We start from the raw sequence: 144,179 nt of genomic DNA on the forward strand, positions 1-144,179 counted from the left end.
GAATTTAGAGGTAAGGAATGGATGGATTGAGGTTTTCGCCCTACTCACTGAAGAAGATGAAAAAGACATTAAGGAGGAGGTATGGGTAAAAGAAGGAAACAGGGGAGGGTTGCAAATTACCCCAATTAAAATCAAGTTAATAAAGGAAGGGGAGGTTGTGTGCCAAAACAATATCCTATTCCTCTAAAAGGAAGACAGGGACTCCAACCCATCATTGAGGGTCTCCTTCGAAATGGACTCTTGGAAACCTGTATGTCTTCTTTTAATACTCCCATTCTCCCCATTCAGAAACCAGATGGTAGCTGGAGAATGGTGCAGGATCTAAGGGCCATTAATAAAATTGTCCAGGTTCGACACCCTGTAGTTCCTAATCCTTACACTCTCCTGAGTAAAATTCCCTTCCATCATAAGTGGTTTAGTGTGGTAGATTTAAAGGATGCCTTCTGGGCCTGTCCCCTTGATCCAGAAAGTAGAGACCTGTTTGCCTTTGAGTGGGAAGAGCCCTTCAATGGGTGAAAGCAGCAATACAGATGGACGGTCTTACCTCAGGATTTCATGGAGTCCCCCAATCTCTTTGGACAAGAGTTAGAGAGGGTACTGGAAAAATTTCCAGTCCCACCTGAAATCACCCTTCTGCAATATGTAGATGATCTATTAATATCAGGTAAAGAAAGGCAAGTGGTGGCTCAAGCTACGAAAAATCTACTGAACTTTTTAGGGGAACAAGGATTAAGGGTATCTAAAAGTAAACTGCAAATTGTAGCAAGGGAATTTAAGTACCTAGGCCACCTCATAAGTGAAGGAAAAAGAAAAATCCATCCAGAAAGAATCCAGGCCATAGTAGAGTTGCCTCTTCCCCAAACAAAAAGAGAGCTAAGGAAAATCCTGGGATTGGTAGGGTACTGTAGATTGTGGATAGATTCTTTTGCATCTCGAACTAAAGGGCTATACCAAAAATTACTAGAGGAAGAGCCTGACAAGATAGAATGGGAGGAAGTGGAAATACAGGCTTTAAATGAGCTCAAGCAGGCACTGGTGCAAGCTCCTGTTCTAGCACTTCCTTCCCTCAAAAAACCCTTTCATCTGTTTGTTACAGTAGATAAGGGAACAGCTTTAGGGGTCCTAACCCAAATCCGAGGAGGCCAAAGAAAGCCGGTAGCTTTCCTTTCAAAGGTTTTAGATCCAGTCTCTAGGGGGTGGCCTGGGTGTGTTCAAGCCATTGCAGCAACTGCCCTTTTAGTAGAAGAAAGCAGGAAATTGACCTTTGGAGGGGCATTAGTAGTTAGTACTCCTCATCAAGTGAGGACTATTCTGTCTCAAAGGGCAGGGAAATGGTTAACTGATTCTCAAATCTTAAAATATGAAGCAATCCTAATGGAAAAAGATGATTTGATCTTAACAACAGATCATAGCCTAAACCCGATCTCCTTCCTCTGGAAGGGGCCTGAGCAAGTAGAGACCTCTGAGCATGACTGTTTAGACCTAATTGAATACCAAACCCAAGTCCTACCTAACCAAAGGAACCTTCCCCTGCACTCAGGGGAAAGATTGTTCGTAGATGGATCCTCCAAAGTCCTAGAAAGAGAAAGGCACAATGGCTATGCAGTTGTAGATGGAGTAACTTGTGAAGTAAAAGAAGCTAGCCAATTGCCCAATAAGTGGTCAGCTCAAACTTGTGAGTTGTATGCACTAAATCAAGTCCTCAAATTATTAGAAGGAAAGGATGGTACAATATACACTGACTCTAAGTATGCCTTTTGGGTAGTCCACACCTTTGGAAAGATCTGGGAAGAAAGGGATTAATCAATAGCAAAGGAAAAGAACTGGTTCATGGGGAATTGGTGAAACAAGTATTAACCAATCTACTCTTACCTAGAGAAATATCAGTGGTGCATATAAATGGACATCAGAAGGGCCCTACTTTTGAGGCAAAAGGCAATAGGTTGGCTGATGAAAAGGCTAAGGAGGCCTCTCTCTGTCCCCCTTTAAAAATAATGGTCCTAATACCCTCTATCCCTAAAGAGTTTGGGGTCCCTACATTCTCTGCCAAAGAAGTAAAAGAGTTGAAACAATTATGAGCAACCTTAAATGATCAGGGGAAATGGTTTCTCCCAGATGGCAGACAAATGTTAAATAAACAAATAATGAGGGAGATATTAGCAGTCCTACACCAGGGGAGTCATTGGGGGGTACAAGCCATGTGTGATGTAGTACTTAGACAATTTGGATGTGTAGGCCTTTATACAGTTGCTAAACAAATCTGTGAACAGTGCATAATTTGTCAGAAAATTAATAAAAAGGTTTTAAGAAAACAGGTACAAGGGGGAAGAGAGCCGGGCCTGAGACCATTCCAGAGCATTCAAGTTGATTACACTGAAATGCCCCCAATCTGTTGTTTAAAGTTTATTTTGGTAATTGTCGACCACCTCACTGGATGGGTGGAAGCCTACCCTCTATCCTCAGCTACAGCATTGGGAACTTCTAAAGTTATCCTTGAACAAATCATTCCCCGTTATGGGTTAGTGGAAAATACAGACTCTGATAATGGCAGTCACTTTACCTCCCGTGTGTTGCAGAATGTCATGAGAAGCCTGGGTGTCACTTGGGACTTCCACACTCCCTGGCATCCACCATCCTCTGGGAGAGTGGAAAGAATGAATCAAACCATAAAGAAACATCTTTCTAAATTAGTTTTGGAAACAAAGTTACCTTGGATCAATTGCTTACCTATAGCTCTACTAAGAATCAGGACTGCCCCTAGAAAAAAACTGGGAATTTCCCCTTATGAAATGCTTTTTGGTTTGCCTTTCCCCAGGAGGACTGGAGAGCTCCCCTCCCTAGACACAAAGGATCTTTTTCTTAAGAATTATGTACTGGCCTTGTTTTCTACTTTATCATCTCTCAGGCACCGTGGACTGCTGGCTCAGACCCCACCTCTTGAATTTGCTGCCCATCGACATCAACCTGGCAGCTGGGTTCTGATCCAGTCATGGAGAGAATCCAAACTTCAACTGATCTGGGAGGGACCCTATCAAGTCTTGCTGATGACTGAGACGGCAGTCCGAATGGCAGAAAGAGGCTGGACTCATTACACACGAGTAAAGGGACCAGTGCCTGAACCAGACAGTAAGTATCCAGCAACTCGACCTGAATCCTGGAAAGTGACTCCCACCTCAGATCCCCTAAGGATCACTCTAAATAGGCAGCAGTTGAAAGAACATACTAGGAGGGAGGAAGGGCTGGATTAAACCTTGCGATTGCATTGTGCTCTGTGTATAGCTTAATGATGAAATTGCTTGTACTGATCATAATGTTCTACATTCAAGGAGTAACAGGTTCTGCTAAGCTGGTTACAAGTGTAGTCAAAGGCTTAAAATCTCAAACTGTACAATTTGATGGTTGTCAAGTAATGAGCTGTAAAAATCTAAAACATCAGCAACAACTGAGGGAGGAATATAAGCATTTATGTAAGCAGACTGTTCAAATAGAAAGCAAGATTGTTGGGGGGTGAACATTTGAGAGTATAACTTATGAGTCACCTGACCCCTGTTATTCTTGGAACACTGCTTGGTGGACCACACAGTATGAGAGATGGGTCTTACCCAGGTTGGAGGAAAAACCATTAAGGGAAACTTCGCTGGAGTTTAACTCTCCAGTTCAAATTGACCCCAAGGTCATTAGAATACTTAAGGCCAAAGACTTAAAGCAAACCACAGAAATAGAGACAGGTTATGGAAATACAAATGCCTGGGTAGAATGGGGCAAACATACCATCCAGAGTCTAAACAGAAGTGACTGTTATGCTTGTACAACCAAACAACCCACTGTTCAGATTATGCCCTTCCCCTTGGGGATGAAAAAGCATGAAAAGGAGTTTAAATGTATAACACTCCTCTTTCAAAATGCTACTCCTGGTGAAAGTTGTAGTACATTGTCCTCCCTTTTCCCTCCGGTCCAGAAGGGAAGTGTCAAAGCCATACCAGTGTCTCGCCTTGGTCCTGGAAACCACTCTGCCTGTCTCTCCAGATGGGAAGAAGGGCTCCAGGATCTTGGTACTATGGCTTTGTGTACACAGGTGTGGAATGCGAGCAAGGATAGTACTGGCAACTTTTCCAGCCTAACTATACCCCGAGCAGACCTCTGGTGGTACTGTGGGGAGGGCATCCTCTGGCCAACACTACCTGAAAGGTGGGGAGGAACCTGTGCTCTGGTTCAATTGGCTATCTCATTTACCCTGGCATTTGAAAGTAATAAGAAAGTACCAACCCAAGGCCAAGGAGAAAAGAAAAATGTACAAAATGTACCTAGTTCCTTCAATAAAAAATTGTTTGTAGATAGTATAGGGGTTCCCCAGAAAGTTCCTAATAAGTATAAAGCTAAAAATCAAGTAGCTGCAGAATTTGAATCATCCTTATTCTGGTGGGTCACCATCAATAAAAATGTCAATCATCAGCTAAAATTTATCAACTATACCAGGGATGTCATTAAAGGAATAGCAGAACAGTTAGATGCCACTAGCCGAATGGCATGGGAAAACAGAATGGCCCTAGACATGATGCTAGCTGAAAAAGGAGGTGTCTGTGCTATAGTTGGGGGAATTGTTGCACATTCATCCCCAATAATACAGCACCTGATGGAACTATCACCAAAGCCCTATAAGGCTTAACAGCCTTATTTCAGAAGCTAGCAAAAAATTCTAGCATTAACAACCCACTCACAGAATGGTTGGAAAATTGGTTTGAGAAATGAAAAGGAATTGCAATGTCTATTTTAATTTTCCTTATCATTCCAGCCAAAATGTTTATAACAGCTGGGTGCTACATCATCCCGTGTGCCCAGAGGCTAGTTCAAAAACCCATCAAAACCACTCGAATCAAAAATAAAAAAGATCCCTATGATGAGAAATGTGAAAAAGCCCTTAGCAAATTTGAGAATCTAAAATGTGAAAACTTAAAGGGTTTAAAAAAGAAAGAGGAGGGAATCTGTAAGAAAGGGATAAGTTTAGTTTTCACATAGAAACAGCATGGAATAAGGGAAATGGAGGCAAAACCAGTTTAAACAAGCCCTGTGATAAAGAGAAGAAAGAGAGAATCTGCCTGCTCCTTATATGGAAAAGTAACCATGGTTACTGGGATGTAAAGAGATATGAGGTAAAATCAGAGGCGGGAACTCACAGCAAAAAAAAAAAAAATTTTTTTTAAACTAAATGAACTCTCTGGGATAGGCTGATCAGTTCAAAATCTCAATAATGAGCTAGTTGGCTCTCTTGGATAGGCTGTACAAATTAAAATCTCAAAAGATGAATTAGTTAGTGTTCTCAGATAGGCTGTAACCTCTGTAGTACCCAGTCAGTGGGGAAACAGGGAAGGGACTTGCGAATTAGGAGTAGGAGATTTAAAGATCGCCATTCTCTTCCTCTGGCGCGCCAGCCTGCCACGTGTTTGGTTGGATGCCCTATCTTGCAAGATTGTAAATAAATTCTTTTCTCCTCCAGAACCGAGTGAGCGTTTACTCCTTTACAGGTATCGCTTTATTTCCAACAGACTGGAAAGTGGAAACTTACATAGAGCAAAAGTGGGAGCAAGCAGGAAATGTCCTGATTGCATGATATTAAGTTCCCATTTTACATAGGGGTAGTATTACAAAGTGGGGAGCATATTTATACCGCCTAATATGGCATTCTTGTCCAGCTATCTCTACTGGACCTAAACTGGTTTATCACCAGGTATTGCTTATCTGCAATTCTGTAAGGTGCATTCCATTGTTTCAACTTCTCAGAAAGCCCCTGCAGGTCAATTGTTTATGTCTTCTGGAAAATCCTTTCTTGATAAGGGACCTTCCAGGCAGTACCCAAAGCAGGTGGCTATTTTCTTGTTGTTTAACACTGGGCAAGTACACATACAGGAAACAAATGAGCAGGACAAATCCTTTATTTTTACTCAAAAAAAAAAAAAAAAGTGATTGTGTTTGTTTTTTACTTTCAGGTGGGAAATTGAGAAGAGTTGATTTATTATACCTGATGCACCTGGGTTTCAAAGAAAGAAAGAGTTTGTTGCTACTGTGAAGCAGGAGATCAAATGGTCTACCTGCCCAAAAATCTGTCTTCCCAAGTCTGAGTGCAAGGTTTTTATGGATTCAGACAAGGGGAGATGGAGTTGTTACCATTACAATATCAAGTACAAACAGGGCTAAGACCAGGCTGGAACAACCATTACGACAGTTTAAGTACACAGAAGGCTGAGACTAACTGAGTTTCAGTAATTCCAGGTATGGACTCCTATCTGTTCTACAATATAGAAAGAAAAAATATCTATATAATGATACAGTAATCATAATCATTTGTTAATTCTTAATTTCTCGGTTACAGAGTCACAGAATTAGAACACCAAAATATTTTGTTGTAGAAGAGGAGAAAAGCTTCTTAGGTTGAGCTAAAATGTTCTTTTAGTAAATTTTACTCTTTCAGATAAAATGTATTTGCCCAGGGCATGCGGTCAAAATCAGTTTTCTTTATTGGGAACAAGGCATTTAGATTTAGAAAAGACACTCACTATGTAACAACCCTAATGGATTCAGAGCTAATTTTAGAAGAATTTATGTCTAGATTTCATACTGAGTCCTACAACTGATAAAACCTGTGTTTTTTCAAAACTATGTGTTTCCAGTTTGTTTTCTATTTTTCTACCACCCAAATGAGATTTTCAATTGATTTGAGTTACAAGTATTAACAAAAGTTAGTTGCTTAGTAGTGGAAAAAAATTCTTCACCTTTAATACAGTCACTGTGGTATACTGAAAACCATTGGCTTTTAGAGGATAGATGTGGGTTGGAAAACTGATTCTGTTACTTACCACCTGTATGAAATTAGAAAGTGAAATTGGTTTACTCATCTATGAAATTAACTCTGTTTTATAGAAGAGGACACAGGGTGTGCAAGGCACTGGATAAATACAGCTAAATTTTGCAATCCATGGGAGGTTTCATGGAGACATATAAATTGCCAAGCAGCATGTGTGAGGCACAGTAAGCATTTGACAAATGAGAGAAAACATTCATAAATATCGATAATAGAAATCATTTCTCTTTTTTCCCAATCTCAGGTGGAATATCTAAGCTTAGCTATTTTCCCATAGTGCCATTAAGAGGAGGATTGCTAAAGATATCCTTGGCAGGTTCCTTAAATGCATCTTTTGAGGACTACATTCTTTGGCATCACTTATAAAGTCACAGTCATTTATACAGCTTCATCAAATAAAGAGTGGTGCCCCAGTGACAGTTCAAGAATGCCTAGAAACTTTATTTGAGATTAGGTATTCTAACAGATATTGACTTTTTTTCTAACAAAAAATGTGGGGAGCCGCTTTCCGGGTTAGGGCCTGATGGACACGCCGCGACCTGCTCTGGAGTAGCCCCCGCCCATCGAGTGAGCCAAGATGGCGCCCGTATCCTGCTTCCGCATATGACACATGAGACCGCGGTTGCTGCTAGCCTATTGTACACGCTTACGTAGTGCCAGCATATTGGTTGTAACCATAATATATAAGAAATTGCCCGGGCTAGCCTCGGGGAGACAGCCCACAGGGAGCCGTGCCTGACGGCCGCATAGAGGTTGTTCTCCCACGGGGTGTAAGGCCTCGCGTGGAATATGTAACAGAGAAAGTTTTCTTCCTGGCTCCAGTAAAAGGCTTGCATTCACTGCCATTGTGTGCCTCAAGTGTCAGTTTGTCTGTGTCTCTCCCTCTTTCCCTCTGTTCTCCTTGCCGGCCGAGGACAGGACGCGTGGGACCGAGCGAGAAGGCGCCGGACAGGTGGTGGCCCGTACGGGGATCGAACCCGCGACCTTGGCGTTATCAGCACCACGCTCTAACCAACTGAGCTAACCGCAGCGGACTTCCCGCGCCTGATCAGCGCGAGAAGGTGAGTGCTTCTTTTACGTGAGAGTCAGGGCCCGTGGGTTCTCAGGCGGTCCCGGGGACTCGGAAGAGCTCTCCGAGTGGTTAAAAGTACAGTGCCGACTGCAAGCATGGGGCAGTCTGGAAGTTCACCTTTGTTGGCTCCTTTAAAAACCCTCCTGAAGCAGAGGGGTATTTCAGTTAAGAAAAGCTCCCTACAGAGGTTTCTCGATGATGTTGAAACTTTTGCCCCTTGGTTTCCCTCCACCGGCAGCCTCAGTCTGCCCTCTTGGCTGAAGCTTGGTCACGATATAGACCGGGCGCGTCAGACGGGCGTTTGTCTGGATCCAATTCTAGTCCCTATATGGGAGACCGTCCGCGCGGTCCTTGAGCTGGAGTCAGCTACAGGCCTAAGTCCGTCCTCCGCCTTGCAAGAAGCACGGTGCGCGCTCCAAGAAACCCAGTCAGTTTCGTCAGCGGACGGCTCCTGTAAGGGCAAACCGCCGGAGTCCAGTGACTCTAGCTCAGAGTCAGATAGCGCTACTGACGAGAAGGCGGAAGCATCCCCGCTAATTGAGTGGGAGGAGCCTCCCGCCACACCCGTGCGGCCTTCCGCCCCGCCAGTGTTTGCCGCTGCACCCCCAGGGACACCCCAGCTCCCAACTAACGCCCTGGGCGGTCCCACCAAAGGACCTTGCAGAGAGCTCCCTCTAGTGGCCATGCCCTGTAAATGTAATTATCCTTTGCTGCCAGACCCGGAAACCCCGATGGGTCGGTCAGGGGAGGGGCAACCTTTGCCGCACCCCCCACCCGAGCATTGCTTCCCTTCTAATGGTCATGTTGGCCCTCGCCTCTTCTACCCAGGCCAACCCCCACCAGCCTTGGAAGTGGACCCTCGCGCGTTGGGAGGACTCCAAAATAATTCTTTGTATTACCACAGCAGGATCCCCCTCCTTTGTTTTTAAGGCCACTGATCTGTTCCCCCCTCCTAATCCAAAACCTAGGGGTTATCCAGGCAGCCTAAATATACAAAACTATTATATGTGTCCAGCTTCAAATCCTGGAAAATCATACTGCAATTCCCCCTATGAGTACTACTGTGCATACTGGGGGTGTGAAACATTAGCCACTGGCTGGAAACCTTCTGTCCCTGACAAATTTCTAAAGCTTACGGTAATCCCTTATACTTGCCTAAACTCAGGCAATCGCTATTTCGACAGGTACCTTTGTCCTAAAAGGCTAATGCTCACCGTACAAAACCCTACAGATACGTCTTGGCTCATGGGTCGAACCTGGGGCTTCCGAATTTATCTAGCGGGGTCCGATCCAGGATCCCTTATTCTTATAAAAAAGGAAGCAGCTCAACATTCATCTTCGGGCATTGGACCCAATAAAGTCATTAACCCCCTTTTTCCACAGCTCTCCAGCCGCACCTCAGCTCCAACCAGCCGCACCTCAGCTGCAAACAACGCATCGCCAACCTTACCACTCCAGCCTTCTCCACCCCCTTCTCGTTACTCCTCTCCCCTCTTCAGCCTTATCCAAGCAACCTTCACCTCACTAAATGTCTCCAGCCCCAATCTCACCTCCTCTTGTTGGCTTTGCTTTTCCACTTCTTCTTCCCTGTATGAGCCAGTCGCCTCCAACTTTTCTTTCTCAGAAAACACAGAGGACAGCCCTTCGGAGTGCAATTGGAATGCCTCTACTGTCCCCCTAACCTTTCATTCGGTCTCTTATACAGGAAAGTGCATCCGCCCTCGTTCAAGTAACTCTCCCAATCTCACAGCTTGTGCCATCTACTCGTCTCCCAACAGCTCCGCCAAGTTTCTTATTCCCCACAACTCCTCCCAATGGCTCTGCTCCTCCACAGGACTCACCCCCTGCCTTAACGTGCAGATCCTCAACACAACTCAGGAAACTTGCCTCCTAATTGTTCTTATCCCTAGGGTCCTATACCACAGCGAGGAAGATTTCTTCCTCCGCCTGGAAAGAACTGCAGCTCCTGCCACCCTACAAAAGCGAGAACCCATCACCGCTCTCACAATTGCTTCCCTCCTAGGTCTCGCGGGCGCTGGCACCGGAATCGCTGCACTAGCCAGCCAGGGCTCCGCCCTAACTCACCTCCGGGCGGCTGTCGACGAGGACATCCGTCACCTACAAGACGCTATTTCTCATCTTAAAAATTCTGTCAACTCCCTCTCTGAGGTGGTGCTCCAAAACCGCCGAGGTCTCGACCTTCTTCTTCTCAAAGAGGGAGGCCTCTGTGCCGCCCTGGGAGAAGAGTGTTGTGTGTATGCCAATACCACAGGCCTCGCAGAGAACAGTCTAAAGAAGGTCCGAGAGGGACTGGAAAAGCGTAAAAGAGATCGTGAGGCTACCAGTTATTGGTCCAGTTTCTTCACTCCCATCCTCCCATATATCCTTCCTTTTCTTGGCCCCCTAATAATAATTATTCTAGCTCTCGCTTTCGGTCCGTGCATTCTTCGCAGAATCGTCCAACTTGTGAGGAAGCAGACCGATGCTATTTTTTACCAGCGACTCGCCACCTCTGATGCTCTCTCCTCCGAGATGACAACCAATCCTCCGCGACCTCGTCGCCATCGATCAACCCGCCGACCACGAGGCCTTTCTCGATCGCCAAAACACCGCACCAATCTCGAACTCCGGCTTCTCTGAACCTTTGGACTTTGAACCTCTCTCCTTCGCTTAGCCTGCAGCAGCAAGGCCATGGACAATCGCCTGAGCGCCTTGCCAGCGTTGAGCCCCCACCTTGCTGAACTACAGTTAACCCCTTTACTCCCCCTCACATGGACAGCCAGCCCTAGACTGATCCATCCCCGTCCCGGTCACTCGGGGTGGGGCACTCTGGGGTCGGGTTCGCGGCAAAGTCCATGGCCATATCCCGAGTATAGCATGTGGCTCCAGTAGTCTCAAATTTTGTCTCAGGCGAGTCTCGTAGGCGGGGACCCGGTCGCGGCTGCACGGGGCTCTGGCCATTGCACAGAGACGCCTAGTGACGCCTTTGACGCTGGTTGCCACTCCCCTGCCCCAACCGTCTTTCCCCAGTTACGAGGCAAAGTACCGTAGGGAGAGTCACGTTGTTTCCAGCTCACGGGCTCTCCGGTCTCTATATGAGGTAAGCATTCTGGTCGGTGCCAGAGGTTCCGCCGTAAAATGGCAGGGGCCTAGTCCAGACTCCCCAAAGCACCAAAACATGTAGTGGGTCATTCAAGCCCACGGGAGTACACTCATCAATGGAGACACTGGGTTGAAATATATAAAAAAGGGGGAGATGTGGGGAGCCGCTTTCCGGGTTAGGGCCTGATGGACACGCCGCGACCTGCTCTGGAGTAGCCCCCGCCCATCGAGTGAGCCAAGATGGCGCCCGTATCCTGCTTCCGCATATGACACATGAGACCGCGGTTGCTGCTAGCCTATTGTACACGCTTACGTAGTGCCAGCATATTGGTTGTAACCATAATATATAAGAAATTGCCCGGGCTAGCCTCGGGGAGACAGCCCACAGGGAGCCGTGCCTGACGGCCGCATAGAGGTTGTTCTCCCACGGGGTGTAAAGCCTCGTGTGGAATATGTAACAGAGAAAGTTTTCTTCCTGGCTCCAGTAAAAGGCTTGCATTCACTGCCATTGTGTGCCTCAAGTGTCAGTTTGTCTGTGTCTCTCCCTCTTTCCCTCTGTTCTCCTTGCCGGCCGAGGACAGGACGCGTGGGACCGAGCGAGAAGGCGCCGGACAAAAAAAGATATAGCATTAGATTATACAATGGGCAAAACAAATTATTCCATTTTTGTTTCTTCTTCATTGTTTTCTATTTTTCTCTGTGTGTTTGTGTGTGCACAGTACTCTGTTACTTTGGCCATTTGAGAGGTCTTCTATTCTTCCAGATTTCTGTTTAAGCTCTTCTTAAGAGATCCAGAGAGTTAAAAGGTAATGCAGGAAACTTCTTGGGATAATAAATATATTGAGGCAGAAATATAGGAAACTGATTCCTCTTTCTCTCCATTATGCTTTCCATGTAATAGTGAGTTATGACTGTATGTGCATAATTAGTGGAAAATCTATTTCAGAAGGAGTAAACTGAAGCAAACCATTTCACAGCTGGTTATTTACGCTGGATGTTTATTTCCTTGGAGCTTAATGAGCTCAGCATTACTTTTTTTCTGTGGGTGTACCAAAGTTCTTAGAAACAGCTGCAGATGGATGTTTTGATAAATCTTCTTAAATTAATACTTGATACAAAATCCCTGGGAAGTCTAAGTACATGCCCTTATTGGAGTTAGGATTTGCAGGTAACTCTTAGTTTGTGCCCCAACTTGGCAGCCAAAACGTGTTAACCTTGCACTTGCCTCTCTGAAGCAAGGTCCAGACAGCATATAGCATCTGTCCTAGGATTAGAATACATACCTGAATCCCCTAATTTAGTCTCATTGCTCCAGTGGGTCACTCCTGTTTTTCATTTATTCAGCAAATATATATTGAGTGACAAAAATGTCATACAATTTGCTAGGTACTAGAAATAGCGCATTAAATAAGCAGATAAGATGATGTGTGGGAAATGAGGTTAGGGAAGTAATCTGGGGCTGGGTAAGCAGGGCTTTGTGAATCAAGGTAGGATAGCTAGATTTTGTTTTAAGTTTGAAGAGAAGCCATTTGAAGGTTTTACACAAGGAAATAAGTTGAAGTGGTTCAAAATGATCTGGTTGCTGAATGTTTAATGACTTGTTGAGAAGAGTTGGGAAAGAAGACTGAGTATCTTTTCAGGCCTTCCATAAATGTGAACACTGCTCACCTACCAGGATCCAGTAGAGTGTCCTGTTTGTAAGCATAGGCTCTTGAAACTAACTATAGGTACTGTATGGCTGGGAACCTACAGAATAGGTTCCGCCGAAGTTTGATGGGCACGTAAGACCAAAAAATGAAGCAGACCATTCCATTTAGCAAAATAGTAACAATTTATTAGGGAACTTACAGACCTGGAGAGTCAAGTCAGGATTTGCAAGATCATAAACATGTAGCAGGTGTGGTTCTAATACAGATAGCTCTCCAAAGCTATCATGCTTAGGAATGTGCACATGTGTCTTAAGATGTATTTGGGGGGAGGGGTTATGGATTTTGTCTTATCCAGGAATTTATGACTTCTCTGGTTAATGGCCTCATATAACCAAAGACAAGCTCATCACTTACTAGCTAGGTAACCTTGAAATAGTTACATAAACACCTCAATTCCTCTTCTGTAAAATGGGATAACAATTGTGCCTTCTTCAAAGAGTTGATAGGAGGATTAAACCCTGATATATGTAATGCACATAAAACGGTCCCTTACACATAAAAATATTGTGTAAACATTAGCTTTAAAATAATCCTCATCTACAAAATCCACTGACTTTTTTCTGTTCTGACTGCATGGAATTGATCTTGCCTCAAGAACACAGTTCTTCCCAGCTTGAACAGTCTCTTAAAATCTTGAATGTATTTCTTTATACGAACCTAGGCTACTCTACTCTTCCCCAGCCTGAGTGTACCCTCTTGTCTGAGTGGGTTGCTTGACTCCATGATCAGTACATGCTGATCACCATGTTCTTCACCAGAGTCGGGGTTTTAGACTTCGTTACTTGTGCAGACACTTGCTGCCTAAATCACAGCAGGAAATCTACACTTAGACTCTTTAAGTGTTTAATATAAAGAATTTAAAACCAGAGATGTCTCCTACAACTCTTGCTGCTGCTCTTTAGTGTCTGAAGCTCACATATTCTTTTTAATTACAATTTATCATATACATTTTATATGATCGGTAATATATAATATGAGTCTAGCTGCTGAATCTCAACATTTGTATTACTAACTTTCTTCTCCAGATTTAGAAAAAAAAAATCCTTAATTGCCTCCTTATGTCATGATGTTTTAAAGGCTTAGTGTACAAATCTGTTAATGTGTTAATGTATAAGCCATTGATTTCATTGGAGGAAGGACAAGGACCTACAGCTATCCAAGTGACCTTATCCAGAGGGCTCTGAAAGGAATGGGCTGAATTCAATCAGAACATGAAAATAGGCCTCCCAGGTGAGTTGCCAAAAGCTGGACTGGTTTCCTAAATTCAGATGTTGTGACCCTCAAGAGTAGCCTGGCTCTCTGTTAGGTACGGACCATATCCATTTAAAAATCATCATAGTTTATTCTCTGTTCCCATACTGAGAGTTTGTAGAAGAGAATGTCTTTTGTGATGATGGCTGTCACATACATTTGAGTTTGTAAGAGGTTAGTTAGAGAGGAAATATAGTCTTTGGAAAAATTTTTTTATTATTATTCAGTGATGGCAAACAGCCTAAACTTGAGAAAAGTCCATATTAAGAGGGCATGTTTTCTCTGGTATTCTGATTACTTAAGGGAATCCAGTTTTTAAAGCAAGTGAAGGCTATTATTTAAAATTTAGTAGAAGTTATAAAAAGAACATATTTTGAGCTTTTCCTATGTCCCAAGCACTAAGCATTTTCTATGCATTTGTGCCATTACATCCTGATGATATCATATTATTTTGTGTACTAACAATTTTTTAGTGTCATGTATGAAGTAAGAAAGGACTGAACAGAAAATCTAATTATTTCCATTGGGGGTCCAGTGTCAGATGACATTCTTATATTATAGCAACTTTTCTCTAGCCTAAGAGGCACGCATTATCAAAAGTTAGCCCAGGATCTTTCTCAGCAACCTAAACACTATTGATTACTTATCTCTTTTGTGATCTGAAACTGAAACTCTTCCAAACCTAAAAAAAAAAAAAAAAAAGGAAAATCACATTGAAGTCACATTGGAATATAAAAATAATTTTGCTTAAAACAGGTGTTGGCAAACTTTTTTCTGAGAAGGGCTAGATATTAAAGAATATTTTAGGCTTTGCTGGCCATATGGTCTCTGCTGTAACTATTCTGCCATTGTAATATGATAGCACCTATAGACAATATATAAACAAATGGATGTGGCAATGCTCTGATTAAACTTAATTTACAAAATCAGACCATAGTCTCTCCACCCCTGGCTTAAGAAAACCAATGAGATTTTATTTCTTAATTATGTAGAAAACCAGAGAGTAATCTTCCAAGTAATGGATTAGAAATCATTACATTTACTATTCCATGCTAAAGCACAGCCAACAAGGATACCCTTTGTCCTTGTTGGAAACCCTTTATCCAATAAGGAAAGCCCCTAGGATTGAAATCCTTGAGCCTGAGGAATGAGAGTAAAACTTATCAGTGTGAGTGAAAAGTAAGTTAAGATACAATTATTCTTCCTGGTCAGACGATTTGGCACAATCAGAACCATTTTCTCCTTTCCCTACCATAATCCGTCATCCTAGTACCTTTAACACTCTAAAGTCAAGTCTGACAACATTGTGTCTGTGTTAAAAGTCTTCAGCAACTATTGCCTTTGTGAGAAATTCCAAACTTACTCTGGCAAACTGGCCTCTACACAAGCCATCCCCAACCTATGTAGATAGCCTTATCTCATACAACCCTCCTTCTCCCATCACATCGAACTTGTTGCATTGTTAAATATTTCCATCGAGCACCCAGTTTCTGAAATCTGCCAGAGTTTTAAATGTGATTTGACTTCATATACATTATTTTAAAAGCAATTTAATTTTATCCTGGAGAGTTCACAACTGTTGGGCAAATTTGCCATTCCATTAATACTATATATATGTATTGCACTGCTTTAAAGAGTAATACAAATTCTACAAGTATGTGGTATTAAGTTTGAAGAAACTGAGGAAGTCCAGCAAGAGAAGTGGTATAAGCAAATAAGCAACAGCTAGACGTGCTTAAACCATGACAACAAACAAAAGAGAACAAAACAAAGCAAAACAATAAATTAAAAAAAAAAAAATGTTTCCTGGCTTCACAGGGACAGAATGAATAGTGAATAGTTTTCTTGTGAATTCCCCTTAATAATAAAAGATAAAGGAGCATGATTCCTAAAATAAGAAACTTTGATGAAGCAAAATTGTAAAAGTCTTTAATTTCTACCTGAGCAAACTCATGGGCGTGAGAAGGCAGCAGGATCACCATGGACAAAGCAGGGTGTACTCACTTATCTTGGTACGGCATTCGTAGAGAGTGGATTCCTTAATTTCGAACCTTGTGCAGGTGCTGGCTATCTTGAGCAATTAAAAAAATTATTTGATGCTTTCTGTCACTGATATAAGATTTCTCTGTCATGCTTAGAAGTGAAAGCTAGAATAGAATAGTGGATTCCTCATAACTTAATTGTCTAAAAGAATTGGGCTTCCTTAAATCTCCACCATGGGCTGGTTGTCCTTGAGCAGGTAACTTGCTAGTTACCTCAGGTTTTGCGTTTGTAAAATGGCTACAATAATAACTACCAAAACTGAATGAACAATTGCCTGACAAAATAAGTGTTCAGTGTATCGGTTTTATCTCATCCTGAGGTAGTGGGGTTAATTTCAAACCTGTGTCAAGCACTTGAACTCTGAGTTAAGGAATCTCTTGATGCCAAAATCTCCTCCTTCAGATTCCTCATTGTGAGGAGACAATGTTGGTCATGGGAGTTCCTGGCACAGGCTGGAGAACTGTACCCAGCTTCTGACCCATAATTAATGGAGTGCTGCTGGCACAGACACATGGAGATAAAGCTGTGCCAGAAGGTACAATAGTGGGTGGAAGAAATCTACAGAGTTTGAATGGGCTGACTGTGGGGATGCTATCAAATACCTTTCTATTTTTAAAGGAAAGGCATAATGGATACTAGGTGATTAAAAATATTAATAAGACCTTGGCTCCAGCACATAAAGATTCATGATCCATAGTTCTTGGTCAAAGGTGATTCTGGGGCTTTTAAGGAGTTTTTGGGCTGGCTGTACAAAGACCCAAAGGAACCCTAATTTTCAGTAAGAAAACGAGAAGTGTATGGGAAATTTTTGTTTGGTGTGTGTGTGTGTGTGTGTGTGTGTGTGTGTGTGTGTGTGTGTGTACTGTTTTTCATCCATATTTATTGTGTGACAATAAATTAATGGTCAACTAATCAACTTCTTAAACTACTATCTGTTGATTTCTAGAGATACGTAGATGTGCAAATCTGCAAAGTCTGGTGTTGTTAGAGCCTCCAGAGGACACATGGATGTTAGCTAAGGTCTCTCTCCTCAAAGACCTTGTATGTACTTGGGAAGATAAGATGAAAATGTAGTAATTCCTGGCACTGCATCTGTTTGGGAGCAGTAACAAGCAGAGGACATGCAACTTCATATATATCATTTTATTAAGATAAAAAAAATTAACTTAAAATCCTCAGAGCTCACTACCTCTAGCCCACAATAGCAAGAAGAGAAAAGAGACAGAACTCACTCAAAGGTGCTCACACAAAAATGTAACAGACTGTGGAGCAGAGGTAGGTAGAGTTTTAGGAGTCAGGGTGGGAAGGCACTTCTACTATGGTGGGTAACAGAGGCTTCAGGAGACTGTGAGTTTGGAAAAGATATTCTGGGAGAGTCCCTGTCCCAGAGAGTGGTTTATGATATTGGTTAAATTGGAGGAGAAGGGTGGCCAGAATGATGACTATGATTGAATTACAAAAGACTAACAAGTAGACTTTGAATTCTGCCCAGTCAACCTTAAAAAGAGGTTTCAGCCTCAAGTGTAGGAGGATGAAAGAGAGAAAGCTGCGTAGGAGAATTCACAGAGGGGTGCCAATAAAAGGAGCAGGGACACCAAGAACTGAGAAACCAAACAAATGATCACCTGGCTGAATATAAAACCCCTGCTCTTTTTCAGTTGATGATCTTAAAATATTTTATGAACAGTGGCTGGACATGATTAGTTATCCCTACTCATAGTTGGTCATCCATGCTACTAGGAAATCATCTTTAGAGAGGCAGAAAAGGCCAGAGTCTCAGCTACCCTTGAAGAAATGGTTAATTTACACTAAAATATTGAGATTCCACAATATATGAGGTACTGTTCTAGACATTGGGGATATAACACTGAATAACAAACAAAAATCTATATATTATGTTTCAGTGCAAATATAAAACAAATATATAAATAAAAGTTTTCATTTGTCTGATGCTAAGAAATGCTATGATAAAAAATCCAAGTGGGAAGGGGGATAAGGAATGCTGAGATTTATGTGTGTGAAGAGGAGTGCAATCTAAAATAGAGTGGGCAGGGAAGGCCTTGCTGAAATGGTGACATTTGAGCAAAGAACTAAAAGCAGTGAGGGATAGAGTCATGAGGACAGAGCCCTGATGTGACAGCATGCTGGCATGTTTGTTCTGGGTGTAAGAGGAACAGAGTAGCTGAAAAGAACTGAGCTGTGGGGAAGAAAGAGTAAGCGATGAAGTAAGTAGCAGGATGCCAGATCACGTAGGGCCTTGTAGATTATTACAAGGAATTTAGCTTTACTCAGAGATAGGTGAGGAATCATTTGAGAATTTAAAGAGGAATGACAAAGTGTTACTTCCATTTTAAAAAAGATGACTGACTACTTTGGGAGAACAGACTATGAGGAGAGACAAGGATGGAAAGAGTGAAATGGATTAATAGGATATTGCAGTAATCCAGGTGACAGATGATTGCAGATTTGCTGAGGGTGGTAGCAGTGCAGTTGATGAGAAGAGGTTAGATTCTGAGTATACTCTGAAGGATAAGTCAAAGGGATTTCCTGGCAGATTATGTATGGGATCTGAGAGAGAGGTGTCAAGGACTATTCAAGTCGACTTGAATAATTATGTGGACAGCTTTGCCATTTCCTGAGATGGGGAAGAGATTTGAAGGAATGGGTTTAGGGATGAAAACCAGGAGTTTGGTTTTTGTCGGTATTAAATTTTTGATGTCTGTTGGTCATCAAAATGGAGATGCCAATGGGAACTGAAGTCAAGGAAATATATTTGGGCTGTGTGACTTTGACAATCTACAGCATAGCTATGATATAAAAGATATGTGATTTGATGAGATTCCTCAAGGAAATAAATATAAATTGAAAAGAGAATAAGCCTAAGGAGTGAGTCCTGGGACTTTAAAATGTTTAAAAGACTGGAGCATGAGAAGAAATGAGTGGAGCAGCTAATGAAGGAGGAGGAAAGTCAGGGCTGGGAGTCAAGTAAAGAAAGTGTATTAAAAACAGAACATCACACAACTGTGTGATGGTACTGTGGGCAATTGATTGTGCACTTTGGATCCTTGGATGATTGTATGGTATGTGAACAATCTCAATAAAATTTTTTTAAAAAAGCACAGAACATCAAATAACAAGGAAAACACTACCAATAGGTCAAATGCAGTCAATACTGAGAATTGACCATTGAATTTAGTGTATGGAGATCATCGGTGACCTTGATGAGCAGTTTCAGTAGAAAAGTGAGTACAAAAGCCTGATTGTAGTTACTTAATGAAAGAGAATGAAGTAAAGAACTAGTGACATGATTATAGACAACTCTTTTAGGGAATTTTGCTATAAAAGGGTCAGAAAAATGTTAGGGTTGAAGGAAGGAGATGTGAGATCAAGAAAGTTATTATTGTTTATTTAAAGATGAAAGAAGTTACAGCTTGTTTTTATGATCATGGAAGTGTTCCAGATCAGAGAGATAAGGTAAGATGCAGGAGAATGGACCAATTGGTGCAATGATGTGCTTCAACAGGGGAAAGAAGCTGGGGTCTAATGCACAAGAGCAGGTATTTGCATTTAATAGGCACATGGTCAACTCATACATACCTATAGGAAAATAGTTATATAATACAGACACTGATAAAGGGAGGGTGGTAGATGTGGTGAGAAGTTGTAAGAGCTCTATTCTGATTGTTTTCTGATTCTATTACTTCAGTGAACTAGCAAGCAAGGTAATCAATGAGATTGGGAAGAGGGGAGGAGGCGTTGGATGATTGAGGAGTAAGGACAAGGTGTGAAGTAGCCCTGTAGGAATATGGGATTTATAAATGGAACTATGAATGCTATTATCTTGGGCCTACTTACCCAACAGGGAGAAATCTAATTATATTGCATTTCATTCCTTGTTACCATTTGGCTTTAAGTCTTTGTTGCTTAAACCATTTTGACCTTACTGAATTTAGTGGTATTTCGTAAGGCTGTTATAAAACTAAGTTGAAGTGAAGGCAAGAAATACATGAGTTAATTTTTTTATGTTCTTCTTGCTTTTATGACATGACATTTACTATGTGTACTAACTGATAAATGTGTGGTTGAAAAAGGAAAATATGATAATGACTTTTTAAAATCCTGAATTTTTCATTATTCTGGCAAGTTAAAATTTCTTCTTGCCATGACAAAGGTCTAAGAAAGGGAAAAATAATTCAGAAAACTCATAGAAGCATAACATCCTGATGTTAGAAGGAACTTAGAGATCAAACAGTCTAACAAATCCAATTATAAATACAACATTGGGCCCAGAGAAATAAGTGACTTGCAAAAGGTAGCTGACTTAGTCACAGGAGAACACAGAGCTCTTGATTTTGAACATAGTGTTCTTTTTAGTGCACATAAAACATAATTAATGGACTGAAATCAGCCTCTGAATTTACAAAGAGAATTAAAAGTTCTGATCAATGTGTGTTTGGAGTACACTATAATGATTTTCTTTGAAAGTCTGGCAGAAAATGCTAATTTGTATCTCAGTATTTCTAGTTAAAGTTTTCACTATTTCTCTTATAATTGGAATAAGATACTTTTCTTCATTCACTTTGAATTTATTATTGCATATTATATTCATATTTCTCTTTGCAAAGTTGGTAAAGGGTAAGCTTTATAGGGCTGCAAAGTACACCACTTTTGCTTCTGACTCAAATGTGTTCTTTATCATCTGTCACCCTTCCTGGGCATCCTCCATTGTGAATTCATTTCTTTAAAGTCCGCAAGCTGGTCTGAAGACTTGTGCTCCAAATTACTAGCTAGAAGGAGAGAGGGAAAGGAAGTGAAGGATAAAGAGAGACAGAGAGATAGACAGAGAGAGAATCTTAGGTGAGAGAGCCTGAAGCAGGATCTGTGTCATGAAGGAAGTCAAAAGGAGAAAAAAGCCAAGCTCTGCACCAGGCTGCAAAGTCCTCCGAAATAAATACTGCTGGTTGATTACTTTGTAAAGAGCCCAGTGGCAATAAGGAATGAAGGCAAGAAACTACAACCTCAAAACTGCTCTTGGAAGCCTTCTATAAGAAGTTGCTTCGCTGATCTGCAGCAGAGAAATCAGAAAGGAAGGGAGCATTCTCATTCTGGTCTAATCATTCTCTAAAGTCTGCTTTTGTCTGACATCTGGATTCCACAGAGTCCCTTTGATATTGAACTGTGTTTCAGGGTTCATGGTGTTTTTTTAATAAAAAAAAGCTTTGTATACTTTGGAGCTCACATTAATTTGGACACAGAGGGTTTTGACCTGGCAGTGAGTATAAATTATAGATTATTTATAAAATTTTCATTTTTCCACCATCCCACACTAGTGATCTGACAGATCTGAGGGATAATGGTCTGTCTATGGTCAAAAAATTGATTACAGAGTGTTTGGGCTAAAGAAGAACATGTTTTTTGCCTTCATAAAAGAGATGCACAGAGTGTTCCTTCCAAGATAACAAAGAAAAGAAGGAACAACGGTCTTGCCAAAAGGAGCCGCAGCCACATGCAACCCATTCCTTGAAGGACCTGTGCCAGCTGTGCGCCGCAGGACACGGCCTTTAAGAAGCTCCTCATTGGAAACATAGTCGAGGCCGCAGCCATGAGGAACATTTCCCAAGAAAGTGCGTTCCATGCTTATGTGCTTCCTAAGCTGTGTGCGAAACTACGTTACTATGTGAGTTGTGCCATTCACAACAAGGTCATCAGAAACCTTTCTCTAAAGCCGGGAAGGACCTAACACCCCCACCCAGAATTGGACCTGCGGGGATGCCCCACAACCTCTGCCAGAATCCATGTAAGGAGCTGAGTCTTTACAGACTAAAATAAACCCCTCTCTGGAAAAAATAAATAAATGGAAATTAACCTTAAAAAAAAAAAAAAAAGAAAGAGAGGCGATGTCTACAATAAAAAGAAAGAACACAGAGCTAGGCAGGCAGAAATTTTCTTTTAATCCCAGATTTCCACTAACTATGTGCCTTGAGTTAGCTACATCAACTTTTTTGTGGATTTCCTTTTCAAATGATCTTGTTTGTTTTACCTGATTTAACCATAGATCATGACGATTTCTAATATTTCATATAACTCAGAAAGCTAGTCTAACTATAACTTGCCCAAGACATCAGACAAACGCCTTAAAATCGTATCATTTAACATGGTATGAAAAAAAATTATTGAGATTCCATGGTTGGCATTTTAAAAATTGGTTTGTTCTGTTTTCCACAATCTGGACTGTATATCAAAGGCAAACTCAATAGAGTTCCCATCACCCAGATTAACTACTTTTTTCAACTGTAGCTGTGAAGGAAGCTGCTGATTTCCATTTGATAAGTGTTTGTTTGGTGAGGGATCAAATACACTGAATAGACCCTATAGGCTTTAACTACCTTTTATATTTATCTGAAAGAACATCAGAAGTTCTACTGATAGAGATTGTTATTTGGATTAAAGCTTCTCCAATTATACTTTCAAAGTGTCTAGAAGGGGAAACGTGTGAGGATGTAATTAGGCAATAATCTTGCAAATTAGTTGAGTCATACGTTCAACAAATTTATATTGAGTATAGTGTCTGTATGCAAGACACTGCTAGGTTTATGGTAGGAGAGTAAGCAAAAGCAAGCACAGTCTGCTTTCTGGAGCTTACAGTTTATTAGAGGAGGCAGGTATTCAAACAGGTAGACTTATAGGTATATGATACACCACCAACATAAACTTTCAGAAGGAGCAGAACTCTGTTCCACAAATAAACTTGACCTATACTCAGAACTTAGGAAAGACTTTCCTGAAAAAATGACTCTTGAACTGATACTTGAAGAATGAGGAATTAAATTTGCCACAAAGAGGGGACGAATGTAGAGAAACATGGATGCTCAGAAGCCCTTTGGTGGGGAAAGCATGGTATGTTGGGATAATGAGAAAAAGCCAGAGAGCCTAGATAAGAAAGAGAGAGAGAAAGAGAAAGGAAGGAAGAAAGGAATGAGAGAGGGACAATAGTGGCAGATGAGGTTGGAGCAGTAATAGCAATAGAAACAAAATCAACACTTACATAACTTATTATGCACAAATAGCCAAATGCTTTAATAAATTACCTCATTTAATCCTCAGAATAACTGCAGTGAAGTACATACTATTGCTATTATCACTTTTTGGAGATAAGAAGACTGAGGCAAGGAGTGATCAGATATTGTCCAACATCTATAGATAGAAAATATAAGGGCCAGGAAATAAACTAGGCAGTCTGTCTCTAAATGTGTGTTCTTATTTACAGTACTATATAACCTCTTTATAATTAAAGGCTAAAGTTATCATAGTTTACTTTTATTGGATGCTTATTATATACCAGGCACTTCTCTAAGTTCTTAAGTGTATAAATACCTTCATTCAGTAAAAATCTATTGGTATTTTAGCTCACAACATTAACTCGAAATGGACCAATTACCTAAATATAAGAGCTAACACCATTAATCTCTTAGATGAAAATATTGGGGCATATCTTCATGACTTTGGATTTGACAATGGTTTCTTAGATACGATACCAAAAGCATGACCAAGAAAAGAAAAAATAGATAAAATGAACTAAAATTAACAACGTTTATGCATCAAAGGACATTATCAAGAAAGTGAAAGGAAAACCTACACAAATAGGAGAAAACATTTGCTGGTCATATATCTGATAAGGGTCTTGTACCATAATATATAGAGAACTAACAACAACAAAAAGACAAACAACTTGACTAAAAAACAGGCAAAGGATTTGAATACACATTACTCCAAAGAACATATATTATGACCAATAAGCACAAAGAAAGTGTCTAACATCATTAGTTATTAGGAAAATGTAAATCAAAACTGCAATAAGATACCACTTCACATCTACTAGGATGGATGTAATTTAAAAAAAAAAAGTGGAAAATAACAAGTATTGTTGAAAATGTGGAGAAACTGGAACTCTCATACATGGTTGATGAGAGTGTAAAATTGTTAATCTTTTGTGGAATACACTTTGGCGGTTCCTCCAAAGGTTAAGAATAGAATTACCATAAGATGCAGCATATCCACTCCTAGAAATATGCCCAAAATATTGACAACAGTTACCTAGATACATGCACCTGCATGTTCATAGCAGCACTATTCAAACCAGCAAAATGTCCATCAAGAGATGAGTGGATAAACAAATTGTGGGAAATGCATATGTGGTGGTTTGGAACTGCATACACCCCAGAAAAGCATGTTCTTAAAGTTAATCCATTCTTGTGGGTGTGGACCCATTGTAAGTAGGATCTTTTGATAAGGTTACATTGGTTAAGGTGTGACCCACCTCATTCAGGATGAGTCTTCATCCTCTTCCTGGAGTCCTTTTTAAACAGGATGAATACAGAGAAAGAAAAAGCCACAGAAGCAAGAAGTTGAAATCAATGAAGTCCAGAAAAGAAGGGAGAGACCAGCATATGCCACCATATGCCTTGCCATGTGGCAGAGGACTTAAGGGTTGCTGGCAGCTGGTCTTCAGGAAGAAAGCATTGCCTTGATGATGCTTTTATTTGACCATTCCCACAGCCGCAAATTGTAAGATTGTAAGCTAATAAATTCCCTTGTTAAAATTCAATCCATTCCATGGTACTTGCTTTCAGAAGTCTAGAAAGCTCAAACAGATATTGGTACCAGAAGTGGGGTGCTGCTATTACAAATACTGAAAATGTGGAAACAGCTTCGGAATTGGTTAATGGGTAGAGGCCAGAAGAATTGTGATCTATTTGGTAGAAAAGTCTTAGATTGTTTGAAGAGACTGTTTTTAGAAATAAGGATGCTAAAGGTACTTCTGATGAGGCTTTAGACAGAAATGATGAATGTGCAAACTGGAAGAAAGGCAACCCATGTTTTAAAGTGGCAGAGAACTTGGCAAAATTGAGTTCTATTGTTGGATGGAAGGGGCAGAATTTGTAAGTGACAAGCTTGGATATTTAGCTGAGGAGATTTTCAAGTGAAATGTGCAGCTTTGTTTCTCCTTGCAGCTTACAGCTAAGTGTGAGAAGAAAGGGATAAGCTGAGAATTGAACTCCTAGGCACAAAGAAACCAGAAATTGATGGTTTGGAAATATCTGAGCTTCTGGAAAGCAAGTTCCCAGAAAATAGTGCTCCATGTGAGGGTTTAAATGAACATTGAACCAGTCAGTCATTTCAGTGCAAGTCAAGATCGGAAGTGCAGTTATGCAGAAAGGATGTATGGAAAGTTCTTTTGTCTAATGGCTTGGATCTCTGTGTACTACATGCAAAACTGATTTGCATCTGTTTGAACAGAACCACTGCCAGCCTGGACTTAAAAGGGACAAAAAAAAAGGGACAGATTGAAGGCAGAACCATGGAAGTTGAGGTGTGGATCGAAGACATTTTCTTGGACCAAGAGAGCAAACCCACTCATGCGTGCAGAAAGGGTGATTAAGACTGGGCACTTGGAGAGGGCAGTGCTTCTGTTCCGTTGTTCAAGAAGGATGCTGCCATCCCAGTCTTCAGAGAGGGTGGAGAAGGACTTGCAGAGAGTTTGGCTGCCACCTCACTGTTCTGAGAGGCTTGAGCCTGTTTGCTGGAGATTGCAGAGAGTCTGGCCACCACCCCAGTGATCTCAGAGGTTGGAGCCTTCATCCCAGGGTTTGAGGAGAGCATGGCCACTGAGCAAGCACTTGGAAAGGGTGGAACTGCTGCTCCATCAGGCTTTCAGGACAAAACATCATTCTAAAGATGACTCTCAGACCTTGAAATCTAATAGAGTATGCCCTGTTCTGTTTCAGAATTGTTTGGAACCCTTCACCTTGTTTTCCTTCTAATTTCTCCATATGGGAATGGGAATGCTTATCTTATTCCTGTCCCTCGATTTTATATTGGAAGCATGTAATTTGTTCTCTAGTTTCACAGGTCCACCAACAGAGGGGAATTGTGCCCCAGGACAGACACACACTTACAACCAATTTTGATGAGACTTTGTACTTAACACTGTTACTGAAATGACTTAAGGCTTTGGGGATATTGTTATAGAATGAATTTATTTTGTGTATAGAAAGAACATGTGTTTTGAGGGTCCAGAGGATAGAGTGTGATGGTTTAAAACTATGTGTACTCCGGAAAAGTATGTTATTAAAGTTAATCCATTCCTGTGGGTGTAAACAGGATCTTTTGATAAGGCTATTTTAGTTAAGGTGTGAACCATCTCATTCAGGATCATTCTTAAATCTCTTACTGGAGTTCTTTATAATTGGTATGAACAAAGATAAATTAAAAAAAAAACATGGAAGCAAGAAGCTGAAGTTAACAAAACCTGGAAGAGAAGGAAGAGAACATCAGATGCCACCATATGCCTTGCCATGTGGCAGAGGACCTGAGGATGACTGGCAGCTGGTCTTTGGGAAGAGAGCATCACCTTAATGATGCCTTGATTTAGGTATTCTCACAGCCTCAAACTGTAAGCTAATAAATTCCCATTGTTAAAAGCCGGCCATTTCGTGGTATCTGCTTTCAGCAGCCTAGCAAACTTCCAGCATACAATGGAACATTACACAGCCATAGAAAGGAATGAAATACTAATACAAGTTGTAACCTTGATGAACTTTGAAAACATAATGCTAAGAAAAAGAAAGCAGACATAAAAGTCACATACTATATGATTCCATTTACATGAAATGTCCAGATAAGTAAATGTATAGGGACAAAGAGCAGATTGGTGATTGCCAGGGGCTCAGGGGATGCAAGACAAAGGAAGTAACCACTTTATGGTTATAAGGTTCCCTTTTGGGGTGATACACATGTTTTGGAACTAGATAGAGGTGGTGGGTGCACAATGTTATGCCAGTGAGTTGTTCACTTTGAAATGATTAATTTTTTATGTTAATTTCACCTCAATAAATTTAAAAAAATCTATCAACAACTTTCTGTTCTAGGCACTGAGAATACAGCCTTGAATAAAACTTGCAAAATCTCTGCCCTCATAGAGCTTACATTTTAAGGAGGGCTGACAGGCAATAAAAAATAAATAAATGAATAAGTAAATATAACAATACAGATTGTGACTAATGCAAAGTGACAAGGGCTTTAGAAGTGTCAGGGTGGAAGTGGCCATATCTATTTTGCATAAGGTGCTCGGAGAAGACCTTACTGGCATGGTGCTAAGTAGAGAGATGAAGGGAATGAGAAATGAGACATGCAGCTGTCCAAGAGGGTAACAACTCAGGCAGAGGGAATGGCAAGCACAGCCCCTGAAGGGAAATGTGCTTGGCATGTTCAATAAACAGAAGGGCACAGGATGATAGGATCAGAATGAGTGAGGAGGAGAGCAGTCAGATATAAAATCAGGGGGCATCAGGATAGATTATGTAGATGCTTTGACTTTCGTGTAGGACTTGGGCTATTACGCTGGGATGGAAAGCCATTGAAAAGACTTTAGCAGAAATGCACAGACATGATATATGTTAACAGAGGCTAAAAATTTTTAAATATTCAGACTTTAATTTTAAAAAATGCAGAGAATTGAACTGGTTTAAATGTAAAAGGCAAGCTTCTAGTTTACCAACATTGGTTTAGAAGTATAATTGATAATGTGAGATGGGAAGAGAGGATAGAATCCCAAACGTGTAAAACGGTTATATTGAAAGAAGGATATATTCTCTAATATAACAATATAACATGGACATATAGATAGGCTTATACAGGTCCTTTGCACATTTGTCTATTTGCATTTCTTTTTTGTATTGATTTGAAAGAGCTCCCATTATAAAGATACTGCCCTCCACTTTTATTATATACATTGCATATATTTATGAATTTTTGTTTATCTATTAATTTTAATTTATTTATGGTTTATGACACATATAAGTTTTGAATATTTCTATCTAGTTCATTTTACCAAATTTTCTTTTATGTTTTCTGCATGTGGTATTCTGAGTAGAAACACTTTCTTCAACCAAAGTTTTATAAATACCCTTCAATAATTTTTTTTTTCTGACAGTCATGATTTTTTTCACTTTTGAATGTTTAATGCATCAGGAAGTCATATTTATATTAGGCATGAAGCAGAAACGACTCCCAGCCCACCTCCAGCTCCACGATCTCAGTGGTTGACCTTAATTAGGACAGGATGTTCACCCTCCAGGTTTTAGCCTCAAGCACCTAACAAATTGTGTAATGTGATCAAGGAGCATTTCCTGTGCTGGCTTAAAACTGCTCATTTTTTGGTTAATTTCTTCATCCTTGCAGTGGAAGCAAAGTTGAAGAACTGCATACATCTTTTCTCAAGCACATGTGCCTCTCTTCTACCAGAATAATTCAGAATGTTTCCCGGGTGTACATTTTTGATGATTTTACTCATTTCTCAATTTAAAGGTATATTTAATCTTTTTAACAGGGTTTTCTTCTGATGTTATGAGCCACAAAGTTTAAATTTGTAAATGATAAAAACTTAAATAGTCATTGATGTTTTTGCTGAGAACATTATGGTGAGAGTGGCCTTGGTAATGTTCACCCTCAATTGCTGCAGTGGTGGTGGTGGTGGGGGGTCTTCGTAGTTGGCTAAACTTAAGTATAAAAATACTAAACATTCAAAAAAAGGAAAATACAGACAGCAGAGGAAATAAAAGCTTTCGTCTTCATCAATAATTAATTCCATATTAATGCTTTGTTGAGCCAATAACCGATGCAATAATATTGCTGCAGAGACATGGTAGAGACTATTCCTTTCAAATTTTGTTTTACAAGAGGGCAGACTGATTTAAGCTTTTGTTTGGTTTGGGAGGTGTAGAGGGAAGTTCTTGATTGCATTCCAACTCCATCGCTATTAAAGGTAATTATAAAAAAGAATTAATAGCTACAATGCAACATGTTATTGATTATTTTAAGAACTGGAGATGTCATAGATGTACCTGATTGGATTAAACTATGAAAAACTCAGTACATTTTGAAATTACTTTCTTTGGACCAAATATATGTGATCAGCTTATTGGTTTATGACTTGCTTTTCCTCTCCAAAATCACAGTATTTATCTTTTAGGTAGGGGTTCTGGTTAATTAATGTTTTACAGTATTTCAATTAAAAATAATCCTAGTCTAGTATATGCAAAGACTATATATATATATATATTTCTCTGCAAAATCTAAGTAAAAAATTCTAACTGTCTTACAGCCAAGCTGTACATGGTTCAGGGGATGCTAGGAGTAGACATTCAAATTACAATTCTATAAATCTGATACGGCTCAAAGGCTGAAGACAGTACTTTCCTTACTTTGAAAATTTAGATATTTGAAATTTATGCCCCCAATCTGAAAAAAAAGCATGTAAAAAATACCTTCTCTTTTTTAAAAATTTACTCTGAAAAAGTGTCCAGAATGAGATTTCTTATTCTTTTTTATCTGGAAGCTCAGAAATCAGAATTGAAAAAATTACATTTTAATGGATATGTTGCTGATTAATTGAAATGGTACTGAGTAGTAGTGTGGTTTAAACCACAGAATTTAGAATTGGAAGGGACTTGAGTGACCATCTCGTCAAACATATGGTCAACATACTCTAGAACAGTTTTCAAGAGATCCAGCTTAATACACAGAAATGCTCAGGTGGTTTTCCCTCTTGCCTGCATTTTCTGTCTTTTTCTCTAATTACCATGAATTTCTTTTATGCCAAGAATCAAAACAAAACATATTTAGAAAGCAAATCCAACTTTATTTGCTAGGAAGACTGGTTTAACAATCTGCCAGGATCAGACTGGTTGTAATTAAGCTTATTTTTAGGCTGTCCATCTGACTTTTTATGCATAGTTCAGTGCTAGGTAAGTGTAATTGTCCTGCCTAAACTGAGATACCTAGGAGCCAGTGGTCTATAAATAAAATGCTACTCATATCATAACTACAGAATGTCAAAAAAAAAAAAAAAAAAGAAAAGAAAAGAAAAAAAGGAAAAGAAAAGAAAAGAAAAAGCAAAAACTAAACTAGAAGTTGTTTGATAACTAAAAGTACAAAATGATTTTCCTTATAGGGATGGCATATTGTCTGAAAAACATCCCCAGTATAAAAGGCATCTCTGCACTAACTCTGCTACTAAATAGTTTGTAACCCTCACCAAAGCACTTGATGTATATTTAGGGCTCAGTTCTTCATCAACATTAAGAGGCTAGATTATAGAGAGAATCTCAGTATCTTTTCCAGAGGCCTACTAATCTAAAAGTCATTCACCTTCAAAGGATGAAGTCATATTTTTCAGGCATCTTCAAGATCAGATTCCACAATTTAAAGAGCAGCAATTGGCAGTTGAAACAGCTTGGAAGGTCATAATTTGAGACAGATGTGGAAAAGAGCTATCCTCAAATATTTGAAAACTATCATATAGAAGCAAGACCTGATTTTTAATTTGTAGCTCCAGAAGGTAGAGTAAGGACTGGAGTACTAGTGAGGGGAAGACACACGCAGAGAGTTTCAGTTGAACCTACTAAGATTGTGGGACAATCTCCAGTACAAGGAAATTTGGAAATAAAATGTGATACTCGCTTGTGAGAGAGATTGATGGCCATTGTCAAGGCTGTTGATAAGAGCGTTAAAACCAGCATAGGTTTTGGACTAGATTATTGCTAACTTTGAGATTCTACGACTCTATGAAATGTCATACAACCTTAAACACTCTGACACACAATGAGAAGGAGGGGACATTTCTTGAGTACATAATATGTAGCAGGTATCATGTTGTATGTTAGACTTGTTTAAAGTCCCCATTTTATGGATGAGAAAATTGAGATTAATATTTACACATCAGAGAGATGAGATATGCTACTCCTCATAATACGGCTAATAAATTGGTAAAATCTTGATTCAAGCTCAGAGCGGGCTCGGAAACCCCATGTCTTTCTAGATCATTCCTTAACTGCCACACGGTAATTAAGCAAGGCTCACCTAGCAGATGACTACCAACTCAGTAGGAGCTGAGAAGGGTATTATGTTTAACACTGACTGATTCAAGAGTACCTAAGATTCTGTTAATGCATAAATACCTTTTGTATATCTATGGGAGGTAAGACTTCAAATGCAAATGTCCCTGGGAGAGAAAAATTCAGTAATTTACATTGAAACAGTCCATTCCAGTGGCAGGTTGTCACACAAGGAAGAATCCAGAGCTAGGCAGGAGGAGAATAAGATAAAGATCATAATTGCAGAATAAAGTGCAATTATTAAAGAAGCTCAGGGACACTGCTATTTCTTTCCCTACTTTCCAGTTTTGCTTATATCTTCCTAATCTGTAAATATTAGCCTCAATTTCCTATTCTCTAAAGTGGGGATGATATTTCATAGTGTTGTAATTGGGAGCCAGTGAACCCTATGAGAACAATTCTGGTTTTCATTCACTTTGGATGATTATTAAAGAGAGATGTATTTCTCCCTTATTTTTCCTTTCAGAACAAGTAATCCTTGGAGTAGAGGGCCAAGAACTGGTTTATCCTAAAAGGCTTCCTCTGATACAGAAGAGAGATACTGAGAAAACCCATGAACCTGACATACCGGTACAGATTTTTTATTTTTGGTGGAAACTGTCTTTTTTTTTTTTTTTGCCTTTTATTTTCAACATTTTCAACAGTGATTGCCTGAACTTAAAAAAAAAAAAAAAAAAAAAAAAAAGCAAGTCTTTATTAACTAACAGTTTCTGAGAAGACAAACCAGGTAGATCAATACTTTTGATTTAGTAAGTACAATTTATTGTTTTCACAAGGCAATAAGAAAGCTACCTCTGACTCCAAATCAGAAACAAACTTGAGGACTCACTCAGCTTTTGGCAAGTGCTTTGAGAAGCGGGTGGGGATTATGGAAAGCAACTCTTCAATCAATTAGGAAATGAGAAGGAATAAAGTCCAGGTTTTAGGGGATGACATTTAAATTTCCCAATTTACGTGAGGAATTCCACCAACAACATGGACCGTCTTTCAAGAGTGATTTAAGGCAACCTCATTTGTTCTGAGCTGGTGCCCTTGGAATTAAATCCCCAAGTATTTTGCTTTCCCAGTGATCTGATTTGTAGGTTTGTTTGCTTTACAAATTCAGCAGAAAAGTTGGTCAACAAGCCAAAAGGGCCTGTTTGGCTTGTTACTTGGAAGAGTGTTTATTCAAGTGTTCACATTAAAAAATATTTAAAACTATCTTTAAAAGTAAAAAAAAAAAGGTTATTGTAGAAAACAGATAATGCAAATGATGGCAAACAAGCTCCAACATTAGTTGGTTTTCAATTCCCAACTATTATAAAAGACAGTAGATGAATGTCCTTAGATATTTATCATTAGGCATTTGCATTATAAACCTTAGGTCTTTAATTTGGTCTTGGAGAATAATAATTAGTGCTTTGCTCCAACAAATTCTGGGAATGCAGACCTCTTCCCAAAGCAGTAACTTTGCATGTGCTGTTCCTTAGCCTTGACTGCTCTTTCGCTAGCCCTGGCACAGTCCTTAGATTTCTTCTATTATGATGTTTTGCATGTTTTGCACACTGAAATACATTTGCTTTTTATCTGAGGTTCTTTGTCAAACTGTGGCTTCCATGAGGTCAGTGACCTCTGTTTTGTGATCATTATATTTTCCATATTATCACTATGCCTGAAGTAATAGCTATTGAATAAATGAATGAACAATTAACTAAAGGAATGTGTAGCATATATGACCAACAACTCTGAACCCTAAATTATAAAGAATTCTTATGAGTCATAAAAAATAAAATACCACAAAAGACAATAGCAAAAAGGCATGCATGAATTAGGAAACCATATAAGAACTACAAGTAACTAACTAAATAGAAGAAAAACAATTAGCAATCTCAGTGGTCATCAAGGAAAACAATTCATCACAAAGTTACTTATTTCATTATTTGAAAGCCTTTTATTAATGATAATATCTATTACTAGTAAGAATGCAAGGAAATAGGAACCACTATAAATTGCTGGTGTGGTTCTAAATTTGTACTTCCTTTCTGTAGGGTTATCTGGCAATATTTATTAAAAGGTTTACATTTTTTTTTATCGTATTGCTGACAATGCAATTCTGTCTAACACAGTGAACGCTTTAAATTCAATTTTAGACAATTGATACATATTAGGTAAATGAAGTTTCATTCACATTGTACAAGGCTTTGAAGCCATAAAATATAAGCTATAAAAGAAAATTTAATGGAATAGAAAAAATGGTCACTATTTAATGCTAATGTAAAAATAAAGTGTAAAGCAATATACACAAAATTGTCAAAATACATAAACAAAAGATACATGAAGGGGCTGCAAGGACATAGAATAAATGATACATCTCTATATGAGGGAATAGTATGTATTTTTCCATTTTTTTTCCATTCTAACTAGGGGAAAAGGCCTTTTGAAAATTTTAATTTAAAAAAAACTTGAAAGTAAGATCTTCTTTATAATATTGGCTCTCTTATAAATTCAGTTTTGTTAGTATTTACCATTTTGCATGAAAGGACTGCTGGGTAGGCTGTGGGAGATCTGTAACTTCCTCCTCTACCCTCTCACCACCCTCAACACATTTAAGTCATGTGATAAATATTGTTTTGCAGGAACTTTATGAAGAAGAAGTATTGTATGAAATAAAGCTAAGTAGAAAAACCTTCATACTTCACCTTTTAAGAACAAAGTAAGTTCGATTGAGATTCGTTGTATTAAAGATTTAGTAATCTGTACTATCTCAGTTTTTCTCAACACCACCAATGAAGTGATTTCTTCAATTCATTGTTACCTAAACATTATCAGAATTCTTACTCTTCCAACTAGTCTTAGAAGACTAACTCCATGAAATCATTCCAAGAAGATGAATACATTACTGCTTTGTGAACCAGTGGAATTTTAAAACCATGATTTTTAAAGTAACTTCTGAAAGTTATTTAAATTGCATATCAGACCAAGTTTTATTGAAGAGTAAACTGACTTGACTTTGTCAAATCATCTTATGTTAGCTAAATAATTCCAATTAACTTTCTTCATTAGCCCTCTTCACAATTTTTTATTTTTAATTTTCACTGTTTTCTTTTGGTTCATTCTTACACAAAATTGCTCTGCCTCAGAGCCTCAAACATTAAAATCATGAGGAGTTGTCTTACGTGAAGCAGGATGGCAACTCTAGTGGAGAATCAACACTCTGGCCTATTAGCTGAAAAACCGCACAAACAATAAAAAACAAAAAATGCCCCTCTGAGTCCCCCACCCAACAAATGTACAAAAATACAATGAACCTAATGACATAACCATATTGATCATTTACACAGACTGCATATGCTGACAAACTAAGGAAGGAAGGAAGCCGACATTGTTTCTATGTGTTTTTCATTAGTTATCTCTTATTTCCTACAATATTCCTATAAAGCAGATGTTCCTTAATTTCCATTTTACTGATGAAGAATCATAAGTTCACTGAAATAATAACTTCTCTAGAGTTATAAGTAGGTGATGATGCTGACACACTAATAGGTCTGCTTGCTTTCAAAACTATACCATACTGCCTATGCCTCAAATAGTGAATTTTATTACATTAAAAACTGTTTAATGCTGCTTATCGTCCTAGAGTGGTATATTTTAGAATTGTGTACCCATAAAGCAGCTAAATCCAGTATGAGGTGAAAAGTTACATTTGTTGTGTGTATGTAAAATCTTGTACAGGGCAAAGCACTTTATTAGGTTTTATATATGCTTTCTCAAAATAGCCTCAAAAATGATTATATTCTACGCTACTTACATGATATATGCAGTTCATTTTTCTCAATTTATTATAAACATTTTGGCACATACATCAAAGTTTAAAGAATTTTATAGTGGATGTTCTTATATTCATTAATGTACACCTAGACCCATAGGTCCATTAAGATATACATAAATACATATACCCATTAACATTTTAATATACTTGTTTTTGTAATATAGTTTTCCATCTCTCCATTCCTTCCACCATCCATCCACCCATCTATCCACCCATCCATCCATCTATCCATCCACCCATCCATCCATCCATCCATATTATATTTTATGTATTTCAAATTATATTGCAGGCACCATTGTACTCCCTGCTAAATATTTCAACAAGCATATAGTAGAGTTTAATATTTGATTATGGTTGTTTTTCCTTTTGAAGTAAAATTTCCATACAATGACATGTACAAATTGCAAGTGTACATTCACTGAATTTTGACAAATGCATATACCGGTGTTAGCTAAACTCTTGTAAAAATATAGAATCATAGCTACAGAAATTTTCCTCATGCTCTTTCCCAGTCAACTCCTGTCAAACTGTGTCCATAAAGGAAATCATATGTCTGTTTTTTTTCTCTCCATAAATCACTTTTGCCTGTTCTGGAAGTTCTAATGAATAGAATCATAATGCATGCAATTGTTTCTGTAAGGCTTCTTTAATTCAGTATAATTTTATTTAGATTCATCCATGATATTTCAAGTGTCAGAAGTTTGGTTCTTTTATTTTCTGAGTAGTATTCTGTTGTATAATTGCACTTACAATTTGTTTATCCCAGTTCTCTATTGATGGGCTCCTGGGTTCTTCCCAGTGTTTAACTATTTTGAATAAAGCTTCTAAGAGTTTTAATGTACAAGTCGCTTTTAATAAACATTTATTTTCATTTTTCTTCAGTGAAAACCAAGAAGTGGAATTTCCTGGGTCATAGGATATGTATAGTTTTATATGCAACTGCCAGAACTTTTTCCAAAGTGGTTATACAATTTTACATAACTGCTAATAATATACAGGAATTCTAGTTGCTCCATATCCTCTTCCTCACTTAGTATTACCAGTTTTTTAAAAATTTTTCTATACTGGTACTTTTGTCTTAATAGTTCAGTGTGATTTAAATTTCATTTCCTTTTGAGAACTTTTCATGTGGTTATTGACCATTTTTATATCTTCTTTTGTAAATTGTTAATTTAAATCTTTACCCATTTTTAATTGGGTTATTTGTCTTGTTATTATTGAGTTGGAGAGCTTCAATCAACTTGGATATAAGCTTTTTGCCTCTTTAAAAAAAATTTTATTCTTGTACCACTTTTAGCCACATTCTGCTATGGAGTTAATTACATTCTGCAAAGAGGGCTCTTGTTATGTGTATTGGAATTGATTTGCATCTGTAAAATACTTTAGGTAGACTGACATTTTAACAATATTTAGTCTTCAAATCCATGAACACTGAATGTTCTTCCATTTATTTAAGTCTTCTTTGGCTTCTTTCAGCAATGTTTGTAGTTTTTTGTGCATAAATCCTTCACATTCTTGCTTATATTTATACCTAGATTTTTTATTCTTTTAGTTGTTACTGAAAATTGAATTTTTTCTTGACTTCCTCTTCAGATGGTTCATTAGTAGTATACAGAAACACTACTGATTTTTATATCTTGATCTTATACACTGCCACACTGCTGAATTTGTTCATTATTTCTAGTAGTTTTGTTGTTGATATTTCAGGATTTTCTGTATAAGGAATCATGTAATCTTAAAATAAGGAAAGTTTTACTTCTTCCTTTCCAGTTGGTATGCCTTTTATTTATTTTTCTTGACTAATTGTTCTGGCTAGAACTTCCAGTACAATGTTGAATAAAAAGGATGATAGTGGACATCCTTGTCTGGTCCAAAACCTAGAGGGAAAGCTTTCTGTCTTTCACTATTGAGTATGATGTTAGCTGTGGGTTTTTCATAAATGACTTTTATTATGTTGATAAAATTTCTTTCTATTCCTAGTTTTCTGAGTGTTTTTATCAAGAAGTGGTGCTGGATTTTGTCAAATGCCTTTTCTTCATCAATTGAGATGATCATGTGGTTTCTTTCCCCTATTCTATTAATGTGGCGTATGACACTAATTGATTTTTTTATGTCGAACCACCCTTGCATACCTGTGATACATTCCACATAATCATGATATATAATTCTTTTTTTTTTAATTCAGTTTTATTGAAATATATTCACAAACCATACAGTCATCCATGGTATACAATCAACTGTTCACAGTATGATCATATAGTTATGCGTTCATCACCACAATCTATTTCTGAACATTTTCCTTACATCAGAAAGAATCAGAATAAGAATAAAAAATAAAAGTGAAAAGAGAATACCCAAACCATCCCCCCATCCCACCCTATTTGTCATTTAGTTTTTACTCCCATTTTTTCTACTGATTTTTTTTCAATTTTTTAACTTTGTTTATCAAAAAATTAAAAACAAACAGGCAAACAACAACCAAAAAAACCCCACAACATTTCAAACAAAGCAATGGATTAAGGAAAACAAATAACCTAAAATAACTACTTTGCTTCCAATATGTTCCTACCATACCCCAAGAAAATTAATGAACCATTGTCCAAACAGAGGAGTAAGAAAAACAAATAATCTAAAATAACTACATTGCTTCCAACATGTTCCTACCATACCCCAAGAAAATTAACAACCCCTAAGAAAACAAAGGAATAAGAGAAAAAAAAAAACCTAAAATAACTCTATTGCTTCCAACATGATCTTACTATATCCAAGAAAGTTTACAAACCATAATCATTCCTGAGCATTCCCATAACATTGAGATTACCCTCCATAGTTTATCTGTTCTTATTAGATTATCATTCCCCCCTCCACTAATTGGTATCTCTAGGTCCCCTACATTCTACAGTATAAAACATTGTACATTTTTCACAGAATTCACATTAGTGGTAACATACAATATCTCTCTTTTTGTGCCTGGCTTATTTTGCTCAGCATTATGTCTTTTTTTTTTTTTTTTTTTTTTTAATCTTCATTTTACTGAGATATATTCATATACCACGCAGTCATACAAAACAAATCGTACTTTCGATTGTTCACAGTACCATTACATAGTTGTACATTCATCACCCAAATCAATCCCTGACACCTTCATTAGCACACACACAAGAATAACAAGAATAATAATTAGAGTGAAAAAGAGCAATTGAAGTAAAAAAGAACACTGGGTACCTTTGTCTGTTTGTTTCCTTCCCCTATTTTTCTACTCATCCATCCATAAACTAGACAAAGTGGAGTGTGGTCCTTATGGCTTTCCCAATCCCCTTGTCACCCCTCATAAGCTACATTTTTATACAACTGTCTTTGAGATTCATGGGTTCTGGGTTGTAGTTTGATAGTTTCAGGTATCCACCACCAGCTACCCCAATTCTTTAGAACCTAAAAAGGGTTGTCTAAAGTGTGCGTAAGAGTGCCCACCAGAGTGACCTCTCAGCTCCTTTTGGATTCTCTCTGCCACTGAAGCTTATTTCATTTCCTTTCACATCCCCTTTTGGTCAAGAAGATGTTCTCCGTCCCACGATGCCAGGTCTACATTCCTCCCCAGGAGTCATATTCCACGTTGCCAGGGAGATTCACTCCCCTGGGTGTCTGATCACACGTAGGGGGGAGGGCAGTGATTTCACCTTTCAAGTTCACTTAGCCAGAGAGAGAGGGCCACATCTGAGCAACAAAGAGGCATTCGGGAGGAGGCTCCTAGGCACAACCATAAGGAGGCCTAGCCTCTCCTTTGCAGCAACCGTCTTCCCAAGGGTAAAACCTGTGGTAGAGGGCTCAACCCATCAAACCACCAGTCCCCTATGTCTGTGGTCATGTTAGCAACCATGGAGGTGGGGTAGGCGAATACCCCTGCATTCTCCACAGGCTCCTCAAGAGGGCACTACATCTTTTTTTTTTCCTTATTTTTTTTTTTAACTTTCCCTTCTTTTTTAAATCAACTGTATGAAAAAAAAGTTAAAAAGAAAACAAACATACAATAAAAGAACATTTTAAAGAGACCATAACAAGGGTGTAAGAAAGAGACAACTAACCTAAGATAACTGCTTAACTTCCAACATGTACCTACTTTACCCCAAGAAAGTTACCTAATAGAGCAACATTTCTGTGAACTTGCTCCTACTATATCCATCAGAAATTAACAGACCATAGTCATTCCTGGGCATCCCCAGAACGTTAAATAGCTTATCTGTTCTTCTTGGATTATTGTTCCCCCTTCCTTAATTGCTCTCTATTGCTAGTTCCCCTACATTCTACATTATAAGCCATTTGTTTTACAATTTTCAAAGTTCACATTAGTGGTAGCATATAATATTTCTCTTTTTGTGCCTGGCTTATTTCACTTAGCATTATGTCTTCAAGGTTCATCCATGTTGTCATATGTTTCATGAGATCGTTCCTTCTTACTGCCGCGTAGTATTCCATCGTGTGTATATACCACATTTTATTTATCCACTCATCTGTTGAAGGACATTTGGGTTGTTTCCATCTTTTGGCAATTGTGAATAATGCTGCTATGAACATTGGCGTGCAGATATCTGTTCGTGTCACTGCTTTCCGATCTTCCGGGTATATACCGAGAAGTGCAATCGCTGGGTCGAATGGTAACTCTATATCTAGTTTTCTAAGGAACTGCCAGACTGACTTCCAGAGTGGCTGAACCATTATACAGTCCCACCAACAGTGAATAAGAGTCCCAGTTTCTCCACATCCCCTCCAGCATTTGTAGTTTCCTGTTTGTTTAATGGCAGCCATTCTAACCGGTGTTAGATGGTATCTCATTGTGGTCTTAATTTGCATCTCTCTAATAGCTAGTGAAGCTGAACATTTTTTCATGTGTTTCTTGGCCATTTGTATTTCCTCTTCAGAGAACTGTCTTTTCATATCTTTTGCCCATTTTATAATTGGGCCGACTGTACTATTGTCATTCAGTTGTAGGATTTCTTTATATATGCAAGATATCAGTCTTTTGTCAGATACATGGTTTCCAAAAATTTTTTCCCATTGAGTTGGCTGCCTCTTTACCTTTTTGAGAAATTCCTTTGAGGTGCAGAAACTTCTAAGCTTGAGGAGTTCCCATTTATCTATTTTCTCTTTTGTTGCTTGGGCTTTGGGTGTAAAGTCTAGGAAGTGGCCGCCTAATACAAGGTCTTGAAGATGTTTTCCTACGTTATCTTCTAGGAGTTTTATGGTAGTTTCTTTTATATTGAGATCTTTGGTCCATTTTGAGTTAATTTTTGTGTAGGGGGTGAGGTAGGGGTCCTCTTTCATTCTTTTGGATATGGATATCCAACTCTCCCAGCCCCATTTGTTGAAAAGACCCTTATGACTCAGTTCAGTGATTTTGGGGGCCTTATCAAAGATCAGTCGGCCATAGATCTGAGGGTCTATCTCCGAATTCTCAATTCGATTCCATTGATCTATATGTCTGTCTTTGTGACAGTACCATGCTGTTTTGGCAACTGTGGCTTTATAATAAGCTTCAAAGTCTGGGAGTGTAAGTCCTCCCACTTCATTTTTCTTTTTTAGAGTGTCTTTAGCAATTCGAGGCATCTTCCCTTTCCAAATAAATTTGATGACTAGCTTTTCCAAGTCTGCAAAGTAGGTTGTTGGAATTTTGATTGGGATTGCATTGAATCTGTAGATGAGTTTGGGGTAGAATTGACATCTTAATGACATTTAGCCTTCCTATCCATGAACATGGAATATTTTTCCATCTTTTAAGGTCCCCTTCTATTTCTTTTAGTAGAGTTATGTAGTTTTCTTTGTATAGGTCTTTTACATCTTTGGTTAAGTTTATTCCTAGGTACTTGATTTTTTAGTTGCTATTGAAAATGGTATCTTTTTCTTGAGTGTCTCTTCAGTTTGTTCATTTTCTAGCATATAGAAACATTACTGACTTATGTGCATTAACCTTGTATCCCGCTACTTTGCTAAATTTGTTTATTAGCTCTAGTAGCTGTATCGTCGATTTCTCAGGGTTTTCTAGATATAAGATCATATCATCTGCAAACAATGACAGTTTTACTTCTTCTTTTCCAATTTGGATGCCTTTTATTTCTTTGTCTTGCCGGATTGCCCTGGCTAGCACTTCCAGCACAATGTTGAATAACAGTGGTGACAGCGGGCATCCTTGTCTTGTTCCTGATCTTAGAGGGAAGGCTTTCAGTCTCTCTCCATTGAGTACTATGCTGGCTGTGGGTTTTTCATATATGCTCTTTATCATGTTGAGGAAGTTTCCTTCAATTCCTACCTTTTGAAGTGTTTTTATCAAAAAGGGATGTTGGATTTTGTCAAATGCTTTTTCAGCATCTATTGAGATGATCAATTGATTTTTCCCTTTTGACTTGTTAATGTGTTGTAATACATTGATTGATTTTCTTATGTTGAACCATCCTTGCATGCCTGGAATAAACCCCACTTGGTCATGGTGTATGATTTTTTTAATGTGTCTTTGGATTCGATTTGCAAGTATTTTGTTGAGGATTTTTGCATCTATATTCATTAGGGAGATTGGCCGGTAGTTTTCCTTTTTTGTAGCATCTTTGCCTGGTTTTGGTATTAGATTGATGTTAGCTTCATAAAATGAGTTAGGTAATGTTCCATTTTCTTCAATGTTTTGAAAGAGTTTGAGTAAGATTGGTGTCAGTTCTTTCTGGAAAGTTTGGTAGAATTCCCCTGTGAAGCCATCTGGCCCTGGGCATTTATTTGTGGGAAGATTTTTGATAACTGATTGGATCTCTTTGCTTGTGATGGGTTGGTTGAGGTCTTCTATTTCTTCTCTGGTCAGTCTAGGTTGTTCATATGTTTCCAGGAAATTGTCCATTTCCTCTACATTATCCAGTTTGTTGCCATACAGTTGTTCATAGTATCCTCTTATAATTTTTTTTAATTTCTTCAGGATCTGCAGTTATGTCACCTTTTTCATTCATTATTTTGTTGATATGGGTCTTCTCTCTTTTTGATTTTGTCAGTCTAGCTAGGGGCTTGTCAATCTTGTTGATCTTCTCAAAGAACCAACTTTTGGTGATATTTATCCTCTCTATTGTTTTTTTTGTTCTCTATGTCATTTATTTCTGCTTTAATCCTTGTTATTTCTTTTCTTGTACTTGGTTTAGGATTGGTTTGCTGTTCATTTTCTAGCTTCTTCAGTTGATCCATTAGTTCTTTGATTTTGGCTCTTTCTTCCTTTTTAATATATGCGTTTAGTGCTATAAATTTCCCCCTTAGCACTGCTTTTGCTGCATCCCATAGGTTTTGGTATGTTGTGTTCTCATTTTCATTCGTCTCTATATATTTAGCAATTTCTCTTGCTATTTCTTCTTTAACCCACTGATTGTTTAGGAGTGTGTTGTTTAACCTCCAGGTATTTGTGAATTTTCTAAGTCTCTGATGGTTATTGACTTCTAATTGTATTCCATTGTGGTCAGAGAATGTGCTTTGAATAATTTCAATCTTTTTAAATTTATTGAGGCTTGTTTTATGTCCCAGCATATGATCTATTCTGGAGAAAGTTCCATGAGCACTAGAAAAGTATGTGTATCCTGGTGATTTGGGATGTAATGTCCTGTGTATGTCTGTTAAATCTAATTCATTTATCAGATTGTTTAGGTTTTCAATTTCCTTATTGGTCTTCTGTCTGGTTGATCTATCTATAGGAGAGAGTGATGTGTTGAAGTCTCCCACAATTATTGTGGAAACATCAATTGCTTCCTTTAGTTTTGCCAATGTTTCTCTCATGTATTTTGTGGCACCTTGGCTGGGTGCATAGACATTTATGATTGTTATTTCTTCTTGCTGAATTGCCCCTTTTATTAGTACGTAGTGGCCTTCTTTGTCTCTCAAAACATCCCTGCATTTGAAGTCTATTTTATCTGAGATTAATATTGCTACACCTGCTTTCTTTTGGCTGTAGTTTGCATGAAATGTTTTTTTCCCATCTTTCACTTTCAGTTTCTTTGTGTCCCTGTGTCTAAGATGAGTCTCTTGTATGCAACATATTGATGGTTCGTTTTTTTTGATCCATTCTGCGAATCTATATCTTTTAATTGGGGAGTTTAATCCATTTACATTCAACGTTATAACCGTGAAGGCATTTCTTGAATCAGCCATCTTATCCTTTGGTTTATGTTTGTCATATTTTTCCCTCTCTCTATTAATATCCTTTATTGTACCCATACCGAATCTCTTTAGTACTGAACCTTTCTCCAAGTCTCTCTGTCCTTTCTTTGTTTCTCTGTCTGTAGGGCTCCCTTGAGTATCTCCAGTAGGGCAGGTCTCTTGTTAGCAAATTCTCTCAGCATTTGTTTGTCTGTGAAAAATTTAAGCTCTCCCTCAAATTTGAAGGAGAGCTTTGCTGGATAAAGTATTCTTGGCTGGAAATTTTTCTCACTCAGAATTTTAAATATATCGTGCCACTGCCTTCTTGCCTCCATGGTGGCTGCTGAGTAGTCACTGCTTAGTCTTATGCTGTTTCCTTTGTATGTGGTGAATTGCTTTTCTCTTGCTGCTTTCAGAACTTGCTCCTTCTCTTCTGTGTTTGACAGTGTGATCAGTATATGTCTCGGAGTGGGTTTATTTGGATTTATTCTATTTGGAGTTCGCTGAGCATTTATGATTTGTGTATTTATGTTGTTTAGAAGATTTGGGAAGTTTTCCCCAACAATTTCTTTGAATACTCTTCCTAGACCTTTACCCTTTTCTTCCCCTTCTGGGACACCAATGAGTCTTATATTTGGACGTTTCATATTATCTGTCATATCCCTGAGGTCCATTTCGATTTTTTCAATTTTTTTCCCCATTCTTTCTTTTATGCTTTCATTTTCCATTCTGTCATCTTCGTGGTCACTGATTCATTGTTCACCTTCCTCTAGTCTTGTACTATGAGTGTCCAGAATCTTTTTAATTTGGTCAACAGTTTCTTTAATTTCCATAAGATCATCCATTTTTTTATTTAGTCTTGCAATGTCTTCTTTATGCTCTTCTAGGGTCTTCTTGATTTCCTTTATCTCCCGTACTATGGTCTCATTGTTCATCTTTAGTTCTTTGAGTAGCTGCTCTAGGTGCTGTGTCTCTTCTGGTCTTTTGATTTGGGTGCTTGGGCTTGGGTTATCCATATCGTCTGTTTTTTTTCATATGCTTTATAATTTTCTGTTGTTTTTGGCCTCGTGGAATTTGCTGAACTTGATAGGGTTCTTTTAGGATTTGTAGACCAATTGAAGTCCTTATCTCTAATTTATCAGATCTACAGCTTCGTGGAGTACACTTTCTCTAACTAACCAGCAGGTGGCGTCCACGAGCCACCTGTTCTCCACAAGCCAGTTCTCCCCTGCTTAGCCTTTTTGGTGAGTGGGGGGAGTGAGTCTTGTGGGGGTCCAATTGGTGTACCAAGCTTGCGTGTGTAGTTGGTGTTGCCTGCCCTGTATATGGGGCGTGTTTCTGGGCAGTCAGGGAGGGGGGGGGGGGTGGCTCTAACAATCAAATCTCCCTGGTGATCCTAGAGTTTTAAAGCTGCTGCAATAGTCTAATCCTTCAGTTCAGTCCTGCCACAGTTTGTCTCTGCCACTGACCCACAAGTCCTTGGTATTGGCGTATGGCTCCTGAGACTTGCAAGTGGGCCCCTCTTCCAGGCCGTGCACCCCGGGTCCTCTGTTGAGGGATGACTGTGCTATGTCACAGGTGAGTGCTGTCCCCCCAGGGCAGTTCTGGGCTGCTGGGCTGTGTAGGGAGGCTCCCAGTCTGCTGAAACGATGGCTGAATGGGGCTTTGTTAATTCACACTGTTCTACCTTCCCAACTCTGGGACAATCAGCTGAGGTTGCAGGGAAGGCTAATGTCCACGCCCAGTTTTGTGGTGTGTGCCTGTTATTTGAAGCACTTCCGTCACACTGGGTTGTCTGGGGCAGTTCTGGGCTATGGGGCTGGCGATGGGCAGGAGTGTTTCCTGTCCACCAGGATGATGGCTGTGAGCAGACACCCCCCTTTTCTTGGGAAGTTGTGGTGTTTAGTGAATTTTCTCAGCCACTGGATTATTGCGTTTTGTCTCAGAGCTCTCCTAGTTCTGCTCTTGACTTGACCTGCCCAAATAGCAAGTCTTTGAAGCTTTCTGTATTGGGCTTCTTAGAGTAATTGTTTTAGAAAAAGAAAAAAGGATTAAAAAAAAAAAACAAAAACAAACAAACAAACAAAAAAAACAGGCCCTCCTCAGAGATGTAATGGGTTATTGAAATGCTAAGAGACAAAGCAACCAGGGCCATTAAGGAAAGGTCCACAGGTCAGAGAGATCAGCTTTTCTTCAGGATTTGCATATGCGCCTCAGGGCCCTTCCCCTTTCTATGTTCACCAGAACTCCAAAAAATCCTCCGCTTTTATTTTGGAGTTTTTCGTGTTGTTTTTTTTCTATGCCTGTCTCCTCTCTGCTGGGCTGGCTGCTCTCAGATTCTCTGGTGTCTGGTCTCAGTCTATCTATGGTTGGAGTTTGAATCAGTAGAATGAGTTTCCGATAAGGGCTGCCACTGCAGTTCTCCCTTCTCCTTCCCGGAGCTGAAAGCCCCTCCTCCCCTGGGACTGAGACTGGCAGGGAGGGGTGCGGGTCCCCTGGCCACAAAAACTTACAGATTTCGCTGATCTCAGCAGTTCCACGTTTTCATGAGTGTTGTATGAAGTATGCCCAAAGTCAGATTGCTCTGTGGTGTCCAGTCCACGCAGTTCCTGGCTTTCTACCTACTTTCCTGGAGGAGTAACTAAAACATACAGCTCACCAGTCTGCCATCTTGCCCCGCCTCTCTATACAATTCTTTTAATGTGCTGTCAGATTCAGTTTGCTAGAATTTTCTTGAGGATTTTCATATCTGTATTCATAAGGGATATTGGTCTGTAACTTTCTTTTCTTTCAGTATCTTTATCTGACTATAGTATTAGGGTGAAGCTGGCCTCATGGAATGAGATAGGAAATGTTCTCTCCTTTCAATTATTTGAAAGAGTTTGAGGAAGATTTGGGTTAATTCTCCTTGGAAGTTTTGTTATAATTCACCAGTGATGCCATCAGATCCTGAACTTTTCATAATTGGGAGGTTGTTTATTACTGATTCAATCTCCTTACTTTTCTTTGTTGAAATCTATCTCTTCCTCAGTCACTGTAGATGGTCTGTGTTTCTAGGAATATGCCCTTTACATCTAGATTATCTAATTTGTTGGGGTACAGTTGTCCATGGTATGCTCTTATAATCCTTTTTATTCCTGTGAGGTCAGTAGCAATGTTCCCAATTTCATTTCTTATTTTAGTTATTTGCATCTTCTCTTCTTTTCCCAATGTAAATCTAGCTAAAGGTTTGTTGATTTTATTGATCTTTTCAAAGAACCAATCTAGGGTTCCATCGACTCTCTCTATTGTTTATTTAATTCCATATTTCATTTATCCCCTCTATAATGTTCTTTCCTCCTTCTGCTAACTTTGGACTTAGTTTGATCTTCATTCTCTAGATCCTTCTGCTGTGAGGTTACATCTCTGAGTTGACATCTTTTTTCTTTTTTAATGTAATCATAAAGAGCTAAAATTCCCTCTCAGTACTGCCTTTGCTGCATTCCATAAGTTTCATATATTTTGTTTTTATTTTCATTTGCCACTAGATATTTCCTATTTTCCCTTGTGATTTCTTTGATCCACTGGTTGTTTAAGAGAGTGCTGTTTAATTCCACATATTTGTGAATTTCCCAGTTCTCCCTCTGTTATTAATTTCTAGCTTCATTCAATTGTGGTCAGAGAGATACATTGTATGATTTCAATTTTTTAAAATTTATTGGGACCTAATATATGGTCTATCTTGTACAAACATCCATGTGCACTAGAGAAGAATGTCTATTCTGCTGCTATTGGGTGAAATGCTCTATATAGGTATGCAGGTCTAATTTATTTGTAGAAATATCCAAGTCTTCTGTGTCCTCATTGATCCTCTGTATACATTTTCCATCCATTATAGAAAGTAACGTATTGAAGTCTCCTACAATTAATGTAGACTGACTATTTCCCCCCACAAATCTGTCAATGTTTGCTTCATATTTTCGGGCTTTGACTTTAGGTGCATATGTTTATAACGGCAATGTTTTCTTGTTGAATTTACCCCTTTATTAGTAGGTAATGACCTTCTTTGTCCCTTGAGCAGTTTTTGACATAGTCTATCTTATCTGATTTTAGTATAGCTGCCCCAGGTCTCTTTCAGTTACCATCTGCATAGTACATATTTTTCCATCCTTTCACTTTAAACCTACCCCTGTCTTTGAATTTAAGGTGAGTGTCTTGTAAACATCATATACTTGAGTCATACATTTTTTCTTTAACATTCAGCCAATCCCTCCTTTTTCCTGGAGAGTTTAATTCATATAAAATTAAAGTAACCACTGATATCACAGGACTTTCTTCCACCATTTTGCTATTTGGTGTTTATAAGTCATATACCTTTTTTTGCCTCAATTTTTCTGTTAATACCTATTTTCTTATTTATTTGATTTTAGATAGTACACCATTTTGAGTCCCTTCTCATATTCTTCTTATATATTTTTCATATATTTTCTTTGTGTTACCATAGAGCTTAAATTTAACATCCTAAGTCTATAACAATCACCTTTTATTTTGTACTAACTTTACTTCAATATCATATACATGCACTTTTCCTATACATCTCCATTCCCTCACCTTTCTGTTGTCCTTGTTATAAATTATGTCCTTATACATCATATGTCCAAAATCATAGATTTATCATTACTTTTAATGCATTTGAATTTTAGAGACTGCAAGAAGTAAAAAATGGAGTTACATACCCCAAAAATACAATCCGTTAGTAGTGACATTTATAATTACGCATATGATTATCCTTACCAAAATCCTTTATTTCTTTATAATGCTTCAGTCCACTGTTTGGTTGCGATTCCTTCCAGTCTGAAGAATTCCCTTTAACATTGCTTGTAGATTGGATCCAGTGGTGATGAACTTCCTCAGCTTTTGTTTATCTGGGAATATCTCAATCTCTCCCTCATTTTTGAAAGACAGTCTCACCAGGTATAAAATTATTTGTTGGGAATTGTTTTCTTTCAACACTTTAAATATTTCATTCCACCTTCTTCTTCCCTTCATGCATTCTGATGAGAAATCAACACTTAACCTTATTGGGCCTCCATTGTACATAACACAATGCTTTTCTCTTTCAGCTTTGAGAACTCTCTCCTTTGAGAACTCTTTGACAGTTTGACTATGATATGTCTGGATGTAGTTCCCTTGAGTTTATCCTATTTGGAGTTTGCTGGGCTTCTTGAATGTATATATTCTTGTCTTTGTTAAATTTGGGACTTTTCCACTATTATTTATTTGATTATTCCTTCAACCCTTTCCCTCTTTATTCTCCTTCTGGGACTCTCATAATGCATGTATTTGCATACTTGATGATGTCCCACAGGTGTCTTAGGCTCAATTCACTTTTTTCATTCTTTTTCCATTCTTTTTCCTTTCTCTTTCTCTGACCATTGCTTCAATTTTCTTGTATACAAGTTCACAGTTCTTTCTTCTGCCAGGTTCAATATTCTGTCAAACACCTCCAGGAACTTTTCATTTCAGTTACTGTGATCTTCAACTCTGGATTTTTGTATAGTTCCTTTTTAAAATTTCTATCTCTTTATTGAGATTCTCATATACTTCACTCATTACCTTCCTGATATCCTTTATTTCTTTCTCTATATTTTACTTTATTTCCTTGAACATATTGAAGATCATTTTGAAAAAAATGATCAGTCTTTATCTGCTATTTCCAAAATCTGGTGTTCTCTGTTCATGGTTTCCAGATTTTTATCTTGTTGCTTTGGATGGGGCATCATTTTCTGTTTCTTTGTCTTCTTATCCTTTGTTGCACACCATACAATTTTAATGTTTTAATGTGTTAACTCTGGGATTTTCTCCTTAAGCTTGAGTTTTCTAGAGTTTGTATCTAGGTAGTAACAAGACAGAAACTTCCTTGGCACCAGGAGCTAATAAAACAAAACTGTGCTGGCTTGAATATATTGTGTCCCCCAAAATGCTGTTATCTTTGATATAATCTTGTGTGAGCAGACGTATCAGTGTTGATCAGATTGTAATTCTTTGAATGTTTCCATGGAGATACACCCCACCCAACTGTGGTTGATGACTCTGATTGGATAGTTTCCATGGAGGTGTGGCCCTGCACATTCAGCATGGGCCTTGATTAGTTTGCTAGAGCACTATATAAGCTCAGACAAAAGGAGTGAGCTTGCTACAGCCAAGAGGGACACTTTGAAAAATGCACAGAAGCTGAGAATAGCTGCAGATTAGAGGCAGTTTGAAAATGGCTGTTGAAAGCAGACTCTTGCTCTGGAGAAGCTAAGAGAGGTGAAACACCCCAAGAGCAACTAAGAGTGAATTCTTGAGGAACTGTAGCCTAGAGAGGAATGTCCTGAGAGAAAGCCATTTCCATGTGCCTTCCCAGCTAACAGAGGTTTTCTGGATGCCATTGGCCATCCTCCAGTGAAGGTACCTGATTGTTGATGTGTAACCTTGGACACTTATGGCCTTAGTACTGTAACTGTGTGTTATAGTTTGCTAATACCTCCAGAATTCAAAACACCAGAAATGGATTGGCTTTTATAAAATGGGGTTTATTTGGTTACAAAGTTACAGTCTTAAGGCCATAAAGTGTCCATCAACAAAGGGTACCTTCACCGGAGGATGGCCAGTGGTGTCCAGAAGATCTCTGTTAGCTGGGAAGGCACCTGGCTGGTGTCTGCTCCAAAGTTCTGGTTTCAAAATGGCTTTTTCCCAGGACGTTCCTCTCCAGGCTGCAGTTACTCAAAAATGTTACTCTTAGTTGCTCTTGGGGTGTTTGACCTCTCTTAGCTTCTCCAGAGCAAGAGTCTGCTTTCAACAGCCATCTTCAAACTGCCTCTCGACTGCAGCTACTCTCTGAGCTTCTGTGCATTCTTCAAAGTGTCCCTCTTGGCTGTAGCAAGCTCACTCCTGCCTGAGCTTATATAGTGCTACAGTAAGCTAATCAAGGCCCACGCTGAATGGGCAGAGCCACACCTCCATGGAAATTACCCAATCAGAGTTATCACCCACAGTTGGGTGGGGTGCATCTCCATGGAAACACTCAAAGAATTACAATCTAATCAACACTGATACCTCTGTCCACACAAGATAACATCAAAGATAATGGCATTTTGGGGGACATGATACATTCAAACAAGCACACTGTGTAACCAAATAAACCCCCTTTACAAAAGCCAGTCCATTTCTGGTGTTTTGCATTCCAGCAGCATTAGCAAACTAGAACAAAACCCATGCAGAAAAACACTTTTTACAAGTCTTTGTAAATTGGCTCTGCACTAGCTACTTCTCTACTTCAGAGTTTTGCCCTCCTATCAAGAAGAAAGCCTGAAGTTACAGTGAAGTGCAGGGTTCTTTTTCTTTTCTGAGCCTTTGTCTGAGCACTTGCTCATGTCCTTTGGAATTCCCCCATTTACAGTAATGTGAATGCCCCTATTCTAGTTTGATAGAGCTGCCATTATGCAAAATAATATAAATGAATTTGCCTTTATAAAGGGGATTTATTAGGTTATAAATTTACAGTTCTAAGGCCATAGAAGAGTCCAGACTAAGGTGTCAACAAGATGATACCTTCACTGAAGAATGTCCAATGGCATCTGGAACACCTCTGTCAGTTGGGAAGACATGTGGCTGGCATCTGTTGATCCTTTGCTCCTGGGTTGTGTTTCAAAATGACTTTCTCCAAAATGTCTCCAGGCTACTGTCTTTGCACCTCTCTCTCAGTTCCTGTGTGTCCTTGCTTCTTTCTCCCATGGTGTTTCTCTCTAAGCTTCTGGGGGTCCTCTTTTAGCTTCTCTGGGGCAACCTTAGGGCCTCATCTCTTAGCTTAGCATCTCCAAACATCTTTCTGTCTGCATCTCCAAGTGTCAGCATCTGTGTTGGCTCTTAGCTCTCTTAAATACACCAGTGAACCAATAATGTCCCATCTTGAATGGGCAGGGTCCACATCTCCATGGAAATAATTTAATTAAAGGTTAATTGGGTGAGTCACATCTCCATGGAATCACTCAACCAAAAGGCCCCAACCTAATTAAAAGATTAATAGGTTTGCCCCTGCAAGATTGCATCAAAGAACATGGCTTTTCTGGGGGATGCAATATATCCAAACTGGCACATTCCACCCCTGGACCCCAGAAAGACATGTTCTTTCAAAATGCAAAAATACATTCATTTCATCACAATATCACAAGGTTAAATCATTTCAGCAACTATACATAAGTACAAGATTTTATCAAAATCAGTTACAGGCATCGTCTCTTCTAAGGCAAAATTCTCCTCTGGCTGTGGACCTGTGATACTCAGAACACGTTATCTTCTTCCAATATACAAAGGAGAGACAGTCATAGGACAAACATTCCCATTGCCATAGGGAAACATTGGAAGGAGGACAGGGTTCACAGGACCAAAACTGTTCCTGAAACCCACAGGGCAAACTTCATTAGATTTCAAAGCCTGAGAGGCATTTATAGAATGACTTTTATCCTCAGGGCTTGAGAGAGCAGCAGTCCCACAATTACCAAAGGCTTATGAGGCAGACTTGCTCTCTCCAAAAGCTGGGGTGGGGGCTCCAACATATCCACACATTGGGGAGACCACCTTCTTCTCAATCCCACCCTCCTCAAACATCAGGGCAGCACCAGAATCTCTTCCATCTCCGGGGCACATGGCCAACCCCTTCAGAACAGTGGGGTGGTGGCCAGGCTCTCCCAATTCCCCGGGGAATGTGCTCCACCCTCTTTGAGACCTGGAGCACCAACACTTTTTGTGAACAACATTACAGCCATTCTCCCCTCAATTCCACAGGCATTTGAGAACCCTTAGGAAGCAGCACTCTTAAATTCCAGGGCACTCTTAAACTCGTCCTATCCACTTGCAAGGGTTGGTCTGCTCTCCTGGCCCAAGGTTTCCGGACTCCAGACCTCAACTTCCATGGTTCTGTCTTTGAAGAAATTTTCCCTTCAGTCTGTTCCTTTGCTATCCCTTTTAGTCCAGACTGGCAGTGATTCCATTTATACATATCACGGAAAAAAAATTGTTGGCTTGGCATGCAGCACACAGGGGTTAAAACAATCAGACAGTAGGACTTTCCAAAAATCCCCAGCACCATGCATCAGAGTGCCTTTTCCTGGCACTTCCTTCCACATGTTCTGTGGAGACATCGGATTCTGAAGGGGATCCGAAAGCTTCAGAAGAGCACAGATCTATTGATAAGGAAGCTGCCCTTCAGCCTCCTGGTAAGAGAAATAAGTGCTACATTCTCTTGCTATATGGGCTTCAGTTGGCAAGCCCAGGCCCTGCTGACACCACAAGAGGGCAAAAAATTAAAAGACCACTTCAATCATTTGCATAGAAGGGCCCGCATGTCTAGCATGCAAATTACATCCACCAAATTAATTTCATCTTTAGGGGCAACATCAAGTTTTTGAGTGGACTGTGCCTGTCAAATTTATAGCTTTTCAAAAACTTAACTGAGGGTGAAATAGAAAATAGTTAAGGTTTGATGCTCTGCTTTCTTCCAGTAAATTCCTGTCCATATCATTCAGAAATTCTAATGTGTAGAATTTAACATTTTATTCTTGTTTGTAAATCAAGATGTGTAAAAATTTTATATGTTGGGCTTTCTCATCCTAGGATATTACAGTGTTTTTTTCAATTTTTTACAGATATTTTTATAACTCTGTGGAGAGATAAGAGAAGTAATTCATGAAAGAAAAAAATCTTAAAATCAAACTTATTAGAGCATACAGGGAACAGAGATCATATTTTTGTGTGTGTCTTAACATTGAGTTCTAGATTTGCAGTATATCACGTTTGCAAATTTAAATACAAGAAATAAGGTGTGCTTGTGCCTTCAATGGATAACTATAAACAGTTAAAAACCTTGCCTTTTGCAACTGGAAACAGTTTAAAGATTTCCGGAGAAATGAGATGTGCCACCCAAAGATTTTAGATTCTGTGTATGGTAAAAATGATTAGCAAAGGGGGACTACTATTACTAATGTGTCAGTCAACTGAATTCAGATACAAACTGAACAACGGGACCAAGTTCTGTTGTTGAATAGCCAACATTTTAACACTTTAGAGAAATGTGTTATTGTTCCACATTAACTCATATTTATGCAGATGTATATATTTTTTATCCAGGAATATATTTTTAAAAAGGAAAAAAGAAATCACTGCACACGAGTAGAGGCAACTCATTTTTTGAAAAAGCTTTAAAAGTAATTTAATGGTGTGAAGAGTCCATTCAACAAATGGTGCTGGAGCAAAGCAAGAAAGAAGGAGGGAAGGAAGGAAGGAAAGAAAGGAGGGAGGAAGGGGAAAGAGAGAGAATTAACCTTAACCTAAACCTTTTACCTTAAACAAAAATGAGCTCAAAATGTATTTTATGGACTTAAATGTAAAATATAAAAGTATAAAACTTGGAGAAAAATGCATAGGAGAAATCTTCAGAATCCAGGGCTAGCTAGAAATTCTTAGACTTGACACTTAAAGCATGATTCATAAAAGAGAAAATTGCTAAATTGGACTTCATTTAAATAAAAACCTTTTGCTCTACAAAAGATCCTGTTATGAAGATAACAGCAAAATATAGACTGGGAGGAAACACTTGCAAACCACATATCCAACAAAGTACTAGTATCTGGAATACTTAAGGAATTTACAAACTTCAGAAATAAAAAATAAACAAACAATCCAATCAGAAAATGGACAGAAGACATGAAGAAACACTTCACCAAAGGGGACATACAGATGGCAAATAAGCACAAGAAAAGATGTTCACTATCACTGACCATTAGGGATATGTAAATTAAAACCACAGTGAGTTATTACTACACACCTATCAGGATGGCTGAAGTGAAAAATACTGACAACACTGAATGCTAGTGAAGGATGCAGAGAAACAGGATCACTTATATATTGCTGATGGGAATGCAAAATAGCATAGCCACTCTGGAAAACAATTTGGTAGTTTCTTTAGAAACGTAACATGCAATTACTATATGGTCTAGCAATTGCAACCTGAGTATTTATTTCAGAAAAATGAAAACTTATATTCATGCAGAAACCTGTACACAAATATTTACAGCTTTCATAATAGCCCAACACTGGAAACAACCCAGATGTCCTTTAATGGGTTAATGGTTAAACAAACTGTGGTACATCCATAACATGGACAACTTGGATGGATTTTGAGGGCATTATGCTGAGGGGATAAAGCCAATCTCAAAAGGTCACATACTGTATATTCCATTTAGATAACATTTTCAAAATGATAAAATTATAGAGCTGGAAAATCAATAGGCAAGTAGTTGCTAAGAGTTAGGGATGTTATGGGGAAAGCAGGTGGGTGTGACCATAAATGAGTAACACTAGGAAGAGCTTTGTGATGATGGAATATTTCTATATCTTTATTGTGGTGGTGGTTATACAACTCTCACATGTGATAAAATGACACAGAACTATACACTTATTTTGCCAGAGTCAAATTCCTGGTTTTGATATTGTACTATAATTATGTAAGAGGTAACCTTTAAGACAACTGAGTGAAGGCTGCACAGAGCTCCACTGTACTATTTTTGCAACTCCTTGTGAATCTACATTCTTTTCAAAGTAAAAATTAAAAAAAGAGAGAGAGAGAAAGATACTAGTACTTTGTATTCATAAATTACAAAATGTTGGATCGTTCATTTTATTTTTAAAAAATCAAATGATACATTATAATTGGGGCAGGTGTGATGCCCACAATGATTCAGCAAAAAATGTGCATATGTTCATGAGATGAGTATGTATTTCCAACTAATTTTTTTTTGTAAAATCTATTTCTGGATGAATGCTTGTAATAGTAAGAGAAAATGTTGGATATACAATTACATAGAAAGGATGATCTCAATTTAAAAATGAACATGTATAGTAAGAGAAAATGTTGGATATACAATTGCATAGAAAGGATGATCTCAATTTAAAAATGAATATGTATATGTATGTTTACAAGTCTATAAATGTGTGTGTGTTCAGATTCATATAACACAGTATATGTTCCACCTCTCAGGGTGGATTTTGAACTTGTCTATTCAGTCCAATTCATATACTTTCTCCATTCTATCATCACTGCATCTCTAATATATCCAAGATCCTACCTTTCTTCTTGGGACTTACGTATATTAAAATGGATATCACCCACATGGGATAATTCAGCTAGAGTTGAGTAAAATAAAAGAGCACAGAATGGTGTCACTCTTGCTGAACAAGGAATAGATAATCTATTGACTCTTGTCAGAGATCTCACCAGGCAGCATGGATAAGAACAATGACTAGGCTTCTTTTCACGAGGAACTTGTAATATGCCATTGAATACATGTTGAGTGTGGGAGGAAACGTCTCTGTCCCCATGCATTTCCTGGTGCCAGGAAGTGCTTGCTTGGGCAGATCATGTCAACCTCACTGTTGTCTGTGTGATAGCTCCATGTGTAGTTGCCATCCCTCCGAGTACCACGAATCTCCTTCTTTCATCATAGTTCTGCGATCCATTCCTCCCTCCAGACTTCTTTTCCACTGGGATAGACTGTCTGTGTTGGTGATGGTCTAGACTGGCTTCTTTTTTTACTTCTGTTGGTCTATTTATAGACGACTGTCCTGAGCTCTTCAGTATTCAACTTTCGAAATTTACAAAGCTCAGCTCTTGCCTTTCAAAAGCCTTGACTTCAAAAACCAGTGTTTCTGTCATGAGTCTCAAAAATCTATTTTTGGGATAAAATAAAAACCAATAATTTCCTGTCTTGTTCTGCAGCAATATTCATGTCTTAAGGTCATCCTAGTTCTTGATCTGAGACACCCATGGATTTCAATACAAGGGAATGTGGGTTGGTGGTTTGAAGCCGTATGTACCCCAGAAAAACATGTTCTTAAATCTAATCCATTCCTGTGGGTGTGAACCCATTTTAAGTAAAACCTTTTGATGAGGCTACTTCAGTTAAGGTGTGACCCACCTCATTCAAGATGGGTCTTAATCCTGTAACTGGAGTCCTTTGTAAATGGAAGCAAGACAAGGAAAGAAAGCTATGGAAGCAAGAAGGTGAAAACAATGAAACCCAGAAGAGAAGGGAGAGATCAGCAGACACCACCATGTGACTTGTCATTGGCAGAGGAGTCAAGGGTAGCCAGCAGCCAGTGTTTGGCCTCAAAACTAATAAATTCCCATTATGTAAGCCAAACCATATCACTGTATGTGCTGAAGAAGCCTAGGAAACTAAAACAATGGGGAAGCAGAATACTCATAATGATAACTCAGAATGTCATTCCTTTATTTGTGCAGAGAAAAGGCCACAAAGAATTGTATGAAAATATTACCAGCAGTTATCTCTTGATGGTAGGATCAGGACAATTTCTTCGATTCTTTTCTGTATTTTCAAAATTCACTGTAACTAATACATATTGCTTGCAAACTAAAAAACATAACTGTTGAGTTAACATGTACATATATGTAAATCTATAAATATATCATGAATTTTTGCATTAATATTGGCTCTTCAGGCAAAAGATTTTCACTCAGATCATCTTAAGATGATGCCTTGATAAAATTGCCTGAATTTGTTGTGGTCTTTTCTACAGTTTTCATCAAACCATGAAATCTAGGTAGAAAGCCTTTTCATATGAGTTGACTTGATCTGGGTTATGTATTTATATATTTTTTGGCGGAAGACAGCCTTGTTGAGATTCAAAAGCAGTCTGGAGATGCCTCCCTCACGTGATTGGTTTTATCTGTGAGGGTTTTTAGAAGGAATAAATTTCACCACCACCCCCCCCCCTCTATTTTTTAGGGAACTACTATCCTTAAATTACAGTGAAACATACTACTCTGCAAAAGGAGAGGAAATCACCAGACATCCTCAGATAAAGGTATCTTTTGGAAACTTCTTATGTCTCTTCTTTGAATATATTATTTACTGGTGCAAGTTTGAAAGCCCATTCTAGCTTTATAAGCAGCTTCAGAATGTGCTCCATTAGAAATGAATCCAGCCTTGACTACCCTAAGTAATGATTTCAGGACAGAAGACAGTATCCTCTGAACCTGAAGGCAGCTGATCACTTCTTAAGTCCTTCAGTGATGCCTACTGTATTTTTTTTTTTTTTCAGTAATAAGCTTACTTCTGCACACTGGGTACGGTGCTAAATCGGGGTGAAGTGCGAAGCAGTATGCCAAAGAAATACATGAGATTGTAATCAAGTTCAGTAGATAAACCTAAAGATATGAAACTATTTATTTTTTTAAAAAAACCTCCATCTAATTGGACCTTATTTGAGTCACATACCCTTAGTCTCTCTGATGCCCCAAGCACTGAGGTCTCAGCTTCATTCTCTAAATGAATCTTTGTTCATTTGTCATTAATATTATTTCAGTGTGTACAATTCTATATTTACACTCTCATTCACCTTCCCAGATCATGCTCTCTGCAGCCCTCTAAGGCCAATGTTACTCTCTTACCTGAAGTATACTTGTATTTTTAAACCTATTTCCTTTATCTAAAGCAGCTGCCAACTTCCATAAATATTAGTCATCATGCAATCTTTGTAAAATAGGACAGAAGGATAACTGAGTAACATTCTCTTATGCAGGAGGTGAAGATTGGCTTGTGCAGGTCTGAGGTTCCTGGAGGGCCATGGAAAGTGTAACACATGGGCTAGTTGAACAGATGGAAATGATGAGAAGAGTAATTACCTAATGAGATCACCACGGGCAAAGCACTGAGTGGGGAATAATAAACTTCCCAACTTGGTTGATGCAGAAAGACAAAATAGAAAGGCATGAAGGGACATGGTTAGAGAGTGAAATATAATTATAGAGATCATCAAGAACTTGTACTTGATTTCACAGGCAATTGGGAAAATTGTAATATTAGCACAGAAGGTTAGTTTGGTAGAGATGTTAGGATGGATTAGAGTAATAATATTTCTAAGGAAAAGAGTCACATTTCTGAGGCTGGCATCTTCACCTACTAGACTGTTAAATTTTTGAGGTAAGAATGCATGTTCTGCTGAACACAAAGTAATCAGGTAATAAAGATAAACTGTTTCAAAAAGCATTCTAAAGCAGATTCAAATATTTCCAAATGAATGAATGCAATAACTGAATGCTTGGATGAATTTAAGTGCAATTCATTAGAATGAAATACTGATATACTCTGTACAGAAAATATTCCTTTGCTAATAGTTATATTAAAATTGAGATACCAATATTTCTATCATATCAATATTTATATTTACATTAACAGTCTCTTCATTCATTGCAGGACCACTGTTTTTACCAAGGATTCATCATACATGAATTCGATTCTGCTGCCAGTATCAGCACGTGTAATGGTCTGAGGTGATACAGAGTATCTTTCTATTTTCTTTTTGAGTTTTTCTGTGAATTTCCAATGACGTCCATCTCACTTCCTTCTTTTTAGCAACTCTGGTAAATAGAGAACTTAATGGGAAAAGAGCTACTGTAAAGTTTCAGCAATGAGTATCAGCTTTGGCTCATTGAATTATGTTCATGTTTGAGGGAAAGATGTCTAACTCACAGCCGTAAGCCAGGGAAGTTTTGCAGTATGTAGTTGTGGGATTCAGAGTTGGAAGACTTACGGAAATCATCTAGCTGGTGCTCTCATGTTATAGATCAGGATACTCTAATCAGAGATTTGTTCCTGAACATGCAATTTGCTTGTATTAGAACTGGATCCAAAAACCAGGCCCCTTGACGTCTGGTTCTGTGAATTTCCACTACACTGAAGCACTTCACAGCTTTTTACTAAACCAGACAGTCTCCAGTATCTGAAAACTAAATTAAGCTCAGAGACAAAGCCTATAGTTCTCCACGGATCTTGGACTCAAGGATGAAGGAGTAAATTGTGGGAAGGCAAGGGATAGAAGATCAGGAAACAATTTCTGTCTTCCTTCATGAGGACTTTGCATGAATAGTTCTGCCTTTTCAAGAATAAGAACCCATTTAATGAAAAATTAGCACATAATGGTATGTGTACTTTCATTTATCTAGTATATAAGTAAAGCCTGATGGACACAGAAATGCAGAAATTTCTTGCAATAACTCAGAGGCTTGCCCAGGGTTCATAGCCACAGGTTGGGAATTGCTACTCTACCTACTTCAAAGCAGAGATATAGCTGTCAAACTTCTTCAGAAAATCCAGATGAGTTGATTCATAGAGAAAAATTTTCTTTTAGTCAAATGCCACATACCATCTCATTTCTGAACTATCCAAAGCACCGAGCTACATGTTCATGAGGCCTTGACCTTATGGTTTCCCTTTACTGAAAAAAATTAATAAGATAGAACAGAGTAACTTTGTGTTCTCAATTTCCACAGGGGATTCTTCAGGGTGTATGACCAAAGGTACCTCATCGAACCAGTAAAATACTCAGATGAGGGAGAACATTTGGTGTTCAGATATAACCCGAGTATACAGTATGCTGCCAATTACTCCTGTGCAGAGCTCAATTTCACCTGGACAGCTGTTCCCAGGGATACTAATAAATCCACAAAAGACTCCAAAATGGAAGTAAGTGCTTTATTTCTAAATCATACTTTTTTTCACAGGGAAAATGCCTTTTCATTCCTTTATGATCTGGAAAGAGAGATTATGAGCCCAGCTAATTTGCTACTCCAAATCTGACTCTTTATTGTCCGAAATCTGAAATGTCAAAATTTGTTTTTGTTATCTATATTGAAAGTGTTCATTCCCTACAGTAAATCCCAGTTTGCTCTACCAATTTGAAGGAAGGAGGGTCTCTACAACCCCACATACAGATTTACAGCTCTATTGGGGTAGCACTGGTGGAGAGAGTGTGCTCTGTGGTATTCTGAAACATATCCTAGATGTTGTCTTTCCTGACACTCTCCTAAGAGTTGATGTTGATGATAAGCCACATTCTCCCCTTTTCATCAGGCCAAATGTTCTAATCGTTAAGGATAATTAAAGGTAATTACCAGTTAAATTTCTTGTTGAGTGGGTGCAGAATGAGAGCCCTTTATGTATCAGGCTTTTTTTTTTTTTTTCAATATAACTAGTTCACAGCCCCTAAATCTCCACGAGATATTAGCCTAAGTCTCCATGAATGTTCATCTTCCTCACAATGAAGGCAGGACGGTGCCTGAAACATACTAGATGTCTGGTGGACACATTTGTTGAATGAATAACTCAATGGAAAAAGAATTATTTAACCAACAAAACACTGACCTATGACTTACGTGAAATCTTCATGGAATATGCCTCTGGTTTATACTCAGAGAATATTAATTACCTCAGTGCATGTACACTAAATGCTAAAAACTTAGAAGTACTTCCGGGTGGTGTTGTTTTATAAAAATAAAAGGCCTATAACAAACAACTTTCTGTACATTTCCTTGGAATTGAGACTACTGAAAAATATGAGGTTGGGAGGAAAGAAGAAGATTGCAAGGAATAGTCTGTCCTATTGATCAGTCCTGTGTTTTAACTCTCAAGTATAAATGGCTGCTTTTACTATGGGCTTCTATTTCACTTAGTAAACAAAAAAACTAAATTCTGAAAACTGGATTCATAATTCTTTATTTATAACTGTTATCTGACAGGAAAGACTAAACAAAGAAAGAATAGTCAAATATGGAGTATTGCCTTAGGTTTATTAAAATCTGATGTAAAGGGCCATGTAGTTTAATAATATAGTAGATCTTATTTAGATAGATTCATAAATTATTAAATATACTAATATACTAATTTTCTTACCTTGAAAATATTATATTTTTTCAACTTAAAATGTTAAGGTGATATATTTCAATCCTGTTAATTACATTAACAATGTTGTGCTACCATCACCACCATCCATTACCAAAATATTTCCATTGTTCCAGTTAGGAACTCTGTACATTTTAAGCTTTAGCTCCCTATTTCCTATCCCCATCCTGTCCCCTGGTACCTATATCCTAGGTTCTGACCATATTAGTTTGCTTATTCTAGTTATTTCATAGCAGTAATATCATACAGTATTTGTCCTTTTGTATCTGGCTTATTTCACTCAACATAATGTCTTCAAGTTTTGTACATCTTGTTGCATGTATCAGTTGTGTAAATGGTAATAGAGTAAAATTTTGAAAAAAAAATCCATGGAACTGCACTACACCACCAACAGTGAACCTTCAGTTAAACCATGGACTATGGTTAATAGTACAATTATAAAAAATGTGCTTTCATTAATTGTGACAAATGTACCAGACCAATTCAAGGTGTTTATAAAAGGGCAGTATATGGGAATCCTGTGTTTTGTGCATGACTATTCTCTAAAACAATTAAAAAATAAAAAAAGGTTTTAAAATGTTAAGATGAGAAATGATAACCGCACTTTATTAAATTTTCCATAAATTTCCAGAGTACCCATGGAGAAAAATATGTTGAACTGTTCCTTGTTGCTGATGATAATGTGGTAAGTTTTCAGATGAGGATTTTATTCCACATTCATCCTTATCAAAAAATATTTGTGATTCTCACTAAGAGAAAGCAGTATTCTAATTAGAGTTCAGCTCTAGCATCAGAGTTCTGATTTTAGCTTCCAAAAACAGACTTATATAGAGATTATTGGGTCCTTCGGTGGTATAGCAGACCAAGCCAACTTAGAATACTTCCATTATATAGAAATGCTAAACAAAATATAAAAACAGAAAGCATTTATAGTTTATTGCTAGCTCAGCAGAAAACAGAGTGCTAAAAATGAAGAAGAAAATCTCTGTGATAGTAGTAAGTAAAAGTCAAAGGCTTGGAGGCCTACATTATGCAGAATCCAGATATAGTTGTTTGGGAGTTGGAGGATTAAACCTCCTTAGGAACAAAAGAAGGGGCTTCAAGCCTCCACGAGTTTAAGATTTGGAAATGAGTCCTCTGCATAATGCCCAGAGCTTAAGATTTGGAAATGAGTCCTCTGCATAATGCCAAGTGCCCTATAAGTTCTCTTTAACAATCCAAGATAAAATGAAATACAGGAGATAGAGCCAACCAACATAACGGAAAGGATAGTAAGCTCTTCAAGTATTAGGAATCATCCAGTGATATTTCAGATTCTTCTAGAAAATAAAAGTGTGTATTTAACATCATTAAAGATATAAAGAGGAATAGAAATCACAGTGAAAGAACTAGAAGAAACAGGAAAAGGATAGGCATACATTCAAAAATATATAATTTAACATCTATAGGATGAAAACATTTATACATAAATATTAATTCTTGAAATAATTAAGCAGAAGATTAGACATACATGAAGAGATATTGAGTTGGGGAAATCACCATGTATGGAATACTGAGAAATAGAGTTGAAAATTATGAAAGAAAAGATAAGAGACATTGAAATGTGGAACCAAAAAGTTCATAAAAAGAGAATATGGGTGATTGGATGAGAGATAACAGTGGAAAGACAATTCTGGAGAATTTTCCAGAACTAAAGAATGATAAAAACCATCAGATAATTTTGTAGTCTCAATAGCAAAGACAAAGGAAAAACTTGTTAAAAATCTACCCCAAGAAAGAGATAGATTACTTACAAGTGAATCACAATTAAACTGACAGCATACTTTTTGTAAGCATTAAGAGATGCCATAAGTCTCCAGAATAATATATTCAAAAGCTAACAGAAATAATTTTAAAACTTAACTCTGGAAATAAAATATTAGACAAGGATATAAGAGGGATTGGGAAGAGAAAAATCATATTTAAAGGGTGCTTTTGGCATGTAGGAATGTAGAGATATTCACAATTTTAGTCTTGTTAACCCAGCATGATTATTAACATTTTAAGTGTAACCATCAAAAAGGGAGCAATTGGAAAGTACATCTCCCAAAATAATAGAGCGGGATAAAGGAAAAGAGAAAACAAGACTAATCCAATAGGAAGCCAGAAAGGATTAAAAAAAAAAAGAAGATAGTAAATTAAAAATAGAAAATAATATATAAGAGAACATTCCAAATATATCAGTGAACAGAGTAAACATAACAGCTACATCCATCTTTTAGAAGATTGAATTCTAAAACTGGATATAATACAAAATCAAAATACATAATATTAAAAGAAATACACCTAAATCTCTAACTGGACTAAAAAATGAGACAGCAGGAAGCTTATTTACCCCAAGAAAGCATGTATTATAGCTTTAACATCATACAACATAGACTTTATGATGTAAAAATTGTTAGAGAGAATTAATAATTATAAATAATAATTAATTATAAAAATAAATTCACTAGAAAATTATTAAAATATGTATATGCCTTATTACATAATTTAAAAATATATTCATTAAAAAATAATAGGGAAAGTAGGGGTTTTTAAACTTACTGCTATGAGACACTTTTAAATCAAGCAGAAAAAAATTCAGCAAAAATAGAGATTTGAATCATATAAATTAAATTCAGTCTAATCAATTGATAGAAAACTATGCACCCCAAAATGGAGGATTCTTTTTTCAAGTACAAAGAAAAATTTTGCAAAAATTTAACCCAGTATTTAGCTAGAAAGGAAATAAAAAGAAACAAGAAAAGAATAAATATCATGAAGATCATAAATTTTTAAAAAATTTTGCCACAATGAAATTCTAAACCATAACAAAAAATTGTCAAATTAAACTGTTAAAAGGTCATTGGTTTGGAAACTGAAAGTGAAATACATTTGTAAAAATCAAATGCCTAAATAGGCCAAATCTGAAATTATGAAATATTTTGAACTGAAAAAATAAAATAATAAATACAGATAAAGTTCATTGGATTCAGGTGGAATAGTAATATTTAGAAGGTTATTTATAGCCTTAAAATATCTGTTAAAAAGTGAGAAAATAAATGAACTAAGAGTTCAACTGGAGAAGTTAGAAAAAGAAACACAGACTAAATCCAAGAACATAGAAGGAAGAAAATTTTAATAATGAGAAAATTTAACAAAGCAAACAAACAACAAATAATTTAATAGATCACCAGAGCTGAAGGCTACTTCCTTGAAAAGGTAAGAAAAAAATAGATGTATATGTAAATTTGTAATGAATGGAAACAAAACCCTAAATACAACAGAGGTTCCAAATCATTAAAAAATACGTGAACAACCTCATGCCAAAAAAATTATAAGCGAAAGAACTATATAGAACATATCACCCACTGACACACTCAAAAATAGAAAACCCCCAAAAGATTTATAATTAAATTAGAAAACTAAATAAATAGCTCACAATCAATAAATAAAGACACCTGGCTCAGATTATTTTAATGACAAATTTTACCAAAATTTGTTGTTATGGATAACCCTCACATTGACAAACTGTTGTGAAAATAGGAAAAGAGGAGAGTTTCTTTACACATTTTATAAAGTTATAAGCTTTGCATTGGTTACCTGCTGCTGCTTAACAAGCTACCCAACACCTAGTGGGGTTCACTCATGTAGCTGCAGTAATCTGGTAGCTGCTCTAAACTGGTGGACTGTTTTGAGATGGCCTCGGTCTCGTCTGGAAGATAGTGTTGGGTTTTGGTTGGTCATGGGTCTCCACCAGGCTGGCTTGTGCTTCCTTAAGCATGGCTGGGTGTCAAAAATGTCGAGAGAGGCCAGGCTCCCATGTGAAGTGTTTTTAACATTTGTCAAACCAAGTCATATGGCCAAGTTTATTTGGAGGGAACTACATAAGCTTATATAAATATGGAGGAGTGATTCAGTGGAGGGCTATTATTGTAACAATCTATGATAGCACAGATAACAAATCCAGACAAGGGTATTATGAGGAATTGAAATTATAAGCCAATCTCACTTCTAAGGAGGACAGATGAAAATATCCTAAAAACATTTTTTCTGCAAACCCAAACTAGCACATATCTAAAAGAAAGTTTTCATGGAAATGAATGTTTATTTTGTTAATGTGAATTAATTGCTTTAACATTTAATAGATTTTTAAAGTTCAGATGATCATCTCAAACATCATGTGTATATATTTTAATGAAATTCAACTCTCATACATGATAAAAACACTTAGAACAAGAAATGGAAGAAAATAAAGGTGTTTACCAAAATTCTCTCCTGTATAAACTCTAATCAGTGATAGAATTTTGGAGGCTTTCCCTCAAAAATTGGGAATTATATGCATGTATTCATTGTCAATGGAATTTTTACTGGAATTCCTAGTCAGTGTAATAAGTAGCGAAAAAGGAAATAAGATCTATGTGAATTGAAAAGTACAATTTTGTTGTACATAAAAAAAAAACCAGAATCTACAATTAACCTATGAATTTTTTTTTGAAAAAGAAATTTGTAAGTTCTAGCCACAAGATTAATAGATAAGTTTACCTTAGAATATGTGTGAGAACATGTTAATTAAATTTTAACAATGATTCAAGAAGCGTTGTTCTTAATTATAATATATTTATTGGTAAAGACTAAAGAGAGTTTACTAAATTTAATTTTACCTCAAATACCAGGTAAATGTTTGCTTCTGTGATTTTAGGTGCATTAAACTGGACTTTCTATGTATAACCCTCATACATGCTGCTTTAATGTTGTCTTAAAATCTTTAAGGGCTTTTTTTTTTTAATTAAGTTCCTAAGGCAAATCGTCCATTTTCATGTGCCAAAATAGTTAATGAGCACCCAATATGTACAAAAGTTATGAGTATTTAAAAAAATTAGCTAAGTAAAAAGTGCAACAGAATAAAAGCAAGTTATGGTATTTAGGTCAGATAGAACTGGAGTGAAAAAGGCAGCTTTGGAGAACCTTTTAAAACATGTACAGGAGTTTACATATATTGATGATGGTGCGATGAGTCAAAATATGGAAGTGTACAGCCAGAAGTAGCAAGTTGAAAGAGGAGACCAGAGCTCTAAGTCTGAATCCTAGGAAACACCAAACATTTAGAAAGGGATGGGCAATAGGAGTGCAAACACCCCGCACTCACCTTTCCCTTTACTCCCAGTTTCAAAATCACTAACTGATAAAGTACCCTGTTCCTATAGTTCCTAAGATAGCATCAGAATCTTTCTCAACAATTTATTTTAGACAATTGATCAATTGATCAACAGAGTCCTAGTGTAGAAACATTTTTGGCATCCAGAATTTAAAGGAACAGTAAGAAAAGAGATTTGCACAATAAAACCAAGAAGGAATGCTCAGAAAGTGCCTGAGTATGGGATACTCCAAGAGTGTATGGGGTAATGGAAGCTACGGTGATAAGGAATTTCTTAAAAGAGAAATGGTCAACAATAGTTAATGTGGACAACATGACCAGGAAGATGAGGAGAAGCTGTTCAATGGACTTTGATAATTAAAAGGATATTTGTGGGCCTATCAAGCATAGTTTCAGTGGAATCGTGACAGGTAAATCCAGACTACAGTGGATTGAGAAATGGGTGAGAGATGAAAAAGTGGAAAGATTCTACTGCTGTATCTTTGAGGTATTCAGATATTTAAGATAACAGTAGAATGATGGAATAGTAACAGGAGGATGATTGCAGAATTCAGAAAAGGCATGTTTATTTTATTTTTATGATGAGAAAAGGCTGATCAGTTGCATTTTTCTCTACAGAGTATCATATACTATTAATTATATTTTATCAGCTATGAAGTGATAGATAATGCTAATAACAGGGTCCTTATAGTACAAAAAGGGAATCTAGTTGTGAGAGGAGAAAAGGGCAGAATAGGCTGGAGAGAAGGGGGTACCATAACTCATAACTCTGGCTCTGGGTGTTCCTTGATTATAGGTTCCTTAATTTGAGACCACTATGGAAACGGGAAGGCTGATAAAATTGGTGTTCTTTGCAATATAATGGTTGCTGTGGAACACTAAGTTTTGCTTCACTGATGTGATAAAAATGGACTCTAATGAATATGTCAGTTTGTTTAATAAATTCATGTAATGTAACCTAATATAATATAAAAGAGGGGAAAACAAAGTTGGAAAAAAAAACTTGAAGCAGTGCTAAGCCCAAGCATGTCTTTAGAAACTGCAGTTATTAGTTAATTAATATGAAAAATTTATCTCTGCATAAATTGCCCAGATGTTAAACTGACTAGAACACCTCTTTTCTCATTGTATCAATGAATTTTCTCATTGAAATATCTCATAATGGATGAAGTATTTTTGACCTTTTATTCAATTTGTGTTATTAATGAATTTTGATCTGATGACCATATTTTCAGTATCGCAGGAATAGTCATCCTCACCATAAACTAAGGAACCGAATTTGGGCAATGGTTAATTTTGTCAACATGGTAAGTTTGATATAGTTTGAATCAAGCTAAAAATGCAAATGGGGAGAAACTTTTAGGTTAGATCTGTTGTGTGTGTGTGTGTGTGGCTTTTTTTTTTTTTTTGGTCACTCTGATATTGAGACACCCACACAACAAAAATTCACCAAATAGACTAATCAGCAAAAATCCATTGAAACTATTCACAGCAATGACTGACCCATAACACTGTTTTTTTCCTAAGTAAATTACATTTAGTATTTAAATGTTTCAAATATTTTTTCTAATCACAAAATTTATTTTAAAAATATACAAATAATTTTGAAAACCAATCATATATAAACTAAATCCCATTACTTAAAATCACTTCTTCATGACCCTGTACAACAAAAAGGCTTTCAAGTCTTTCCTTCATTGCTCACACTTTGGCACACAATTTAGGGTAAATATTTCAGTAAAATGCACTAAAATGATTAATTTGTCTGAAACAGAAGAACTGTAACTCTTTTCAAAACAGATTTGTTAATTGTCCGTATCTTTCTTACACTGACTCCTAAGATACACCCAGCTCTATTAAGAATGGCGCCTTTAAGTTAGCAGTTATCCATTCATCAGTTGAAAGACATTTGATCTGTTTCTAATTTTTTGACATTATGAATAAAACTGGTTTAAACATTTTTGTACAGTTTTAAGTCTGAACATAAATTTTCATTCATTTTGTGTAAAGACCTAAGGAGTGGGAATGCTGGTTCATATGGTAAGTATATGCTTCTTTAGCTGGTTCTCAAATTTTTTGATATATTTTGCTTTAATTTTCATTCAATTCATTTGAAAATATTTCTTATGCTCTTTGTGACTTCCTCTGATTCATGATTAATATATGTGTATTAGTTAATTTCCAAATATTTGTGGACTTTTCACATGTCTTTATGCTATTGATTTTTAATTTTAATTCTATTGGAGTTAAAGAAAATGCTTTCTTTGATTTCAGTTATTTCAAATTTATTAAGGTTTGTTTTATGGCCCAATCATGGTGAATGCTCATGTGTACTTGGGAAAAAAAAATATTCTGCTGAATTTAGGTGAAGTGTTCTACAAATGTCAATTATGGCAAATTGATTGGTAGTGTTTTTCAGGTATTCTATATCCTTACTGATTTTCTGTCTACTTGTTCTAACAATAATTGAGAGAAGAGTGTTGAAATATTCAGCTATGATCATGGAGTTTTCTATTTCTCCTTTCTGTGCTCTCAACTGCTGCTTCGTATATTTTGAGGCTCTGTTGTTAGATGAAAACTCACTTAGGATTAATGTATCTCCTTGGTGAATTGACAATTTTTATCATTATGTAATATCCTTCTTTACCCCAGGAATTATTCTTTGTTATGAAGTCTACTTTGTGTGATATTAGTATGGCCATCCCAGCTTCCATTTGATTAGTGTTTTCATGGTATATCTTTTGCTACCCTTTTACTTTCAACCTGTCTATACCTTCTTATTTAAAATGGATTTCTTGAAGATCACATTTTTTTATCCAATCTGAATATCTCTATTCTTCAACTGGTATCTTTAGCAATTTAATATTATTATTGATATGGTTGGATTAAAATTATTGTTCTGCTAGTCTTTTTCTACTTATTCCGTATGTTCTTTGTTCTTTTTATCCTTTGTTCTACTTTTGGATTGTATATATATATTTTTTAATTTTATTGAGATTGTTCAGATACCATACAATTATCCAAAGATCCAAAGTGTAAAATCAGTTGCCCCTGGTACCCTCATACAACCTTGCATGCATCACCACACTTAATTTTTGTTAAATTTTTAGAAACTTTTCATTACTCCAGACAAGAAATAAAGTGAAAGACGTAAAAAGAAAAAAAAAAAAAAAAAAAAGGAAACTCGAATCCTCCCATATCCCTAACCAACCCCCCTCAATTGTTGACTCATACTGTTGGTATGGTACATTTGTTACTGTTCATGAAAGAAAGTTGAAATACTACTAACTGTAGTATATAGTTTGCAATAGGTATATATTTCTTCCCTATATGTCCCTCTATTATTAACTTCTAGTTGTATTGTCACACATTTGTTCTGTTTCATGGAAGAGTTTTCTAATATTTGTACAGTTAATCATGGACATTGCCCACCATAGGATTCAGTTTCACACATTCCCATCTTTTGACCTCCAACTTTCCTTCTGGTGACATACATGGCTCTGAGCTTCCCCTTTCCACCTCATTCACGTGCCATTCAGCACTGTTAGTTATTCTCACATCTTGCTACCGAAACCTCTGTTCATTTCCAAACATTTAAGTTCATCCTAGTTGAACATTCTGCTCATACTAAGCAACCACTCCCCATTCTTAAGCCTCGTCCTATATCTTGGTATCTTATATTTCATGTCTATGAGTTTACATATTATAATTAATTCTTATCAGTGAGACCCTGCAATATTTGTCCTTATGTGTCTGGCTTATTTCACTCAGTATATTGCCCTTGAGGTTTTGTCATCAACCCATTTTTTTTTTTTTTTTAAGATGGTTTTGTTCACACACCAAACATTCCATCCTAAGTAAACAATCGATGGTTGTCTGTATGGTCACATATTTATGTGTTCACCACCTTCACCACTATCTACGTAAGGGGCATCTACATTTCTTCCACAAGGCAGGAGGGAGAGTCAAAGAAGGTAGAGAGGCAAAAGAAAGAGGAAAAAAAATGACAGCTAGGAAGTAGCAAAAGGAAAAGTAACGTTAAATCAAAGCAGAGTAAAGAGTCAGACAACACCACCGATGTCAAGTGTCCAACATGCCTCCCCTATCCCTCCCTCTTATCTGCATTTACCTTGGTATATCGCCTTTGTTACATTAAAGGAAGCATGATACAATGATTCTGTTAGTTACAGTCTCCAATTTACATTGATTGCATCCCTCCCCCAATGCCTCCCCATTTTTAACACCTTGCAAGGTTGACATTTGCTTGTTCTCCCTCGTAAAAGGACATATTTTTACATTTTATCACAATTGTTGAACACTCTAGATTTCACCAAGTTACACAGTCCCATTCTTTATCTTTCCTTCTTTCTTCTGGTGTCTCACATGCTCCCAACCTTCCTCTCTCAACCGTATTCATAGTTACCTTTGTTCAGTGTACTTACATTGCCGTGTTACCATCTTCCAAAATTGTGTTCCAAACCATGCACTCCTGTCTTCTCCTATCACTCTGTATTGCTCCCTTTAGTATTTCCTGTAGGGCGAGTGTCTTGTTCACAAAGTCTCTCATTGTCTGTTTGTTGGAAAATATTTTGAGCTCTCCCTCATATTTGAAGGACAGCTTTGCTGGATATAGGATTCTTGGTTGGAAGTTTTTCTCTTTCAGTATCTTAAATATATCACACCACTTCCTTCTTGCCTCCATGGTTCTGCTGAGAGATCCACACATAGTCTTATCAAGCTTCCTTTGTCTGTGATGGATTGCTTTTCTCTTGCTGCTTTCGGGATTCTCTCTTTGTCTTTGACATTTGATAATCGGATTATTAAGTGTCTTGGCGTAGGCCTATTCAGATCTCTTCTGTTTGGAGTACTCTGAGCTTCTTGGATCTGTAATTTTATGTCTTTCATAAGAGATGGGAAATTTTCATTGATTATTTCCTCTGTTATTGCCTCTGCCCCTTTTCCCTTCTCTTCTCCTTCTGGGACACCAATGATACATACGTTCTTGTACTTTGTTATATCTTTAAGTCCCCAGAGACGTTGCTCATATTTTTTCATTCTTTTCTCCATCTGCTCCTTTGCGTGTAGGCTTTCAGGTGTTTTGTTCTCCAGTTCTTGAGTGTTTTCTTCTGCCTCTTGAGATCTGCTGTTGTATGTTTCCATTGCGTCTTTCATCTCTTGTGTTGTGCCTTTCATTTCCTTAGATTCTACTAGTTGTTTTTTGAACTTTCAATTTCTGCCTTATGTATGCCCAGTGTCTTCTTTAAAGCCTCTATCTCTTTTGCTAAATATTCTCTAAACTTTTTGAATTGATTTAGCATTAGTTGTTTAAATTCCTGTATCTCAGTTGAAGTGTACATTTGTTCCTTTGACTGGGCCATAGGTTTGTTTTTCTTAGTGTAGGTTGTAGCTTTCTCTTGTCTAGGCATCTGACCTCCTAGGCCACCCCAATCAGGTTTTACCAGACGAGAACAGGCTCAGGTCACAGAAGGAGGTAATATTCAGTATCTGGTTTCCCTGATAGTATTTCTTAGAGGATTGATACATCTGTGCTTTTCTGCCCGGCAGGTGCACCTGTCAGCCTGTCAAAGCCTGTGGCTCTCCTCCCCCAGGCTTTGGGGTCTGGTTCCGGTAAGGCAGGCAGTAGAGCTGGGCTCCTCCCTTTCCTCTTGGGAAGCTATGCCCCCTCCAGAGAGGTTACTGCATATCAATAAGTTCTTTGTTTCTCTGACTCTGCTGATCAAAGTGTTTTGATTTTAAAATGGCTGAGACTGTCTTTACTGCAAAGTGCTGCAGGTTGAAAATGGCTGAGTTCTTCTCCAAAGAGAGAGAAAGGGACAGAAAGCTCCCAGGTTCACCCGTTAGCCAGAGATAGCACCCAATCCTCTGGGCTCCCCATCTTGAGACAGATATGTCCCCTGACTCCCCCAAGGTCAGTTGTCACCAAAAGCCTCTGTCTGCTTGTTGAGGATTCGCTGTCTGTATTGAGCAGTTAACATTAAAACCCCAGTTGGAGCTGGGCTGAGAGAGTCCTGCTCTCTAGCACCACGAGGCTTCCGTGAGGGAGGGGCTCTTGGCTCTCGGCTCTCAGCTCTCAGTGTGGATCCACAGTTTTACTTACAGATTTTATGCTGCGATCCCAGGCATTCCTCCCAATTCAGGTTGGTGGATGATGAGTAGACAGTCACGTTTGTCTCCCCACAGTTATTCCAGGTTATTTACTAGTTTTTTGGTCATTTGTGAATTGTTCCGGGGGGGACTAACAGTCTTCCACTCCTCCCTATGCCACCATCTTAGCTCCTGTCCAGATTGTATATTTTTATGATTCCATTTTATCTCCTCTATTTGCTTATTGTTTATACCTCTTTAAAAATATTTAGTAGTTACCCTTGGTTTTACAATATATCTGTTTAATAAAACAGAGTCTACCTTAGAATGACATTATACCACATTTAGTAGTGGACCGGTATAACAGTGCACTCCAATGTGTCCCATCCAACTTTGGTGCTAACACTGTCATCCATTTTGTTTCTTTTATTTTTTTAAACGTTATTTATCAAAAAATTAAAAAAAAAAAAACATTTCAAACAGAACAAAACAAAGGAATAAGAAAAACAAATATCCTAAAATAACTGCATTCCCACCTACAATGCAGTAGATTTCCAATTTCTCTACATCCTCTCCAACACTTTTTTGTTTCTATTTTTAAAATAATATCCAACCTTGTAGGTGTGAACAGATATTTCAATGAGGTTTGGATTTACATTTCCCTAATTGCTAATGATGTTGATCATCTTTTCAAATGCTTATAAGCCATTTGTATATCCTCTTTGGAAAACTGTTCAAACCTTTTGCCCAATGTTTAATTGGGTTGTCTTTTTGTTGTTGCATTGTAAGATTTATTTATATATTCTATATATTAAGCCCTTTTCTGATATATGATTTGCAAATATTTTCTCCCATTCTGTAGGTTTTTCTCACTTTTCTTGATAATTTCCTTGGATGCACATAAGTTTTTAATTTTGATGAAGTCAAATATCTTTTTTTTTCTTTTGTTTCTCATACTTTTGATGTCAAGAATCCACTACTGGATTGTGAAAACCTGGGGATTACACTCCATTTATCTAGTTTATAGTTGGATGAGTAGAAAAATGGGGACAAAAACTAAATGAAAGATAGGGTGGGATGGGGGGAATGATTTGGGTGTTCTTTTTTACTTTTATTTTTTATTCTTATTCTGATTCCTTCTGATGTAAAGAAAATGTTCAAAAAGATTGGGGTGATGAATACATAACTATATGATGGTACTGTGAACAGCTGATTGTACACTATGGATAATCATATGCTATGTGAACATATTTCAATAAAATTGAATTTAATTAAAAAAATATCCACTGCTCATTTCCCAGTATTGAAGATTTGCTCCTATGTCATCATCATCTAAGGGTTTGAAGGTTTTAGCTCTTATATTTAGACCCTTGATTGATTTTGAATTAATTTTGTACTTGGTATGAGGAAGTGTTCCAACTTCATTCTTTTGCATGTAACTATCCAGTTTTCCCAGAATCATTTTTTGAAGATACTATTCTTTCCTCATTGAATATTCTTAGCATCTTGTCAAAAATCAATTGGCCATACATAATCAGACCTAATTCTGGATTGTCAATTCTATTCTGTTAGCCTGTTTGTCTATCCCTATGCCAGTAGCTTTGTAGTACACTTTGAAATAGGGAAGTGTGAGTTCTCCAACTTTCTTCTTGTTTTTCAAAATTGGTTTGGCTATTTGGGGCTTCTTCCAGTTCCATATGAATCTGAGGATCAACTTTCAAGACCACTGGAATTTTGAAAGGCACTGCATTGAATCTGCAGATCACTTTGGGTAGTATTGATGCCGTAACAATATTAAGCCTTCCAATCTGTGAACACAGTAAGTCATGCCATTTATTTGGTCTTCCTTAATTACTTTTAGCAGTGTTTTGTCATTTTCAGTGTGCAAGTCTTTTGCTTCCTTGGTTAAATTTATTCCTACATATCTTACCCTCTTAGATGCTATTGTAAATGGGATTGTTGTTTTAATTTTCTCTCTGGATTGTTCATTGCTAGTGTGTATAAAACACAACTGATTTTTGTGTGTTGACCTTGTACCCTGACACTTTACAGAATTCATTCGTTAGCAATAGTGATTTCTTGTGGATTCCTTTGGCTTTTCTACACATAAGATCATGTCATCTGAAAATAGAGTTTTACTTCTTCCTTTCCAATTTGAAAACATTTTATTTCTTTCTTTTCCTTATTATTCTGGATGTAATGTCTAGTGCAATACTGAATAGCAGTCATGAAAATGGGCCTTGTTCCTGATCTTGGGGGAAGTCTTCAGTTTTTCACTATTAAATGTTATATCAGCAGTGGGTTTTTCATAATGGCCTTTATCATGTTGAGAAAGTTCCCTTCTGTTGCTAGTTTTCTGAATGTTTTTACCAAGAAAAGGCACTGGATTTTGTCAATTGCCTTTTTTGCTTATATGAGATAATATGCTTTTCTTTTTCATCATTCTATTTATGTGGTACTATACATCGATTTATTTTCATATGTTTAACCATCTTTGCATTCCTGGGATAAATCCCACTTGCTTGTGATGTATAATCTTTTAACATGTTTTTGGATTCAGTTGCTAGTATTCAAAGGCATTCTTTATATCTGCTATCATATTATTTTTCTAGCATTTCCGTTCACTCCTATAGTTTCCTTCTCTCTGCTAAAATTTCCCTATCTCTTCAAGCATGCTTTTCACTATATTAGTGATCTATTGCTATATAACAAATTATCACAAACTTAGCAGTATAAAATAACACGTGTCAATTATGTCATAGTTTCTGTAGGTCAGAAGTCTGGGCATGGCGTAGCTGGGTTTCCTGCTCAGAATCTCACACAGATGAAATAAAGGCTGGCTTCCCATCTGAGGCTCAGTGTCTTCTTCTGAGTTTATTCAGGTTGTTTGCAGAATTCAATCCCATGTTGTTCTTGCTGTCTATTAGCTGGGGCTGTCTCTGTTCCTAGAGACCCGCAGAATTCTTTGCATGTGGTCCTCTCCTAGGCCTTTCACAATATGGCAGTCCATTTCTTTAAAGCCAGCAAGAAAATCTCTGCTTCCTCAAATTTCTGATCCTTTTAAACATATTGAGGCAGTCACATCAAAGATAATCTCCCTTTCCATTTAAGTCAATATCAACTGATTTGGGGACCTCAATTACATCTTCCAAATTCCTTCACCCCTGACAGATAGCATAACCTAATCCGTACTATTCATAGCCCTACCTACACTGAAGGTGAGGGAGTTATATAGGACATGTACCCCGGGAGGCAGGGCTCCTTGGGGGCCATTTTAGAATTCTGCCTACTGCAAATCCATCTTTCCGCTAGAGCCTATGACATATTAATAATAATTATTTTAAATACATATGGATCATCTCTGAGCCCAGCTCTGTTCAGTCTTGTCTCTTAAATAGTGATTGGTTTTACTTGCTCTTTTATGTATTCCTTCATTTTTGATATTAGGCCTCATGTGTAGGATTAAAGAGACTGACATAATAGTTTTTATGCCCGCAAATGGACACACTTCTTCTTTTTCTAATAAGCATGTGAGATTGAGGCAATCTGGTCAGAGATTGAGCTGGTCTGGTGTTTTGTTATTGCTGTTGTTACCTGTAGCATACCACAAGCTTCAAATCCCTCTAGTGTCACCATGTGCTTAGGGCAGGGCCTTTTCTTCACATTCCTGCTCTGCCCTTAATTTTAGGCCTTTATTGAGTGACTGGATCTCAAAGAAGTTTTTTTTTGTTTGTTTGTTTTGTTTTTTTCAGGTTCTTTCCCCATATTTGGTAGTTATCTTCTGTCATTTGTTACTCTATCCTTGCTAGCCTAGTTGGGGGTAGAGGGGTGGGGAGTGAGTAGGAGAGTGGTTCTCTATCCGCAGTCTTAGGCAGACTCTGCTCATGGGTCTTCTGGTGGGTAGTTTTCAATGGTCATGCCCTTCCTGTATTGGTAGGAGACCTCTAATGTCTGATTCCAGGACAGTTTCCTGCCCCTCCCTAAGTGGTAGAATTTTCTTTTCTCGTCCTTCAGTCACAAGAGGTCTTCACTTGGGTTCCAGGAAGATAAAATTTTGCTATCTTTTCCCCAGTAGCTTAAGGTATTTGTTTCTCAGTAGAGAAAGGTCTGATTTGGCTTTATGATTTTTTCATAGTAGCAGCTCCTCCCATCCTTCATACTTGACCCTCCAAGTGGAGGGTGTCTCCTGTCCTCCATTCTGCCTTCCATCATTTTTTTGAGCATCTGGAGGAGATTTGTGGAGAAGAATCCATGCATGGGTGCAAAATCCTTTGTATTTGTGTCTCCCAGAGGTTTTATACTTTCATGCTAGCCCACATTTGGCCTTTAGTAATTCCTTAAAAATACTTGTTGAATTACCCTTGCCTGCTTGTATTGTGTTCAGAAACTCTTTTTCCCATGTTCTGCCACAGGTGAGCCAGTTCTATAGTACCTTCTCTCTTTATAGGAGACTGTATTTCCTTAGATTTCTGGCCCCTTGTTGCCCTGTTACATCAGCTTTCTGATGGTTTCCCCCCAAAAGATGATTTTGTAGATTTTTCTGGCTTTTTCTTGTTGTTAGGGTAGAAGCAATGCTCTTTCCAGCTTTGTACATCATAAGCAAAAGAAGAGTTCTTCCAGGCTCTCCAAATCTGCCTGTGGAAATTCAAAATCCTCTCGATGACATTCTCTAATGGTAGGAACAGCATGGAGTGGAGTGATTATATCTCATAGTCACCTGTTTTCCCTAATTTATTATATCTTGCGATTGTGCTTTTATCATTACCCTAGCATTGATGTATATATGAGACCCAATCCCTTCTCCTTGGTTTTCTATCTTGAAAGTAAGCATAAATACCGAATTGTTGCATATTGCTGTCACATAGCACACCACACCACAAACCATTTAGTCACGTAATCTACAAGTCCTTTGGGCCTTCAATCATCTTGCAACTTATTGACATGGAGTCCATACACACATCATTTCACTTGGTCCATTATCATTTTTACTTTCATTATCTGTTCATCTCTTTTATCTCAGAAATTCTTAAGCTGTTTCTCTAAAAGGAAGAGCAATTCAGCTCTCTACAACCTTCGAAATATGTATAATCAAGCCCATCTAAGCACGCAGCAGACCAAACACGCCACTCATTTTATAGGATATTTTCTCACTAGAAGAGAATGCATTCATAGGATGACAAATGTTTTCATTTGCACTTGCATACAGTTTTATGTGTCGTGTCTGAAGACCATTCATGAGTATTGAGGGTCCATAGAATCCAGGTTAAATAATCTTTCTCTGCAAGAACCAACTCATATAAGTTTATATCATGATAAGATCAGGGCTAAGAGGAGAGAGGCTGGATATTGCAGGCCCTAATGTGGTTTTGAGATCATGATTTGATGAAAGATCTGATGTAATTTAATGAGAAGTTAGAAGAAGCCTACTTCTCAAGGTTAGGAAATGATCTTCTTGTGTTGTCATGACACATGAAATTCAGTATATTCATATTCTGCTGGTTAAGAAATGTGGAAAATTAATGCAGGATTATCATAACAGAAATGAGTGAGGGTGAAACATCTTAAAAACCAGTTATATTCTCTATTAACATTGTATGAGTGATCTTTCTATTTCTGTTCTCAATTTAGATGTTCATAGATTATCATTTATTATTGCTTTCAACTGACTTTGTACTGACTATTATGGAATATAAAATTGGTATGACATAGTCCTTTGTCCCAAAAGCCTCATAATAATTGCTAATTTCTGTTTTCTTTCATCTTGGCATCAAAATATTATCAACCAATTGTTTACAAAAGCAGTGGGAACAGGGGTGACAAGACAAAGCTTATAGGCTGCAACTATTTCTGCCTGCTTTGAACAATCCTTAATCGAGTTTCTTGAACAAAAAAATAGTTCTAGTTCTATAGTTGTTGAACTACAGCAGCTAAGTTGAGTTTTGAAAACCAATACCGCCTTTCTAACATACCACTAAACAAACTCATGACTTAAGACCAATTTGTCAGGTTTCTTTGTTGGCCATGGCAATTCGTCCAATGTCCTGGCGTGAGTCTTCTGCATTCTGTTTCAGTAAAACTGTTTGCTATGTACCTCACAAGTTAAAGTTACTTATTTGTTTGTTTGTTTTTTTAATATAAAAGAATATAGTAATGATGAAGGAGTCTTCTAGCAACTTGACTTTGTGAAAAATGATTTCTTCTTTGGACAGATTTATAAAACCTTGAACATTCACGTAACATTGGTTGGCCTTGAACTGTGGACAAATGGAGATAAAATAGAAATAGATTCAAACATAGAAACTACATTATTGCATTTTTCAGCTTGGCAAGAAGCACTCCTTAAAAAAGGGAAGAAATTTGATCATGCTTTGTTACTCAGGTATATTCCTACTCTATTTTCCTGCACAGCTTGGGTGGGTTATTTAAAAAAACAAACATTGGTCTTTGGGTAGACTACAGGGACAAAATGTTATGTCTGGCTATATAGAAAATTTCTAAATGCATTTATAATGATTTTCCTTTCTAATATTGGTTAACACTCAAAAAGAAAAATTTGATATATTCATATTCCTGGGTTGATAATATTATTAGGTAAGCAAAGTACTTTTAGAATCTATTTACTTCACATATCAGCATTCAGTGCTAACTCTCGTCACCTTGCCATGCATTGCCATTCCAGGTCCTGGCTTTGTAGTATCCCAATTGCAATATTCCAGCAAAATCTGCCTGTCTGGGAAATAACCTCACTCTCTGGACATTTCCCCCCACCCAAGTGTGCCTAGTAATTCAAGAGCATCTTCTCGACTAGCCAAGTTGACAGATAACTAATCTGATAAATTAAACCCTTCCACAGCTTTGAGCTTCTCAAGTAACAGTTATGGATTTATCTAGACTACTAGATTATGAATTTTTTCAAAGAAAGGGCAATTTTTATCATTTTGTTGTTCAAAACACCTAGCATAGTGCTTAGCCCAAGGAGAAATGAGAGATAATTGTGGAACAGAATTGATCGCAGCTTTATGTGCAGCCATGTTCTGTTATCCCAAGGAATGCTTAATTGTGGAAGAACTACCTTGGGGCAATGAAATCATTTAGCTCTTTTCTTATACCCTTAAAGGACTATATTAGAGCAGAAAAAAATTTACCTGCTTCATCTAACTATAATATCAGTTTTACTTACGAGGTCTGCAAACGCAGCCTGCAAATTTTCTTTGTCTAGATGTTAACTTTCAGTCCAAACTCAGAGCAGATGAGGCTTCAAATCCAATCTTTATATTAATTAATATAATATAATTAATTGGATTGCAATCCAATCTTTATATTAATTAAGCTACTAACTCGTATTGAAGGATATATTCTCATCTTGTTTATAGTGGGAAGTGGCTCTATACACATGCGCAAGGAACTTCTTATCCAAGGGGTATGTGCCTGCCGTTTTACTCCTCCAGTGTTGTTAAGGTGGGATGTGTTTTATTTATTTTATATTATTTAATTAAATAGCTTCAATTAAATTTCTGTAATTTCCTGTGCCCTATTGAAAGGGAACATGTATGCATTTTGTCATATATTCACCACCAAGTTATATCAAGAAGAAACTGTCATGTTTCCTTTATTAAATAGGAAAAATAGATGTTTTATAAAAGCCACAAATGAGTAATGAAGGTAAACCAGAGTTGTTTAGATTTAAAAGAACAGCATATACAGATTAATATATAAAGATTAGGAAAGTCATTTTGCACACTAAGTGTAGTTATTTATCAGGAATGTAATATATACAAAACTTGATGGCTGATTTAGCAAATGAGGATAATTATTCTTGTGCTGTTAAGAAAGTGCATAAACAACTTAATATATCAAATCAAGACAACCTTGCAATTCATTTTCAGAAAGCATCAGACCCACAAATTATAGACACTCCTTGTTTATCCGATCCTTTCCCGTATCACTAAACTTTTAGCAAGTGCTATCTAAAGAACCCTATCTTGAAAGACCCTTGAAAAGGTTTGGATTTGTTCCCTTTAGGGCTCTGCCTAGTTGTTGCTATGTCCAGCTCAGTCTTTTTAAGTCTTTGAGCTTAAAAAACTAATACTTATTAAAATGACTTCCTGACTGGTTGATTCTATGGTTCTTTTTATGCTTATGACTTTGCCTATGATATTTCAGTAATCTCGGTTTAGCATAATGGAGCATAATGGAGTCATTATCTAAAATAGGTTGTTACTACACTGATTGTGATAATGTAACCAGTCAGGACACATTTTAAATTTCATACAAGTAAGATGAAATGACCAATAAGGGTGTCTTAGCTTTACAATAACCTGATATCCCACCCCTCTTTGGAAATTAAAATTGTTTCATTAATATAGAGGTTGAAACATAGAATAGAATACCAACCAAGATGACAACCAACTCTGCCATCTGCCATTGATTTTACCTTTCTGACCTTGAGGTTTTCCCCATAATAAAAACTTCCTTTTCATTGTACATATCATTACTGTACAATGTGACACTACAAATTGAAAACAAGAACAGGATATATTTAACAATTTATCCTTTCTGAATATTCAGTACAGAGAAAACTCAATGATGTTTATTTTATTGTGTAGGATAATTTAAGAATTTTTAGTTATTTTTAAGAATGAGTCTATTAAAACCAACAATTACTATAAGTGTGCCACAAAATAGAATTTCAAAATGTTTATAGAGCACAGACACTTAAAAGGTCATTTGCCCAACTTACTGTATAATCAAAGAAACTGAGGTGCAGGGAAAGGAGGTAGCTAAGTCCAAAATCTCTTAGCTGGCTACTAGTTAATCAGGCACTAGAAACCATGTCCCTACCACTAGTTCAAAGTATTATGTGTTACAGTGTGCAGCATTTTAGGAATTTCTAATGCACATATTTTTTGTATCAGGATCTTTTCCCTGATATTAACATAGTTGCAAACAGAATGGCACACGAGTTGGGGCATAGCCTTGGGATGCAGCATGACAATTTCCCATGCACTTGTACCTTTGGAAGATGTGTGATGGATAGCAGTGGAAGGTAAGATTCAAACAAAATAGAGAATACCTTTAAATATTTGAGGAGTGGCTTTGAGTAAAATTTTATGTTATATGGATATATTGTCATTCTGTGGGTTTTTTCCAAAAATACCACTGAAATTCCATTATAAAACTAGGCATGGCAAGGAGTTCCCTTTAGGGGGCTAAATCTTATCAATTGGTAGTGCCTCTCTCTAATAACTTGATGAAAGAAATTCTAAAACTCTATCTGGGCATATAGCAAAAGTACCCCATTATCAATTAGTAATATCCACACCAGGGCACTTAGAGGAGGATTACACTCCATGAGCCTTGTTTTGTCATCTTTGCTATAAGCCGTAATTTCCTCCTTCATATTTTCACTTAAATGACTTTCTCAGCAAGGCCTTCCCTGATTGCCTGATCAACTTTATAATCCTGCTACCACATACATATCCTGGCACTTTCCAACCACCCTCCCCCATCACCTTTTTATCTCCTCCTTAGCATTCATCACTGTCTAACATATTATATGTTTTACTTATTGAGCTTGTCTTGAGAAGTCCCAGGCACATGTTAGGTGCCCCATAAAAGTTATGGAACAAATGAATGTCCGGAATTCCCCCTTATACTGTGAAGTATCTTGTGATCAGATACCAAGTCTTATACATCTCTGTACACCTTCACAGAAGGTCTAACATAGTGCATTGTATACAGAAATAGAATGTCTGTTGATGATGATCCATGTTTCCATATGTCAACTAAATGAGGTAAAGTAGCTAAAGCACCTACCATGGTGACTGGCATACAGTAAGCACTCAAACTGGTATCTAATTTTATATCCCAGTTGATGGGTTCCATTATCCCAATCCGATGTAATCCAGACTATGTATTCAGTCGTGCTGTAATGATGGTAAGACAGTCAAAAACTAAAGGAAGATTTAAGCATTGTAAATTTCAGTTTGAAAAGAAGTAGATCACATTCCTGTCATGTGTAAGATACTATTAAATAAATAGTTAATTTGGTTCAAAAATTTTTACAGAGACATACTCTATGCCAGGCTGTGTTGTAATTAGTGGTGACCTTAAAAAAAATTTGAACATGATACAGTCCCTACCCGAGAAGCCTATAATCTTGCAGGGTGTTAAACAAGTATATAGGTTATTTCTGGAGAGACAAATAAAAGGTAATATGGGAGCATAACCATCAGTCTAAACTGTGTTTTTCAGGAAGGGTTTGCTGGAGGATATATGGCCAGAATATTTTCACTAAAATTGCATGTGTAGGCTGTGTTTCAATAAGACATTTTCTATAATAAGGACTCCCAGTTACTGCTCTGCTATATCAGTAACAGTAGAGGCAAGAGTAAGTGTAATAAGACAAAGAGAAGTAAATGGACTTTTAGAGTTCATCATTTATAATTGTTATTTCTCAATTCCTCATTAAACTTTCACAGTTGCTCTACCATTATGCACTGATATCATTAATCTTTGTTTTTAACTCATCCTTTCTCTAGCATTCCTGCGCTAAAATTCAGTAAATGCAACAAAATCCAATATTCTCAATACCTGAAGGATTATAAGCCAACATGCATGTTCAATATTCCATTTTCTGAGAAGTTAACTGATAATCCATATTGTGGAAACAAGAAGTTGGATGAGGGAGAAGAGTGTGATTGTGGCCCCACTCAGGTATTTGCAAATGATGTTGTCTTTAAATTACATTCAGCTAGAACACAGGCAGAGATGTAGTCATTAATCAACCTTTGTGTTTCTTGTAAAGTTTTATAAACTGTACTTTTTTTTCCATTTGGAAACAAGCTATTGGTGTAGCCTCATTGCAAGGCTTGTTACTAAGGCACAGGTCATATTTAATGATTTTGCTAGAGATCGGCAGCATCACATTTGCCTGGTTTATATATTAATTGGCTCCACTGGTGAGAAGACCCCATGGGTTTCATTAAGTCTAATCTTGTATGCCCAGTAGGAATCTGTTCCACAAAATCTTTCAGAGTCAGCCTTTCAAGTTTTACTCAGGTCCTAATGAGGCTGGTCTATATCACAGTTGGACAATTTAAGTTATTTGCAAACTCTTTCCTAATAGAGCTGAAACTGTCTTAAGTTTTCACATATTCGTTGCAGTGTTGGACTCCAGAACATTTAGAATAAGCCTGTGAGGCAAATTTTAAAGTAATTTTTATCTGTTTTTCTCCAAATAAAAACTAATTTTTTTTTCAAGAACTCCTCATACAGTATACTTCTTAGACAACAAATTTCTCAAATTATAAAGTGCATATGAATCACCTGGGGATGTTGTTAAAATGTGGATTCTGATTCAGCAGTTCTGGAGTGGAGCTGAGATTCTGTATTCCCACCAAATGCCACAGTTTTGCTTCTGCTACTGGTCTGAGGACCATATTTTTATTATCCACCCTCCAGACACTGCACAATCCTAAAGAGTTCTAATAGGATGGCAACCAAGAGACTCCATGATCAGGGTCCCTGTGGTGACAGGAAGGTTCGTATAAAGACAGTAACATTTTCAGGGGTTACAAGAGCTAGTCTTCACATGTCTCAGATTAAATAAATGAAAAGGGGTTTTTAATTTTGGAAACTGAGCCTTTTTCCCATACATGTTCTTTAGTGTGTTTCTACAATTTCATTCTAATATAAAATGCACCTTACCTGACCAGACCTGGACAATTTTCTTTGCAGTTTTAATTTTGTTAGGGCAGATAGTACCTAAGTGACTATGCTGCTTGTCATTAGTCAGTGATGCATTAAAAAAAAAAAAAAAAGAAAGAAAGAAAGAAAGAAGGAGGAAAGCTCAGACCCAAATACTTGAGGTCTTGAAAGTTAGATCTTCAAAAGTTGTATTTTCTCACATCAAGCCTTCATATAGGGAAGCAGCAGTACACTTCCAGGGAATGAAAGTTCACAAACTCTAATTCTGCTAATGATAATTCATTAGCTATGGAGCAGTTGTAGCCTGAAGGGCAGAAAACAGAGAAAAGTCCCAGATACCAGTTCTAAGCAGTAGTCTTCATACGTCTATAGCACAGCCAAAGATACTGCATTTATATTCAACGTCTAGAGACAAGTAATGCTAGATTACACAGAAGCACAGCAAATTCACTGTTCAAACAGAAGTCAAACTACAAACTAATATCAGATCTTTATCTGTTTTGTTATTGCCAAGGAGTGCACTAATTATTGCTGTGATGCAGACAAATGTATGCTGAAGCCAGGATTTACTTGTGCAGAAGGAGAATGCTGTGAATCTTGTCAGGTAAGATCCCTTGCCATGACTGAGTTTCTCTGTTCAGTTTATTAAGTGTATATGGGACTATATGGAACTGAAGAGTTCTCTGAACACTGGTCCCTACACCACTGATCCCCAAATTGTGTCAGACTTGCTAACACCTGACAGTGTCTTCTGAGACACTCCCAAATTCTTAGCATTGATTGGGAAGTGCTGTTTTCTGGCAATTGGAGAAGCTGGTGAGCAGTGCTCTGTAAGAGTGAAGTCACCTGACCAGCACAAATCGTCTCCTTTGTAAATCATTTCCAACCTATGTAATCTCAGCTGGGAGGAAAATTAGTATCCCAACAGCAGTGAGCTAGAAGGGAGAGGGATTTGGGGGCATTGCAAGGTAATAGAGGCTAGTAGATGGGGAAAATGTGCCTAGGGAAGATGACCAGAAGTCTAAATGACTCTGTCCAAAGGCTCATTGACAAGTCTTTCACCCTACCATACTGTGAACTCACAAAGGAAAGGAAGCAGGTCTTATTTATCTTCGAATCTCTCTAGGCTCCAGCACTATCAAATGTGAATTGAATGGCTGAATGAGAGAATATCTCCATGCATTTCCCAGCAGCAATGAGCTAGGATACTTTTGCAGTTCATATGGAGAGCTCCAATTTCTTGTGATTGGGAACTCCACCTTATAGTCAGAGGTTCCCAGTTTTATTGGAGGTAGGGAATGAAAGAGTGCACTGGAGCAAGGGATGAAGAAGCAACAAAATGAACGAGACTATCTTCCCATTTCTCCATTTTATGTCTATTCCAATTCAATCCAGGGCCGTTTTAATACAAAATTTCAAAAACACCATATTGATATTCCTAAAATTACATACAAGCCAAGGCACTTACAGAATGATAATAATTCTAAGTTGAATGGAGGAGGTTATGATCCATCCTTAAAGTCTTTTCTAAACTAAATTGATCAACCTGAACTTTGCCTACCTAAATATATCCCAAGATCAATCTTTTTGTTTTTCCTTCGCAGATGAAAAAAGCAGGGTCCATATGCAGACCAGCAAAGGATGAATGTGATTTCCCTGAAGTATGTACTGGCCACTCCCCTAGATGTCCTAAGGACCAATTCCGAGTCAATGGATTTCCTTGTAAGAACGCAGAAGGCTACTGTTTCATGGGGAAATGTCCCCACCGGGATGATCAGTGCTCTGAACTGTTTGTTGATGGTGAGAGGCAATCCTAGTGAATGACTGATAAAGATAATAGCCTTTATTTCTCTGTTGTTGCCTTTAGGAATTTGGGAGAAAGATTGGAGGTAATGCTTTTCTGTTATTCTTCTAAGATGTTACTGAACATCTCTCTAGATGTAGGTTTAATAACCTTAATAATACCTCTGATATTAACTGACTAGTTCAGTATGTGGGATAATGTTTGTTACTCCTCCCTAAAATACCCTCCTGAGGCAATAGGGTAGTTCTTTAATTATTTATTTATTCCATTCTGCTTTACCACTGTATGATAGTGAAAGTTCAGCCACATTAGAAAAATACTCTTTTATGACTCATGATATTCATGCTTTCATATTTTATTTTTATCATACCATTTTGAACCCCAGAGGCAAAAGGGAGTCATGATATCTGCTACAAGATGAATAAAAAAGGAAATAAATTCGGATACTGTAAAAACAAAGACAAACGATTCATTCCCTGTGAAGAGAAGTAAGTGCCTTTTGAAGAAAAGTAAGTGTCCTCAAACAGCGTTTTGCAAAATCAGACTGGTTCCCAGTCTAACCACAGTTAACCTGTTTTTACCGAGGAGATTAGAAGAGAGGCGAGTGCACATGTCCTTGACATGATTAACTGGCCTTTAAGTTGTTACAAAGAAGAGAGGGGAGCAAAAGAGAGGAGGGGAAATATAAGCAGAAAAAAGGAAAAGAGTAAGAGGGGAGGAAAGAGATGAAGGCAGAAACAGTAAGGTAGTAGCTGAAGTTGAAGAGAGAGTGGGAGAATAGGAAGTTAAGATCCAAATTACAAAAGCATGAGCTGAGTCATTCCTCCAGGGTTTTATATGCCAAAAACCAGGATTTGGAGTGAAAACAACAAACAAACACACACTGTGTTCAAATTCAACTCTGCTCCTAAATACACTCTGTGAAAATGAGCAGTCACTTAACTTCCCTTACTTTCAATTTCTGCCTAATTTATCAAATGGGTGGATAATAATAGTAGCTTCACATGTTTGTTGGAATCTGCTGTGCAAAAAGAACGATAAGGAAGCCTTGGTGTTGTGATTAAAGTTATGCTAATTCAAAACAATAATGATAAGCATTTGTCTATAAGCTTGGGCTAATGTTGATTTGTGAGACTCACAGAGAAATCAAAACCAAATATCATATTCATCTTGGTTCCCAGGGTTGGCACTTTGCTCCACTGTTTATCCTGCCTCTCCTGGTCCCTCTTCAACCTGCCTGGGGGTAGAAAAAAGTGGCCAAGCCGTTCTACTGCCAGCTTAGCCTCTAAAGTCCTGTTTCTGGTCCCACTTTTCTTCAGAGATGTCAAATGTGGGAAGATATACTGTGCCGGAGGAGAACACTCTTCTGTCTTTGGAGAAGACAAGATTGCTTACCTTACGGTTCCAAAGCAGAATGCCACTGTCGAATGCAAAACCTTTTATTTGTACCACAATTCCGACGATGTTGGCTTGGTTGCTTCTGGAACAAAATGTGGGGATGGCATGGTAAGATGAAAAGCCCTTTGTTTTATTAAAATGTTCTGCCACTTACAAAAATCATCGGACCTTATTCCTAGTACAAAGCAGAAAAAAAAAATGGCATTTTCAAGTTGAGCAGAGCAGTAAAAATGCTATAGTAAATATTCATTTAGCCTAATCTTGGTTATACCAAATGATATGTAATTGTTATAAATGTGCTTAATTAGTGTTTCATGAGTAGACAACTAATCAAATTATAGATATATGGTTTTTTTCTAATTAACATAACTTTAGTGGTCATACTTTCTTCCTTATTTTATTTATCGACCCATATTTAATGAGCATGTATTATGATGACAGCAACTGTGCTACACACAGGGGATGTAAAGATGGGTCTACTTGAGAATTTGGTTGATTAGATTAAATAGATCATTGCAATTCAACAGAGGTGCTTTCATAGTAGCAGGACCAATGTGTATTTGGAGTCCAGAGGAAGAAGCGACTGCCTTTGCTTATAGAACGTTGAATGGCATCATGAATGACCTAACATTTCAGCTTTGACTTGATGAACAGTTTTTCACACACAGAAAATAGGAAGAGACTTTTTAGAAAGAAACATCCACGTAATATACAAAGATACAATGCCAAAACGAAAAGTTTAGGATTTGTACTATAGACGATAGGCAGCTCACCGAGGTTTATAAACACAAAAACATATGGACAGGATACAACATTCTACAAAAAAATCAGCCATTGGAAATGGAATGATTTCTCTCTGTGGCATGCCTTTCCCTTTCTCCCTATACTCCCACCCACAAATGTTACAGGAGCATGCATATAACGTGATAAACAAATGAATTGCAAAACAAAAATTCAGAATGGGAAAAAGGAATTAGGATCTAATGATTTAATGGAGATCTACATTTTAAATCCATATTTAACTGTAAGTTCTCCAATTAAAATGATTGAAAGAATATCAAAATAGCAAGAAATCTGCATTTATGAAAATTTAGGTATGTGAACCAACCACAAAACAGAAAGTTGAAGGACTTTGAATATAGAGTATCTGGGGCAAGGGGTTGAAAAAAATACCAAATGACCAAACAATTTGTGTTCAGTTCAGGTGAGGAAACTCAGCCTGAGGTACAGGTGACAGGATGTGCTCCCCTTCATCCAGCTCCACTAAGAGTCACAGGGACTGAAGAAAGAAGCTGATAGGAGAACAAATGTTAAGGAACAAATCCTGATCTATAGCATGAGCAAGTACCAGTATCTGGAGGGTCTTGTCGTTCAAGGGAAGTCTCAGTACAGAAGCCACCACTCACCTTGGAGTCTCTTCTTCAGCTGATTCCTAAAGGAAGGCATTCATGCATAGCAAGTGCCAGGCTATGGGAGTATTGCAAAGGCACTAGTTAAAATATTTTGCATTTCAGTTTTGCACTAAGATACTGTTTTTAGACATGTTGAACTTAAATGTATAAAAGCATTCCAGTTTCTTTAAGTATATATTTTTTTCTAGGTAAATTTTAATTTGGTATTGAAAGAGAAGGCACAAACATATCCCATTGCCCCCAGGTGCCCTTTTCCTTAGTTATGCTACAGTTCTGGCTGTGTAGAAAAGGTAAAGAAAAGGAAAGGAAAAGAAAAAGAAAGGAAAGGAACGGAAAGGGTGGGGCAGAGAGGAGGGGGAGAAGAGAGGAAGAGAGGGGAGGTAAGAAGAGGAGAGAAAAGAAGAAGAGAGACAGATAACAAGGAAATGGAGAGAGAGGAAGGAATTGAACTAGTTAGTTCATTTGTTCTCTAGCACAGAAGAGTTGCTGCAAAACTCTGAGTAGTGATCTCTTTACTAAACAGAATAAAAGGAAAAATAAAACACATCTCCATTATCCCCTTTAGCTGAGACTGTAAGACTTGAAGAGTGATTCACATGGGTTTTAAGACAATCCATCCCAGTGCTCAATCATGTATACAGAAAAACCATTCTATAAAGATAAGCAAAGAGGAAAAACAGCAGACAAGTGTTACAAAAAGGAGACGAATTTGAAAAATCATAGACTGTAGTCCACATTAAAGATATATATTTAAAATGAGGAAATTCCTTCAGAAAAAGTCAAATGTATATTCCTAATAAAATATAAAAGAATATTAAAAAGATATTAAACTTATAAAATGGAACAATCTGAGATTGGGAAGCACTGACTTTAAAAAATAAATCATAATTGCTCTTTTACATATAATTTGGGTAGTAAACTCTGGAGTAGATGCTATGAAATCTCAGTAAATTAGAATTTAAGCTTCATAACACAGAAGAATAAGATAAATGAATAAAATATAGAGAAGAAAATTTGTAAAAGCCAGAAAAATATTTTGAAGAATCCAATATAGATTTAATTGGAGTTCTTGATAAAACAGGGTAGAAGGAAAATAGAAAATAATTACAGAAATAATAATAATAAATGTTGCTGAGCTAAAGAATGTAGAAAATAAAAACAAAAACTAAGTACCAGGAAAAATTCATAGAAAGAGATGAGAACTTAAGACCAACCCTCATGCCATGGATGTCAAGAATAAAGAAAATGTGCCAAAAGCATAAAGGCAGGTGGGTAATTGTTTTCCTAAAGAAAAACTTGTCAGGATGCCACCACACTTCTCTGCAATAAGAAATGCCAGGAGATAATGGGACAATATCCATGGAGTTCTCCAGAACAGAAATACTGGGACCCTGAAATTTTATATACAGCCAAGGTATTAGTCAGACAGAAAAGTGATAGAATAACGCTTTCAAACACTTAAGGACTAAGAAAATACACAATAATTTATAGACTGGATATATTTTCTGAGTAGGAAAATAGTTAAGAAAGTACTCCAGTCAACTGAGAAGTTAATTTAAATTAAGAACTTAAAATGAGGAAAGATATTAAAGAAATGGTGGAAAATAAAATCCATAAAACTTTCAAGTAAATTCTAGGTATTTGTGGTTAATATTTTTATGATGCAAGTGTTAAAATGTATCTTGAATAATGAATAATAATATAACAAATTAAAAATGTCAGTTTACTCAAACAAAAACTTGACCTAAGGGGAAGAGGAAACAAGTAAGAACATAACAGATTTCTTATCTTACACAAGGAAGAGTTAGGGCTGATTTGCTCTTGAAAATGAAAGAATTATTTAAGCTCAAAATTTTTAATGCAAATTAAATCAGTGTTTTAAAAAATAGAATATATAGCTTTAAAATGGAGAAAATAATTGCATAATAAAAGATAAATGTAGCTAAAGGTAAGCTCAAATGTCAAATATTAAAAAATCATATAATAAGATGATAGGAGTTGGATTAAACATATCACTTATCAAATAAATATGAATGGATTAAAGTCTCCCTTTTTAAAATTTAAGAACTCTTTGCACTAGAGGCAAAGAAGAATGTTCTTTGTAAAAGAAATAGCTAAGAAAATAAAACTGCAGTTAAAAATTAAATAAATGGACAAAGATAAACCAGGCAAAACCCGACAACAACAGAAACAATCTTCTGGTAATAGAAATTACAAAAATTAAGAAAATGTGAAACAAAGAGCATTAATTATAAATAAAAGTTAATTGATATTAAAATAAAATATCCAGCTGACAATTGTGACATAATAAGCATGGATCCTTAAATCAAAAGGAATACTTGATAGAAATAATAAAAGAAATTGTTGGAATTACAGTTGTGGACTCTGATAAATTGACACTCAAAGAATTAATCATTGATAAGTTTATATATAACAATTTTTAATGCATGGTATATTCTTTTTAAATATCCAACAAACATTTACAGAGGATTTCTTCTTCGATGGAAGACTGTACATGTGAAATTTCACAATAGAAATAAAGCAGATAATTTGTAAATGCAAGTAATTCTAATTCATATTGATTACTTCATTTCTAGGTATGCAGCAATGGAGAGTGTGTGAATATCAAAAAGTTGTACAATCCAACCAATTGCTCCTCTCAATGTGATGAAAATGCTGTAAGATTTGACTGCTTTTTATATTGTCTTACCAACCAATTATTTACATAGTGTATATCTGTATGTATGTACATATTTATGTATGCTTGCTTTTTAATCAAGTATACATTTGGGATCCATTTTATTCTTGTCATCAGTAAAATTGACCCAAATAGCCAAACACAGTATCACACATAGATATTGTCAGAATTGCAAGTACATGTTTCACTTTAAAATCGGACTAGTAATCTAGAAATATAGAAACTTATATACATATGAGTTTTATACCTAAAGTTTGGATCTATCATAAAATCACCTCTTGGTTAATTACAGCAATATAAATATTAGTTTAAAGCTCTCAAGACAAATAACAGAAATTATTTATTTTTTCTTAATTAACACTGTTCAATACTAACAGTTTGAGTTTGTAGGTAACATCTTTCTTAAGCCTGATTAATCAGTAACACTTATATAGAGTTGTATATGTATCAGGCGCTCTTTAATTGTCATGCATACATATTAACTTTAAAAATCTTCATAACAACCTTATGAGCTAAGTAGTATTCCCATCCCCACTTTACAGATGCGGAAACAAAGGCACACTGGTGTGAGGGGAGAAGATGAGATTTAAATCCAGAAAAACCTGCTCCAGAGTCTGTGCTCTTAACCATTACACATTGATGCTCTTTTATGAACTAAACACTGTGCCCCCCTTTTCCATGGCAATATGATCCCTTTTTTTATTAAGCCCAGTTAAATTCTAGTTTTTGGCTATAATATATCTAACTGTAGCAGGGGCTGTTCATATAAGAATACTGACGCCTTCTGGATAAATCATGCTGCCATGTTAATCTATCTTTGCATTTTTCAGAATCATTCCCATGCTCAAAGGTCTTCTTCAGAGGTGGTTGCTGTTGAGTGATTTTTTTTAGTGCATCTTAGTTCATTAATCATCAAACGTTTGTGTGCATATGTATGTGTGCGTGCGTGTGTGTGTGTGTGTGTGTGTTTGATGTAGAACTAGCAGTAAGCTAAGTGAGGTGAAAATGATGCAAAAGTTTTATCAGTCATTTGTCAAAATTATATTGACTTCTCTTCCAGGTAGATGACCGTGACCTCGAGTGCCAGTGTGAGGAAGAACAAGAGTCTTTAGACTGGGAAGAAGCCTTAAATGTAACCAGTAAGTATCCCAGGATAGCATTAAAAAATTAGATCAAATTATATTATGTATGTATTTTCTGTATCAAAAGCCTAGCCAGTGAGAACGCTGCTTTTTTATTTTCTAATTTTGTTACCTCTGTGTTGTGTTTCTGTATCTATGTCGTCTTTTTATTATTTTGCATATTTGATGCCCAGATTAGAATTTACTACAATTGTCTTTTAGAATTAATGTATACTCTTCTAGCATCATCTGGCTTAGTTCTTCTAAGAACCAACAACTCAACAAGGTCTTTTCTGTATTCAGTTAATAACTGAAAACCAAAACTTTTCATACTGTGGTTCCTTTAAACATAAGGTAACCTTAGGTGGTGTCAATTGCTAATACAGATGCTAACTTGTATAATGTTTTGCCTTTTTACTTTACATACGAAAAATGTCTTGGGGAAAATTAAATTCCTTTTGGAAAGGAAATGCAGGATTATAATAGCACACTTAAAAAGAGATGATGTTGGAGGCGGGGCAAGATGGCAGACTGGTGAGCTGTATGTTTTAGTTACTCCTCCAGGAAAGGAGGTAGAAAGCCAGGAACTGCGTGGACTGGACACCACAGAGCAATCTGACTTTGGGCATACTTCATACAACACTCATGAAAACATGGAACTGCTGAGATCAGCGAAATCTGTAAGTTTTTGCGGCCAGGGGACCCGCGCCCCTCCCTGCCAGGCTCAGTCCCGTGGGAGGAGGGGCTGTCAGCTCCGGGAAGGAGAAGGGAGAACTGCAGTGGCAGCCCTTATCGGAAACTCATTCTGCTGATCCAAACTCCAACCATAGATAGACGGAGACCAGACACCAGAGAATCTGAGAGCAGCCAGCCCAGCAGAGAGGAGACAGGAATAGAAAAAAAACAACACGAAAAACTCCAAAATAAAAGCGGAGGATTTTTGGAGTTCTGGTGAGCCTGGAAGGGGGAAGGGCAGAACTCAGGCCCGAGCTTGGGTCCTGAGGCGCATATGCAAATCCCGAAGAAAAGCTGATCTCTCTGCCCTATGGACCTTTCCTTAATGGCCCTGGTTGCTTTGTCTCTTAGCATTTCAATAACCCATTAGATCTCTGAGGAGGGCCCTTTTTTTTTTTTTTTTTTTTTTTTTTTCTAAAACAATTACTCTAAGAAACCCAATACAGAAAGCTTCGAAGACCTGCAATTTGGGCAGGTCAAGTCAAGAGCAGAACTAGGAGAGCTCTGAGACAAAACGCAATAATCCAGTGGCTGAGAAAATTCACTAAACACCACAACTTCCCAAGAAAAGGGGGGTGTCCGCTCATAGCCATCATCCTGGTGGACAGGAAACACTCCTGCCCATCGCCAGCCCCATAGCCCAGAACTGCCCCAGACAACCCAGTGTGACGGAAGTGCTTCAGATAACAGGCACACACCACAAAACTGGGCGTGGACATTAGCCTTCCCTGCAACCTCAGCTGATTGTCCCAGAGTTGGGAAGGTAGACCAGTATGAATTAACAAAGCCCCATTCAGCCATCGTTTCAGCAGACTGGGAGCCTCCCTACACAGCCCAGCAGCCCAGAACTGCCCTGGGGGGACGGCACTCACCTGTGACATATCACAGTCATCCCTCAACAGAGGACCAGGGGGTGCACGGCCTGGAAGAGGGGCCCACTTGCAAGTCTCAGGAGCCATACGCCAATACCAAGGACTTGTGGGTCAGTGGCAGAGACAAACTGTGGCAGGACTGAACTGAAGGATTAGACTATTGCAGCAGCTTTAAAACTCTAGGATCACCAGGGAGATTTGATTGTTAGGGCCACCCCCCCCCCCGACTGCCCAGAAACACGCCCCATATACAGGGCAGGCAACACCAACTACACACGCAAGCTTGGTACACCAATTGGACCCCACAAGACTCACTCCCCCACTCACCAAAAAGGCTAAGCAGGGGAGAACTGGCTTGTGGAGAACAGGTGGCTCGTGGACGCCACCTGCTGGTTAGTTAGAGAAAGTGTACTCCACGAAGCTGTAGATCTGATAAATTAGAGATAAGGACTTCAGTTGGTCTACAAATCCTAAAAGAACCCTATCAAGTTCAGCAAACGCCACGAGACCAAAAACAACAGAAAATTATAAAGCATATGAAAAAACCAGACGATATGGATAACCCAAGCCCAAGCACCCAAATCAAAATACCAGAAGAGACACAGCACCTAGAGCAGCTACTCAAAGAACTAAAGATGAACAATGAGACCATAGTACGGGAGACCAAGGAAATCAAGAAGACCCTAGAAGAGCATAAAGAAGACATTGCAAGACTAAATAAAAAAATGGATGATCTTATGGAAATTAAAGAAACTGTTGACCAAATTAAAAAGATTCTGGACACTCATAGTACAAGACTAGAGGAAGTTGAACAACGAATCAGTGACCTCGAAGATGACAGAATGGAAAATGAAAGCATAAAAGAAACAATGGGGAAAAAAATTGAAAAAATCGAAATGGACCTCAGGGATATGATAGATAATATGAAACGTCCAAATATAAGACTCATTGGTGTCCCAGAAGGGGAAGAAAAGGGTAAAGGTCTAGGAAGAGTATTCAAAGAAATTGTTGGGGAAAACTTCCCAAATCTTCTAAACAACATAAATACACAAATCATAAATGCTCAGCGAACTCCAAATAGAATAAATCCAAATAAACCCACTCCGAGACATATACTGATCACACTGTCAAACACAGAAGAGAAGGAGCAAGTTCTGAAAGCAGCAAGAGAAAAGCAATTCACCACATACAAAGGAAACAGCATAAGACTAAGTAGTGACTACTCAGCAGCCACCATGGAGGCGAGAAGGCAGTGGCACGATATATTTAAAATTCTGAGTGAGAAAAATTTCCAGCCAAGAATACTTTATCCAGCAAAGCTCTCCTTCAAATTTGAGGGAGAGCTTAAATTTTTCACAGACAAACAAATGCTGAGAGAATATGCTAACAAGAGACCTGCCCTACTGGAGATACTAAAGGGAGCCCTACAGACAGAGAAACAAAGACAGGACAGAGAGACTTGGAGAAAGGTTCAGTACTAAAGAGATTCGGTATGGGTACAATAAAGGATATTAATAGAGAGAGGGAAAAATATGGCAAACATAAACCAAAGGATAAGATGGCCGATTCAAGAAATGCCTTCACGGTTATAACGTTGAATGTAAATGGATTAAACTCCCCAATGAAAAGATATAGATTCGCAGAATGGATCAAAAAAAATGAACCATCAATATGTTGCATACAAGAGACTCATCTTAGACACAGGGACACAAAGAAACTGAAAGTGAAAGGATGGAAAAAAATATTTCATGCAAGCTACAGCCAAAAGAAAGCAGGTGTAGCAATATTAATCTCAGATAAAATAGACTTCAAATGCAGGGATGTTTTGAGAGACAAAGAAGGCCACTACATACTAATAAAAGGGGCAGTTCAGCAAGAAGAAATAACAATCGTAAATGTCTATGCACCCAATCAAGGTGCCACAAAATACATGAGAGAAACACTGGCAAAACTAAAGGAAGCAATTGATATTTCCACAATAATTGTGGGAGACTTCAACACATCACTCTCTCCTATTGATAGATCAACCAGACAGAAGACCAATAAGGAAATTGAAAACCTAAACAATCTGATAAATGAATTAGATTTAACAGACATATACAGGACATTACATCCCAAATCACCAGGATACACATACTTTTCTAGTGCTCATGGAACTTTCTCCAGAATAGATCATATGCTGGGACATAAAACAAGCCTCAATAAATTTTAAAAGATTGAAATTATTCAAAGCACATTCTCTGATCACAACGGAATACAATTAGAAGTCAATAACCATCAGAGACTTAGAAAATTCACAAATACCTGGAGGTTAAACAACACACTCCTAAACAATCAGTGGGTTAAAGAAGAAATAGCAAGAGAAATTGCTAAATATAGAGAGATGAATGAAAATGAGAACACAACATACCAAAACCTATGGGATGCAGCAAAAGCAGTGCTAAGGGGGAAATTTATAGCACTAAACGCATATATTAAAAAGGAAGAAAGAGCCAAAATCAAAGAACTAATGGATCAACTGAAGAAGCTAGAAAATGAACAGCAAACCAATCCTAAACCAAGTACAAGAAAGGAAATAACAAGGATTAAAGCAGAAATAAATGACATAGAGAACAAAAAAACAATAGAGAGGATAAATATCACCAAAAGTTGGTTCTTTGAGAAGATCAACAAGATTGACAAGCCCCTAGCTAGACTGACAAAATCAAAAAGAGAGAAGACCCATATCAACAAAATAATGAATGAAAAAGGTGACATAACTGCAGATCCTGAAGAAATTAAAAAAAATTATAAGAGGATACTATGAACAACTGTATGGCAACAAACTGGATAATGTAGAGGAAATGGACAATTTCCTGGAAACATATGAACAACCTAGACTGACCAGAGAAGAAATAGAAGACCTCAACCAACCCATCACAAGCAAAGAGATCCAATCAGTCATCAAAAATCTTCCCACGAATAAATGCCCAGGGCCAGATGGCTTCACAGGGGAATTCTACCAAACTTTCCAGAAAGAACTGACACCAATCTTACTCAAACTCTTTCAAAACATTGAAGAAAATGGAACATTACCTAACTCATTTTATGAAGCTAACATCAATCTAATACCAAAACCAGGCAAAGATGCTACAAAAAAGGAAAACTACCGGCCAATCTCCCTAATGAATATAGATGCAAAAATCCTCAACAAAATACTTGCAAATCGAATCCAAAGACACATTAAAAAAATCATACACCATGACCAAGTGGGGTTTATTCCAGGCATGCAAGGATGGTTCAACATAAAAAAATCAATCAATGTATTACAACACATTAACAAGTCAAAAGGGAAAAATCAATTGATCATCTCAATAGATGCTGAAAAAGCATTTGACAAAATCCAACATCCCTTTTTGATAAAAACACTTCAAAAGGTAGCAATTGAAGGAAACTTCCTCAACATGATAAAGAGCATATATGAAAAACCCACAGCCAGCATAGTACTCAATGGTGAGAGACTGAAAGTCTTCCCTCTAAGATCAGGAACAAGACAAGGATGCCCACTGTCACCACTGTTATTCAACATTGTGCTGGAAGTGCTAGCCAGGGCAATCCGGCAAGACAAAGAAATAAAAGGCATCCAAATTGGAAAAGAAGAAGTAAAACTGTCATTGTTTGCAGATGATATGATCTTATATCTAGAAAACCCTGAGAGATCGACGATACAGCTACTAGAGCTAATAAACAAATTTAGCAAAGTAGCGGGATACAAGGTTAATGCACATAAGTCAGTAATGTTTCTATATGCTAGAAATGAACAAACTGAAGAGACACTCAAGAAAAAGATACCATTTTCAATAGCAACTAAAAAAATCAAGTACCTAGGAATAAACTTAACCAAAGATGTAAAAGACCTATACAAAGAAAACTACATAACTCTACTAAAAGAAATAGAAGGGGACCTTAAAAGATGGAAAAATATTCCATGTTCATGGATAGGGAGACTAAATGTCATTAAGATGTCAATTCTATCCAAACTCATCTACAGATTCAATGCAATCCCAATCAAAATTCCAACAACCTACTTTGCAGACTTGGAAAAGCTAGTTATCAAATTTATTTGGAAAGGGAAGATGCCTCGAATTGCTAAAGACACTCTAAAAAAGAAAAACGAAGTGGGAGGACTTACACTCCCTGACTTTGAAGCTTATTATAAAGCCACAGTTGCCAAAACAGCATGGTACTGGCACAAAGATAGACATATAGATCAATGGAATCGAATTGAGAATTCGGAGATAGACCCTCAGATCTATGGCCGACTGATCTTTGATAAGGCCCCCAAAGTCACTGAACTGAGTCATAAGGGTCTTTTCAACAAATGGGGCTGGGAGAGTTGGATATCCATATCTGAAAGAATGAAAGAGGACCCCTACCTCACCCCCTACACAAAAATTTACTCAAAATGGACCAAAGATCTCAATATAAAAGAAAGTACCATAAAACTCCTAGAAGATAACGTAGGAAAACATCTTCAAGACCTTGTATTAGGAGGCCACTTCCTAGACTTTACACCCAAAGCCCAAGCAACAAAAGAGAAAATAGATAAATGGGAACTCCTCAAGCTTAGAAGTTTCTGCACCTCAAAGGAATTTCTCAAAAAGGTAAAGAGGCAGCCAACTCAATGGGAAAAAATTTTTGGAAACCATGTATCTGACAAAAGACTGATATCTTGCATATATAAAGAAATGCTACAACTGAATGAAAATAGTACAGTCGGCCCAATTATAAAATGGGCAAAAGATATGAAAAGACAGTTCTCTGAAGAGGAAATACAAATGGCCAAGAAACACATGAAAAAATGTTCAGCTTCACTAGCTATTAGAGAGATGCAAATTAAGACCACAATGAGATACCATCTAACGCCGGTTAGAATGGCTGCCATTAAACAAACAGGAAACTACAAATGCTGGAGGGGATGTGGAGAAATTGGAGCCCTTATCCATTGTTGGTGGGACTGTATAATGGTTCAGCCACTCTGGAAGTCAGTCTGGCAGTTCCTTAGAAAACTAGATATAGAGTTACCATTCGATCCAGCGATTGCACTTCTCGGTATATACCTGGAAGTTCGGAAAGCGGTGACACGAACAGATATCTGCACGCCAATGTTCATAGCAGCATTATTCACAATTGCCAAGAGATGGAAACAACCCAAATGTCCTTCAACAGATGAGTGGATAAATAAAATGTGGTATATACACACGATGGAATACTACACGGCAGTAAGAAGGAACAATCTCGTGAAACATATGACAACATGGATGAACCTTGAAGACATAATGCTGAGCGAAATAAGCCAGGCACAAAAAGAGAAATATTATATGCTACCACTAATGTGAACTTTGAAAAATGTAAAACAAATGGTTTATAATGTAGAATGTAGGGGAACTAGCAATAGAGAGCAATTAAGGAAGGGGGAACAATAATCCAAGAAGAACAGATAAGCTATTTAACGTTCTGGGGATGCCCAGGAATGACTATGGTCTGTTAATTTCTGATGGATATAGTAGGAGCAAGTTCACAGAAATGTTGCTATATTAGGTAACTTTCTTGGGGTAAAGTAGGAACATGTTGGAAGTTAAGCAGTTATCTTAGGTTAGTTGTCTTTTTCTTACTCCCTTGTTATGGTCTCTTTGAAATGTTTTTTTATTGTATGTTTGTTTTCTTTTTAACTTTTTTTTTCATACAGTTGATTTAAAAAAGAAGGGAAAGTTAAAAAAAAAGAAAAACAAGGAAAAAAAAAAGATGTAGTGCCCCCTTGAGGAGCCTGTGGAGAATGCAGGGGTATTCGCCTACCCCACCTCCATGGTTGCTAACATGACCACAGACATAGGGGACTGGTGGTTTGAGGGGTTGAGCCCTCTATCACAGGTTTTACCCTTGGGAAGACGGTTGCTGCAAAGGAGAGGCTAGGCCTCCCTATGGTTGTGCCTAAGAGCCTCCTCCCGAATGCCTCTTTGTTGCTCAGATGTGGCCCTCTCTCTCTAGCTAAGCCAACTTGAAAGGTGAAATCACTGCCCTCCCCCTTACGTGGGATCAGACACCCAGGGGAGTGAATCTCCCTGGCAACGTGGAATACGACTCCCGGGGAGGAATGTAGACCTGACATCGTGGGACGGAGAACATCTTGACCAAAAGGGGATGTGAAAGGAAATGAAATAAGCTTCAGTGGCAGAGAGATTCCAAAAGGAGCCGAGAGGTCACTCTGGTGGGCACTCTTATGCACACTTTAGACAACCCTTTTTAGGTTCTAAAGAATTGGGGTAGCTGGTGGTGGATACCTGAAACTATCAAACTACAACCCATAACCCATGAATCTTGAAGACATTTGTATAAAAATGTAGCTTATGAGGGGTGACAATGGGATTGGGAAAGCCATAAGGACCACACTCCACTTTGTCTAGTTTATGGATGGATGAGTAGAAAAATAGGGGAAGGAAGCAAACAGACAAAGGTACCCAGTGTTCTTTTTTACTTCAAATGCTCTTTTTCACTCTAATTATTATTCTTGTTATTTTTGTGTGTGTGCTAATGAAGGTGTCAGGGATTGATTTGGGTGATGAATGTACCACTATGTAATGGTACTGTAAACAATCGAAAGTACGATTTGTTTTGTATGACTGCTTGGTATGTGAATATATCTCAATAAAATGAAGATTAAAAAAAAAAAAAAAAAGAGATGATGTTAATATTCTACTGTCCTAGAGTTGAGGCCCTGGCCGAAGCTGTTTTTTTTTTAATTTTGCAGATATTGCCATCCTGGTTGTGGTGTTTGTGCTTATTTTTGTCGGTGTTGGCATTGTCACATTATTAATTCGTCACAAAAAATGTATTAAGTTGAAGCAAGTTCAGAGGTAAGTCCACAATTTCTCTCCATTGAAGTGACCATTGCAGAAAATATATAAGCTTTGGGACATGGACTACACTTGATTGGGGGTGGGGGTGGGGGAGGAGTATAAGCCTCTTAATGAAAACAGGCAAAGATTGTAGTTAATCAAGCTTTTATATAATTTGCTCTCATCCAAATGCTTAGCCCAGTAGTTCCCAAACTTTGTAGCCCATTGGAATCAACTGTGATATTTAAAAACATAGTGATGCTAGCTCCTACCCCCAGGCACAGTGATTTGTTTTAGAGAGTAACCTGGGCATCAGTATTTTTATCGGCTTTTAAATGATTTAGTGTTAACCATTGGCTTACCCTACAGCTATTGTCAATGTTCACTTCCCTTCCTTACAGCTCACCTGAAGACACGCTGGGAGTGGAGAATAAAGGATACTTTGGTGATGAACAGCAGACAAGAAATGAGCCAGTATTATCAGATATGCATCCTCTACAAGTAGGAAACTTTGATTTGCAATAGTTATCAATAAAAAAGTAATTGTGTTTGTGTTTAATCTGGAATTTTCACCAAGCTAAGAGAGAGGGAAAGGCAGAATAATTTAACATTAACATGAATTAAAAACATGAAGCTTTCAATCTAAATGTGGGGAGGAGGGCAGGACCCAAACACATATGAAACAAGAACCAAGACACGATTAATTCAAAGCAGAATATATTGATTAAATAAGATATCAATTTGTGGACTATTGGAAGAATTTATGAACATAGACAATAATCTGTGCCATTATACAAATCTTAACAAATTTAAAGAATTCAAGTAATATAAAATATGTTCTCTGACCATAGTGAATTTATATTAGAAATCAACAATAAAAAGATATTAGGAAAATTCCCAACTGGAAATTAGATAACAAATTTTAAGGGACCAGTGGGCCAAAGAAAAAAATCAAAAGGAAAATTGGAGAGTATTTTGAATGCAATGAAAATAAAATATAACATATTATAGTTTGTGGAACACATCTAAAGCAGTAGTTAGAGGGATATGTATAGCACTAAATGCTTGTTAGAAAAGAAGAAAGGTATCAGATCAATAACCTCAGTATTCACTTTAAGAAACTAGAAAAAGGAAAGCAAATGAAACCTAATGTAAGCAGAGGAAACAGTATATCAGATTTGTAACCCCCCAAAACAATAGATGAAATTAATGGAAAAAAAAGCTAGTTTTTTTAAAGATGATCAATAAAACTTACAAACCTCTAGCCAGGCAGAAAAAAATAAGATCATCAACACAGATTGTCAGTAACAAGATTTTAAACTGTGACATCACTAAAGAATCTACCAAAATTAAATTGATTATCAGAGAATAAGAAAAATGTCATTCAATACATGGAACAAGGTTGATGAAATGGAAAAATTTTATAAAGATAAAAATTGCAAATGCTAACTCATGAAGTATACAACCTGAATAACCCTATATCTGTGAAATTGGATCGCTAGTTAAAAACCTTCCCACAAAATAAACATTATGCCCATATGGTTTCATTGGTGAGTTCTACCAAACACTGAATAAAGAAATAATACCAATTTTACATAAACTCTTCCAGAAAATGGGAGAGAAGAAATAGTTCCCAACTCATTGTATGAGGCCAATATTGCTCTGATTTCTACCTATACAAAGACATTGCAAGAAAGGAAAACTATTGGTCAATACCTCTAAGGACCATATATACATAAAATATTATAAAATTTTAGCCAATTGAATTGAACAATATATAGTAAAGAAAATACTTCACCAAGTGGGGTTTATCCTAGGAGTGTAAAGTAAATTTAACATTTACTTATTTAGCCAAATAAGGACATAGGGACATACTTACAGGATATAAGATACGTATACAAACATCAATTGTATGTTTCTAGCAATAATGTGAAAAATCTATAATTTATAATAGCACCAAAATATGAAGCATTTAGGGATAAATCTGACAAAGAATATACAAGAACTGTACAAGGAAGATGACAAAACATTGCCAAGGAAAATTAAAGATCTGAATAAATAGGGATCTATACCTTGTTCAAGGGTCAGAAAACTCCATATTATTAAGAAGTCAACTTTCCCAAAATTGGTCTGCAGATTCAATCAAAACCTAGGTGCACTTTTTAATATAAATTGACATGTTGACCATAAAATTCATATGGCAAGGCAAAACACAGAATAGCCAAAGCAATTTTGAAAAAGAAGACTATATTTGGAGATGTACACTATTTGAATTCCAGACTTATTATAAACCTGTAGTAATCCAGACAGGATGGGATTGGCATAAATACAGACAAATAAATCAAAGGAACAGAATACAAGTTCAGAAATAGATCCATATTTGTGGTAATTTATGTTTTTTAATTAGAGAAGTTGTGGGTTTACAGGAAAATCATACAGAAAATGCAGTTCCCATCTAAGCCCCTGCACACGTGCAGCTTTCCCTATTATTAACACGTAGTATGGTATTATTATACTAACAACAATAGTCCACAGATTACATTAGGGTCCACTGTTTATGTTGTACATCCTATTTTATAAAATTTTTATCCTAGTAACATTTATAAAATCTAAAATTTCCCCCTTTGAACCACATTCAAATATTTAATTCAGTGGTGGTGATTGCATTCACAATGTTTTGCTGCCATCAACACCATCCATTAGCAAAACTTTTCCTTCACCCCAGGCACAGAAACTCTGTACCAGCTAAGAATTAACTCCCCAATTCTTAACCCACCAAAGTCCCAGGTAACCACATTCTAGTTTCTGACTCCATGGGTTTGCTTATATGAATTATTTCATTATTTCATGGAATAGTTGTCCTTTTGTGCCTGGTTTATTTCACTCAACACGTCTTTAAGGTTCACCCAGGTTGTCACATGATTCAGAACTTCATTCCTTTTTTTTTTTATACAGTCCCATGTTTTATCTTCTAACTTGCATTCTAGTAATATATATGACCCAAAACTTCCGCTTTCAACCATATTCATATACATAATTCAGCATTGTTAATTACACTCAGGATAATGTGCTACCATCACATTTTTACTATTTTACCATCCTTTGTACTACTGAATAACATTCCACTGTATGTATATACCACATTTGTTTATCCATTCATCTGTTGAAAGATAGTTGGATTAGTTTCCATTTTTTGGCAATTGTGAATAATGCTGCTATGAGCATCAGTGTGCAAATATCTGTTTGAGTCCCTGCTTTCAACTTTGTTGGTATATACCTAGATGTTGGATTGCTGGGTCATATGGTAATTCTATACTAATTCTTATACTTCCTCAGACAGCTAAGTCTGAGGAACCTCCAAAGTGTTTTCCACAGTGACTGCACTATTTTACTTCCCACCAACAATGGACAAGTGTTCCTCTCCACAATCGTTCCAGCACTTGCTGTTTTCCTTTTTTTTTTTTAAATAATAGCCATTCTACTGGGTGTTAAATGATATCTCACTGTGGTCTTCATTTGCGTTTCACTAATAGCTAATGATGCTGAGCATCTTTTCAGGTACATTTTAACCATTTGTTTGCCTTCTTTGGAGAAATGGTTATTTAAGTCTTTTCCCATTTTTAAATCAGGTTGTTTTCTTTTTGTTGCTGAGTTGTAGCATTCCTTTATATTTTCTGGGTATTAAATCTTTATCACTACCTGGTTTCCAAATATTTGTCCTTTGGTGGACAAAAGTTTTTAATTTTGTTGAAGCCCCATTTATCTTTTTTTTTCTTTTATTGTTTTTGTTTCTGCCATAAAGTCTAAAAACTATTGTCTAACACAAGGTCCAGAAGATGCTTGCCTAAGTTTTCTTCTAGAAGTATTATAGTTTTGTTTCTTATATATAGGTCTTTGATCTATTTTGAGTTAATTGTAGTATATTGTATGAGATGCGGTCCACCTTCGTTCTTCTGCACATGGATATCCAGTTTTTCCAGAGTCACTTGGTAAAGAGAATATTCTTTCCCCATTGGTGGACTTGGCAACCTTGTCAAAATCAATTGGTCATAAATGTGAGGATTTATTTCCAAACTCTCAATTCAGTACCATTGGCTCATATGTCTGTCTTTGTGCCAATACCGTTCTGTTTTCATTACTGTAGCTTTGTAATAAGTTGTAAAATTGGTAAGTGTAAGTCCTCCAACTTCATTTATCTTTTTCAAGATAGTTTTGGTTATTCAGGGCTCCTTACTCTTCCATATATATCTGAAGATTGGCTTTAAAATTTCTGCAAAGAAGGCTGTTGGAATTTTGGGGGGATTGAGTTGAGTTTATAAATCACTTTCAGTAGAATCGGCATTTTGATAGTATTTAGTCTTCCAATCTGTGAACACAGAATGTCCTACCATTTGTTTAGCTCTTCTTTGATTTCTTTCAGTAATGTCTTGAAGTTTTCTATATACAAGTCCTTTCCATCTTTGGCTAAATTTATTCCTAGATATTTGATTCTTTTTGTTGACATTGTAAGTTGAATTTTTTCTTGATTTCCTCTTCAGAGTGTCCATTACCACATATAGAAACACTATTGATTTCTGTATGTTGCTCTTATACCCCAACCACTTTGCTGAATTTGTTAGTTCTAGTAGGTTTGTTGTGGATTTTTCAGGATTTTCTATGTAGAGGATCATTTTATCTGCAACTGTGAAAGTTTTACTTCTTCCTTTCCAATTAGATGACTTTCTTTTTCTTGCTTAATTGCTCTGGCTAGAACTTTCAGTAATATGTTGAGTAACAGCAGTGACAGTGAGCATCCTTGTCTTGTTCCTGATTAAGAGGGAAAGGTTCAGCCTTTCACCACTGAGTATGATGTTAGCTGTGGATTTTTTGTAAATGGCTTTTATCATGTTGAAAAAGTCCCTCTATATTCATAGTTTTCTGGTGTTTTTATCAAGGAGGGGTTCCTGATTTTCTTAAATGCCTTTCTTCATCAATTGAGACAGTGTGTGTGTGTGTGTGTGTGTGTGTGTGTATGTTTTCCTTTGTTCTACTAATGTGGTGTATGACATTAATTTTTTTATGTTGAAGTACTCTTGCATATCTGGGTACTATCCTCTTATAATCCTTTTTATTTCTGTGGGATCGTTGCTAATGCTCTTCCTCCTTTCATTGCTGATTTTAGTTAATGGAGTCCTCTCTCTTTTTTCTCCTTGTCAGTCTAGCTAAGGATTTGTCAATTTTACTGATCTTTTCAAATAATCAACTTTTGGTTTTGTTGCTTCTCCCTATTGTTCTTTTATTTTCTATTTCATTTATGTCTCCTCTAATCTTTCCTTCCTTTTTCTCACTTTGGGTTTAGTTTGCTTTTCTTTTTTTCAGGTACTACAGTTATGAGGTTAGGTCTCTGATTTGAGATTTTCTCTGTTAATGTAAGCATTTAGAGCTATACATTTCCCTCTTAGCACTGTCTTTGCTGTTTCCCATAAGTTTTGGTATACTGTGTTCTTGTTTTCATTTGCCTCAAGATATTTCCTAATTTCCTTTATGATTTTTTTTCTTTGACTCACTGGCTGTTTATGAGTGCATTGTTTAATCTCTACATATTTGTGAATTTCCCATTTCTCCCTCTCTTACTAATTTCTAGTTTCATTACATTGTGCTTGGAGAAGATACATTGTATGATTTCAATATTTTTGAATTTATTGAGACTTGTTTGTTGATCCAACATATGGTCTATCCCGGAGAATGATTGATGTGTATTAGAGAATAATGTGGATTCTGCTCCTTTTGGGTGAGATGTTCTGTATATGTCTGTTAGGTCTAATTGGTTTATACTATCACTCAAGTCTTCTGTTTCCTTACTGATCTTCTCTGTAGATGTTTTACCATTATAGTAAGCGGTGTATTGAAGTCTCCAACTACTAATGTAGAACCATCTATTTCTCCCTTAAATTTGTCAGTAGGTGCATCTATATTTATAATTGTTATGTCTTCTTGTTGAATTGACCCCTTTATAAATATATAGTGACCTTTGCCCCTCCTGTTTTTTACTTAGTCTATTTTATATGATAGTAGTATAGCTACTCCAGTTCTCTTTTGGTTACTATTTGCATGGTATATATATATTTGTCCATCCTTTCAGTTTCAACCTACATGTGCCTTTGAACTTATGGTGAATCTCTTGTCAACAGTACATAGTTCAGTCAGGCTTTTTTATCCAATTGCCATTCTCTGCCTTTCGACTAAATAGTTAAATATATATTTTTACATTAAAATAATTACTGATAATGCAAGACTTTCTTCTGCTGTTTTGCTATTTGTCTTTTTAAGTCTTATCTCATTTTTACCTGTCAATTAATCTATTAATTCCTACTTCTGTATATATTTGATTTTTGTATTGTACCATTCTAAGTCCTTTCTCATTTCTTTTGTATATATTTCTCATATATTTTTTTTTTGAGATTAACCAAGCACTTAAATTTAACATCTTACATGTTGCAGAACAATCATGTTTGACTTGATACCAACTTAACTTCAATAGTATATATATATATATATATATATATATATATATATATATATATATACACTGTACACTGTTCCTATGCCCCCACCTTTTTATTGTATTGATGCAGATTATATGTATTGTATGTCCAAAATCATAGAAATATCATTACTTTTTATGCATTTGCATATTAGAACCTTTAAGAGGTAAAAATTGGAGTTACATACCAAGAGATACAATACAATAACACTGGCATTTGTAATTACACATGTGGTTACTTTACCAGAGGTCCTTATTTCTTTATGCTGCTTTGATCCACTATCTAATGTCCTTTTCTTTTATCCTGAAGAATTTTTAGGGCAGGTGTGGTGGAGATGAACTCCCTCGTTGTTTTTTAATCTTGGAAAGTCTTAATCACTCCCTCATTTTTGAAAATATCTCACCAGATACAAAATTTTTTGTTGGCAGTTGTTTTCATTCAACACTAAATATTTCATCCCACTTCCCTGCCTTCTTGTCTCCCTGGTTTCTGATGAGAAAAAGGCACTTAATCTTTTTGGGACTGTCTTGTATATAACATGTTTTTCTCTTGCAGCTTTCAGAACTCTGTCTTTCATTTTGGCTTTTGACAGTTTGACTAATAAGTGTCTGGGCATGGTTCTCTTCGAGTTTATACTGTGTATGGTTCACTGGGCTTCTTGAATGTGCACATTTATGTCTTCCTTTAAATTGGGGAGGCTTTCTGCCAGTATTTCTTTGAAAAGTCCTTTTGCACCTTTCTCTCTTTCCTCTCTCTCTAGGACTCCCATAATACCTGCACTGGTATACTTGACGGTGCCCCAGAGGCCTCTTGGTCTATGTTCACTTTTTAAAATTCCTTTTTTATTTCTATTCCTCAGCCTGAATCGTTTCAATTTCTTGTCTTCAGGTTCACTGATTCTTTCTTTTGCCAGCTCCAATCTGCTTTTGAAACCCTCCAGGGAATTGTTTATTTCAGTTTTTGTGGTCTTTAACTCCAGAATTTCTATTTGTTCTTAAATTTCTATCTACTATATTTATTGAGGTTCTCATGTTGTTCATTCACTGTTTTCCTGATATCCTTTGCTTCTTTCTCCGTGTTTTCCTTTATCTCCCTGAGCATACTAAGGATCATTTTTTGAGTCTTTGGTAGTCCGAAGTCTGGTCTTCTTCACTGATGATTTATAGATTTTTATTTTGTTCCTTTGGATGTAGCATAATTTCCTGTTTCTTTGCCTTGTAATCTTTTGTTGTGCATTGTATATTTTAATATTTTCAACTTTTAATTCTGGGATTTAGTCCCTAGAATTACTATTCCTTAAGTTTTTATCCAGCTAGTGATGTCACAGAGATTTTCTTGAGTGTCAGGAGCTAAAAAACACAAACAAACCAATTTAAAAAACACTTTTCACTGTTTTTGCAAACTGGTTCTGCATTGGCTGGGGCTCTCCTGAGTTTAGCCTCCTATTAAAAAGATCAACCCAAGCCAAATGTGTGCTGCAGGATCCTCTCAGTCTTTTCTGAGCCTATGTCTTATCCTGGACTTTGCTTTCTCGTGGCCTTAGGAATTCCCTTATTTATAGAAATTCAGATGCCCCCTCTATTCTCTATGAAATAGACTTTCATCCCCTCACATGCCTTTGTATCACTTACAGAAAGTAATCCTTTGTCCAAAGCTGCTTTGACTTAATTGTTTCTTACACTGCTTTACTTGTCCACAGGCAGCTTCTGCCTGCAGGGCAAGTGCTGGGAGTCTGAGCCAGAGAGAAGTGTCCTGATTCAATTTTACATGCTGCCACCTGATAGACTGGCATGGACATACAGGCACCACAATACATAGATAGGGGTTATTCTGCTTCCTCCAGCACAGGACCAGGGAGCCACATTGGGAGTACAAGGTAGCTCCATACCACACCAATGAAGGGGTTGGTGGAGGCGGGGGTGAAGGGCAGCAAGTTTTTCAAAACTGTGTTTTCTTTACTTGGCACTTGCCCAGTTACAGCAATCCTTTAACTGTTTTCAAGAGTTCTGAAGAAGATGGCTCTGCCAGTTGCTGCTTGTTGTCCAAAGATTCTGTGCAGAATGGCACCCTGGAGGATCCCTACACCACCATCTTGATCCTCAGTTGATTTTTTACAAAGGTGCAAATGCAATTCATTAGAAAAGGATAATCTGTTCAACATATGGTGCTGGAACAGCTGGATATCCATAAGTGAACAGATTAACTTTGATCCATTTCTCAAATAGTATGCAGAATTAACCCAAAGTGTAACATAGAAACAATTACATGCATCTTTTTCCTGAAAAAAAAAATTAAAATTTTAAACATGTACAAGACTAAACCATAGTCCTTAGGGATAAACAATTGGGACTTAAACTAAAAAGGCATGTGACGAAATCATTATTCGAATAGTCAGGAAAGTGCCAAAATGGGAGAAAAATGGGGCACCTGAGGTAGCAAATTTCCATTTCTTGGCCAAGGGAGTGGTTACAAGGATGTTTATCTTAAATGACAGGTTAAGACATGCATTTGTTTTGTGTGTTGTTTTTAATCTATTGTATTTTACCATTAAAAAAAAGATTAACAATAAAGACCAAAAATCCCAAATACTGGTGAGGATGCTGATAGTGAAACACAGCTAATGAGAGTTTAAATGATACAACCAATAGGAAAATTGGTATTATACACTAACACTATGATACCCTGTGACCCTGTGTGGTAGATTGAATCATATATCCCAACAAAAGCAATGTTCTTAATCTTATTTTGAGTTCCTGTAGGTGTGAACCTGTAAATAGGACTCTTTGAAGTTGTATTATCAGTTAAAGTGTGGACTCTTAGAAGATCTTGTTTAGGTGTGGCCAAATTGAATTGAGGTTGGCCTCAATCCATGTTTCTAGAGGCTTTATAAAGAGAGGACAAAGTCAGGGAAAAATACAAAGAGAAGCCAGAAGTCAGTATAAACTAGAAGAGCAGACAGACACAAGGAGAGAGAGATCACCATGTGATGGGGCAGAAATGCAAGCCAAGGAACCCCAAGGCCTGTAGCTCACCATCCCCAGAACATTGCAGACTTCGTGGAGAAAGCATGGCCTTCCTGATGTCTTGATTTGGGACTTCTGGCCTCTAAAACTGTGAGCCAGTAAATTCTTGTTGTTTAAGCCAACCCATTGTGTGGTATCTGTCCTGGAAGCCCTGGCAAACTAAAGCACCCAGAAAGTCTTGCTCGAGAAAAATTCTTACACAAGAGGAATGTGTACATGTGTACCTCAGGAAACATTTGCCATAATGTTCATGCAGCATTATATGCAAATGCTGAAAACACCCCAAATGCCCATAACAGTGAAAGGGATGAACAAATTGTATTATATTCATAAAAAGGAACACTAGGAGAAATGATAATCAATGAACTACTAATATCTATAATAGCATGGATAAATCTCACACACACAGTATTAAGCCAAAGAAATCAAATTCAAAGCAAACTATGTGATTCTATTTATATCAAGATCAAAAATTAACAAAACTCATCTATGTTGTAAGTCAGGATAGCTGTTTCTCTAAGGGAGGAAGGATCTTCTGGGAAGCTGATGAAGTTTTATTTCTTGATCTGGACAGTAGTTGGTTACACATGTGTTCATTTGTGAAAATTCATCCATCTCTATACTTAGTATATGCACATTTCTTTGCATATATTTTACACTAAAATAGAAAGCTTATTATAATAGCAGCCTTAGCAACATATGAAGACTGAAGGAAAAAACCTAAAAATCTTGCAGAAGTCCCTGCCAGTAATGGCTTATTTAGCAGTTTCAAGAGCTATGCTTTTCAGTTCTTTCAGCTCCCTGAAAAAGAAGCTACAAAGGCATCCTCCTTAAAAAAATTACCTGATAAAGAAACCAATACTCTTGATAAGATTATTTTGATGAAACTATCCCTAGGATATAAGTTTTGAAGAAGGGAACAATAGCTTCAAATTTTAAGGCTAAGTATCAACTGACTGTTGCTAGTCAGTTGCCTATACCAATGGAAATACAATGGTGCTATTATTTATAATTAGGATTGTTTTTGGTGGTTGATGATGCTATGGATGCACAGCTCCTCAGGTCGTGCATGCCCTGCCTCAATCTATATGTCCCATAAGCCTTGCATTTTTTTTACTGCATAATATTACAGAACACACCCCACCCCACCCCCCAGAACATATATATGTGTGTGTGTGTGTGTGTGTGTGTGTGTGTGTATGTGTGTGTGTAACATTATAGTAGAAATGCCTTTACTGAACATCACTGGGATATTTAAAGGATCAATAGTTAGTAAATCTTTCTCTAGTTTTATGATGGGTTGGTATCATTTTTACGCATTTGTACTTTTTATTGTACCAGTGATGACACCAGTTTGGTAAAAACAACTCATTTATCCACTCTAATGGAAATAAAATATGGTATGGAAAATTATTTAAGCTTATACTGAGATTTTCTAGTATGAAATCACATGTTTATATCAACCTCATATATTTGCTCTGAAGGTTAAATGAGAAAATGTATGTAAATGTACTTAGCAGTATTTGGTATATATTTAGTATTTAATATAGGTTAATCATCTATGATGTCTCATTTGCTCTTGCAGTTATTTTCTTGATTACATTTTATTTAAATTAATCTGTAAAGCCTGTTCACTCCTAGAGAAGGGAGTCAGGTGAAGATGGTCTGAGTGTATGATCAATGATGAATAGTCACAGAAGCCAACCAGAGGGTCAGATAGAACCCATGGGCCTATTTGTTGCATTTGTACAACATAAACTCCTTATAGGCTTCTAATTTTTTAGCTAAATTATATTGCCTAAACACCTAGAAGAGGGACTTATTAAATATTTGTTAATCATATGAATAAATTCAATTCACTACTGGTGATATATACACTATTATATATTATAACCAGAGATTGTTACAGGAGAGTTTGGGCCCTCAAATCTAATGTTTACACTCTCTGTGTTATTTCTCATAAAAATTTATAATTAAAAACCTCTTTTGGTGATGCTTGTTTGACACTTCAGATACTGGCAAAGGCTAGTCCTTAACAAAATTGTGATTTGGGGAAGGTCTGCCTTTGGTTTCCTCTCCCTATTTCATTAATGCTGCCTGTTTTTTTCTTTTGACACCCAGAGCCTTCCCAGGTCCCATTTCCAATGGGCCATGCTTTCTAGTGGCACTAATGTCCTCTGTGGCATAAACAGAAAGCATTTTAAAGTGTGACCTCAGCCAGGCATATCTGTATTTTCACAGGAAGTTCTGGAAGGCCTCAAAGGCCTTCAAGATCCAAAGGAATGTAGCTGCTTGTGGAAATCCAGGCATTAAAATTATTAGAGATTTGGAGGCTAAAGAACCTGCTTGGTGCCCTTTATATATTGTGCTATTTAGCACAATATCTAAAGGAACACCCACTCCTTTCATATATAGGTTTGCTTTATAGATAGATTCTTAGATAGAGTTATCTGTAAGAATATAACATCCAATGGAATAATGTTGTTTCCATGTGTTTTAGTGTTTCTATCTTTCTGAGGAATGTATTCCAGGGATGGCTGGAAAATTTATTTTGTGGGCTTGGGAAATATTCATACTTGTTTGAAGAATAATTGCAGGTTGATAGTATCTCTTTTCACTAGCAACCAACTGCAGAGCCCTTTGAGAGCCTTCCAACTGGGTTTTCAAGTCCACAGTATATCACACTGATATGTCCCCTGCCGCCTTCCTGTTGGCTGCTCCCATTTCAATAACAACTTTGATCGTTTTTAACCATTTGTTGGTTCCTTGAAGAGATTCTGATACTATAACGGTTTTCTGATTTGAGGCAGAAATAGGACACTCTGCCACAGAGACCTACTTCTCTGCAGGGCCAGCGGGGAGTAGGGTACACAAATAGGTGAGTTGTGCAAGTGGAGGGTCAGATCCTGTCTTTACTGAAACTGTTATTTTGTTCAGCATGAATTAGTGTACATTAATTTTGAGTTTTTAAAATAATGCATTGGCATAGTATTTTTTTTAATCACTGAGTTTTTTGGTGTCACCTTACATTTTGTTCCTGAGGGCCTCACTTACTTCACTCTAGTCCTGACTCTGCTTCTCAAGGTTAAAACATGTCCACAGCTTCCAGTGAGGCCTTGGAGCAACCCAAAGGCTTCCGGCCAGAACCCTCAGTTAACTGAAGTGGTCTATTCCCATATTAAAACCCATGAGACAAAAACGAATTAGCACATACAATTCATCAGAGATTGAATCAAAAAAGAAAGATCATCAGATTACAAGGATCATCCAAACTGCTGTGGTCTCGATCGCTGCACTCTCACGTCACACAGCTGAGCACTTCTCACTCAGAGCTGAGCCCTGAAAGTGCCAAGATCCCCATAACATTTTTTTAATCAGCAGTTTTCATTAAGTTTTCTTTATTAATGAATAAAAGGGAGTAATTTTAGTAGTTTTCAGTCTGTGGTTCCACAGAATTCTCCAATTACACAAAAGAATATCAGAAAACTGCTGCATGGTAATGGGGGAACTGAATGAATGTATTTTCCCATACCCCATTTAACCAGTGCAGGCCTTTTAAAATATCTATTTTTTATACTGGGGTTCTGAAAAAAAGATATTTTTTGAATGAAAGATCTAATTCCTAAAAAAATGTTTCTAATCCTCTTATCAAATATATTGTTGGAAAATTTTGCAACAAGTTTTACAAGGAAAAATGGTTTCCTCACTTAACAAGAACTATCCCTCTACCCTATCCTATAGCAATTTACAAACTGTCTCAGATTTTCCATGGATCGAGAAGAGGTAGTGTGTGTGTGTGTGTGTGTGTGTGTGTGTGTGTGTGTGTGTGTGTATGAGTTATGTTATGTATCTGGTGCAGTTCCTGATACGACATATTTTATTTATTATAGAAACCTGCAGGTAAAGATTCAAGAGGAATCACAGATCCTAATCAAAGTGCCAAAATGGTAGGTTCCCATTGCAGATAATATCCCCCTCCTTTTTTTTTCATTCATCCTCTTTTGTTCTTTACCCTTTCATTGATTGACTGGAGACATTCTGTTTCCTTATCAAAAAAATAGGATGGTTGAAATTGCTTTCAATGTTATCCTAAAATTTCTAACAGATAATTCTGCAGAGCATGTTTCAAACTGACGAAATAAACAAGCTAGAATTTAACAGTGCTGGAGCCTTGCTGCATTTTAGAAATAACAACAAAATCAAAACTTTTTTCTCAGTCTCCTGTTGATTAGGGTATACTTACCCATGGATTTGCTTTTCCTATTTTAAAGGACATAGTGAAATTGGTAATCATAGAAGTACCATTCATAATGGAACAGTTTCCTTCATGATTACTTTGCCAAAGTTTTCACTTATGAAATCAATAGGTGACTGTATCTGAGAGCTGATTTCACAAATTAAAAAATTTGTCAAAATAATTGCAATTTTTGTCAAAGAGAAATGAAATGAGCATTGTTTGGTTACATTTTCAGTTTTTGTTTTGATTCATTCATTCACCCGTTCATTACTTTTTGTTGACTTCTTATGACGTACCAGGTACTTGATTAATGTGATCTTTTCCTCCACAAAATATTGCTATAAGAAGTTCTGTGGTGTAAAAACGCATCACCCTAATGGGGATTGACAAAGAAGAGGTCCTCCCATTCCATAATGATAAACACCTTTCCCATCCTGGAGAGAATAGAAAGTGAAGACATTTCTTTATGCAAGCAGTTTGGTATCCTGGACATGGAAAACAACCTGATTTTCTATCTTTCATGTTAGGCTTATTCATTTTATAATAACTGCTTAATTTAGCCATAACCAAGGGGATCCAGAAAAGTGTGAATAAATGTTGTACAACATAACTCAGAAAGGTTATTCTAATTAGTAGATGTAAGTGAGTAGTGGAAATACATGTTTATAGATTTTACAGAAAGCAACTTATTTTTAACTATCTGTTTCTATTTAGAGTTTGCAGTTGGATATCAAAACTGGCTGTGCAAGTCTAGGTTGAGAATTCTGAACTGAAGAGCTTTACAACTTTCTACAGATACATATTACACACATTTCTGGTAGTTTTTCCAATGTTCTTTGTCCAAACAGAAAATTGTTAAGAGAAATAATTGCTTTCTATAATATCTACTTGTAAAATTCACAACCTTCATAGACATATGCTACAAAAAAATTCTTTTAAATGTAACTACTTTCTATATTTACCTGTAAAATTCACAACCTCCATAGACATATGCTACAAAAATTTCTTTCAAGTGCTCTTTAGCTAAACACAAAAAGGAAACAATCTTCTTGCGGTAGTATTTTTCCTACAAAATGTTAATCTAGATACTTTAGAGAGTCAGAACAATTAAGATAGTACATTACAACCTTGCGTCTAAGAAGCAAAGCATCATCTAAAAAAGGTTATTTCTTTGGGGGCATAATAATACTTGCCTTAAATTTTAACATGACGTGTTTACTTCTAATTCTGGTGTAAATTAAATTCTCTCCTGCAGAAATGCCGTGGAAGCTAATGCAGGAAAGAATCTGATTCCATTAGCTAATTAGAAAGTAGATGGCGGTTTCTGCTCATTTCCTATCAATGAGGGAAGCATGAGGTCTTAATGCATTTCAGGAAAGTCACCATAACTACAAGAGCGGTCCTTAAAATCATGGTGGCTGCAAAGGAGGACAGTAAATGCTCTTGGTAATTTTAAAATCCTAGGTTTACCCTCCTAGAATTCTTTAAGAACCTGTCAGAGGAGTCAGAGGCTTTACACAGATTTCAGAAATGTACTTCAACTGAAAGGAAATACAACCCCCATGGCTTTCGAGATCCTTATAATATATGGATTTGAGCACGTAACTGAGTGCACAATTTTTGTTCTTTCTCTGCTCCCATCCTTGTCAGTTTACTGTGGTTGTGGGGTTAACCTGGGGATGATTTCAGCTATTTCTTTTACAGATGCTTCTCCATGTGTTCTCTTGTTAACTATTAAAGCTATATGCAATTATTTTTTCCCGAAATATAGTCTTTAAGTGCTATATGAAAATTTTCTCATTCAGTTAAATAAAGTCTGCAAATGAAAGAAGAGAGCTGATTGTCCTTGGTGAAATTTTTGTTGCTATGCTGACTTGTTTATGTGTCCTAGAGGAGAGAGTAATCAGCAAAGAATGGCTGTGACTCAGCAGTTTGTACCTAGTCATCTTCAGTAAGCATTTGTTCTAATTAACACCATCACTTTAAGAAAAAATTTATACAGAAAAAAATGTGTACTTAAAGCAAAAATGCCAACATGGTTATATTATGTAAATTTGTGGAAAAAAAGAAAAACTGCACATCATATGTACACTAGTCCCTATTAAAGCAAATGATAAACTGATGACCAAACTGAAGCGACAACCACATGACCAGATTCATACTCTCCCAAACGATGCACATGGTGATGAACAATATACGTTTTAGTGATAGCTCAATCCCCTATAAAAGGATCACCCCCCTGAATTCTTTATTTTTGTTATTGGTCCCATACATCTCCCAGAAAACTCAGACCCCACCCCTGCCCCACTTCCTGTCATGGACTCCACATTCAGTTAATTACTAATTTCTGGTGATTTTCTTTTTTCAAATTCCTCTTCTCTCTTTCTACTTATTAATGTCTGGGGACCCCTGAGTCTTTCTGCCTCATTGCTTCCTGCCTAAGTAATCTTTCTAGCCTTCTAATCTGCTTCCCTTTTCTTCCAATAACACTGGAAGCCTCCTGAGAGCAAAGCCTCTTTATTTTAGGTAGTATTTTCCATGCTTTCCCATACTACTTATCCCAGGCCGTGGGGAGTTTACCTGCATTTCTTTGAATGCTGCTGCTACCTGCTCTATTTTTCAGGGATCCTCTTCTCCCCATATTGTCTACAGATTCCAAAGCAGTCATCACAGCTTCTCCTTTATTAGTTGTCCCTTGTAGGACCAGTTCTGCCCCTGGTTATTGAGCCAGATATGAATTTATAGGAATATACATGAGGTGTCCTAGTTCTATCTTTTGGGATAATGGTGTGTGAAGAGTTGGAATTAAAGACACTCTGCTCAACCAGATCCCATAATAAAATTTTTTAGGGATGGGCCCTAGATGTTGCCATAGTCTCCACAAAAGCCTCAATGGTCACTAACTCCAAATTTTACCCCAGTCCTACAACTGCATTCCTGTTCCCAAAATACAGTAGCCCACCCCAGTCATTTAGCGATTTGGTCTCCAGGAATGGAGCCTATCCTGAATGACAGCTACTTAGTTGCAGCTCTGATGCTTTCTGGCTCTTGCCACTTCCAGGCATTTGAATCTTTTCCCTTAAACCCATAGCCACTGACTGGAATCTTGTGAATGTGCAGACCTGCAATGGAAGTCCCCATGCCTTCCAACTCAGTCTCTGTGAACTTGCTGCCCTGCCCTTCACAGGGATTTGGAGCCCTTCCTGATGTTGGTACGTGCCTAAACTAAGACTGGGTTTGGATGCTCTGTCTTGGGGTATTAAGCTATCATCTGCAGGTGGGTCACTTCCCCTCTGGGTCCCAAGGCTGGACAGAGGTGGATTTATGAGGAATTAGTGCAGTTTAAGCTCTGGGCCCATCACACGTACTGTTCCTTTAATCTACTTTTGTATTTACATGACCTTTAATCTACTTTTGTATTTACAGTTTTTTTTTTATCTCCTTAAAATGTTCTTCAGTGGATTTTATTTGGGGTGGAGACGGAGAATTCAAATGATTTATCAGCAAAAGTGGTAAATCCTGAAGGAAACAAATAGAGAAAATATGCAGCTTTGTTAGCCTGACAAAGTGGTCAAAGCTGGGGCAAGGAGTGGACCAGCCAGAAATTCAATGAGGGGAACTTGGAAATGAGACAACCATGTAAGGCTTAGATAAGCTCTCCACACATCTCAGGAAGAGTAAAGAACTAAAGATATTCAGGGGAGGGGGGAAGGGTGGTGTGGTAACCAGAGAAAGCACTGCAGAAAGTAAAATCTAAGAAAGGATTGATAACTGGCTGAGCTTTAAATACATTTTCCAATCCACACCCAAATGAATGGCCAAGGGCTGAAGTTTCACAGGTTCCTGGGATTTGAGCAAAACCGCTGCCTAGATTACTGGCTAACCAATAAGTGGTGTAGACCCAGGGGCAGTCCATAGAGAAACAGGATAAAATACAGAAATTAAAATTAAAACCTGAGCAGAGACATTGGTGACTGCACATTGTCAGGGGGGAGGGAAGGGGACAATAGGATCTGCAGTATAAGTCAGGCAAATCATTTTTAAAAAAGTCGGAAAAAAGAAACCATAATCCATACTTGTTCCAATATATTATCTAAATGCTACCATGCCAAGGACTCTTGACAATATTTTCACATTAGTTCTGTCAGGAATGCAGTAATGGTAATTCAAAACAAAACGAAATAAAAACCCTCACAGAAATATGATCCAACCACCAGCTTTCCCAATATAGCATCAGTTATTCTCAAATTTCAACCATCTCCACATAGCCACTCTGCCTTTTTCTCAAGGCACCTGTCCTGCCAGATGATTATGGAATTCAAAACCCACTCAGATGTACTAAAATTGGGAATTCATCCTCTAAAGAGTTAACGTGCCATTGTTTAGCAGGTCTGTACGCACCCTGACTTAACCCATCACTTAAATTCACAGAATGACCACTAGGTGGCCACATAGCAAACTAAATCTCCGGTTAGCTGGAAAACTGCTCAATGATTCTATTCCTTTTGTAGACGATGCCAGTGTTCAAAATCATGACTTGAAACAAACTTATTAAGAGATTTGTTAGACTCATTTCCTTGTTACTAAAGATGGAAATCGGGTGAATTTTCCTGGACAACACTTCGTTCTCTGCCAGGATTGTAGGTCAGGAAAACAGGGATCGTACTCCAACACAAAAGGGAACTGAGTTGACAGCCTGAAAGCTTTAAATGGATGGTTTGAATGGGAAAGATAAATCATATTGACTCACGGATTTGGAGTCCTATCTTCTAGGAGCTGATGTGTCAAGAGGCACAAATAACCCCCACTAAAGTGGGTGTCTAGAATTTTTACTTTTTTTTGTTTGTTTGTTTATTTTTTATCTGTTTACTTTTATTTATTTTGAAGAATAATTATTTGTTATTTGTTTATTTTTTATCTGTTTGTTTATTTTTATTTATTTCTTTTGAAGACCAGCAAATTAACATGGCCCATTGCTGCCATGGAAACCTGGAGAGCTCCCCTTTTCCCCAGGGGTGTATAATGAATAATAAATGTCAGGAGAAACCAGGGGCCTGTGTGACTGATCTGACTTTGTGGTGGGTCATAGATGATGACATTTCTTTACTAATCATCATCAAGGAGTGAGAAATATTGATTAGATTCCTGAGTTTATCAGAAGCTTGCTGATCACTGGCTAATTGAAGGTCAGGCTTTTAGGAAACCAAAGAGCTATTACACAGGGAAGTGGATGTCTCATGGACTTGACAGAATCCATTAACATCTTACTCCAGGAAAAGCTATATCTGTGAACTGTATGCAATGGATATTGATTGCTAAAAAAAGATGCATATAATTTTAAACATCAGGGACTCTAGGGACAAACATTATAGGAAAGGGGGTCTTCAGTATCACAGGAACACTTGTTAGGAAGAGGTTGTTATCAATTCTATCTTAGAGAACCTTAGATCCTTGAATTCGAAAGCCATGCTTCTTACTCAGGGATACAAGCGATTGGCTACAACGAGAACAAACAGCATTTTACTGAGTGCGCACGATTTGTCAGACTCTCTGCTAAGTACCTCACATATATTGTTTCATTTAACCTGAAACAGCTCTATGTGTTAACTACTATTATTAGCTTCATTTTACAGTTTGAGAAAATTGAGGTCAAAAGAAGCTAAGAATTTGCCAAAAGAGATGTAGCTGATTAACCAGTTTAGTCAGAATATCAATCTACGCAGTTAGACTTTTAACCACTCCTGTGCTACAAGCATACATATAATTTTAATAGGGAAAAAGCTCAAAGTCCCCCAAGTTCAGGACTGTGTAAGGAAAATTAATATGTCTCACTCCCATTCTCATTCTCCAACACCAAACCTCAAAACTTGTGAGACGTGTGAAGCCACATCAACAAATGATATATGGGTTTACACATCAAGGAAGGAAAAGGGAAGCCAGGTAGCAAACACTCCTTAATTAGGCCAGACCATGGCTGAGATGCCGTTGTCCAAGGCAGAGCTTTATTTGAGGATGATCTAACATCTTTTGAAGCCCTCCTGGCCCATTCCCTAGGAGGTGGTTTTTGATCCTGGAATCTTTGTTTTATAATGACTTCAGATTCTGGAAGATGCTTTCCCAACAGAACAGGCCTTTACGCCAGGAGATGTTTTAATTCAGCTTAGTGAGGCTGGGTAGACTGTTTCAAGGAAGGGAAGGCAAGCCAAATGAGCTATTGCCACCAGGCAACAGCCTGTGAGCCTAAGAAAGGCGGTATCAATAAAGAGGTATAGCACTCTGATGAAGCCATCATCCTAGCTCTAATAAAAGGAAAGGCTACTAGTTATTGAAGAACGTACCAAATGAATGATCACCTTTGACACTGGAAATGGGAGACTATCTGCAGAGTAACTTCCAGACCCCAGGCACCTGCCCAGAGCCTTTTACATTATTCATTCGATCCTTACTGCAAAGCTCTGTGGTGAGCACTCTTTAACAGACATGGAGACTAAGCAATATGAGGTTCCCAAATTCACAGCTGGTTAAGTGGCAAAGCAGGAATCCAGAAACAGGCCTCAGACAAAAACCATGACCACAACAGTTTTGAGTCCTACCTAGCATGCAGCATACACCAAGGTGATAATGGTATCACAGGTGGCAACTGGATGACCTAAGAATTCATTCCTGAAAAAGGCAGTGTCTATCTAGAAAAGCGATACCCAGCAAAGAGCAGTGAGTGGGTCCTCCACCATCCTAGTCTAGGTTTTTTTGAGATAAAGTAGCAAGGTGTCAATTTCATTTTTGCATCTTCTTCAGGTTCTTCAAAGTAATGGTAACCCACAAAGAAAAATTTTAAAGATCTATTGCCATTCTAACAGGATCCAAGAAAGAATCACTGGGTGGAAAATGTGAATGATTTCAGGCAAATCCTCCAACGTTTAAAAGCATCCTCAGCCTATAGTTAAACTATTCCTTTGTCTCACATTGTCAGCATCAGCCCCTTCATATAGAAGATTTGTTAAGGAGTCAAGGACTGTGAAATAATGGTGTGAGGAACTCCCTGGGTTTCCAGGTTGTGCTCTACTCTCCCTGAAAGTCCTGACTGGGAGCTTGCCTCTTGATCCACCAGGGAAAGTAGCTAGAGATTTATTTGATCTTCTCTGAAAATTCTCTGGAGCTCTTCTTGAATGAAGATATTTCCAAGGTTTGAGAATGACTACCTACTGCAGCCTTTGACCAGGCTGAGGAAAGAAAGAACGAAACAATCTTCCAGTTAGCACACTGAGCAAATATGATGCCTCAAGATTGAGGCACTGCCAAGCAATTCAGAAGGGAAATAAATCAATCTGCCCAATCCTGTTAATGCTGCCTTGGTGGTTTAATATGTTGCTCTGCTGACACTGTGAGCGGGACACTGTGAGACTCAATGTTCCATCTTCAGAAATTAATTCTCAGCCACATGCCCAATCTAATGTCATATTCCTCCCAAATGTTCAGCATTACCTCCGACTTCTGTCACTCTGAAACCTGAGAAGGTAAGTGGGTATATGTCAGGAGGGAATCGCTTCCACATTCTTTCCTCAATTGTATATCCTCTACATGTGATAAACTACTGGCTGATGGGCCCTCTTTCAATTTAATCTTTCCTTCATTAAATCTTTTAAAAATTCTGTGTAATGTTTGGGATGGACCCGTGAATATATTCTGTCACAAATACTGATGTCTCCAAGCTTCATGTTTATGCTGTCATTTCATGGGATCATTAAAGGAACAGGAGGGGCCCTTGTAATGAAATGCCAGTTGCAATCTTAGGGTGGATGACCAGCTGCCCTAGGGTATACAGTAACTCAGTCAATGGTTTTCTGGTAGTTGTAGAGAGAAAACATTGGTATGATTAACAAAAAAATTGGAAGCAAAGTTACAAAAATCCACAAGTAAGAAATTTGACATTTTGGGGGAAAAGCTTATAAAGCAAAAGAAATGATTGAAAAATAGGTTTTGATGGTAAAATGCATAAAGAATGTAGGTGCTCACCAATATCAGGTTTTCTCATCCTTCCAGGCACAGGAGGGAATATAGTTACCCACTTTCTTGAAGTTGAACAGGGCCATATTAGTAGTTCAACCAGTGGGCCATGACCAGAGGTGACATGGGTCCCTTCTAGGGTAATACACTTAATCGCCAGTGGAAGATTCTGAAGCACTCTCTTCTCCTTGCCTTTGGAAGCACTTACTGATATAAGGAGAACACAAGATTGAAGCAATTTAGACCCCTGGGCCACTACTTGGAAGCCAAGTGCTGTGTGGAGACCCCCAGGTCCAGAGTGGTCCTTATGTGAGCAAGAAATAGTTTTGTTCTGTTAATGCATTGGGATTTTACTGTTATGTGATATAATAGCATAAACAAGCTTAATTTGATTAATATGGTTGGGGCAGACTTCTTATAAAAGGCTGAGTTAGCATGTGTTAATTGTCACTCCTTCCTTAAACCTCACTGACACGAGAGTAACACTTTTGTTGCTGTTGTTTTTGTGTGTATGTATGTGGGTCTTGATTTTTACTGCTTTGCTTTTTAAGATATAAATTAACATTGGCAAAAAACAGTGGGAGAAGAGAACACAGGAAACAAAAAATTTCAACAATTTTTTGGAACTGGAAAGCAGGTGTGTAACTCCTACCTGAATTAGCAGAGTGGAGAAAACTGAAACCTAAGTGTCTATAGAAGAGGACACCAATATGAAACAAGCTAAAACATGCTACAGAACTCATAGTTTCAGGAATCAGAGTCATAAATATCTGAAGAAGTTAGCGTGAGGAGTGGGGCTGAAAAAGGAGGATCAGTTGGAAGTTTTATACGAAGCTACTAGACTTTCTGTCCCCTGACCCCAGGTAGCCAGGTGACTGCCTAACCTATTCTGGTAGTAAGCAGGACATTTAAATTGAATCTTTGAGATTTAGCCTCTAGAGAACTTAAATAGCAGAAGGCAGGGGTGAGTAGTAAAACCGAAGTCAGGAGAATGAAGTAAAAATCTGCACAGTGTATGGTGAGGTCTTTTTCTAATTCTCCTAACTTGGATCCACAATGAGTGATAGTTTTAATTTCTCCTGACAAGAGATTGGTGAACAAGAATGCAGCTCTGGAGAAACTGACATGAGCAAGAGAAAAGGCCAAAAGACACTGTCAGTTGGGGTGGCCCAGTGAAACAACTGGGTCCCCACAAATTCCCAATACAATGAAGAACTTGTCAGCAAGCCCTAAACGAGTACACAGACCTGTCATTTAAGAAAGAAAGATAAGAATATTAAGGCTTATTAAGGAATAACATTTGACTATTAGGATATCAAAAAAGGGAGAAGAAAGAAAAGAAAGAATAGAAGAAAAACAAGTTGAACTATAGGTTATGAGTGTCCAGATAGAAAGTACTGATACTAAAAGTCATATTAAATTTCAAAGCACCAGGTTTAAAGAAAAGATCCCAAAGCCATTCAGAGAGAAAATGAAGGTTATAAAGGATTAATCAGCAGGAGTAGCATTATATATTCTAAATCCAATATGGAAGATGTGCCAATGGTGCAATATCTTCAAATGTTGAGGGGTAAATGGTTTTCAAACTAAGAGTCAACACAGCTGAACCTAACAATCAGGTATGAGAGTAGAATAGACATTTTCACCATGCAAGTTCTCCAAAATTTTGTGTGTTATTCATCTTCAGGAAGTTATTGGTGGATACACTCCGAACAATAAGGGAATAAAAGAATGAAGGGGACAAAGGGTTTGGGAAGCAAGCCATCCAACACAGTAGGGAAGCAAAGGGAATTACCAGCTATGGGTGAAGGAAAGTCCCAGGGTGACTGCTGTGCTAGGCAGTCAAAGGGAGCACCGGTTCAGACTGCAGTAGGAGGATGGAAATCTTCAGAAGAGATGTGTCCGAGAAGAAGAAAAAGGACCTAGTCAAGTACGAGATGTCTTTACCATTCTTAAATGTGGTCAGTGGTTCTCGACAAAAATGATTTTGACCCTCAGGGGACATTTGGCGATGTCTGGAGAAGATTTTAGTTGCTGCACCTGAGTGGGTGGTGCTACTGGCATCTAATAGGATGAGGCCAGAGACGCTGATAAACATTCTTAATGCACAGGGCAGCCTCCCAACCCCCTTCAAAGAGCTATTATTATAGGCCCAAAATGTCAATTATGCTGAGGTAGATGAATCCTGTACAGGAAAGTTCGAAAAATAATAAAACAAAAATTTTAAATGAAGCTATTTTAAATCCAAGACAAAATGAACAAGAGAGAAATGTAATCACGTATACTATGCAGCTCAAATATGAGCAATATTTAGAACAATTGTGCTGTACCTGTTTTGGAAAGATGAGGAAAAGAAGTGGTGTGGGAAAGGAGGTAAGAGAATGAAAAATCTTTGCCTTTTTTAGTTGGAAAACAATGGGTAATTCCTAAAGTTGACAAATCTGCACCTGGCAGTAAAAGTAATTTATTTAGGGGGGAAAAAAAAGGTAGCTGATAGAAGAAATAACTGAATGTATTGAAAATTTAGCTGATAGGGAATGTGAAACAGGCAGTGGAAGTATGGGGCAGAGACTTGTCTTTCATTAGAAATCTTTGAATATTATTTGGTCTTTTAAACTATGTTTTTTTTTAGGATGTAAGGCAGCTTCCATCATGAGGCCCAGGAATCCAATTAAGAAATTAAGAGTCCTGGTTAATGAATAAGTAAATTAGACAATTTTGAAGACAATTCAATATCTTTCTTATCTTATTGAAACACCAAGATGTGCAATTTTTCTCATCTGCACTATAAATTTTTCATTATTTCAAGTTGGTCTTCTTCAATGAAGAATTCAGAAAGAGATTCAGTGGGATAGGTTCTTGGAATTGGTTTAGCAATCACCAGGACTGTCCCTTTATCATCAATATGTAGTGCTAAAAAGCAAGTGTAAAAATGTGGCGAAGAGACAGGATTGAGACTGATCCAGAGAGGTTCAAAGTAGGCCCTTAAAACTGCAATATAGGGAGTATCAAAGGGTCCACCCATTGCAATCTGTGAGAACTAGAGAGCTAGGCAATTTGGGAAGAATTGGCTGGAATGGGGGCTAGGAAGGAGATGGTCTGAAATAATTCCAGAGATGGGATCCAATGTCTGTTAATAAGGTTTTATGGATTAATGAGTGAGTTCATCCATTTATGTAGAACAGGACATCACATGATGCAAGAACTCAGAAACTGAATAAATACACATACACATACCCACAGACACACAAAGGGTCAGTTTACTCTCATATTACAAAATTCAATCCATGGCCTCTATGGGCCACCCAAATAAGTGAAACAGATGAAAGTACCAGAATGCAAGTGATTAGCCCTTTTCTGCAAAGATGAGACAGCAGCAGACACTGGCTATTTGACTGAACTGACTAAGGAGTCTAACTGAAGGCTTACTTTTTCCGGGCAGTGAGTGTGTCTCTGCCTTGAGAGCACTGCTGATATAGGACTGTTATAATCAAGGCTTCAATAATAACACTAGGGTTTTCTTTTAAAGTGATTCACTACTTTAATTAGATCCAATGATTAGAATACTTTGCATTACATTGGAGTACTTGGGAGATGACAGTGCAATTTTCCTTTAACCAACAGGACAATAATTTTATTAATGAACTCAGAGGATATATACATGTATAGAAGTTGAAGATGGTTTTTAAAAGAATATTTAAGTATCAAAGAAAGCTTTAAAATTCACTAAGCTGATGATGTTAACATTTGCTTTAATTTGGTTAAAATCTTTCTTTTTCACACCCAAATTTTGCAATTATGTGTATGTTAAGTAGGTATTTTTTTCCTCCATTTGAAAGAGGTGTCAAATTATTCCTTAGGGCAGTTGCATTTGACAAGATATTAGAAATAGAAGAAAAATAAAGTTTTTTGTTTTTGTTTGAGTGCTGGTTTGAATATATTATGTCCCCTGAAAAGCCATATTCTTTAATGCAATCTTGTGGGGGCAGAGTTATTAATCTTTCTTGGTTAGGGTGTGACCTCTTTATTGAACATTTCCATGGAGATTTGACCCTGCCCATTCAGGGTAGGTCTTGATTAGTTTACTGGGGTCTTTTAAAGGGAGCTCACACAGAGAAAAGCTAAGAGAGACATTTTGGAGAAAAGCTAATATATGCAATCCAGAGTTTGCTCCTGGGAGAAGCTAAGACCTCACCCAAACCCAGACACTTGAAGAAGCTGGGAGATGCAGAAGGAAGGACACTTGGAGGTGCTAAGCTAAAAAGTTTGCCCTGGAGAAGCTAAGAGAGGTCCCCCAGACACTTGGAGAGAAACGCCCTGGGAGAACAAACAAGGATGCACAAAGGCTGAGAGAGAGAAGCTAAGAGAGACAGAAGCCCAGAGACCTTTTGGAGAAAGCCATTTTGAAACTAGAACCCAGGAGCAAAGGACCAGCAGAAACCAGCCACATGCCTTCCCAGGTGACAGAGATGTTCCAGACACCATTGGCCTTTCTTCAGTGAAGGTATCTTCTTGTTGATGCCTTAGTTTGGACACTTTTATGGCCTTAGACCTGTAAATTTATAACTTAATAAATCCCCTTTATAAAAGCCAATCCATTTCTGGTATTTTGCATAACGGCAGCACTAGCAAACTGGAACAGTTTGTTTTTCATAAAGGCAGCGTTAGCTGTGAGAATTTCAGTTTTTCTAATAGGTGGCCAAATTATGGCCAATGGGCTAAGACAGGATCAGCAATATTCCCAGGTACCCAGGGGATTTGGGGTGGCTTGGGAGGTGGGACTGTATCTGACAGGAGACACAAACGATATTTTAAGACATCCTTGTTCTCAAGAAACTTTTGTCTGGTTGTGAGTAAGTACTAATATGTACAGGAAAAAATCCCCTGTTAACTATGTGTGCATTAGCCTTCAACAGAGTAGGAGCGGAGAGAGAAGTTTCTCCACGTGTGAGCATGTGTGTGCCTGAACACAGAGGACCTTGTGCAAGAAGACCCCGGTGCCTTTCGGGTTCTAAACATTGGTTAAGGAGTGAGATAAAGGAGGCAAGGCTATTGCTAAATTCCTTTTTATAGATCTGCATAATTTACTTGTTAAAATCAATGGGGACTATTTCTTGTTATTTGAAAAAATCAATGTATTTAGAGATGGGAAAAAAAAATGAGTGATGCCTGACTTGTCATCCCCATACTCAGAATATTAAATGGCTAGGCTCTGGGCCTGGAACAGAATTGGAACCAGAACAAATTATTTTCTAACAAATTATCTGGTAACAGAGAAGGGGGATCATTAAGTGCATTTTATTTTCACCACCCATCTCCCTCCTAAGTAGAAAACTACTCAGAGTTCCCAAAACAAATTTGTGTGCTGATGGAAAAGCAGCACTAGGGATAAAGATATCTGATTGGTGTTTACTCAAATGTTGCTTGTGTACTGAATATTTAGTAAAACAGAAAATTCTAGCTGGAAGAAAAACTTGGGAAGACACTAAGCATTTTGAATAGAGACATGTCTGTTTTCAATTGGGGTGGAATTTTTAGCTTGTTTTATTTTCTCTGTTTCTCTACATTTAATTATGACTTGGAATAATCCATTTGCCTGCTATAATACCAAACTATACAGCAAACACTCATTTATAGAACAGTGTACTAGGTCTTATTTATATATAGCAAAGCATTGGCTCTTGCTTTCTGGTGATATTTTTCTTTAGTTCATCGTAGATAAAAATATCAAGATAATTCTCAATAGTTCCTGTTCATGGCATCCTAACATCTTTACCAGTGAGAATATGCACAAATATAAGAAATGTAACAGTTTTCTTCCCCATATTAAATGTATGAACATTTACCTATTCAGATATACAGTAAGCAGCTTACAGCGGTATTTGTTTCTATCTTTTTGTTTCACCCACTTGAAGTTTTATGTGGATAAAAGAGCCAGAGCCAGTCAGCTGTTTTTATCTATATATAACTGGTTTTATAAAAATCTAGCTTTCAAAGACTGTTAAGCCATCGGCATATATTTAATTGGAACCTACTCAGTGCTCAGCCCTTGAAGATACTATTAAATATATATGATAAATGCAAAAGAAAATAGTGGTTTCTATTCAGACTGTCAAAACAAGATGCCTCAATAAATAATACAAACGAGTATGTCATTCAGAGTTGGGTTGTAGGGTATAGAATATAAACTATTATATAATCTAAAATAGAGACAGAAAAGGTAAGTCACTGATACTGCAGTCTCCTCAGTAAAATCACCAAGTCAGACTCCTCGAATCTGTTACATCTGAGTGGTATGTTCTTGAGTAATCACATGACCTCTCTATGCCCCTGGGGATCCCCATGATCTTGGCTCACAGATATTACCCTCTCCTCTAAATGCCCTCCAGTTATTTCTGAGAGTCCCCAGAGGTGTTTCCTACATGTCAAGCAAATCACAGGTGGACTGTGCTCTTTGTATGGAATTTGCACTTCTTGTCCACTCAGGCTCATGTTTGCTGAGGTCTGCTGCCTCACTCCTTCTACTAGCACTTTCCATGCTAAGGGCACCTTCTCTAGACCATTCAAAAGCTTTCCTAATCAGGATACCTGTCCTAGATACTCCCCATGTGAACTTTCAGATTCACTTAAACCCCCCCCCCCTTTTTTTTCCTCCCAAGAATGCTAACTATTATGGACTGCATCCATGAGATTTTTCTTTCTCTGGCTTCCTTCTGGGTCTTCCCAATAGGATAAAAAAAGGCAAGAGTTTGGAGATGGAGTACAGTTGGAGTTTTTATACCTTCAACTCCTTCCACACAGGGCAGTGGAAGTGGTTGCGTTCCTCTACTGAAATTCACTGCTCTTGTCAAGCAATCCTTTCCTAGGCAACAATTCTCTCTCTTTTAACTTCTCTCTTCTCCCTTCACCCTCCTCCCTCCCCTCTTCTCTGTCTCTCTCTCTCTTAGTTCCAGTAACAGTTCCCTTCCTTTGTCCCTTTGGATTAAGGGTGTCAGGGCTAACTGCTGTTGAAAGCTTTGGGGCATTTCACCATCATTTTAGGGTCATGCCTTTTTACAAAATAGCAATCCCTTTCCCTTGCTCCATTTGTTTTGTTTCATATGGGGATATGAATTACCCCCATCTGAGCGTGGCATCTGTGACCCACCTGAACTCTAACTTCTATAATGCCAAAACTTGGCTAAGTTTCAGGCAGAGAGCAGAATTATGGAAAATATTCATTCTCCTTCCCCATTTGGCTTTCCACACACAATCATATGGACCCTAAAGCAGATCAGTGTATATCCAGTTATGTCAAACAATCATGACAAATCTCACGAATCTCAGTTCCCTAAAATCATAGGAAAGAAGGATAAAAAAGATCTGAACCATTTTCTTCATCCTTTCTCATAGACCATGCTGTGGTTTACAATATCCCCCTCAGGCACACACAAAAAATGTGTTGCCTGCCCGTGGATTCAAAGAAACAAATGGGTAATGGAGGCAGGAGAAAGGAAGGTTTGGCTTATAGGGCATTAGCTCATCCAGACAAAAAAAATTCTCAGTTCTGGTAATAGATACGGGGTGGGGGAGATAAGGAACTCATAATTTCAGAGTTTGGGCTCATCAGAAAAGGTTTTGTGGACAAGAGGGGACTGACATGACCATAACAGATAAAAAAGGATTTGGGACACACTGAGGAGCTTAGAGAATATTTCAGAGAAAAATAACATCTGTGCAAAGACAATGAGGTGGGGCATTGATGGATGGTGGGCAGCAGATACTGGAGTGCAATGGAAGAAAAGACGAATGGGTAGATGAAGACTTTCTATGGAAGAGATTAAAAGCCAGGTAGAAACATTTAGATAGGTGTAGTTTGCAATAGCAAAGCATTGAAGTTATAAACTGAACCTGAAGAAATAAATCACAGGTCACTGGAAGGAATTCTGTCTCAAGAATTTTAATTTAATGGGAACTTGGAGGTGTTAGACCACTATCCACAGAAAAACTGTTAGAATTTCAGGAACACCTGGAAACCAATGGAGGCTGAGCCAATTCTTCCATAATGGTACATGTTGGAAACCTTTACCTCTTTAGTTAATGAATTTTGTCACTTTGCTAAAGCTGTACTCAGCAGAGGAGATATGGCAGATAAATAGACCTTGGACATAATTCTGCATTTGGAATTTGCAAAGCCTGCTCTAGTGTCGAAGAACTCACCCAGGAATGGTAGCAAACACGAAAGTTTCCATAATTTCCATTCCTTAAACAATGGGTAGATAATAAATTCTTTAGGCCCGTACTACTCCTGTTAAGGCACATTGTTTGATTTGCATGCTACAAAAAACAAAAACAAAAACAAAAACAAAAACAAAAACAAACAAACAAAAAAACAACAATAATGTAGAAAATGGGCACAGAGATGAAACTGACCAGAAAGGACCACAAAGTGCATTTGAAATGGGCTTGTTTAATAAGATTACAGGTCATAAGGTGCTTTCAGATCATCTAGATTGTCTGCCTATGACTTTTCCTTTTTATCACAAAGAGAAGGGTAAGAAACACAAACTGTGTGAAGAAACACTGACATGTTTTGTTAACAAAAAGGGCTGAACAATGTGCTATGTTTTTTTTATTGCATCTCCTCATTTATTAACAGCTTTCTTAAGTCTGGGGGTGATAAGTGGTTTGCTCAGATTCACGGGGCAAAGGGTTTTAAATTAGGACACAGTCTTTAATGATTGATGCCTTTTACGTTCTCCTCACCTGGTATGACTGAGCAGAAATAGTTTCCTTCAATTTTTGTGTGCTCAAACCAACAGATCTGAGTTTTACTCCAAAAATTTTTACCACTTGTGCTGCAAAGTCCCCTGCCTGCTTGAAATAAATCCTGTATCTCTTTGATCCAAACTGACTCTTGAACTAGAGGAGATCCTCTTTATATTCCTTTTCTACTCCTTCATTAAGTTTCCTTATATTTCTTTGTTCCTTCTTTGTGTTTTAAAGAAAATAAGATTTGATATTACTAATTCACTCATATTCTCATATATTTCATATATTCTATCACCTCCTATGTGTAAAACATTAATAAGAAATAAAATAAAAATAAATCTGTAATACCATATTCAATGAGTTTAAAATAAATTAAGGAGTGGAAATTATGACAAGAAATACAATTCATCCTCCAAAGTTGTATATTATACATTGAACATTACATATTGAAAGTAACCCTGCAAAATGTGTGATGTCAAATATGATAAATTGTATATTGTGAAGGATTTTGAATGCTAGATTTAAGGAGGTAGAAACTTATCTATGCACTGGAGAGTCATTTTATATTTTTGAGAAGGAAAGTAATTTTATATCCCTTAAATCTGTAGTTTCCAAATACAACTGTTGAGGTTATATTTCCAATATATATGTAGAATAAAAATTACTTACCAGGGCCTAAAAGGGCCTGAATAGGGCTGCTTTCTAAATTTAAATTTCTTGGTAGAGTGAACTTGAATGCCCGTTTATTTAATATACAAGTAAAAAACCTCATAGGATCTTTGTGATCATTCATTCATTACCATGTTGACCAAATAAACAGCAACTGATTACCCATGCTATGTGCTGGGTACATGGAGAAAAGCAACACAAAGTCCCTGACATAAAAGAGTATAATCACTGTAGGAGCTGCTGAAATACAAATAAATACATTAGTTAATACATTTACATGCATAGAGTGTTAGGAAGGAACAAAAAGATATTGAGCCATCTGAATATCCAAAAGACTTATTAGAATGCATAGATATTACATAAAACATTTCAAATGAAATGTCTATTAAATACATATGGCTTTGTTGTAAAACCCTCAGGGTCTTGAATAGCGCTATAAATAATGCTGTTAGAAAAAATGCTACTACATCTATAGGCAACATTCCCATTTGGAATAAGGTCATTTGTGCTCAACTTCCCTTTGTTTTGCCAACAGTCAGTGCTCCAGAAACCACTTAAGCCAAATTCCCATTTGTGAAATGGTAGAGAAAGCTTTTCTGGCCACCTCTGAAAACATAGCTCTTCTTTAGCAACTGGCCCTTATACTAAGCTGCAGAAGTCTCTCTTTCATGAAGGTGTTTTATTTCACAGATTCAAAGAGTGTTCAAGGATGTGCAGGTCACTTTTTTCCTAATTTTTCAAATGAGAGAACTGACACACAGAGAGATCAGATGTCTTGCTACCTAGCAGCAAGGATGTGGCTGGGTCCTGACTCACCTGGCACTTGTCCTGCATCACGTCCACTGTATCACGTTTCCTCACTACCTTCTCCAGCTGGATTCTCCCCCTACTCATGCGCCCACTATGGAGAAGTTTTAAGAGGAGTTCTGTCTATTCTTTTATCAGTGTTCCAACTCCATACGTATATTTACTTCAAGCAGAGGAGCCAGGATAAGAAGAAATGACACCTACGGTATTTCCTCTTCCTTTGTGGCACTTTTTCTGAGATGGCCCATTTGTTAGCCTGTGTCTTGCACTGAATACTGCCTATAGGAAACACCATGTTTCCTGATTTGGCACATAAATCTTAGGAAAACTGTAAGATAGAGGACTTTCTGGGCACTTTGCCTGCGTTATCTCATTCATCCTTCACAAGTCTCTGAAGGATGTGCATGTGCACATGAGTGTGAGTGTGTATTTGTGTGATTATCTTTATTTTGTAGATTAGAAAACTGAGGCTTCGGAATTGGGTGAAGGGGAGGTAACTGATTTGCCAAGGTCACATACATGAATAGTAAGTGGCAAAACTGATAGCAAACTTTTTTCTCTCTGAACCAAAAACCATGTTGTTTAGATTGCATCCCATTGAAAGCATCCAACTCTGCCCCTAAATAAGCAAAAGCAATGTTTATTTTCATACAAAATAATCATGTGTTTAGTTCTGTTTGCAATCAACAGAACATGTTTAAATTTATATGACATTTTGTATATGCCAAATGTTTTGCATTCATTTTTATTATTTGTTCTCTAACACTCAATGGAGAAAATCTTTATATGTGTTTTTCCAAGTCATAGTGATAAAAAAAAAATTAAAAAAAAATCAGGGAGTAGGAAAGAGTCTAAGGTACTGAGCAGAGATGGCCATGCCATTCTTTGGCCTCAGAGGCAGGGAAGAATTATGATTTTTAAAAGGTCCCTGGGTTTTATCAATGTCCTAGATTGACAAGCCTACCATTTCAAGACCAGAATTTGCGTAGGGTCATTGTGAACTATTCTTTACAATACCAAGTCTCACATTTAAAGAGAAAAATAAAAAAAATATTACAAAGATAGAACTGGGAGTCACAGAAACCAATGTTTTTGATTTGTGGACATCTCATTACCACCACTGAAATATCAATGATTCCATGTAGCCTAATGAACCATCACCATTAAGTCATCTAATATTACATCTGTAATAAAAATCTGTGGGGGTTGGGAAGAGAGGGAGATAGTGCCCCAATGTTGCAACATTTCTATACAGTAGCCAACACAGTGATTGATGTCATATTTATTTTCTTTGGCTTTATTGATCATGCTGCATGAATTTACACAAATACAGCAAAGATGTTTGTCTGGCTTATATTGCAGTGACTTCTATTTAGCAATACCAACTCTCCAGAAACACCAAATTACTATTTCTCAGAACTGAATATTTGGGAATGATATCTTTAAACAGTATTTATGTGATGCAAGATAGAACTAAAATGTAGGAGTTAGTGTTCTCACCTACTTCCAGCTACAGAGATAAATAGGCTGTATAAACCTATTTAGACCATAAGCAGAATGAAAACAAGAAATGATAAAGGAATTTTACAAGCAAATGTGAAAAAGTTGCAGGAACAAATCTAGGAACAAGAATCCCCAATAGAAAAAGCAGTGACTCATCAGCTTTCCTAATATTTCCTTGGCACACCTAAATTTGGATTTCCTATTTAAATCTATCGTATTCTTGTATAAAACATTGTGCCTAAAGTCTCCTGGGCTACCACTAAAGTCTTAGCCAGGTGCCAGAAGAACCTGAACTTGTTTCTACCTCTGCACTGATTCTTCTGAATCTTTAAGTAATCTTAGACTTTAATATTTTAAAATTGGGTACCTATTTCCACATCTGTAATTTGAGTCATATATTTCTCTACCCTAGTAACATAACGTCTTATTCATATTTATCACATCAAGAACATCATAGCAGTACTTAATTAAAGAATAAACAAAAATATTTAGTGAATAAATTAGGACTTTGTCTTAATATTGTGTGTAGTGCTCACATATCATTGAAAGGTATGGTGGTTAAGTGCATAAAACTGGCCCAGAAAGCCTGTTTTTGAATCTTGGCTCCACAACTTACTCATGTGAATGAAAACCTGGCCAAGTTCTTGAACTTCTCTATGCTTCTCTTTCCTCAAATGCAAAATATAATAATAGTTACCTACCTCATAAGGTTGTTATGATTAAATGAGTTAATGAAGTAAAGCAATTAGGAAGGAGACTGGTCCATAGTGTACCTGTTAACCATTATTACCATGTTAAAATAGTTTCATTAACTCTATGATCCCCTATTTTCTATTCTCTTCCTGGCAATATTTATTAAATATATTTAAGAATACTACAAATGCCCAGAGAAGAGTGGAGAAATGTGAAAGCAAAGAATAATAATCAAAGAGCAAGAATAAACACCTTACACATCCCTAGATCCTCCAAATTGCATATGTGTCCTGGAGTACAACTGAATTAAAGCACTTTAAAAAGGCTCCTTCATAAAATATAATGCAGTGCGGTTGCAGTTGATTTGTCTGGGGGGGGGTGGTGGTTGGTTGTTAAATTTTAGGCTTTTAGGATTGCTCGGAGGGTATTGGCGGCGGGGGCTTTTTCCCGGAGGCGAGGGTGAGGCGGGGGACTTGGCCAGGTTTTCGGCGGGGTGGCGTGCAAAGTATGGAGGGCGGCGAGAAAGGAACAGGCGGGACACGGTTCTTTTAGGGTGAAGAAGTTAAGAGAGAGAGAGTTTATTAGGGGAGAGTACAAGCTTATAACGGGCGGTCTAGAGGGCGGGGTAGCTGTAGAGGTTAAAGGCTTGGATTGGTTTTGAGAGGGCGTGGAGGTTGATTGAAAAGGGGTGAGAGTTGTTCTGGTAACGGTGTCTGGCAATAATGTATGCGCACTGGTGGTAATGGGAGTTGCACTGGCAACGGGGAGTGTTCGGGCAAGATAAGGGGGTGGGGAAAAGGGCAGTTTTTTTTTGGTAAGCCTCCTCTAACAGTGTTATTTTGGGTGAGGAAATGGGGCCTGCCTTTGGCTTCACTTTCCCAGGCCCGGGGGGTTGCGGAGGGCGCTGTTGCCTGTGCCCACCACCCTTTTCAGGGGCTGATTAGGTTCCCTAGCCCAGGCCCGCCAAGTTGAAGCACGTAATTAGTGTCCCGCAATGCAGCACTCCTTAACTCAGGAATTTGAAAATGGAAGTTATCCTCTCACAACTGAGCTAGAGAACTAGAGGACAGATATGTTGTCTAATTCCCTTGTTTAATTCATTCTTAAAGTTTGTATAATTTTACCAGAATACTCTGGACAGAAGAGGTTCATTATAAGATTTTTCTTGAGACCATTAAATTACTGGTGCTTCCTCCCTGTGCTCACCCATTGCAATCTCACTGGGGAAGCCCTATTTACCTATCTTAATTTCACATTCCACTGAGAAAAGGAAATGTTTCCAAGGGAATAAGGCAATAAAATTCCTATTTTTGTCTTTATAACACATAGGCAATAAACTTAGAATTAGACCTCCTTGAATATGTGTGGTTGAAACACTTTTTATCATGATTATGAGCCCTTTCCTGCCCTAACCATTTCTGACTCTACCTCCCACGCCTATCATATGAAAACTCAGCTGTGAACCAATTTAGAATAAACCAAAGGAATCTAAGAGAAGATTGGACACTGCCCTTGATGGGGTCAAGAATTGGTCTTGCTCCAGTAGGCCCAATATCTGTTCTATCTGTAGTGATCCAGAGGCTTCTGCTTGTCTATTGAGCTGGATTCTTCATTAATCTCTATCACGTATTCCCAGATAATACACCTGGGCTTCTAATTCTGTTTCCTGATTTGCACTCCAGTTTCCTGATGCCATTGGATAGTAGAGCTGAAGTCCAACCAAAAAAATGTAGGACTCATACATACAACTTGACTCTCATTGGCATTTGCTTTGGGGATTGGACCCTGTTTTTCCTGCTTCATTTGATGGTTTTGCTTTTGTTCTAAACCAATGGACTACCTAGAACTGCGATGTTGATTTATTTGCATCATCCATCAAATCAGATCCCCTTGTAAGTAAATGATAGCCCTGTTCAATAAATAACATTTTCTGTAGATACTCCTGTTCAGATTTATTTATGCCTTCAGAGATTAGTGCTACATTTAGTTCTGTTAATTCTGGCCCATTGTATGTCTACTTATTCTTCTCTTCATTAAGCAGCAGCAGATGGCTCATTATGCCCTAAAGTAGATCCTGTTTTAGCCATGTTTTGTTAGAAATTAGAAACACATACACATACACGCCTATGTATATGTAATTGTGTGTGTATGTATACATGTATATGCATTTGTATATGTATGTGTATATACACATATATGCAGAATGGGCTATTGAGAGATATGTGTTAATATGTCTGAATTCACTTCAAAGTCGTTTACTTTAATTCAATTAATAGTATTTGAACAACTACAATACTCCAGGAGCTGAGAAATGGGGAAGAATCAAAGATTAAAGATACATGGTCTAGCACGAGAAGCAATAAAGAAACTGAATAATTGTACAGCTATTAAAAATGTAAAGTTATAATAAAAAAATGAAAGCCTCCCACAAAGTAAACCCAGATCCAGATAGCTACAGCAATGAATTCTACCAAACACTCAAGTAATATATTCTTTCCACATTCTTCCAATGCATAGCAAAAAGAAAACAATTCCCAACTTATTTTATGAAGTGAGAATAACTCTGCTGCCAAAACCTGAAAAGGACAGTACAAAAATAAAATTAGGGGTCAATCAAGAACATAATTGTCCAAGTCAAAAGAAAAACAGAATCAAATCAAATTCATTGACATATAAAAATGATAATACATCACAATCAAGTTAGGTTTATACAGGAATGAAAGCTAAGTTTAACATTAGAAATTTATTCAATATAATTCACCACATAAACAGGCAAAAGTTGAAAAGTTACACTACATACTGAATACGGAGTACATTATTTGATAAAATTTAAAGTCCACTCATGAAAAAAAAAAAAAAAAACCCTTAGGAAAGTAGTAATATGAGAGTGCTTACTTAACATGATTTTTTCAAATCTATAAAAATCTTAGAGCTAAAATTATACTTAATGGTGAAACTTTTTAAGCTTTACCTCTGAGATCAGGACTGAGACATGGTTATATCTTATCGCCTCTTCTATTCAACCTGTATCAAATACCCTAGCCAGTAAAATAAGGCAAATTAAAGAAAAAAATATATATGGACAGAAAGGGAAAATATTATTCACAGACACTGTTTGTTTTAATTTGATTTTTTTAGAACAGCTGTATGTTTACAGAAACATCCTGCAGGAAATGCAAAGTTCCTATATGTCCCCCTCTCATACACAGTTTTTCCTATTATTAACATTTTGCGTTAGTACGGTAACTTTCTTACAATTCATGGAAAAATATTATTATAATTATATTATTAACTTTAGCACATTGTTTACACTGTTGCACATTTCTATGGGTGTGTGTGTGTGTGTGTGTGTGTGTGTTAACTTATCAACAACTTAAATTTCCCTTTTATTCCCTTTCAAATCTGCAATTCAGTGGTGTTAATTATATTCACAATTTTGTGCCACCTGAACTGCCGTCTGTTAGTAATCTGTATTCTAGTTTCTGACTTTGTGAATTTGTTTAGTCTGCTCATTTCATATAAGTGCGATCATACAGCATTTGTCCTTTTGTGTCTGTTTTTTTCACTTAACATGTTTCTTCAAGGCTCACCCACGTGGTCGCATGCATCAGAGCTTCATTACTTTTTACAGCCAAATAACATTTCATTATATGTATATAACACATTTTGTTTATCTGTTCATCTGTTGATAGACACTTGTGTTGCTGCCACCTTGTGATAATTATGAATAGTGCCACTGTGAACATCAGTGTGAGAAAGTCTGTTCAAGTTCCTGCTTTCAATTCTTTGGGTGTGTATCTAGAAACGAGATTGCCAAGTCACATGGTAATTGTGTATTTAACTTTCTATTTTCCACAATGGCTGCACCATTTTACAAGTACGAGTGTACCTATTTCTCCACAATCCCTCCAGCACTTGTTTTCTATTTTTTTTTTTTTTAATAGCAATCTAGTGGGTATGACATGGTATCTCATTGTGCTTTTGATTTCCCTGATAGGTAATGACTTTGAGCATCTTTTCATGCAGTTACTGGTTATTTGTATCTTTTTTTTTTTTTTTTTTTTTTTTGAGAAATGTCTACTGAAGTTTTTTTCCCCATTTTTTAATTGGGTCATATGTCTTTTTTGTTGTTCATTTAGAAGTTCTTTATAAATTCTGGATATTAGAACCTTATCAGATATGTGGTTTCCAAATACATATTTTTCCCATTCTGTGGGTTATCTTTTCCCTTTATTGATAAAAAGTTTTTCATTTTGATGGAGTCCCATTTATCTATTTTTAATTTTGTTGCTCTTGCTTTGGTGTAGTCTAAGAAACCATCGCCTGACACCAAATCCTGAGGATGTTTCCTTTTGTTTTCTTCTGGGCGTTTTATAGTTTCAATTCTTGTATAGGTATTTTGTCCTTTTTTTTTTTTTTTTCTGGCTGCTAAAACAAATACCATTGAATGAGTTGGCTTAAACAACAGGATATTATTGGCTCACACTTTTAAGGCTAGGAAAAGTCCAAAACCAAGGTAATGCTTTCTCTTGGAAAAACTGTGTCTTTCTGAGGAGGGCTGCCAATAATCCTTTGTCCTTGACTTTTCTGTCACAGGGCAATGCGCATGGCAGCCCCTCCTGGATCTCCTGTCTTTTCTGGGCTTTGTTGATGTTCAGCTTCTGTCTGCTCCTATAAAGACCTCGGTAATAGGATTAAGACCCCTCCTGAGTCAGTTGGTACACCCTAACTGAAGTAAACTCATCATGAGGTTTCTATTTACAATGGGTTCACACCCATAGGAATGGATTAAGTTAAAGAACATGTTTTCCTGGGGTACGGAGCTCCAAGCCACCATATGTACATGGGTATGTGGTATGGAAAATAGCAAACTGTTACTAAAATTTATCTAGAAATACAAAGGATCAAGAATGGCCAAGATAAACTTGAAAAATAACAAAATTAGGGAATGTATACTCCCAGATATCAAGAATTTTATAAAGCCATGGCAATTAAGACCATATTAGCAGATGTCAGGACTTTTTACAAAGTTACAATAATTAAGACAATGTGAAAATATGCAAAAATAGAAAAATAGAAAAATACACAGGGATGAAGAGCCCAGAAAAAGACTCACATATACTGGCACAGGTAAGAGTAGTTGGGAAATCGTAGTCTTTTCATTAGATGCTGCTATGTCATTTGGCTATCCATCTGGGGAAAGATTAATTTTGAACTCCTGTCTTACTCCATATATGAAAAACATTTGCAGGTGAAGCATAGACCTAATTTTGAATGTTAAAATAATAAAACTCCTAAAACATAATGTAGGAGAATCTCTTCATGATAGTGAAGTATAGAAACAAGTCTTGCCACAATAAACATTAACAATAAATGAAAAGATGGGTAAATGGAATAAAATCAGCAACTTCTGGTCATTAAAATACACCATTAAATGATTCTAAATACAAGCCATAGAATGGAAGAAAATGCTTGTAAAACATAAAACCAAGGAGTGTTTGTATTAAAAGTGTTTGAAGAACTCCTACTGAGCAATAAGTAAAAGACATATAACTCCACAGTAAAACAGACAAGAGTCTTAAACAGGCATTCACAAACAAGGATAACCAAAGTGGCAAGAAATATATGTACAGTTGCTCAATCTCATTAGTTACAAGAGAAATGGAATATTAAAAGGTTGATAAAACAAAATGGTGACAAGAATATAGAGTATTAGGAAACTCTCATACACTACTGGTGGGAATGAAAGCTGGTGCAGTCACTTTGGAAAATTGTTTAGCAGTATGTTAAAGATATATGTATGTATATTTTCTAAGACCCAAAATACACTCACAGGTTTACACCCAATAGAAATACATGTATACATGCATCTAAAGGCACACACAAGAATGTCACAGAATTATTTTAATAGTAAATCATTGAACAACAGAATGGATAAATAGTGATATAATCATACAATAGAATAGTATACAGCAATGAAAATTATGATCGATTTATATGGACATAACTACAGTTGAATCTTGTAGGCATAATGTTGAGTGAAAGAAGTCATACACAAAAGAGTATATACTATATGATTGTGTTTATATAAAGTGCAAGTGCAGGCAAAATCAAGCTGGAATTGTGGTTACCTCTGGGGAAAATGGGAGAGAGAGAGACTGAAAGGTTACATGTAAGTGTCTTCAGAGTGCAGAAAATGTTCTATTTCAGTTAATTTGTGAAAATGCATTTTCACATTTAGTATCTGTATACTTTTCTGTAGGTATCTTATATATAAAATAAAAAGTTTTTTAAAAAATAAAAAAATACGGTTCCTGCCATTAAGGACCTGACAACTTAATTTGGGAACATCAGATTTATTTAAAAATACATGATCTTTCCCTTGCCATTTTATCCAACTTCATTCTAATAGCATTCTCCTGTGGACAGATGGTGCCAAAATCTATAATTATAGCTCTGACATTATTGTCCTCTTGTCAACAAGACTTGATGCAACATAATCAACGTGAGACCTTCCTCTCCTTTGAGAGCCTTACCCTGCAATGCCATCCTTTCTGCCTCAAAAAGCACTGAGTCCATTCTCTCCTCCTCACGCGGACTACTGTTATTCTGTTTCACATCCTTATGCCTTTTCTAGGACAGTTGAAGCAACTACCTACTTGGCCTTCCTGAATGAATATACATATATTATATAAATCAGTTATGTTGTAAATGCAACTCCTTCAAATCCAGAAATATGATGATGCCATTCTTTTGCTCAAAAAATGTTAATGTCTCTCAATTGCATGCTGACTTAAATGAAGCCCCTGAACCTAGTCTTCACAGCTGCTTCCAAACCACCTGGCCTTTCCTGACCTCACCACAATATGAGATTTATCATAAGATAAAAACCTTCCAGATTGTGAGGGAGTTTTGGGATCTAAATAAATGACTCTGCTAGGTGACCTGCAAGTCCACTTCCAGTTTCAGAGAGTCTCTAAGTTTTAAAGATATTTGTGTACATCTTCCTGTTCTGTGCATGGCTATGAGCTTCAAGAAGGCAGGCTTGCAATTTACTCATGTTTGCTCCCTTGGCACAAGCACAGGGTCTTACACACTATGATTGCTCAAGAAATATTCGTTCTTTAAGTAAGTCATGCAAAAGAAACATATATTGATGGGTTTTTATCTTACAAAAACAATTAGGTAAGTAAGGAATTTGGAAATGACCAAAGATTTTACAATTGATGATAAGATCAGGATTTAAATTCAGGTGCCATGTCTCTAAGGTCAAGACTCTAATAGTTTGATAGTGCATCAAAATTACAGGTAAAATTGTGAAAGGAACTATGCTGACCACCGATCTCCAGCATGTCATTTGACAGGTGAGATCCTCCAAGTGCTAAAATTCTATTCCCACTTTATGTAGCACAGCTACAATTGAGGTTTCCTCACTTCTCTGAGCCTGTTAAATTGCTTACCTTGGGAACTCTGTTGCTAAGCAACCATGAGCTCTTTCAGCCACTTAAGTTTTAAGTCATTTTAAAAAATTTCTCTGCTTGACATACTTGAATGATGGTGGGATTTACTAGCAAGAAAGAACAAGCTTGGAAATGGCCAGTTTGTGAGCTTAGGGCAGTCAGCACAATCAGTTTCTCCAACTGGAAGATGGGACCGTTCTGCCTGATGGGAATAACGAGCAGGATAATGGCATTACGGTATCAAGCATTCAGAATTCATACATGCCCTATGAATGCTGGTTGAAACACGCTCATCTTTTTCAAGGGCACATGACTCAGATGCAGTGAGTTAATATTAATATTGGGATGTCCTTTTAAAAAACAGATTTTTCCACAAAAATTAGATTTATTGATTATGTTTGCTTTAACAGAATTTTCACTTGGAAACCTCCACATTTAATCTGGTTTTTACAGCAACTTAAAGCTGTATAAAGATTTTTCTCTCTCTCCTGATTTATCACCTTTCCCTGGAAAATTGCCCCTGGGGTCCCTTCTGGCCCACAGCTGAACACTGATGCTCTTGGTTTCTTTGGTTGCTTGACCCAGGCAGCCAGTGGGAAATGCAGCTGACTTCTGTAACTGGAGCCAGCACCGCTGCTCATATTTCTCTGCAATGCACCAATGTCTCTTCCAAGCAGAGCTAGCCTTAATCTTGGTAGCATTTTCATTCCTGGATTTCATAATTTATAATACATTTCAATTTTGGAACTTGGACCAAATATTTAGAAGGGTTCATTTTGTCATTTTCAAGGACTTGGAGGTGATGAAAAAATTGTAACCAATTACATTACTGAGCATTCTTTTGCCCCACGTGCAAACCCTGAACGTGGTTTACTTCAACAAAAACTGACAATTGTGATTTGTTGAGAAGTTAATCCAACCCTACCAATGAAAATTAATCTGTTATGTTATGGTTGATATGAAAGCTGTGTATTACTGCTTAAAAACACTTTGAAAATTGTCATGCACCATGCACATTTTATTAAGAGTAAATTATTAAATTATTTGTAAGAAAACATGTTTGTATTACAACTTAGAATCATGTACTTTTGTATAGCACTTATCAGAATAAAAAATATTTTATTTTTATTCTCATAATGACCCTATGAGGTAGATAGAGCAGGCCTTGCTCCAATTTATACAAATGAGGAACTGAGCTGCAAAGAGTTTACATGTCTTACCCAAGAGCATTCAGTGGAAAAGCAGGGACCTTAACCCAAGCCTATTAACCCCAAATCCACCATTCTATTCAACAACAAATGATGTTCTTTGCCAAGTGTTAATAAATCATATTTAGAGTAACTTATCCACGCTCCTTCTTGGTAGAATTAAATGATAATTCTAATTATCTAATACAAATAGTAAAAGTAGCTAATACTTTTGGAAGCAATGGATCTATTACATAAGGTTATTGCTCTACCCATTTTACAAAGGAGGAAATTCAGGCAAAGATGAGTTAAATAACTTCTTCGGTATCACATTCATAAGAGGTGGAGTGAAGATTCAAACCTAGGCCATTTATTGTCTCGTAACTCCATGGAACTGATGTAACAATATAAGGCAGCTAGCTAGAAGGTACAGTTGTGATCATGAACACTCACAGGTTCATTTGTGGACCCATCCTGCAACTCAAAGCTCATTAGTATAGTCATGTGAGTTATAGGGGAAGAAGCATTGTGAGATGTTAAGATCATGCAGCTAAAGGTATTAGACTCAAGTACAGGAGATCTGGGAACAACGCTAAAGACTGTGGTAGACCAGCAAGATAGTTCTTTCTATCAAATTGTTGACTAGGACATTAGTCTTTGATCCTGTTCTAAATCATTCCTGTATCTTCTTTT

The 144,179-nt window shown here is 37.3% G+C and overlaps 1 protein-coding gene and 1 pseudogene across 1 annotated transcript; both read left to right on the forward strand.

Annotated features, from left to right (window-relative positions):
* Window positions 1–19,512: 19,512 nt before the first annotated feature.
* On the forward strand, window positions 19,513–21,834 carry LOC119516444 (annotated as a pseudogene).
* A 6,513-nt stretch (window positions 21,835–28,347) lies between these two features.
* On the forward strand, window positions 28,348–101,153 carry ADAM7 (ADAM metallopeptidase domain 7). Its single transcript, XM_037812778.1, has 20 exons — window positions 28,348–28,399; window positions 31,454–31,557; window positions 33,603–33,679; window positions 56,770–56,848; window positions 58,240–58,316; window positions 59,316–59,508; window positions 61,355–61,408; window positions 67,135–67,206; window positions 78,214–78,383; window positions 79,378–79,462; window positions 80,920–81,050; window positions 82,546–82,720; window positions 84,228–84,317; window positions 85,318–85,513; window positions 85,903–86,005; window positions 86,837–87,023; window positions 90,925–91,005; window positions 92,086–92,164; window positions 100,541–100,646; window positions 101,030–101,153. Exons 1-20 carry the CDS (start codon window positions 28,348–28,350, stop codon window positions 101,151–101,153), a joined length of 2,235 nt encoding a protein of 744 aa, XP_037668706.1.
* The last annotated feature ends 43,026 nt before the right edge of the window (window positions 101,154–144,179 follow it).

This window comes from Choloepus didactylus, chromosome 20, assembly GCF_015220235.1.
Source record: "Choloepus didactylus isolate mChoDid1 chromosome 20, mChoDid1.pri, whole genome shotgun sequence".
NCBI classification, from domain to species: Eukaryota; Metazoa; Chordata; class Mammalia; order Pilosa; family Megalonychidae; genus Choloepus; species Choloepus didactylus.

Excerpts from the sequence above, each read along its gene's own strand:
- ADAM7 (XM_037812778.1), top strand. The coding sequence starts at position 28,348 with ATGTTTCCCGGGTGTACATTTTTGATGATTTTACTCATTTCTCAATTT. Across the intron at positions 91,006-92,085 it reads CTCAATGTGATGAAAATGCT|GTAGATGACCGTGACCTCGA; the intron begins GTAAGATTTGAC and ends CTTCTCTTCCAG. Across the intron at positions 92,165-100,540 it reads AGAAGCCTTAAATGTAACCA|ATATTGCCATCCTGGTTGTG; the intron begins GTAAGTATCCCA and ends TTAATTTTGCAG.